We start from the raw sequence: 144179 nt of genomic DNA, 5'->3' as shown, positions 1-144179 counted from the left end.
CCTCTGCTCTCCTCTCAAAATATATGGTCCACTGTCACTCTTAAAATGATGAGACTATGACATCACCTCCCAGTCTGAATACCCGTCAGTAAAATGAAAGAGTGGGGGAAAAAAAGGAAACAGGAACCAATTTTCTTTGACTAAAAATGTATCATGCAGGCGCATAGGAGTGCAGGAGAAATATCAGATATGTGTGAGATGTGTGTGTTGGACATTTCTATTGGAGGGATGTCACAGAATTATAATTTTTCATTTGTACAAATGTTCACAACACACAAGAACACAGCCAGACAGCCACACAGATACACACACAAACACTCTGGCCACATGATCCTGTGATCACCATGGCACACATGCGGCCAGCCCACCCCCTGGAGGTTGTTGGGCCCCAGACAGCATATAATAGCAAAATGTGTAGAATTGCCAGAAATTTGCTCCGGGGCCTCAAATCCGGTAGTCCGGGACTGCACATAGTAGACATACACAGGTACACACATGTGTAAACTCACTCACCCCCCGGAAACACCCCAGACCCACACACGGCTCTGACCACAGCAAACTGATCCCATTCTCCAAAGCCCTCGATTTCCTATTACTAAACAAAGGCCGGGTCAGGAAGAATTCCAGATTGTCTATAAACCCCGTAAGTAGCCAGGAAAAATGTTAAGCCGTTTCAGTGTTCCTTTCTTTCCTTTTTTTCACTTCTCATAATCATGCGCTCTCAGGCAGAGGTGTAACATTTTTCACCAAGAGGAAGTAAACATACGCGCACTCTCTGCTTCGCCTCTTCTCGCCTTTTTCGTAACTGTTGGGCGTGTTGTCATCTAAAAATGTGATATTTCACATTGAACATGACACACGTGTATTCCAACAGTATGAGGCAGACGTGCTCAGCGTCCTTACAGACCCCTGGGACACATACTCTGAAATACCACACGTCTACACGGCGAATGCGTCCCAAATGGCACTACTTTTGACCAAAACCCTTGTCAAAAGTAGTGCACTTTAAAGGGAATAGGGTGCCGTTTGAGAAGCAAGCAGACATTTCCTTAAGTAAAACCTGTCAACCAAGTGTCAATCGTATAACACATGATCAGACTGTACACCTGTATTGCTTGGAGGAATCTAAACAAACAAAAGGGTAGGATTGTTACTTTTCAATGGATCAATGGATTTCTCCTCTTGACTCCAACTGTAAATGAATGTTACATTGATGTAACCAGTATGGAAAAATATCCCTCGAAGCAAACACATGACATGCTGATAACTGGAGTCTGTCTTGGAAGATGCACATTCAAATACAGTCTCTCACATATCTCTCACTGCCTGGCTGACTGCAAGTCTACCCTTGGAGTAGCATGTTTTTTTAAGTCGAAGGCAGCACCATAGTGTCAAGCGGGGTCATCACAATAAACGTTTTTTTCAGCTTTTCAGGAGAGACTGCCTTAGTCATCTCCTTTAAAGAAACCCAAAAGACGTGTGGACAGACACCTCAGTGGACCAGCTAAGCTGTTGCTAGCAGACATGCTCTGTTATGAACCAAGGCCACTTCAGTCAACAGGATATATCTGGCCCGAAAAACAAAAAAAAGAGACGTTTCAAGATGTCCTCTTCTTCTTCTTTTTCCCCCCTTCTTCTAGCTCTCTCTATCCTCTAAGATTGATACACGGCTCTTGCTCCCTGTCATCTAATTCTCTCTCTGGCATGTCTGGGCATAATTAAAGCTAAAAGGTGAAAAGCACTTTATCAAATGAATGGCTAAAATACAGCAGACCGTTATTACTATCAGTCCAAATTGACTCGGTGGGTTCCTGTGAAGAAGACAGGGGTGTAACAGAGCAGCACACGTAATCTCTAACTGGATATAATTGCTAGTTGATGAGGGGAGGAAAGAAGGAGGGAAGGAGGACAGGGGATTGCCATATACAGTGGGGAGAACAAGTATTTGATACACTGCCGATTTTGCAGGTTTTCCTACTTACAAAGCATGTAGAGGTCTGTAATTATTATCATAGGTACACTTCAACTATGAGAGACGGAATCTAAAACAAAAATCCAGAAAATCACATTGTATGATTTTTAAGTAATTAATTTGCATTTTATTGCATGACATAAGTATTTGATACATCAGAAAAGCAGAACTTAATATTTGGTACAGAAACCTTTGTTTGCAATTACAGAGATCATACGTTTCCTGTAGTTCTTGACCAGGTTTGCACACACTGCAGCAGGGATTTTGGCCCACTCCTCCATACAGACCTTCTCCAGATCCTTCAGGTTTCGGGGCTGTCGCTGGGCAATACGGACTTTCAGCTCCCTCCAAAGATATTCTTTTGGGTTCAGGTCTGGAGACTGGCTAGGCCACTCCAGGACCTTGAGATGCTTCTTACGGAGCCACTCCTTAGTTGCCCTGGCAGTGTTTTTGGGTCGTTGTCATGCTGGAAGACCCAGCCACGACCCATCTTCAATGCTCTTACTGAGGGAAGGAGGTTGTTGGCCAAGATCTCGCGATACATGGCCCCATCCATCCTCCCCTCAATACGGTGCAGTCGTCCTGTCCCCTTTGCAGAAAAGCATCCCCAAATAATTATGTTTCCACCTCCATGCTTCATGGTTGGGATGGTGTTCTTGGGGTTGTACTCATCCTTCTTCTTCCTCCAAACACGGCGAGTGGAGTTTAGACCAAAAAGCTCTATTTTTGTCTCATCAGACCACATGACCTTCTCCCATTCCTCCTCTGGATCATCCAGATGGTCATTGGCAAACTTCAGACGGGCCTGGACATGCGCTGGCTTGAGCAGGGGGACCTTGCGTGCGCTGCAGGATTTTAATCCATGACGGCGTAGTGTGTTACTAATGGTTTTCTTTGAAACGGTGGTCCCAGCTCTCTTCAGGTCATTGACCAGGTCCTGCCGTGTAGTTCTGGGCTGATCCCTCAACTTCCTCATGATCATTGATGCCCCACGAGGTGAGATCTTGCATGGAGCCCCAGACCGAGGGTGATTGACCGTCATCTTGAACTTCTTCCATTTTCTAATAATTGCGCCAACAGTTGTTGCCTTCTCACCAAGCTGCTTGCCTATTGTCCTGTAGCCCATCCCAGCCTTGTGCAGGTCTACAATTTTATCCCTGATGTCCTTACACAGCTCTCTTGTCTTGGCCATTGTGGAGAGGTTGGAGTCTGTTTGATTGAGTGTGTGGACAGGTGTCTTTTATACAGGTAACGAGTTCAAACAGGTGCAGTTAATACAGGTAATGAGTGGAGAACAGGAGGGCTTCTTAAAGAAAAACTAACAGGTCTGTGAGAGCCGGAATTCTTACTGGTTGGTAGGTGATCAAATACTTATGTCATGCAATAAAATGCAAATTAATTATTTAAAAATCATACAATGTGATTTTCTGGATTTTTGTTTTAGATTCCGTCTCTCACAGTTGAAGTGTACCTATGATAAAAATTACAGACCTCTACATGCTTTGTAAGTAGGAAAACCTGCAAAATCGGCAGTGTATCAAATACTTGTTCTCCCCACTGTATGTTATGAAGATCAACACGATACTCTGTTTCTATGCTCCTCTCTTCACATGTGGTTTCTTAATATCGGGTCATCTAGCCTGCATCTGTTCTTAAAAAAAGGCAACTGCTTGGAAATAGTTAATTATATATAATTAATTATATATAATTAATTATACGTTGTGCGGTTAAACGTTGTCTGGGTTATTGGTGTGGCAGCATGTTAAAATGTTTGCCATTCATAATTTCTAGGGCTTTTTTTGCTGTTTGAGTTTTACTACAGGACCAGGCTTGTTTACCTGTCTGTCTGCAGTGTTTAGTCGACCCGTGAAGGGAGCATCCCAAATGACACCCTATTTCCTACACTATATAGTGCACTACTTTTGGCTAGAGCCCTGGTCAAAAGTAGTGCATTAACATTACAGCAGACACTCTTGAAGTAGTGAGTGCCTACATTTCCCCCCCAGTACTGATCCCCCCTCCCCGTGAGAATCAAACCCACAACCCTGGCCTTGCAAGCACCATGCGCTACCAACTGAGTCACACAGGAACACATAGTGTATAGGGTGCCATTTGGGACCCAGCTGTTACGTCTTCTATATTTGTGTATTCAGAAATAAAACAACTACCCTTTCGGGGAGTCCAGACAACACCCGCAATCTCATATTGAAGAGGAGACAGTCCTTTTCAGTTATGAACACCAGCCGAACAAACATATTGTGTCGAGATTCTCATCATCCTAAAACCTCTGTCGAAGCCTTATTGGATGTGTAATTTACAATGTGGTTATCATCTGATATCAGTTTACTCTATGACTCAATAATAATCCAGTGTCATTGCCACACAAAATGATTGACTTCTGAGAGTCTGGTAATATGCTAATCAAATTATTGTAATTTTATGGGTGACATTGCAGCGACTTGCAGAGAAGATCCAATTTCTTATGAGTTTCTGGGGAAAATCATCGTCAGTCTAGTCTTAAACATGTGCTTGATATATGAGATAGATTTCTGTCAAAAGGTTGGAAATGAATAATCTCATTCATTCTGATTGAAATCTACCTCCATACTCATATGACTTTTCATGAGTTAGATTTTTTATCTCCATTTGATGTGTTCTCCCTGTGAGTAGCAGCAGCCCTAATGCACAGGTATCAAGAAGAATTGCAGGACTGCTCCTGCCTGCACACCGTCAGACACACTTTCTTGTGGCTTCCTAAATAGAGTTGGCTGGCACAAAAGATGAAGGGACTGCTGTGAAGTTACACATAGAAGATCATGTCTCGTTTTTTTTTATGTTCTCTAGCTCGACCCTTTGAACACAGGATGTGTTGGCTGGGTTGTTTTCAACTCAATTAGCTGAGAGCTTAGCCATATTCATCCTAGAACCTGAGAAAAAATGCTACATGTTTTTGTGTTTGTATGATAATCCAAAATGATGCAAACTAAATACAGTATGATATTTTGTATCATATTTTGTAGTAAAAAGTGCAAAATATGATATTTTGTACTTTTTAGAGTGATTACTTAAACGGTGACATGAGGTCACTGGTGCCAACTTGATTTTATCCAGGCACTCTAAAAAACCCTCTACGACTGAGTTACAATTCAAATGCCTCATCTGAACCCATTGCCATGCATTCTCAGAGGGGGGAAGTGTATTAAGGAATATAAATTACAGGGATATAAAATGACGAAGCATTTTTGGTGTGTCCTAAAATAAGACGATAAACGATCTAGGCGTCTGGAACCTGGAAGGGTTATGTTTTTATGCATTCACATTAATTATTCTCATCATGGTCTGGAAAGTGCAATTAACTAGAAACATTCAAAGAATGGTGAGCACACAGGGCTGATTCTCTAATATTGTTGACATGCGAACTGTCTATTATTCGGTAATGAGGTGGGAGGATGTCTTGAAACCATTTTCGAAGAGAAGTCTTGCACACCACTCGTTTTGTTGTGGTGTAAAGAGACGGACCTGGCGTCTCAATGAGAATTTGAGAATCCAAATCCAAGGCTATAGTGTAAACAGAACATTTGGAAATCTGAAAAGCAAATCTACTTCACATATTTTGTTCGTGTAAAAACGCAAAATGCCTGTGTTCCATTCCCTCTGTGATCTGATCTGGAGTCAATGTAAAGGCAGGTGTGAAGCAGGAGTCGTACTCGGGAGCATTGCTCTGCATTCCTCCTCCCCTCACAACCAGGAGAGTGAGAGCTTCTTGTAGCTCTGCCAGGATGTCACTCGATACAAGGTCTGAAGGAACAGTTTCAAGCTCCTTGACTAACAGCTTCCTCTGTCAAATGTGTCACAAGAGTTATGTCTCTCTCCCTATAACTCTCTCTCTCTCTCTTTCTCTCTCTCTCTCTCTCTCTCTCTCTCTCTCTCTCTCTCAGTCTTTGATGATGGTGGAGAGGATCCAACTCAAGGAGGAGGAGGAGTGGGGTGTTGGTCGGGACACAGGTGAGAGTTTCTCAATCTAGAGGAGCAGGCAGCTGCAGCAGTAGGGATTCTGGCCTGGTGTTGATGCTGCTGACAGATCCTTGTCTTCACTGGGGCTATGGCACCACTTCAGCCCAGCCTAGAAGCACCTGACCCGGGTCATGGCACCACTCGCACTGCCTGCCTACCTGCCCCAGGCTCTCTGCTCCTCCAGCTCCATTACACTAGCACAGCACACCCAGCTAGCACATTTGGTTCCTTGTTAAGTTGTAGGAAAGAAGCCATACGTTTCCTGACCAGTAAAACCATTTTTTAGAAATAGAAATGAACATTTTGGCTGTTCTGGGAACGTTTATTTTTAGGTTGCAGGGAGGTTCTGAGAACGTTTTACTCTGGTTCCTTGAAAAGTATTCCTGATAAGTTTTATTTAAACTGATAAGGGAAATTCTAGGTTATTTGGAGGTTTTCGAATAATTTCCAAAAAGTTCACTGAATGTTTCAATAAGACTTTTAACAACACCGCTAGCTTATTTTGGGTAAACTTTTTTGAACTCCAAGTACAGATAGAAATTAATTTCCCCATCATCTATAAGTCTTTGCTAGGTAAAGCCCCGCCTTATCTCAGCTCACTGGTCACCATAGCAGCACCCACCCGTAGCACGCGCTCCAGCAGGTATATTTCACTGGTCACCCCCAAAGCCAATTCCTACTTTGGCCGCCTCTCCTTCCAGTTCTCTGCTGCCAATGACTGGAATGAACTGCAAAAATCATTGAAGCTGGAGACTCATATCTCCCTCACTAACTTTAAGCACCAGCTGTCAGAGCAGCTCACAGATCACTGCACCTGTACATAGCCCATCTGTAAATAGCCCATCCAAATACCTCATCCCCATACTGTTATTTATTTTGCTCTTTTGCACCCCAGTATCTCTACTTGCACACTCATCTTCTGCACATCTATCACTCCAGTGTTTAATTGCTATATTGTAACTATTTCGCCACTATGGCCTATTTATTGCCTTACCTCCCTTATCCTACCTCGTTTGCACACACGGTATATAGACTTTTCTATTGTATTATTGACTGTATGTTTGTTTATTCAATGTGTAACTCTGTGTTGTTGTTTGTGTCGCACTGATTTGCTTTATCTTGGCCAGGTCGCAGTTGTAAAAATCAACTTGATCACAGTGGGAGTTGTGGAGTCATAGCTATCTGCCATGGTGTCACCTTGAGCCGAAGGTTCCAATTATGTAATCCTCACTTCACTCAGAGATAGTGTTAGGGTAAGACAAGATAGGAATCTGCTACTTCATCTACTATAACGGGGTGGCAGGTAGCTTAGTCGTTAGAGTGTTGGGCCAGTACCCGAAAGGTTGCTAGATCGAATCCCCGAGCTGACAAGGTAAAAAATTGTTGTTCTTCCCCTGAACAAGGCAGTAAACCCACTGTTCCTAGGCCGTCATTGTAAATAAGAATTGGTTCTTAACCGACTTGCCTAGTTAAATAAAAAATGAATATGGAATGGGGAAAAAGACACCAACCTTCTCTCTGGCGTCGTTTTAGAGTTGTAGCCCAACACAGACAACAGGGGAAACGAAAACACGCCGGATGATTGAGCCGTTGACGCTTTTAAAAGGAGTCATTGTAAACGCGCAGCGGCTTTTCACATCTTTTTGAATATGGTGCTAATATGGCAACGATGGCGTCTTTTATCGTATAGCAGACACTTTCAAATTATGGAAAGGAGTGTGGGGAAAGGGAACAACTTGGGCGCCCGTGAAGAGCTGGAAGAGGGGGAGGAAAATGTCAGTGACTATGTCCCAAATGGCACCCTATTCCTTATATAGTGCACTACTTTATACCAGGGTCTATAGGGTAGTTTTTGGCAGAAATGCCTTCTGGAAAATGTGAACTTTCATGTGCCTTAATAACAAAAATTGTTTGCCATCTGTAAATATGAATAAAATGGATCAATTACAAGCCTGGTTTAGCCACGGAAAAAGGCAGGAACCTTCCCGCTAGTCATGATTGGCTGAGATGATAGTTGGTTGGTTTATTGGTGTTAAAATACACCAGTTATGTTATTTTGGACCACCAGGCTGCTGATGTCACGCAGCCTGTCGTTTTTGTGTTTATACTTTTTCATAACGACAACGACCGCGTTGTGTTTATACTTTTTCATAACGATGCGAATCATTAAAGAGATGGATGGGAATAAGGCTTAAGCAGGTGTGAATGATGCTGAATGGTTGTAGACAAATAAGAGCTCTGCAGTAGGTGTACCAAAACATCCAAGGACCATTTTCTCAAAAGTGAAGAGTTTATTAACTTTCAAAGCAGAATATCTTTCCCATTGTACCTCAACTGTAGTGTATGGTATACCATTTTCTAGCTCTGAGTCTTTACTTTTATCCAATGTAAAAAACACAATTTCAAATGTTACTACATAAGACCAAATCGAGCCGGTCTGTCACATTTTCACTCTCTGCGGTTTGCACATCTGACTGGGGAAAAGAGAGATTAGATGCCCTTAAAGTTTGTATCAATAATGAATGTGATGTCTGGGTAAATCACTGAATATTGTCAATGGAAATGATGTAGCTAACTCATTGCTTTGCACTCATTGAGGATTTGGAGTACCTTTATTTTTCTAAATGTTGCACAGCCACCGTGTTGCACAGCCAGTGTTGCACAGCCACCGTGTTGCACAGCCACCGTGTTGCACAGCCACCGTGTTGCACAGCCAGTGTTGCACAGCCAGTGTTGCACAGCCACCGTGTTGCACAGCCACCGTGTTGCACAGCCACCGTGTTGCACAGCCACCGTGTTGCACAGCCACCGTGTTGCACAGCCAGTGTTGCACAGCCACCGTGTTGCACTGCCACCGTGTTGCACAGCCACCGTGTTGCACAGCCACCGTGTTGCACAGCCACCGTGTTGCACAGCCACCGTGTTGCACAGCCACCGTGTTGCACAGCCACCGTGTTGCACAGCCACCGTGTTGCACAGCCAGTGTTGCACAGCCACCGTGTTGCACAGCCACCGTGTTGCACAGCCACCGTGTTGCACAGCCAGTGTTGCACAGCCACCGTGTTGCACTGCCACCGTGTTGCACAGCCACCGTGTTGCACTGCCACCGTGTTGCACAGCCACCGTGTTGCACAGCCACCGTGTTGCACTGCCACCGTGTTGCACAGCCACCGTGTTGCACTGCCACCGTGTTGCACAGCCACAGTGCCCTTACCCTGCTGTAGAAATAATACCCTGAAACACAAACTCACATTATTTCTCTCCTGACTAATTACATTATGGTAATTGAGGACAGTAAAGGAGGAGACAACATTTAATGAATTCGGGTCAAGGAAACTGCATCTCTGTCTATTTGCCGTTAGCTGCAACGCTACAGGGCGTATAACATTTATTATGTTTATGCCTAAACCTCTGGCATTAAATTGGCTATACGTTTTGTATCAGATAAAAATTGGGCCCTATTGATAGGCTGATAGCATTGTCTTCCAAAAAAGCACTGCAACACCAGCCAGAGGCCACACCTTCTCCCGACCTAGGTGGAAATCACTCAGCTAGCTACAATCCATCATGCTAAACCATCTGCAGTCTAAATGTTTTATTGGAACGGAAATATGTACTCAAAAAGTGATATGTACATCTCTATATAAATCAGCCTCTCTTATCTGAGTTGTAATCAATTGGCATCTCCACATTTGGGATCAATCAGACATTCCTGTGCACTTTGTCAGAGCCTGCAGCATATTTGCATCCAGGGTCACAGCCAGCTAACCTGGGAGAAGGAGGATTGTCTTTCTGCTGGCGACCATTCGGCTCTGGATTCAGTTCAAGTGATTCCTGAATTCCACCTCGGGCTGATGGGAGGAGGGATTTTAACTACTGTAAATACTCCCTTAAATACTGTACATACATGTCACGTCTGCTGCAGCTCTCTGATCCAATGAGTTACTCATGTGGATTAATGACTTGGATAATATTCAGTTCAATAACTACTGTATTCACTGGGACAGTAAAATATGGGTGAGAATGTCTGCATCTCTCTCTGTCCCTCTGGGGGCAAGAAGAGGAAATGCAACTCCTCTCACTCAACATCTACATGCACAACGCAATGCTGTGTGCACGGCAAGTGTCCCTGGTTTTGTCATGAGTCACGTAACGGGACATTTATCTATTTGTTTGAATATATGCCATCACGTTCTATTAAATAGAAATAGAAAGTTCTATTAAGTTCTATTAAATAGACAGTTTGATTTTTTTTTATAGAACTTTGTATGTTTTGTTATAGAACATTATATTATATTATATAGAAAGTTCTATTAAGTTATGTTAAATAGAAAGTTCTATTAAAACTGGATTGGTTATTTTGACACCGCAAATTCATTCCTCATTCTGAGGGCGCTGGACTGTAAAATGACTCGTAAAACGGCTCATCGTTTAGTATGTAATTTCCCATGGAAATGATAGATTGAGGATTATCTAGCAGTGACGATACTAGTCATCTCTGGCAATTATCTGTAAGTATCATCATTGTTTAGTTGAATACCCTCTGCTATTATTTTCTTTCACCATGAATTAGGGCCTATGAAAATTACAGGTTGGAGGCCTGTCTCACTGTATTACGACCTGTAAGTGCTGATATTGATAGGAAGGTAATGGTAGTCCTCGGCCCTAAATGTAAACAGTATCTAAGGTGATATTTATTCTGCTCTCACGTGGAGTGCTGTGGAGCAGAGCACTGGGGGTAAAGGCAGGAGTGAGGCCTGTTGTGGATCTGTGTGGGGCAGGCCCTAGCCTACATATTATACATACCTCATGAGTGGCACAGGTCTGGCTAATAAAGATAAAGATGTACAAATGTAAAACGACATGTACGTAAATGCACATTTACAACGTCTGAAAATACGTACGACAAAGTGTTAGGACGTAATGCCTAGAGGCTGACGTTAAAACAGACATGGTCAGTTGAAGTTGCTAGCGCTGCCTGTTGTGCAAAATCTTCAATAGAGTGCAATAGACTGCAACTTCTTAGCCAGGTAAGTATTTTTTTCCCTGTGAACTCTGTTTGTAGTTGTGAACCAGATATGAAAGTGTGATCAAGAGATCTGGCAGTCATCCACAATCTGTTCAGCTCCACTCCCCAGCTGAGATCTTAGTGACACTGAAACACATCTACTACCTTGAGTGTTACTTACTCTCCAATCAATCTGACTGCCAACTCCTCTATTCATGTTTAAGGGGCTGTTAAATTGTTATGGTTAATTTAAAACCGGGAAGCTCTTGTTACGCAACACCTCCTGAAACAGCTCTCTTGACACCCTCGCCGTGGTTAAGATATTCCGTTTTCATCTGTTAGTGGGTCGCCTTCTCTGGGAATGCAAACTGCATTCTCCGGGGTAGAGTGTAGAATAGAATACGGCCGATAGCTTTCAATCAGAGCTTCTCTCAATGCAATCACACTGTCATTGTTCGTCTCATGTTGTGGAAAGCGCCTTTTGACAGAGCCCTGTAATGAATCACCTGGCCAAGTATTTTGGAAAGGAGCGATTCAGATCACATCGGCAGCCTTTCTCATATAGTTAGATGTGTGGGGGGGGGGGGGGGGGCGACATTCAATTAATTTCTCATGCTCTTTTATGTCTGCTGCTTTTCATTGGAACACAGTGTAGTTATTCACTGCAGCATCCCCTCTCTTTTCTTCTCGCAGAGCTTCGCAAAGCAAATATCTAGCAGGGTAGTTCATAAAGAAGGGGTTTTACTTACTCAAGGTGCTGACGGCAGGGCACACTGTTATGTTGGAGGCTTAGAAAAACAAAACTTTAGCCAAACTGGCAGAGGCTTCTAATTGTACCGCGTTCATCTGGTGAACAATTATTTGCTCACTCTTTTGTTTTGTAAAGCCGTAGCGATGAAGAAACGTTTATTTTTTATTTTTTACTTTGACAAAAAAAAATCAATTCTAATATCAACTTCCAAGAGTCAAGTATGGGGACAAATATAAACTTGCAGGAACAGCATGCAAGCACATGATCTCTGGTCCAAGATCAATGTTTTTCAAAAGGCTGAATACATCATAGGAAAACCAACGGACGGAATAGTGTAACTGACACTCCCTAAGACTAAGCAGTGAGGGTGAGTTGAAGCACCTTTGATTTACAGTGCATTCGGAAAGTATTCAGACCCCTTCCCCTTTTCCGCATGTTGTTACATTACCGCCTTATTCTAAAATTAATCAAATAAGAATGTTCCTCATCAATCTACACACAATACCCCATAATGACAAAGCGAAAACAGGTTGAGACATTTTTGCAAAATGTATAAAAAAAAAAATAATAAATGAAATACCTTATTTAGATAACTATGCAGACCCTTTGCTACATCATTTGAAATTGAGCTCAGGTGCATCCTGTTTCCATTGATTATCCTTGAGATGTTTCTACAAGTTGATTGGAGTCCACCTGTGGTAAATTCAATAGATTGTACATGGTGTGGAAAGGCACAAACCTGTCTATATTAGGTCCCACAGTTGACAGTGCATGTCAGAGCAAAAACCAAGCCATGAAGTTGAAGGAATTGTCCGTAGAGCTCCGAGACAGGATTGTGTCGAGGCACAGACATGGGGAAGGGTACAAAAAAATGTCTACAGCATTGAAGGTCCACAAAAACACAGTGGCCTCCGTCATTCTAAACTAGAAGAAGTTTGGAACCACCAAGACTCTTGCTAGAGCTGGCCGCCCGGCCAAACTGAGCAATCGGGGGAGAAGGGCCTTGGTCAGGGAGGTAACCAAGAACCCGATGGTCACTCTGACAGAGCTCCAGAGGTCCTCTGGAATCTTCCAGAAGGACAACCATTTCTGCAGCACTCTACCAATCAGGCCTTTATGGTAGAGTGGCCAGATGGAAACCACTCCTCAGTAAAAGGCACATGACAGCCCACTTGGAGTTTGCCAAAAGGCACCTAAAGAACTCTCAGACCATGAGAAACAAGATTATCTGGTCTGATGAAACCAAGATTGAACTCTTTGTCCTAAGTGCAAAGCGTCACGTCCGGAGGAAACCTGGCACCATCCCTACGGTGAAGCATGGTGGTGGCAGTATCATGCTGTGGCGATGTTTTTCAGGGACTGGGAGACTCGTCAGGATCGAGGGAAAGATGAAGCGAGCAAAGTGCAGAGAGAACCTGTCCAGAGCACTCAGGACCTCAGACTGGGGCGAAGGTTCCCCTTCCAACAGGACAACGACCTTAAGCACACAGCCAAGACAACGCAGGAGTGGATTCGGGACAAGTCTCTGAATGTCCTTGAGTGGCCCAGCCAGAGCCCGGACTTGAACCCAATCTAACATCTCTAGAGAGACCTGAAAATAGCTGTACAGTGATGCTCCCCATCCAACCGAGGATCTGCAGAGGAGAATGGGAGAAACTCCCCAAATAGAGATGTGCCAAGCTTGTAGCGTCATACCCAAGAAGACTCTAGGCTGTAATCGCTGCCAATGGTGCTTCAACAAAGTACTGAGTAAATGGTCTGAATACTTATGTAAATGTGATATTTCAGTTTTTTATAAAAAACTGTTTTTGATTTGTCATAATGGGAGTTGTGTGTAGATTGATGAGGGGGAAAAACGATTTAATCAATTTTAGAATAAGGCTGTAATGTAACAAAATTTGGAAAAAGTAAATGGGTCTGAATACTTTTCGAATGCACTGTACCTGTAATGTAATATGCATTCAATGCCTGTAAAACATCACTGAAAACTGTTGTTTATGAGTGCTATTACACTAATATCATTGTAAAACATGTATATCATGCACATTTAATTTAGACAAGCAATATACTTTCTTTAGCATTTAGCTACAATGGGTAGACCATGCCCTGCTATGCCTAAGTACACTGTTCTTAAAGGGGTACAAACGCTTGTCATAGTACACTGTAAGGTACGTCCTTTGTACCTTTAGTTATAGGTACTGTACATACAGTGACTTCAGAAAATATTCATACCCCTTCCACATTTTGTTGTGTTAAAGCCTGAATTCAAAATGGATTCAATAGATTTTTGTTCTTACCCCTACACACGATACCCCATAATGACAAAGTGAAAACATGTTTTTAGAAATGTTTGCACATTTACTGAAAATAAAATAAGGAAATATCTAATTGACATAAGTATTCACACCGCTGAGTCAATACTTTGTAGAAGCACCTTTAGCGGCGATTACAGCTGTGAGTTTTTTGGGGGTAAGTCTCTAAGAGCTTTGCACACCTGGATTGTACATTTGTCCATCATTATGCTTCATTCTATAGTTAGAGGACTCCTGATATCTCCAGGAGTGATAAGTACAGTGCATTCGGAAAAGTATTCAGACCCCTTCACTTTTTCCACATTTTATTCTAAAATGTATTAAATTGTTTGTTTTCCTCATCAATCTACACACAATGCCCCATAATGACAGTCCCTTGATATTTTGGCTCTGACGGAGACATGGATCACTCCAGAGAACACTGCTACTCCAGCTGCTCTCTCTTCATCTGACTATGTGTTCTCTCATAGTCTGAGAGCATCTGGTCGTCGCGGTGGTGCCACAGGTCTACTCATTTCTCCTAAGTGGAGATTTGATCTTTTCTCCCTTTCTCACCTGTCCATCTCCTCATTTGAATTCCATGCTGTCACTGTCACTTGTCCACTCAAGCTTAACATTATTGTAATCTATCGTCCACCAGGTGCCCTTAGAGAGTTCCTCAATGAGCTTGACACCTTGATAAGCTCATTTACTGACGATGGCTCACCACTTTTCGTACTTGCCGACTTCAACCTCGTGATGTCTGCCTTCGATTAATTTCTTTCCAACTCTCTCTTTCCCCTCCTTGCCTATTTTGACCTCACCCTTTCCCAATCCCCTCCAACTCACAGGGCAGGTAATACACTTGACCTCATCTATACTAGAAGCTGCTCGCCTACTGATTTCACTGCAACCCTCCTCCAGGTCTCTACTTTGTTTTGTTTTCTGTCTCCCTTTCCTCCAACCCTAACCACTCAGCACTTACCCAGATGATCATGCGCTGTCGCAATCTTCACTCTCTCTCTCCCACTTCTCTCTCCTCTTCTATCCTATCATCTCTCTCTTCTGCTAAATCCTTCTCCTGATTCTGCCTCTTCGACCCTACTCTCCTCCCTTTCCACATCCTATGACTCGCACTGTCCCTTTTCCTCCCGGCCGGCTCGGCCCTCCCCTCCTGCTTTGTGGCTGCGTGACTCATTGCGAGCTTACAGAACAGGGCTCGGGCAGCTGAGTGAAAATGGAGGAAAACTAAACTTCCAGAGGACCTATCATCCTTCCACTCCCTCCTCTCTACCTCCTCTTGCTCTGTAGCCACTGCTAAAGCCGCTTTCTACCTCTCTAAAGCCACTTTCTACCTTTCAAGCTTCTGCCTCTAACCCTAAGAAACTCTTTTCCACATTCTCCTCCCTCCTTAATCCTCCACACCCTCCCCCTCTCTGCGGACGACTTTGTCAACCACTTTGAAAAAAAGGTTGACGACATCCACTACTCATTCACTCAGCCTATTGAGTCCACTGGTCTCACTCACACATAACAATCCTACACCTTGACCTCTTTCTCCCCTCTCTCTCCAGATGACATCCTGTGACTAGTGAGGTCTGGCCGCCCGACAACCTGCCGCTCAACCCCATCCCTCCTCCCTTCTCCAGACCATCTCTGGAGATCTTCTCCCATTCCTCACTTCCCTCATCAACTCATTCCTGACCACTGCCTGCGTACCCTCTGACTTCAAAATGGCCCGAGTTGCTCCCCTCCTCAAGAAACCAACACTTGACTCATCTGACATCAAACTATAAACTTGTATCCCTTCTTTCTTTTCTTTCCAAAACACTTGAGCGTGCTGTCTCTGATCAACTTTCTCGTTATCTCTCTCAGAATGATCTTCTTGACCCTAACCAGTCAGGCTTCAAGACGGGTCACTCAACCGAGACTGCTCTTCTCTGTGTCACGGAGGCTCTCCGCACTGCCAAAGTTGACTCTCTCTCCTCTGTTCTCATCCTCCTAGATCTATCCACTTCCTTCAATGCCGTGAACCATCAGATCTTCCTCTCCACCCTCTGAGGGCTGGGCGTCTAAGGCACTGCACACTCTTGGATTGCATCCTATCTGGCAGGCCGCTCCTACCAGGTGATGTTTTCAACCTTCCCAAGTTCTCTCATGTCACCCCGCTCCTCCACACACTCCACTGGCTTCCAGTCGAAGCTCGCACCCACTACAAGACCATAGCGCTTACCTACGGAACAGCAAGAGGAACTGCCCCTCCCTACCTTCAGGCTATAATCAAAACCTACACCACAACCCGAGCACTCCTTTCTTCCACATCAGGTCCCTTGACCCTCCCACCTCTACGGGGTTCCACCACCCCAATGGTGGAACCAGCATCCCCTAGAAGCTAGGACAGCAGTCCCTGCCCATCTTCCCAAAAACATCTGAAACCCTACCTCTTCAAACAGTATCTTAAATAATCCTCCTCCTCACCTCGACCCCACCCCCACATTTAAAATAAATAAATAATAATGAACCAGCACTTGAATTTGACATCCTCTCCCCTTCTAGCTCAGACTCTACTGATAGCTATGTTATTGAGGGAAAATGTACTTTCTATGCCTGTGATATGTGGTTTTCCCGTCTAGCCATCTTAAGATGAAACTGTAAGTCGCTCTGATAAGAGCGTCTGCTAAATGACTAAAATCTAAGACTAAAATTCTTCAAGCTCTGTCAACTTGATTGTTGATCATTGCTAGACTGACATTTTCAAGTCTTGCCATAGATTTAAGTCAAAACTGTAACTAGACCATTTAGGACCATTCAATGTCATCTTGGTAAGCACCTCCAATGTAGATTTGGCCTTGTGTTTTAGGCTATTATCCTGCTGAAAGGTGAATTCATCTCCCAGTGTCTGATGGAAAGCAGACTGAACCAGGTTTTTCTCTGGGATTTTGCCTGTGCTTATAGCTGTATTCTGTTTCTTTTTATCCCCCCCAAAATCCCTAGTCCTTGCCAATGACAAGCACACCCATAACATGATGCATCCACCACCATGCTTGAAAATATGAAGAGTTGTACTCTGTGACGTGTTGTGTTGGATATGCCACAAATATAACGCTTTTATTAGCCATATTTTTTGCAGTATTACTTATGTGCCTTGTTGCAAACAGAATGCATGTTTTGGAATATATATATATTTTTTCATTTAGATTAGTATTGTGGAGTAACTACACTGTTGTTGATCCATCCTCAGTTTTCTCCTATCACAGCCATTAAACTCTGTAACTGCTTAAAAGTCACCATTGGCCTCATGAGGAAATCCTCAAGCATTTTCTTCTTCTCTGGCAACTCAGTTAGGAAGTATGCCTGTATCTTTGTAGTGATTGGGTGTATTGATACACCATCCAAACTGTAATGAATAACTTCACCATGCAAAAAGGGATATTCAGCGTCTGCGCATGTGACAAACACAATATTATTAAATGTAATTTCATTTGGAGTTAATATTTCCAACAGTTGGAATTTGTATTCACCCGCAACCTGCATTCAGAATGACTGTCAAGGTTAGGAACATTGATAAAGGAGACTACCTAAACTACGAGTGTCAAACTCATTCAATAGAGGGCTAGTATATGCAGGTTTTAGTTTTTTCCTTTCAATTGAGCCCTAGACAACCAGGTGAAGGGAGTTCTTTACTAATTGGTGACCTTAATTCATCAATTAAATATAAGGGCCTAAATATGTGACCTAAACCATTTAAACTGGAACAACCATTTCAATAACGGGTGCAATAAATCTAACTAACTGACTGGACTGATAAGTTTAGAAAATGTATGTTGATTATAAAATATAAAATAACAATGGACAGATTATTGATGAAGACTTAACTGATAGAATATACTGAACTATAGATTATCATTGCTGCACAAAACCATCTGGTTTCAGAGACTAAAATAGAAAATGAAGATTCCAAATTTCTTGAAACGCTTTAGAATATTATGGAGACCAAAAGCTAGCCACCTTGCTTTTCTCACACACACAAATCATCATCATCATCATCATCATCATCATCATCACATGTACTGTATACATCAATCACCTGCAACCTGTATTCTGAGTGAAGCCAGGGTTGGGAAGAGTAAAATCTAAACTGGAACCATCATTTCAGTAACGGGAGCAATAAATCCAAGTAACCGATTGGAATAGCTTAGAAAAATGTATGTTATTTATATTTGAGTAACATGAGATTAATTAATCAATGTACATGCAAAAATATAGATATTGAAACCAACATTTTTTTTAAAAATCAACCTGTAATAGAGCATGCTGGGAAATATGATAATGATGGGTGTGGTTTTGGTTCAACTCTGGTTATTAACACCTACACTGTTTTTGTTTTACACCACTGAATGTTCATTCAACTCTTGAATAAACAATAGAAATGTTCCACTGAAGGAACAGGAAAGGAACAACTGCAGGCTTCCATACGTTTGAAGAACCTTTTCGAATTCTGAGAAACCGTAGATGCCACATCAAGAACCCCACATTTAACTCAAAGGTTCTTTATCGGGCAAGAGTTCTCCAAAGAGCCTTAAGAGCTGAGGAAAAAACATTTAAGAACCTTTCTTTTTTTCAGTGTAGATTATCCATACAGGTATCGAACAGTACCATGTCAGATCATATGTGTGCCTCTGAAAGTACATGATGTGTATTTTTAACGTTTTGTGTACCCCCAGGGAACAATACTGTACCCTAACTGTACAGGGATTTTTCTGCCATTGAAATCCTTGGGCGGAGGCCTCCCGAGTGGTGCAGCAGTCTAAGACACTGCATTGCAGTGTTTTGCAGCGTCACTACAGCCTGGGGTTCGATCCCAGGCGGTGTCACAACCGGCCGTGATCTAGAGTCCCGTAGGACGGCGCTCAATTAGCTCAGCGCTGTCCGGGTTAGGGGTGGGTTTGGCCAGGGGGGCTTCTAGTGGTTAGAGCATTGGGCCAGAGCTGACAAGGGGAAAATCTGTCTGTCTGCCCCTGAGCAAGGCAGTTAACCCACTGACCCCAGGTGCCAAAGACGTGGATGTCGATTTAAGGCAGCCCCCCGCACCTCTCTGATTCAGAGGGGTTAAATGCATTCAGTTGAATGCATTCAGTTGTACAACTGACTAGGTATACCACTTTCCCCTCAGTTAGGAAGAAACTGAGGAAGTCACTGGCTCATCGCACACTAGTGAGTCCTTGTGGTGGGCTGGGCGCCTGCAAACTGACTTCAGTCGTCAGTTGAATGGTGTTTCCTCCAACACATTGGTGCAGCTGGCTTCCGGGCTAAGCGGGCGGGTGTTAAGAAGCGCAGCTTGGCGGGTCATGTTTTGGAGGACGCATGACTCGACCTTCGCCTCTCCCGAGCCTGTTGGGGAGTGGCAGCGATGAGATAAGATCGTAATCATGAAATTGGGGAGAAAAAGGCAGTAAAAAAATATATATTAAAAAGAATCCTTTGGTGGGCTGCGTCAGCTTTTTTTAGGGGATGCCCAAGTCCAAACAGTGTAAATGTAAAACTTTTTTTTTTAAACATAAATATAAAGTCGGAATGGGTCTGCACTCAAAAATATGTTGCATAAAGCTTGTGTAGAAATGTGTAGAATTGCAGGAAATTGGCTTGAAAATGAAACATTTTCTCTGCACAGAAAATTCAAGGTCACGACTATGGCCATTATCATGCCCCCTGCCACGCCCAACACCTATGCAGCTTTTTGTTCTGAAAAAACCCTGCTGTTCCCTTATTTCTAAGAGTGTAATGCTATAAGAAGAAAGCTGTGGATGTGAATTAACATTAGAGGTTTGGAGAGGTAAGGAACATTTTGCCCTTGCATACTGAACAGCTAGGGACAGGATAAGGGGTAAATTAAGGTTGGAGTTAAAGGAAAATTCACCCATTTTTTTTTATTTTGTATTTGAGAAACTCAGAGCGATGTTCTATCGATTCCAGGGATAATTTCTTGTTTTCGTGTGCATCTGAGTGATTCACTGTTCAATCAGGCAGAAATACAGCTGGTATGGTGCATTTTGCATCATTGAATAACTCTGATGCCTCATATGATGCAATACTCGTCATACTGGCTGTATTTCTGCTTGCTTGAACGACGAATACGCATGAAAACATGAAATGACCCCGGGAATCAATAGAACATCGCACAAAGATGATATAACATTCAAAATGGATGAATCTTTCCTTTAAGGTTAGGTATGTTTGTTGGTGTCTCTGCTTTATAATTTATACACTGAACAAAAATATAAATGCAACAATTTCAAAGATTTAACTGAGTTACAGTTCATATATGGAAATCAGTCAATTTAAATAAATAAATTAGGCCCTAATCTATGGATTTCACATGACTGGGAATACAGATATGCATCTGGTCACAAGTAGGGGCATGGATCAATAAACCAGCCAGTATCTGGTGTGATCACCATTTGCCTCATGCAGTGCGGCACATCTCCTTCGCATAGAGTTGATCAGGCTGTTGATTGTGGCCTGTGGAATGTTGTCCTACTCTTCAATGGCTGTGCGAAGTTGCTAGATATTGCCGGGAAGTGGAAGACGCTGTTGGAGACGTTGATCCAGAGCATCCCAAACATGCTCAATGGGTGACATGTCTGGTGAGTATGCAGGCCATGGAAGAACTGGGACATTTTCAGCTTCCAGGAATTGTGTACAAATCCTTACGACATGGGGCTGTGCATTATCATGCTGAAACATGATGTGATGGCGGCTGATGAATGGCACGACAATAAGCACTAGGATCTCGTGACGCTATCTATGTGCATTCAAATTGCCATTGATCAAATGCAACTGTGTTCATTGTCCGTAGTTTATGCCTGCCCATACCATAACCCCACCGCCACCATGGGGCACTTTGTTCACAACGTTGACATCAGCAAAACGCTCGTATGCAGATAACATCTATGCTGGCTGGGTAGCATACAGGTTTTTAGCAATTGTTCGAAAAAGGCTGCCATCTGCCCGGTACAGTTGAAACGGGGATTCATTCATGAAGAGCACACTTCTCCAGCGTGCCAGTGGCCCACTGAAGTTGATTACAATGCTGAACTGCAGTCAGGTCCAGACCCTGGTGAGAACGACGAGCACGCAGTTGAGCTTCCCTGAGACGGTTTCTGACAGTTTGTGCAGAAATTCTTGGGTTGTTCAAACCCTCAGTTTCATCAGCTGTCCGGGTGGCTGGTTTCAGATGATCCCGTAGATGAAGAAGCCGGATGTGGAGGTCCTGGGCTGGCGTGGTTACACATGGTCTGCCATTTTGAGGCCTGTTGGACGTACTGCCAAATTCTGGAAAAACGATAGGTAGATAAATCAACATTCAATTCTCTGGCAACAGCTCTGGTGGACATCCCTGCAGTCAGCATGCCAATGACACGCTCCCTCAAAACTTGAGACATCTGTGGCTTTGTGTTGTGTGACAAAACTGCACATTTTAGATTGGCCTTTTATTGTCCCCAGCACAAGGTGCACCTGTGTAATGACCATGCTGTTTAATCAGCTTCTTGATATGCCACACCTGTCAGGTGGATGAATTATCTTGGCAAAGGAAAAATGCTCACTAATAGTGATGTAAACAAAACTAGGCCCTCAAAAGAAGTCCTTATGAAATATGTTAATGCCTTAAATAATTTCATTTTAATGGCAACATATTCACTTAAGAGCTCACTTGGTGAAGGCCAAAGGACAAAAAGAAAATCATGAATTTAACAACTCTGTCACTAGCAAACACAGTCACGGGTGGTACTGGTAATAAATGCTCACTAACAGGGATGTAAACAAATTTGTGCACCAAATTTGAAAGACATTTCTGGGATTATTTATTTCAGCTCATGAAACATGGGACCAACACTTTAAATGTTGTGTTTATATTGTTGGTTCAGTGTAGATCCAGCCAGACTGTATCTGTCAGCTGTGCAGCGATCAGTCCGCACGACTGCAGACAAAGTACCTGAGTGACACGATCCAAACCTTGGCTGGCCCCTTCACCTCGGGATACAGGGACTTGACCTTAGATAGACTGTTAGAGCACATTTCATTAACACGCCGATGTCATATGAAGTGTTCCACAACGGTTTGAGCTGCTTCTCTGCGTCTATATTTATCTGTAAGAAATTCCTCAACGATGTTGCCAAGCGCCTCAGGAGATGCCGTTTTGACACACCTGAGCAAATATACACTTTACTCCAGAGGAGTACAATGCAATCATATTGTGCAAGGTGAATTCTGGGCTTGATGATTAATGTTGTTCGGGAAGAGTAACGCCACTGAGCTAGTAAAAGAATTTGCACAATACATAAACAGCATACAAGTCAAGCATCAGATCTTTCAGAGAATCACGTTTTCATATACTGAAAAAAATTAAAGGTTCTTAAATGGTTCTTCCTCATCTCTTAAGGTTCCTTGGAGAACTCTTGCCTGATAAAGAACCTTTGAGTCAAGTGTGGGGTTCTTGACGTGGCAACTACGGTTCTTCAGAATTCTAAAAGGTTCCTAAAATGTATGGAAGCCTGCAGATAGCACACAGAAAAGATTGAGCTAGTGTTGATTTTTCAGTGGAACATTTCTAGTGTTGATTCAAGAGTGGTGTAAAAGTACACCAGTGTTGGTGTTAATAGCCAGAGTTGAACCAAAACCCTTCATTATCATATTTCCCAGCATGCTCTATTGCAGGTTGATTTTTACAATTGTTGGTTTCAATATCTATATTTTTGCATGTACATTGATTGATGAATTAATCTTATGCCACTCAAATATACTGTAAATAACATACATTTTTATAAACAATTCCAATCTGTTACTTGGACTTACTGACATGGTGGTTTCAGTTAAGATATTTAAGGTAGTCTCATATCTTAGTCTTCCCAACCCTGGCAGTCACTCTGAATGCAGGTTGCAGGTGAATAAAAATTCAAAATGTTGGATATCCAACAATTCCAATAAGAATTATAACTTTGCAGGCCAGCATAATGTGACTTGAGTTTTAGGCCCCTGCGTTAGGTTCAAACTAGGCCCTCAAAAGAAAGCCTTATGAAATATGTATTGCCTTAAAGAATGTAATTTTAATGACAACATATTCACTTAAGACTGTCACTAGCAAACACAGTCATGGGTGGTACTGGTAAAATCCACTCGAAAGGCTCCCTAGGAAATATGCAAATAAGCTCAAAACTCTACAGCAGGGCTATTCAATTCCGGTCCTGGAGGGCCGAAACATTTCTGGTTTGGGATTTTTATATGGTTCTTCACAGAGCCATCCCATTTATGGTTCTTTAGAGACCCTAAAATAGTTACGCTAAGGCAGAGGTGTCAAAATCATTCCACTAATGGCCGAATGTCGGCGGGTTTTAGTTTTTTTCCTTTCAATTAAGACCTATACAACCAAGTGAGGGGAGTTCCTTACTAATTAGTGACCTTAATTCATCAATCAAGTACAAGGGTGGAGCAAAAACCCGCAGACACGGTCCTCCGTGGAATGAGTTTGACACGTGTCCTATGGCATCGCTCTCAAGAACCTTATTCGGTCCTTTAATTTCAAGGGTGTAGGGCAATGCGATTGTGTATACAATTTTAAAGTTAATTATTTGTTCGACTCTAATCTTTCTGGTCTCAAACTGATTTTGTTACAGCAGCTTGTGTCAACATACAGTAGGAATGAAATCATTTCCACGATTTTCACTATTTGTGTCACACTCAGGCTTCAGAACACTTTTGGCCATCTTTATAATATAAAGACGTCAGAGCTACTAAAAAGGTTATCCATACCATCAAGACATTGACATGTGTAGACATGCAGGTTGAAGACCTGGACAAACCCTTTGCTGTCTCAGTTAGGAAGACTAACACCTGGGCAAACACTGGAGCCCAAAGATCTTCCACCAGCTATGGAAACCAGTACAAACCTGGTTGCTTTTGTCGACACACAAAATAAATTACTTCAAATTAATTTAGCACTGCATTAATCTACACTTGACACTTAAGACCTTGTTTATGCTTGTAAAATGATAAGGGGTCTTCATTGGAGAATATTGGTTGGTTGATAGGCGCAGTAAAATGTTGTAAAGACATGACACGCTGACTGTTTTGTCAAGTGTCTGCATCCTGTTAATTTAGACAGTTGGTAATACCTTGGATCTAAAGAGCCCTCAGATAGTAATTCTGTATATACTCCACTTCTCTGATCTCTTGTGTTGAAGCTGTCCTACAAAACGCCAGACCTCTTAAGGACATACAAGATAATTGTCCCTCAACGTTTCTCTCCCACGGCCAACTTCAAACAGAGAAATTCCAAATTCGAGATTACGTTAAGCGTGGTTGGTGATGACTTATAGGGATCTCTCAACGATGACATGTTTTTGTGTTCTTTAGTGTCTTTGTGACGCATTGTATAGACCTGAGGAAAATACTCATGCTGTCTGGAATGCAAATAATGAATACAGGGATTACATCTACAAACCCAAGGACCGAAGGCCTCATGTCTTCAAGAGCCCAAACACAGACTAAAGACTAAATGCTTCCCCTAAACTGATGATGGAACATCCATCATCTCATCTGATATATTGTCTCAAGAATTTCATTCAAATGTATTTCATTTATAAAGCTAGTTGTCTGGATTCTGAGACAATTGGTGCAAATAATGAGGGTATATATAAGAGACAAATGTCATATTTCTGAGTAAATTGGCATTATCTGAATCTGAGCAACTACAAGCTGGAATAACGTTAAACTAGCAAATGTCTTACATATATGACTTAAGTAGTTTGCCCAAGAATCTAACACGTACAAAGACGGTGACCTGAGTGCCATTTCCATGGTAACTCCTATTGGCGTGTCTGTAATCAGGGTGTAAGGCTGTCATAGTCAGCTATTCAGACAGTACCGGAGACCTTGAAAGTATAGGGAGAGAGGGGCTGTGACGAGACCCGTTGCTTTTCAGCAGTTCATTATATGGCACACTGCTCAGACTTGATCACATACAAAAGGAACTCGTTTTAAGCTCTTTAAGCTACCCCATAATCCACCAATGTGTGCAATGTGACATGAATATTTGCAAAGAAAAGAAAACATGCTCATGCATTCATGTCGCCTAATTCATTGTCAATGTTATGTTACCCACATTGAGGTTCCTTTCTTCTCATATAATGCAGACATTCAGAATTAGCGACCTAAAAAGGGTAGACATTGGAGACTATTTGGATCTGAAAGGAGTAAATAACTACAGTATTATAAATTACAACTTCTATTAGAGAGACCGGGGCCTGATGTACATAAACAAAGATGCCACCAGTCCACCAATCCCACGGCTTGCTTCCCTGTAGGTTCATTTTTTGGGGGAAAGGTTAGCCACAAGAGCAGATTAAAACCCCACCAATCATCCTCTAATACCAGCAGTCTCTATAGAGCCCTTGTTGGGTTTTGCCTGTTGAATGTGTGGCTTATGGCGGCTAAAGAACTCTCGAGGGGAATCCTGAGGGGATTACTCTGACGTTTCCCATAAAGTGGGAAATAAAAACAGTCTTGAGGATGATCATAAACACGCATCATCTCCAAGCCGCCCCCCACCCCGAACTAAATAGTGGACGCCCACTTTCTCCATTCAGCTTTTTCTGACACCCAGGGATAGAGACCTGACAAGGGGCAACTCCACTTGGAGAGGGATTAGTGTAAATCCAACTGATAATGAAATCAAGGTGCTGAGTAGCTCTTGTTGGATTTGATACAAAAGATGGGCGAATTACTTTGTATTTTTGGAAAATCCTCTATTTTCCTATGGTGAGAACTCCCTGATAAGTAGCCCAGGGATCCTGCACAGCATACGAGCCTGTGGCCCCATCCCTCTGCCCAACGGACCAATAGACGCCTCCATCCACTCCACATTGCTTGGACATTTCCCCATCCACACAGAAAACTATTTATACTGATCTAGTGACCAGCTAATCGTATTGTTATTGAACTAATCTGCGATCCAAGGACATTTTGATTGGGATGACACAGTTTATCATTGTTGCCCACATGAACTCTCACCCCTAATGAATCATTATGCTAAGTGGAAAGAAAACGGTGACTGTGCTATTGTAACTATCACTCTATGTATGCAACCACTGATACACATTTCTCCACTGTCAAAATGTTGTGGTTTTCCTAGCGGTTTCTTGCTATATCAAGGAATTCCACCAAAACAGACACAGCCTTTTGAGTATGTTGATATGGACAGAGGCAGAAATGACTCCTTGCTTGTGACTGCATGATTGTGGGTCAAGAAGAAGGTATATTTGAATGCAGAATATCAACAACCAGTAGCTGTTTTTTAAGAATCTACAGAGTGGGTCGTGTTGACTGAATGTCTAGTTATTCGATCTCAGACAGCAGTTATTAGTCAAATTTGAGCTTAAGTCATGAGAGAATGGCCAGTCCCCACTGGGCACACACTAGTTGAATCAACATTGTTTCCACGTCACTTCAATTAAATTACGTTGAACCTAAGTGGATTGATGTCTGTGCCAAGTGGGTCAGTCCTTCCAATATATGACCGTATAAAAAATAATACAAATACTGAGCTATATTTGCACTATATATGTATATACAGTACCAGTCAAAAGTTTGGACACACATTTAAGGGTTTTTATTTATTTTTTACTATTTTCTACATTGTTAAATAATAGTGAAGACATCAAAACTATGAAATAACACATGTTTAATCATTTATATTTTAGATTCTTCAAAGTAGCCACACTTTGCCTTGATGACAGCTTTGCACACTCTTGGCATTCTCTCAACCAGCTGCACCTGGAATGCTCCATCACTGTCCTTCTTGGTCAAATAGCCCTTACACAGCCTGGAGGGGTGTTGGGTCACAGTCCTGTTGAAAAACAAATGATAGTCCCACTAAGCGCAAACCAGATGGGATGGCATATCGCTTCAGAATGCTGTGGTAGCCATGCTGGTTAAGTGTGCCTTGAATTCTAAATAAATCACTGACAGTGTCACCAGCAAAGCAATCCCACACCATCACACCTCCTCCTCCATGCTTCACGGTGGGAACCATACATGCGGAGATCATCCGTTCACCTACTCTGCGTCTCACAAAGACATGGACTCATCAGATCAAAGGACAGATTTCCACCGCTCTAACGTCCATTGCTCGTGTTTCTTGGCCCAAGCAAGTCTCTTCTTATTATTGGTGTCCTTTAGTAGTGGTTTCTTTGCTGCAATTAAACCGTGAAGGCCTGATTCACGCAGTCTCCTCTGAACAGTTGATGTGGAGATGTGTTTGTTATTTGAACTTTGAAGCATTTATTTGGGCTACAATCTGAGGCTGGTAACTCTAATGAACTTATCCTCTGCAGCAGAGGTAACTCAGGGTCTTCCTTTCCTGTAGCTGTCCTCATGAGAGCCAGTTTTATCATAGAGCTTGATGGTTTTTGCGACTGCACTTCAAGAAAGAATTTTCCGCATTGACTGACCTTCATGTCTTAAATTAATTATGGACTGTCATTTCTCTTTGCTTATTTGAGCTGTTCTTGCCATAATACGGACTTGGTCTTTTACCAAATAGGGCTATCTTCTGTTTACCACTGCTACCTTGTCACAACAAAACTGATTGGCATAAATGCATTAAGAAGGAAAGAAATTCCACAAATTAACTCTTAACAAGGCACACCTCTTATTTGAAATGTCACGTTCTGACCTTAGATCTTTTGTATTTTCTTTGTTTAAGTGTGGTCAGGGCGTGAGTTGGGTGGGTTATCTATGTTTTGTGTTTCTATGTTGGGTTCTTCGTTTGGCCTGATATGGTTCTCAATCAGAGGCAGGTGTTAGTCATTGTCTCTGATTGGGAACCATATTTAGGTAGCCTGTTTTCTGTTGTGTTTTGTGGGTGGTTGTCTTCCGTGTCTGTTTGTTCACGTTACGGGACTGTTTCGGTTTTCTATTCACTTAGTTATTTTTGTATTGTTGTCGTGTTCAGAATTATTAAATATAATGGACACTTACCACGCTGCGCATTGGTCCGACCTCTCTTACTCCTCGTCAGATGAGGAGGACGAATTCTGTTACAGAACCACCCACCACAACCGGACCAAGCAGCGTGGTAACGGGCAGCAGCAGCAGCAGCAGCGATCGCAGGATTCCTGGACCTGGGATGGATTTCTGGACGGAAAGGGACCCTGGGCACAGGCTGGTGAATATCGCCACCCAAAGGCTGAGCTGGAGGCAGCGGAGAGGCGGTGGTATGAGGGTGCTGCACGAAAGTGCGGCTGGAAGCCAGAGAGGCAGCCCCAAAAAGTTATTGGGAGGAGGCACACAGGGAGTGTGGCTAAGCCAGGTAGGAGACCTGAGCCAACTCCCCGTGCTTACCGTGGAGAGCGAGCGTACGGGCAGACACCATGTTATGCGGAAGAGCGCACGGTGTCTCCAGTACGTGTGCATAGCCCGGTGCGGTACATAGCAGCGCCTCGTATCGGCCGGGCTAGAGTGGGCATCGAGCCAGGTGCCATGAAGCCGGCTCTACGCATCTGGTCTCCAGTGCGTCTCCTCGGGCCGGGGTACATGACACCAGCCCTACGCATGGTGTCTCCTGTACGTGTGCATAGCATGGCTACAGTGAGCATTCAGCCAGGTAGGGTTGGGCAGGCTCGGTGCTCGAGACCTGTAGTGCGCCTCCACGGTCCGGTCTATCCGGTGCCTTCTCCACGCACCAGCCCTCCTATGGCAGCCCCACGTACCAGCTCTCCTGTGGCAGCCCCTCGCACCAGCCCTCCGGTGCCAGCACCACGTACCAGGCCTCCAGTTCCAGCACCCCGCACTCGCCCTGAGGTGCGTGTTCCCAGCCCGGTACCACCAGTTCCGGCCCAACGCACCAGGCCTACTGTGCGCCTCCCGGGTCCAGTATGCCCTGTTCCTGCTCCCCGCACTCGCCCAGAGGTGCGTGTCCCCAGCCCGGTACCACCAGTTCCGGCACCACACACCAGGCCTACTGTGCGCCTCGGCAGGCCTGAGTCTCCCTCCTGTCCAGCGCCGCCTGAGTCTCCCTCCTGTCCAGCGCCGCCTGTGTCTCCCTCCTGTCCAGCGCCGCCTGAGTCTCCCTCCTGTCCAGCGCCGCCTGAGTCTCCCTCCTGTCCAGCGCCGCCTGAGTCTCCCTCCTGTCCAGCGCTGCCAGGGTCTCCCGTCCGTCCAGCGCCGTCTGAGCCGCCCGTCAGTCCTGAGCCGTCAGAGCCGCCCGTCTGTCCTGAGCCGCTAGAGCCGCCCGTCTGTCCTGAGCCGCTAGAGCCGCCCGTCTGTCCTGAGCCGCTAGAGCCGTCCGTCAGTCAGGAGCCGCCAGAGCCGCCCGCCAGTCAGGAGCCGCGAGAGCCGCCCGCCAGTCAGGAGCCGCCAGAGCCGCCCGCCAGTCAGGAGCCGCCAGAGCCGCCCGCCAGTCAGGAGCCGCCAGGGCCGCCCGCCAGTCAGGAGCCGCCAGAGCTGTCCGCCAGTCCGGAGCCGCCAGAGCCGCCCTTCAGTCCGGAGCCGCCCCTCGGTCCGGAGCTACCCCTCGGTCCGGAGCTGCCCCTCGGTCCTGAGCTGCCCCTCGGTCCGGAGCTGTCCCTCAGTCCAGAGGCGCTCCTCAGTCCAGTGGGGCCCTTTAGTAGGGTTGCCAGTCCTAGGTTGGCGGCGAGGGTCGCCGCTCAAAGGACGCTACTAAAGCGGAATAAGACTATGGTGGAGTGGGGTCCACGTCCAGCGCCAGAGCCGCCACCGCGGACAGATGCCCACCCAGACCCTATAGGTTCAGGTTTTGCGGCCGGAGTCCTCACCTTGGGGGGGGGGGGGGGGTACTGTCACGTTCTGACCTTAGTTCTTTTGTATTTTCTTTGTTTTAGTATGGTCAGGGCGTGAGTTGGGTGGGTTATCTATGTTTTGTGTTTCTATGTTGGGTTTTTCGTTTGGCCTGATATGTTTCTCAATCAGAGGCAGGTGTTAGTCATTGTCTCTGATTGGGAACCATAATTAGGTAGCCTGTTTTCTGTGTTTTGTGGGTGGTTGTCTTCCGTGTCTGTTTGTTCACGTTACGGGACTGTTTCGGTTTTCTATTCTATTCACTTTGTTATTTTTGTATTGTTGTCGTGTTCAGGATTATTAAATATAATGGACACTTACCACGCTGCGCATTGGTCCGACCTTTCTTACTCCTCGTCAGATGAGGAGGACGAATTCCGTTACATGAAATGCATTCCAGTTGACTACCTCATGAAGCTGGTTGAGAGAATGCCAAGAGTGTGCAAAGCTGTCATCAAGGCAAATGGTGGCTCCTTTGAAGAATCTCAAATATAAAATATATTTTGATTTGTTTAACACTTTTTTGGGTACTACATGATTCCATATGTGTTATTTCATAGTTTTGATGTCTTCACTATTATTCTACAATGTAGAAAATAGTCAAAATAAAGAAAAACCCTGGAATGAGTAGGTGTTCTAAAACTTTTGACCAGTAGTGTTTGTGTGTGTATATATATATATATATACAGTGGGGAGAACAAGTATTTGATACACTGCCGATTTTGCAGGTTTTCCTACTTACAGGTTTTCCTACCTACTTATGTCGAGGTCTGTAATTTTTCTCATAGGTACACTTCAACTGTGAGAGACGGAATCTAAAACAAAAATCCAGAAAATCACTTTGTATGATTTTTAAGTAATTAATTTGCCACGGCCCCCACTGAAATCTGATTGGCCACCGCATTGCCCCCCCCCCCCCCAGAAATTCTGAGGTTATCTCTGAATATATAGATAATTTTTACCAAGACGCGCAATACTCATCAATTTCACTGGAGAAAGCATCCGAGCAAGTGAAACTGCGCCCCTCTGTCTTTGTATGTGTAGCCCATGTATCCGATACCGTCTGGCCAAAAAGTGTATGACATGACCTTACAGTGAAATGCTTACTTACAAGCCCTTAAACCAACAATGCAGTTTTAAGTAAGTAAAGTTAAGAAAATATTTACTAAATAAACGAAAGTTTGCCGTGCGGTAGCAGAGAGAACAGTCTATGGCTTGGGGGACTGTAGTCTTTGACAATTTTTGGGGCCTTCCTCTGACACTGCCTAGTATAGAGGTCCTGGATGGCAGGAAGTTTGGCCCCAGTGATGTACTGGGCCGTACGCACTACCTTCTGTAGCGCCTTCCGGTCTGATGCTGTGCAGTTGCCTTACCAGGCAGTGATGCAACTGGTCAGGATGCTCTCGATGGTGCAGCTGTAGAACTTTTGAATGAGGATCTGGGGACCCATGCCAAATCTTTTCAGTTTCCTGATGGGCAATAGGCATTGTCGTGCCCTCTTCACGGCTGTCTTAGTGTGTTTGGACCATGATAATTTGTTGGCAATGTGGACACCAAGGAACTTGAAGCTCACGACCCATCTCAACTACAGCTCCATCGGGAGAATGTCCTAAAAAGGTCCTGACATGGTTCTCAGTGACCTCCTGGGAACGTACAGGGAACTAGACAAAGATCCCCCAGAGAAAGTTCCCTTGGGACCATCAGTGGGATAACGTTGAGCTTAAACCTGGAATTCTACACATCTTGTTGTGGGTTTGAGGGAAGAAAATTAAAATGTTAAGCTAATTTCCTGCAGTTTTACACATTTTGCCATGGAATGGGGAGAAAATGTTGCAGTTTTAAAGCAAATTTCCTCCAATTCTCCACATTTTGCCATGACTTATGCTCAACCTGGTATCAACTGATAAGCATCAGTCTGGTAAGCTTTTGCAAAAAGTTTTACATCAAGAAGCGTGACGCATAACTCAATACATTGCATTCAATACAAAAGGATATGCATTAAGATATGCTTCTCTCTCTCTCCCCCTCTCTCCTTTATCCCCTCTCTCTCCCTTTCCTTCACTCTCTCCCTTTTTTCTCTCTCCCTCCCTCCTTCACTTTCCCCCTCTTTGCCTCCCTCTCTCTCTACCTCCTATTTATCCCCCTCCTTCTCTTCTCTCTCCTCCCCCTCCACCCTCTCCCCCTCTCTCTCTACCTCCTTCTCAAGGTCTCTCTCTCTCCCTCCCTCTTCTCTCCCTCCTCTCTCCTCCCCCTACCTCCTTCACCCTCTCCCCCTCACTTCCCCACTCTTAACCTCCCCCTTTTCTCACTCTCCCTTCTCCATTCTCTCTCCCTCCTTCTTTCCCTGCCTCCCCCTTCTTTCACCTCTCCCTCGCCCTCCTCTCTCTCCCACCACCTCTCTCTCCTCTCTCCCACCTCCACAGGAAATCGAAGCATAAGTTGGTGATAAAGCTGCAATGGGTAAATTGGTGAAAGACTAAGACACAGACATATACACTCACAGACAGACAGGCAGACAGGCAGGCAGGGGTAAGGTGGGGGTGAAAACTCCATATTCGCAGCCATGGCTTTACATGAAACTACACATGTGAAAACATGATCGCATGTGAAATAAATTTGACAACATGGGGATGCAAAATTTCAACAGTGTGTCACGTGAAAATGCATTTCCACGTGATAGTTTTCACGTGAACGTTTTTCACATGAGAAACAGCAAATTTCACATCTGAATCTGCAATTCACATGAGGTGAATCAATTTATCAATATCAATTTACAGAAGTGTTAGTAAATGAGCTTTTATTGTTTAAAGAAAATATGAGATCATATTATGACATGAGGTTGTTCAATGACCGACATGTATTTGTTTTCAAATCTATCACTTGATGGTTTCATTTCAAAGACACATAGTCGTGTTTTTTGCAAAATCCTATCAAATCTGAGAAGAGTAATATTTTACCATGAAGGTACCCATAAGCAATAATTTATGATGAAAAAACACAAGTGAAACATATCCTTTTTGAAAAATTGACCTCAAATGTGTCTGTTGTTTTCCATGTGAAAATTTCAGCTCATGAATGAAAATGCAATTTCACATGTGAACTGCAAATGTAAAAATAAATTGGTAAGGAAATGAAATGATCTAGGGGTTTTAAAGTAGGTGGTACGCTAAAATAATGTAAAAAAATATTTTGTCAATGACAACATGATTACATTGGACATGATCACCTAGTACTGACTTTTCAATATGATCTTCCTGCTGCACCACAACGTCTGTAGCATGTCTCTACGCATTCATTACCTATAAAACATAAATAATAATGCCATCTGCACTGCTAGTTAGTTATCAGTTAATCTGACTATTCTCTCATCATTTGAGTACTACATTGTTATTGATTATTGCACTGTTGGGTTCTGAGTTTGCAAGAAAGGCATTTCACTGTACTTGCGCATGTCACATTAAAACTTGAGTTCATTTACTTATATCGGCAATTTGAAGGGTTTTCTGAATAGTTGTCTGCTGTTTGTTGGGGATATTATTCTGTTTTAATGTTACTCCTGAATCACTATGATAAATATAATCGTTTTTGTTCAGTGTATTTTTAACAAAGCTGAGATTTAATTTATTTAAATCCAAAGTATAGGGATACAGGTGAAATCTGTTATTGACACAGACATGGTGGCGTAGCAGGACGATCAAAACGCCGTGAACCAAGAGGTTGTGAGTTCAAATCCCTGCTGAGGAACACGTTGAATTATAATTACCCTATAAATAAACATACACAGTATAATCATGCACGTCGAATATGTAAGTTGAAAATACTGTATGTTGGGCCTCCTGGGTGGCGCAGTGGTCTAGGGCACTGCATCGCTGTGCCACCAGAGACTCTGGGTTCGCGCCCACGCTCTGTCGCAGCCGACCGGGAGGTCCGTCTCCTTTGTCAACGTGATCAAGACAAAGGAGATGATTGTGGACTACAGGAAAAGGAGGACCGAGCACGCTCCCATTCTCATCGACGGGGCTGTAGTGGAGCAGGTTGGTTGAGAACTTCAAGTTCCTTGGCGTCCACATCACTAACAAACTAACATGGTCCAAGCACGACAAAATCTATCCCCCCTCAGGAGACTGAAAAGATTTGGCATGGGTCCTCAGATCCTCAAAAAGTTTTACAGCAGCACCATCGAGAGCATCCTGACGGGTTGCATCACTGCCTGGTAAGTCTTGAAAGTAAGCCTTTCACTGTAAGGTCTACTACACCTGTTGTATTCGGCGCATGTGACAAATAAAATGTTATTTGATTTTGATTTGAAATGTCACATATGGAAATTTACGTGAAATTATTTTCCGTAAGGGTATCCTGTCTGTGGATGTGAGGAGAAAGAGGTGGAGGTGGGACAGAAGAGGGAGGGAGGGAGGGGGATATAGATGAGGATGGTGAGGGAGGGAAAAGAGGGAGGAGAATGGAGAGCAGAGGAGGGCTGAAGGGGGGAGAGATAGGAGGAGGGGAGAGAGAGAGAGTCAATAGACAGACAGACAGACTATCTATGTGTCAATATCCTGTCTGTAGAGGTGGGAGAGAAGAGGGTTGGAGGAAGGAAAAGAAGGAGAGAGATAGAATGGAGGGGGAGGAGGGGGAGAGAGAATGGTGAGAGTGGAGGAAGGAGGGGGAGAGAGGGAGAAGATGGAGGGAGGGGGAGAGTCTCAAATGTCTCAAGGCTTAAAAAACCTTCTTTAACCTGTCTCCTCCCCTTCATCTACACTAATTGAAGTGGATTTAACAAGTGACATCAATAAGGGGTCATAGCTTTCACCTGGATTCACCAGGTCAGTCTATGTCATGGAAAGAGCAGGTGTCCTTAATGTTTTGTATAATTACTGTATATGTGTCAATACCTTGACGCATATATTTTCGCATTGAATATTTATATGTTATCGGAATGAGAGTGACTAACAAAATCAATGTGAGCCCCCTAGAGGTCAGGGCCCCTGAGCATGTGCTTTGCGTGCCCGGTCTGTAAATCATCCATGATTACTACAGGGTTTAGATAGCTGGCTAGACTAACGCACGGTTCAGATGACGAACTCATGATGAGTCAAACTGAATAGAAATGAATAGCGGGTTGGCACGGTTGAGATCTTTGCTTGACATACCGATTGGTTTCATACAACCACTCTCAAACCGATACTGCAGACTTTCTCGTTGGTTTTGAGTCGATTTCAGGCATAACAGCGACCTTTTGTGTTAAACAAACCACAAAGTTTATTGCAGTAAAAAGACAAGTAAGGACAATTCACACACCTGTGCAGCAGTTGATGTTTGAAACAGTGAATATGATCAGTTTAATGTGTCTCTTCAGATTTCATAACTCCCTTTTACTAAGGAATCACAAAAAGTCTCCTCATCCCTAAAATAAACCATGAGATTGGTTAGCGATAGTGATATTAGGCCTACTGTGCAACATAGATGTTCTATTTTCTCTAGAGATAAGAAAACAATTTGCATGTTGATGTAGTGCCCATCGGTTATGAATGTTTCAACCTCTGTGTTGAGAAGTTGTGTTTTAATGTGACCACCTGTGAATCTGTCCCAACTTGTAAGTCGCTCTGGATAAGAGCGTCTGCTAAATGACTTAAATGTAAATGTAAATGTAAATCTGAGTCCATGATTGTGCTTCCTTTTTGGGTTTGGTGGTGAAGCAACCTTTATGTGCATGCAATTAACATATACAGTGCATTCAGAGAGTATTCAGACCCCTTGACTTTTTCCACATTTTGTTACATTACAGCATTATTCTAAAATGGATTAAATCGTTTTTCTTCCTCATAAATCTACACAGAATACTCCATAATTACAAAGCAAAAACAGGTTTTTAGAAATGTTCGCAAATGTATAATAAACAAAAACTGAAATATCACATTTACATTTGTATTCAGACCGTTTACTCAGTACTTTGTTGAAGCACTTTTGGCAGCAATTACAGCCTTGAGTCTTCTTGGGTATGATGCTACAGGCTTGGCAACCTTGATTTGGGGAGTTTCTCCCATTCTTCTCTGCAGATCCTCTCAAGCTCTGTCAGATTGGATGGGGAGCGTTGCTGTCAGCCATTTTCAGGTCTCTCCAGAGTTGTTCGATCGGGTTCAAGTCCGGGCTCTGGCTAGGGCACTCAAGGACATTCAGAGACTTATCTGCGTTGTCTTGGCTCTGTGCTCAGGGTCGTTGTCCTGTTGTAAGGTGAACCTTCACCCCAGTCTGAAGTCCTGAGCACTCTGGAGCAGGCTTTCGTCAAGGATCTCTGTGTACTTTGCTTCGTTCATCTTTCCGTCGATCCTGACTAGTCTCCCAGTCCCTAAATCTGAAAAACATCCCCACAGCACAATGCTGCCACCACCATGCTTCACCGTAGCAATGATGCCAGGTTTTCTCAAGACGTGATGCTTGGTATTCAGGCCAAAGAGTTCAATCTTGGTTTCATCAGACCAGATAATCTTGTTTCTCATGGTCTGAGAGTCCTTTAGGCTGCCTTTTGGCAAACTCCAAGTGGGCTGTCATGTGCCTTTTACTGAGGAGTGGCTTCCGTCTGGCCACTCTACCATAAAGGCCTGATTGGTGGAGTGCTGCAGAGATGGTTGTCCTTCTGGAAGGTTCTCCCATCTCTACAGAGGAACTCTGAAGCTCTGTCAGAGGGACTATTGGGTTCTTGGTCACCTCCCTGACCAAGGCCCTTCTCTCCCGATTGCTCAGTTTGGCCAGCTCTAGCAAGTCTTGGTGGTTCCAAATATCTTCCATTTAAGAATGATGGAGGGCACTGTGTTCTTGGGGACCTTCAATGCTGCAGAAATGTTTTGGTACCCTTCCCCAGATCTGTGCCTTGACACAATCTTGTCTCGGAGCTCTACGGACAATTCCTTCAACCTCATGGCTTGGTTTTTGCTCTGACATGCACTGTCAACTGTGGGACCTTATATAGACAGGTGTGTGCCTTTCCAAATCCTGTCCAATCAATTGAATTTACCACAGATGGACTCCAATCAAGTTGTAGAAACAGCTCAAGAATGATCAATGGAAACAGGATGCACCTGAGCTCAATTTCGAAGTCTCATAGCAAAGGGTCTGAATACTTACGTAAAAAAGGTATTTCTGTTTTTAATTTGTAATACATTTGCAATACAAAATTAAAACCTGTTTTCACTTTGTCATTATGGGGTATTGTGTCTAGATTGATGAGGAATCAAATTAATGTAATACATTTTAGAATAAGGCTTTAATGTAACAAAATATGGAAAAAGTCAAGCGGTCTGAATACTTTCCAAATGGACTGTACATTTGGTCATGTAGTGTAGGTGCAGTGAAATGTGTTGTTTTGCAGGGTCAAACATAGTAGTACGGCGCCCCTGGAGCAAAACAGTGTTAAGTGCCTTGCTCAAGGGCACATTGACAGCTTTTTCACCTTGTTGGCTTGGGTAGAGTTAGGCGGATGAGCTATGCCCAGATTCTTTTTAGATGAGTTCCACGTTTGGTTACACAGATGGCCAGAGATACTGTATATAATGAAGAGATGCTTGTGTCTCCCCCCTAACAATGGGTGGAACAGAGCGGAACAGCGGGCTGTCAAGCTCCCGCCTATTCCTCTTTGGATTGGTGGATACCAGTGGAGGCTGCAGAGGGGAGGATGGCTCATAAAAATGGCTGGAAGAGAGCAAATCGAATGGCATTTGGTACCATGTATTTGATACCATTCCACTTACTCCACTTCAACCATTACCACCAGCCCGTCCTCCCCAATTAAGGTGCCTGTGGTGGATAAATCTTGTAATTTGAATACTTTTTTGAATATTCGATGAGGGGTGTTGACATCAACCTTCTGTACTCAATGGAGAGTGAGATTAAATTCTAGCCTCATGAATATGCATAGCCCGTCTCCAATTTCAACAGGGACAACTCCGATACAAAAAAAAAAAATCTCAACGTTTCCAGGATTCACGTACATCACACTTATATCAGTACACTCGTAAACAACCTAAGCATTACAAAACTTCTATTCGATCAAATAAGCCTCGCATATCAAAATAGCAATTCATTTTTATCTTGACTATATTCAACGCTCTCTTATTGACCCCCATACAAACTCTGCACTTTCTTAATAATTCATGATCTGCTTAACATGGACAGATTTGGGGCGGAGTAAACCCTCTCTGTTTGCCTCTCCCACTCTGAGATGGGACCTGGCAACTGCGTGTCACTTTAGAATGACGCCATCTGATGTCAGACAACACACACAACCGTAAACAGTTAGCTGTGAAAAGGAAGCTTACGTACTTGGTCTTCTTTAAAGTCACAGTTGTGGGGGTGAGAATAAAATAATTGCCTTGAAATGGCAAGACTTAATCCCAGGGAAACTGACCCGCGCCCTACGCACGAAAAGCCTGGGAGAAATGTAGGTCAAAAGCTAATTTATGTGGTCTGGCAGTGAGGCTTATACATCAGGGTATTTCACAAGGACTACTAGAGCTCCACCCGCACACGCTCACTCAAAACATCGGTCATGCGATTGGAGGTGTTCATACCTCTTGTTTGGGTATGAAATGTCACACCTGAACCCTGTGAACTAAGTGCGTTACTAAAGAAAAAGGCCTTCAAGTCTCTTGATTGAAAGACAGCAGCAGCATCATAACAATATATATTGATTGGACAGTGAGATAATTGCGTGGGTCTGAAGAGGCATTATGGGTAGTGGTCTTCCGGTCAACTCTTCCTGAACCCTAAAATAGTGGTCTCATAATGAGGCGGCAGGTAGTGGTTGGCCCGTGTGGCCAGTAACCGAAAGGTTGCCGGATCAAATTCCTGAGCTGACGAGGTAAAAAATCTGTCATTCCATACATTAAGGGAAAGGGGGATACCTAGTCAGTTGTACAACTTAATGCATTCAACTGAAATGTGTCTTCCACATTTAACCCAACCTCTCTGAATCAGAGAGTTGTGGAGGGGCTACCATAATCAACATCCATGTCTTCGGTGCCCAGGGAACAGTGGGTTAACTGCCTTGCTCAGGGTCAAAATTGCAGTTTTTCACCTTGTCAGCTCGGGGATTCAATCCAGCAACCTTTCGGTTACTGGCCTAATGCGCTAACCACTAGGCTACCTGCCGCCCGATCGTGAGACCAGTATTGTAGGGTTCAGGAGGAGTTGACCGGAAGACCCTAACACATAATGCCCCTTCAGACTCACGCTATGTCCCAATTAACTCTCCATCCTCAGAAACTGTACATTGATTTGAAAGGAAATTACTGATGGAAAGTCCCACTAGCCCATGTCTCCACCAATCCAATGCTTTTAGATTTATACTGTAGTAAGGATCGGGCATTTGAAATATTTTCACTATTTGAATAATATCATGATTTTTGGAGGAAATCTGGATAGTCTAAATACTTTTTTTCTAAACAGCACCTGTTTGCTGAGCAGGTCGGGGGAAGGGCAGGGCCCGGTGACGGGAGGTAGAGAGAAAGTAGTCATACTCGCGCTTATTAGACAAACTTGTTGCTGCCATATGTTATCTTTTGTACCGTCTGGTAGTGCCTGTATTGACTGCATCAAATTGAGGTAAAGAAGCTAGCTGCACTAGGTTAGTCAACTAGCTAGCTTTCCAGGCTAATTGTCTACGACAACTCCATTCAGATTAAACAACAACCTACCTGCTGGTTGCTCATAGTCTACTCCTTCTCATTAAGATAACTTAATTGTGTAATTTTTATTCCATTTGGCATTGACTAGATATATCCTACTTCGCATGCTATGCTACATATGGCTGTAGTGCCACTTTGATTGCCCGACAACAACAAGCAACACGTGTGAAACGTGTGCAGCCTACCGGTATGTCTTTTTTATGGGGCGTACTTCATAAAAACTATATTCAAAAGTGTGTTGTTTTATTCAATTAAGAATGTTAAATGTCATGGTATATACTTGTATGTAGCAATGTCACATGGGCCATTTTATTTAATTCAGACAAATGCCTTTTCATTGTTTAAATAGGCCTATAATTGTTTTCTAAAAGAAATAAGAATACTCTTGCAAGTAATCGAATAGTGACATCCATTTGGATATTCGAGTAATCAAATAAACGTGCACATCCCTAGAATGTGGTCAGTGTAAAAGCTGGCCGTCTCAGAATTTTTATGTCACTGTTATAATGTTTTACCAGACAATTGTTTCTGTCAAAGCTATGCATAAGAGTGATGGATCTCCTAATCACGGCATAGTATGGAGATAGAGTTCTGTCTAAATTCACATTGTTACTCATTCATCAAATCAAAATCAAATCAAACGTTAATGGTCACATACACACTGTTAGCAGATGTTATTGCGAGTGTAGCGAAATGATTGTGCTTCTAGTTCCGACAGTGCAGCAATATCTAACATGTAATCGAACAATTCCACAACAACTACCTAATACACACAAATCTAAGTAAAGGAATGGAATAAGAATATCATCCATATATAAATATATGGATGAGCATTGACAGAGCGGCATAGACAAGATGCAATAGACGGTATAAAATACAGTATATACATATGAGATGAGTGATGCAAGATATGTAAACATTATTAAAGTGACTATTGATCCATTTCTTAAAGTGGCCAATGATTTCAAGTCTGTATGTAGGCAGTAGCCTCTCTGTGTTAGTGATGGCTGTTTAACAGTCTGATGGCCTTGAGATAGAAGCTGTTTTTCAGTCTCTCGGTCCCAGCTTTGATGCACCTGTACTGACCTCGCCTTCTGGATGGTAGCGGGATGAACAGGCAGTGGCTCGGGTGGTTGTTGTCCTTGATTATCTTTTTGGCCTTCCTGTGACATCGGGTGGTGTAGGTGTCCTGGAGGGCAGGTAGTTTGCCCCCGGTGATGCGTTGTGTAGACCGCACCACCCTCTGGAGAGCCTTCCGGTTGTGGGTGGTGCAGTTGCCGTACCAGGTGGTGATACAGCCCGACAGGATACTCTCAATTGTGCATCTATAAATCTTTGTGAGGGTTTTACAACATTTTGACAGAAATCTATCTCCATAGCTTTGGAGCAGACTATTGGTTTGTCAGCTGAAAACTAGGACAAACATTGTATGTAGACTATGTAGGCCTACCTTTTTATTTAAATTTTATTTGACCTTTATTTAACTAGGCAAGTCAGTTAAGAACAAATTCTTATTTTCAATGACAGCCTAGGAACAGTGGGTTAACTGCCTTGTTCAGAGGCAGAACAACAGATTTTCACCTTGTCAGCTCAGGCGATTCAATCTAGCAACCTTTCAGTTACTAGTCCAACGCTCTAACCACGAGGCTACCTGCCGCCCCAGTCACGTTCCCAGTCACGTTCCTCAGTTAACGCCATTCTCCTGAGTGCTAAGCAGATCCATCCAGTCTCAATAACACTGTAACACCAATGGGTTATTATGAGCTCAGTGGAATGACATTCCCACAGTGAAAAATGTATATTTAATCAGAATGTTAGCTCGAAAAAAATGCCAGAAACTGCCAGATATCTGTCCTGGCCCAAGACAGTATTGTTCTTGGGCTGTCGCTATCACCAAACCCTTTTAGACTCGCCTACATAACAAAGGATTTTATGGGGTTTTAAAATGATTGATGCATAGGTGTGGGTATGGTTCCTTAGAACAGCATGTCAGTGGAACAGTTTTTCTATGGCACAGTGTTAATGATTAAGCTGTTTTTGTCAAGGCAAATATACAAAGAAATTACTGCCAATAGACTCTTTATCATTTTGATTCCTATACCATTATTGACTTTTTTTTCACAAGTTCCTCCTTCAGATAAGACATAAAAGTCAACGGGTTGCTTATTCAAAACAATGCAGTTAAAAGCTAGTAATTAGAGGTACCAAACGGATGTATTCTCTAACATAGATTTTCCTCCTTTGAAGAACTCCAATGACAGAACACTATCAGTTATAGGAGAGTAAATGAGCTCTAACCATGACAGGGAAGTCCACGTGCTCTTCTTGAACAAAGTCAAGGCTAGATGTGACACTTTTCCCAAGGGATAAGAGGAATTGATTTGTTCACAGTTTGTGTGTGAAGGAACTCCCACATCTAGAGATTAGAAACCATTCATAAAAGGATTGCATGGTTCAGACACTATTCCTAAACAACTATTATGTTTGATGAGTGAGCACACCCCAGCCCTTTCTGAGGCCGGCGAAGAGCACTTAGCACTCTAAGATGTAGGCTCGCTAACCAGATGTCAATAGCACAATCAAACTATTTCAAAGGAAAGCGTGTTCCCCAAGAGAGAACTAACGCATCACCCTCTCACCTCAGAAGTCAAAACAATACAACATATCTGGGGAAATAATGTCAAGATTGGTCATGATGATCCCATTTGGCCTGCTCTCAGGCCACCTCACAATTATGCATAAATCAAACTTGAGCTGTGACATAACTGAGTCGGCAACGGTTTGAAGGGGCTATAACTGAAAGAGAAGTGGATCACAAAAATGTAATCGCCGTATTCGGGAAAAACGTACGGGTTAGTCACAGTAAGAATACCACCCAAGCAAATATTATTTCTAATGTAGTGTATATGTTATCCATCTCCAGCATGGAAATGTGTCAAAACGGACTTCGATTAGATCTGACGGCAAACTGGTGTTTTCAGCAATACAACGTCTTAGCAAAGCGTCCCGAAGAGGAATTGATCTTTTATTTATCAAATCTTATTAACCCATAAAAATACTGACAAATACAGACTGTGTTTCAAAAGTATGTCTCCTTATACAGTGGGCATGCAGACAGTCCAATACATGTGTCTGTGATTCAGAGGTTCTCAAATGGAAAAAGAAACTGAATCAAAGAGGATTTGCCCTTATGTGCATCCCTTATCGGTTTTACGTAATCTACTTGTGCATCTAATTGGTTAATTATTTATTTTTTTGTCACAGTATTTATAGTCAAGCTTTTGAGGTTAATGCCATTAAAAGACCAACTCTACTGAATAATTGAATTCCTTTATTTAACCAAGGTAGCACTTCCAACAGGGAGAGTGTTTCTATAAAAGAACGAGCGAGTCGTGAAGCTGGTCTGAACGGAAGCAGGGAATTCAACACAACTTCTTTTAATAGAACAACTGTAGCCAAAATACTTCAAATCTGTCTCTCCAGAGAGGCAAAATACATTGTTAAAGACAATGGTCCCTCAACAATTTGTCATAGACTTTTCCTTCTCTTTTTTACCAGTTGCTTAAAATACCGACAGACAAGCTTTTTTCCCCATGCTATAATTGCATAATTGCAGGAAGAATAGCAAACTATTGTAGGTGAAAGAAATCCTGAAGGTCAAGCCAATATCATTTCTGCTGACTTTCCATTTCAACTCTCCATTCTACCTAACTGCTCACTTATAGAAATAGGGATGTCAGTTAACAGGGGGGGAAAAAATCTATGAGGATATTTCTGAGCCACTGCAACCTCTTAAAGGCAGAAATTCTCCACAAGGTACCATTTTGTTCAATCAGGAGTTCGCCTGGGCCCTTGTCAAATATGGCTATTGCTATAGCAACCGCTGTCTGAACCTCTGCATTGAGATATGAACAATGCGGCAGGGCAAATGGAAAAGGCTGGCAGAGGAGCAAGGGGAGAGGATAGAAAACTTCAGCTATAATGAAGACGCATTGGGCCTGGCTTAAAGGGCCAATCCGCAGTTGAAACATTAACTAAGCCGACATCCCGCCTCTGTTTTGCAACAAAAACAATAACGCTTTGAGACTACACGGTGTTATTTTACATATACAATGTTTCAAATATGTTTACAAACATTGGAGTAAAAGAAAAATGTATATTTTGGGGTCTGATGGGGTCTCACTGGGCACAGACATAAATTCAAAGTCTATTCCGTGTTGGTTCAACGCAATTTCATTGAAATGACATGGAAACAGCGTTGATTTAACCAGTGTGTGCCCAGCGGGGTGTGACAGTTGAGCTAAGCTAATGAGGCATTGATCAGTTATAAAGTATATGTCATTAATGTATGCGTCCAAAAATGGATGTGGCAACTGCAGATTGGCCATTTAACGACGCTCATCCTTTTTTGTCTTCATGCATGTAGTCTGGAAGCAAAAGGTACTAAGGTGGATGATTTCCATAGGCAAGTGGTGTTCATTTCACTGAATAGTCCATACTTAATATGCATTGGAGTTGACAAAAGGATAAATGAATTGCATAAAATCTGTGCACATGGAGTAATTTGCCCTGTGTTACACGCTTTAGTTCTGAGGGCACTTATTATGCAGTCTGTTTATAAGGAGCACCAAAAGAGATATATAAATGCGTGGACAATGGGTCGATAGAAAGGCTGACACTACAAGGAGAACGTTTGCTATTCTGTACACTGTACCAGTGTGAGGGACACATGAGTGCCAAACCCAGCCAATGCTGAATATGTCATGGGGTTTCCAGATGTGGCGTCATTCTCCGAAGGAAACCCCATTTCCTTCTTGGTGGAATGAGTCAGGAAAATTCCTGAGGATCAGGATGGAACGCCGTGAATATCACAGTGAACACCAAAACAAATACTGTGAATTAGAATACAAAATATGTACCTACCTTCTGATTGGTTCTATGATATACATGCCCTGTAACAGAGAGGGGTTCATCTACCAAGTTGGGCGGAACTAACCGTTCTCGTAATGCAACAAAGAGGATTTTATGCAAATCTTGCTGATGACGATGCCAAGGATTCAGATATGCTATAGGAGTAAGAATTACACCGAAATGTCTGCACACCTAAAGCTGAACAATCAAAAGCTTTCTAATCCTAATGCCTCACCTGCAGACACCTGAGTTATAAAAACCAAAGGGGGTGAAATGAATTCCCAGAGAAAACTTCTGTTTCCCAGAGGTGCAAATGAGAGAGAGAGGATTCACTTGTACTTTTAATCTGACACAGAATACCCTGAGGCAGTGTATGTCTACTCTGCCACAGATAAATAGCACAGTCAGTCTGATACAATATGCACTGTCTGTATGAGAAGCCAAGCGATTTCACGACGCAGAGATCAGCAACACACCCTTAGAAGTAATATGGCAGTAGTAATAACAACTCAGAAAAGTTATAGTAAAACTATATTAGCACAGGATCATGATAACTGTGCATCCTCTCCAAATATTTCATCAGAACATCATTTTTGGGGGGGGAGGAGAACGAAAGGAGAGGAAACACCCTGTAGGTGACAACCAATTCCGTAATTATGGACAGACAACATAGTATAGTGGTCTAAATTCAATAAAAAAAGAAGGCCGGCCAAACAGAGCTCGCTCCAACACCACAGCCCTGATTGGATGACAAAGATAAAAAGGGGGGCTTTGAGAAAAGAAAAAAAAACTTTTCAATAACTCAGACTAATGTTGTCGCCTTAGCCCAGACCGGCTGTTGCCCAGGGTGCGTGTGAAATGCTTGGTGTGGACAAAGTAAACCTCTGCCGGTGCCCGTACACCATTGTCCCCAAAGCCTCCTAAAGAGCACTCTTCACAGGTCCAGCAAACACACTCTCCAGACTCTTGGCATATCTCTGAAGATCCTCCCTTTGTGTGTGGAAACACATTACTCTCTCAAGGAGAGGAACAGGGGAAACAAGGCAACACTAGTGAAAAGGCTTAAGTAGCCCACCCCCCCACCCCAGTCAGACCCCCTTTCCTCGTTGCCAGATGATAATTGGTATTGAAACACTTTTTTGGTTTAGGCCTAATTCAGTGAGTAAATTGCAACATGGGAAAAACATGAATGGGGCCCAATCCTCTGTAGTGACTCAGCCATAGAGATGCAGAGGGCTTCTCTTTGTAGATGGCTACAATAGATGGGGAAATATGTTCTTTTAATCAGCATTTGTTCTATGAGCTGGCCTCTTGCTTTCCCAGATATTAATTAACGGACATATTTACTGATGGAGAACGATACCAAATACGATTGGTGAGTTGGATGGAGTCATGAATGATCACGGTAGAGCATAATCAACGGTCAAGGAAAAAACGGTGTCAAGCCTTGTATGCATCTCTCATTGGAGGTAAACGGACACGCAAGAGTGTGTGTATGTGTGTGTGTGTGTGCGTGTGTGCACGTGTGTGAGCATACACTAACTTATGTGTGTGAGACAGAGAGCACAGAGAAGGTGAGAGAGTTTGAGAAGAGACTCTTTCTGCACAGTGTGTGCAACATGTTGGTCGGTTCTGCTTTAAATCCCAAGAACTGGCCTGGAAAACAAACCACAGAGCTGACCTGAACAGCTTATGCTGCATTGTTTCCCTTACGTCCATGAAAAAAACGCAAAGCAGATTAAAATGTTTTAAGGAATGTAAAATATGCCACACTGCAAGGATAAACAGTGGTCCAAAGTACGCAATTGCTAGACGCTTGTTTATCTCACAACATTGGCCATATTGCAGAGGTGAATGTTATACTGTATGTAAATCTGCAATTCCAGAGAGAGAAAGAGAGAGAGAGAGCTCCAGGACAGCGACACAATTAGACCCAACCAAATCATGAAAAAACTAAAAGAGAATTACTTGACACATTGGAAAGAATTCACAAAAGAAACAGAGCAAACTAGAATGCTATTTGTCCCTAAACAGAGAGTACACAGTGGCAGAATACCTGACCACTGTGACTGACCCAAAATTAAGGAAATCGTTGACTATGTACAGACTCAGTGAGCATAGCCTTGCTATTGAGAAAGGCCACCGAAGGCAGACGTGGCTCTCAAGAGAAGACAGGCTATGTGCACGCTGCCCATAAAATGAGGTGGAAACTGAGCTGCACTTCCTAACCTCCTGCCAAATATTTGACCATAGAGACACACATTTCCCTCAGATTACACAGACCCACAAAGAATTAGAAAACAAATCCATTTTTGATAAACTCCCCTATCTATTGGGTGAATACCCCAGTGTCCAATCACAGCAGCAAGCTGTTGCCACAAGACAAGGGCAACAAGTAAAGAACAAACACCATTGTAAATAAAACCTATATTTATGTTTATTTATTTTCCCTTTTGTACTTTAACTATTTGCACGTCATTACAACACTGTATATAGACATAATATAACATTTGAAATGTCTTTATTCTTTTGGAACTTTTGTGAGTGTAATGTTTACTTTTCATTTTTTATTGTTTATTTCACTTTTGTTTATTATCTATTTCACTTGCTTTGACGATGTAAACATATGCCAATTAAGCCCCTTAAATTGGAGAGAGAAAGAGAGAGAGAGACAGAGAGACAGGGAGACAGGGAGACAGAGAGACAGAGAGACAGAGAGACAGAGAGACAGAGAGAGAGAGGACTCCAAGAATCACTGTTGAGGCATGATGTAAAGTAGATCCTCAGAATGATTGTTTTGAAAAGAATAGTCACATACCAGTGAAACAAACAAGTTCAAATAATTGAATGTACCGGGAAGAAAGATAAGAGACTGATTCACAATGAGAAAAATACTGCAAGGCTAATACTACAATCAGGTAAAACATGATACATTTTTTTGTGCAAAGCTGAGCATGAAAAAGCCATCTAGAAAACGAATTTGCTCAAACAGTGTGCAAAAGCCTATATTTATTTCTCTATAAATGTTTCATATATAATGTAAAATTCAGATAGGTCAGCTACCCTGGCACCGATGGAAACTTTCAAAACACACACAGATGGGCTAAATCAAGCACGACAGACATGAGTGCATTTAACTGTATTTTCGAATGACAATGTATGTCTTCAAAAATAGTTGTGTGGTGGAACCGAGACTGTGAGGTAGAAGTGTCTCAGAGCACTAAAGGTCCTGGATATGCAGCTCTAGTTGTAAATATAGTGTCAGCTCAACACTGGCTGGGGCTGGAGGAAGGTGATGACTAACTCCAAGAAGCATCATTTTGGAGTCAGATGTTACTGTACAGCAAAAGAAAAGGCAGCAAATGGAGCTTGTCTGGGCTGTGAGAAGGCATCAGTATGACCATGGTACATGCAGAAGGGCAACTCTGAATGTAGGTCCCAACGCTATGTGTCATATGGATTTTTAGCATACTGTATATTTTTATTTTTATTGTAAAACGTTTTTTGGGGGTCTTTATTCAAAAAATATTTAGACTTCATAAAAAAAAAGCATTAATTTAACTTAAATCTAAAAATATTTAGTCTTTATTCTCGAAATATTTAGACTTAATTCTGAAATAACTTTATTCCTGAAACATGATTTTGACCTTAATCTCGAAATACTTTTCATGTTTTGAATTATAATGCTTAGGAAAATATATGTGTATTTGTACATAAGCTTCTTCCAGAAAATCTATTTTTACCTCAAAGTTGCTTTTTGTTTGTGTCTTAGAGGAACTATTTTCTGCTCTGAAATGCATTATTTAAAATGTTGCCATTTAAAGGAAAGCTATTTCTGTTAAGAATGAACCCTGGGAAGCTTCTGTTCAGTTAAATGTAGTGTTTGTTCATTGAGCATCAGAGTATATGACTGTGATATTGGTGAAAACCAGAAAAAGAGAGACAAATGTGAATTTCCTTCTAGAGCCATGTAGTCATAAAATGCCCCCTAAAACAGAGAGAAATACTGCAACTGGCAAAACAAACATGATTCTTAAAGCTGCATAACTCACCAAACACGTGGCATTTTTACACAGCAATCTGAAGCATGTCTCACCACCACTCTATGTTGAGTCTCGTCAGACTTGTAATCAGGAGACAGGAAATGTTTGTCAAGATATTCTGACTAAGGAAAGCATCTGAAATAGGAAGTAACTCCTTGGAGAACAAAAAATGGTAAACCATTTATGGACACCTGTGACACACAGAAGCATAACATAAGAATGAATGCATAAGCGTCCATGACAGATTAAAGGAGCTATATGTCATATCTTTTCACTGTAATTTCCTTAATATACCTACAGTAATAGTGGAATGATAGTGTTTCGCAATATGTTTTCCACCAAAATGACAGACTGTCTCTTGTTGTCAAATTGACTTGTGCCCGAAAATCTCTTGTTATCAAATTGATTGGATCCAGCAAAGAGCAAGAATCAAACATGTAGAAACCGCTCAGCCCCAGTCAATTTGACAACAAGAGTCTTTGGTTGACCAATAAGAAGGCTGCACCATTATGATGCAATTTTGTGTAGACCCAATACATAATTTTTGGGGTGGGGGTATTATGAAAAACTATCATTCCACTATTAATGTAGATATATTAAGGACATTTTCTGAAATGACAACGCAAAACTATTACACATAGCTCTATGTACAGTATTACATATTATACTGTACCAAAACATAACTCTAAGATCCACTAATTAATCATCATTCTCGGGTAGAAACATTTGTCTTCTCAAGTTAAAAAAAAAAGTCCAAAATTACATTATTATAGCTACATTCTGCATTACGCATTTATGTGTTTGAGTTTTGAGGTCAGAGTGAATTCCACAGTGACATTATCCTTACCACAGTTCCAGAGGCATGGAAGAAAGGTAACCTAAGATAGAATTAGTCAAAGCCAATCGGCTGGCAGTACTGTAACTCATGGCACCTTGCTAACCCTAACCCTAACCCATTATTCAACAGAGAAGATTCAATAGAGATTCAACAGAGAAGACAGGTCTGTCTATACAAAACCACTCATTACATCAAAATAATAAGGGATCAACATAACTATTTATAACTATTAATCACTGGATAAGTAAATGCAGACTCAGAAATTGTTTCGATGACAGCACAGATCTAACTCTCCAGGGTCGTAAACATGTCATCAATGCAGGACATTATCACCTCATCAACGAGTCGTCTTGCATCCATCCCCAAACCCAGAATATCACTGAATACTCCACATGAATTCAACAAAATAACAGAACTTCAGCAATTTGTACCTGTAATCTACTATTACAAGTCTTTAACTGGAAATTATAATTGTTGCACAATGAGTCTATCGTTGCTATCGTTTCTCATTTCATTTGTTGTGGAAGGCAAAAAAACACACACACAGGAGTGCAGAACTAATCAGAATGCACTCTCACCTCATAGTCATAAAGTTACAGGAAACAGGTTGAAGATATGAACAAGAAAGTACAAAACTATAGCTTTGGGCTGTCTAAAGCAATAATTTTCCAAATTGCTAGTCTTTTCTTTCCCTGTCTCACCGTAGAAGTTCAAATCCCTCACCCAGACAGGTCTCTTATTACAACTTACTGAATCGAACTTGAGTGCTAGAATGCTATTTTCAAGTAGAAGCGACTTAATCAAGCCACACTAGCGGTTCACCGACTGTGGCAACTGTGAGATGCTCAGTGACACTGTCATTCTAGGTGACCGAATTCAATGAAATCTGGAGTGATGGGAATCTTTCACGAGTTATCACACAAATGAATCTAGACATGTCTGTATTTTTGTTATATTATTGTTATAAAGTATATTTTCTAGTTGTCAAAGACCTGTGAAAGATTATTTAACTAGTGAAAGATTCCCATCACTCCAGATTTAATTGAATTTGCTCACCTATTGACGTTGAAGGCTTCAGTGAAAATACATGCACATACGTAATTAAAATGAACAGACCGACCGACTGAGAGGCAAAATAGATCATCTCCCTGGAATTCCAAGGGATCGTCTCTTGTTTTCGAGGCGAGGAGCGTCGGACAGTGGGGTTGAGGTCAACGGGACCAGTTTGCTGAGGACCAGCTGTCGGCCTGCTCTGTATACGCACCATCCCTGAAGTGAAAGCAAGCGCCTCAAGAGCTATCCTGTTCTCATAACACTACACCACTTCATAATGGAGGAGGAGAGAGAGTCCTCATGCTCTGAACCCAGCAGCCTACATTTACATACATTTAAGTCATTTAGCAGACGCTCTTATCCAGAGCGACTTACAAATTGGTGCATTCACCTTATGATATCCAGTGGAACAACCACTTTACAATAGTGCATCTAACTCTTTTAAGGGGGGGGGGGGGTTAGAAGGATTACTTTATCCTATCCTAGGTATTCCTTAAAGAGGTGGGGTTTCAGGTGTCTCCGGAAGGTGGTGATTGACTCCGCTGACCTGGCGTCGTGAGGGAGTTTGTTCCACCATTGGGGTGCCAGAGCAGCGAACAGTTTTGACTGGGCTGAGCGGGAACTGTACTTCCTCAGAGGTAGGGAGGCGAGCAGGCCAGAGGTGGATGAACGCAGTGCCCTTGTTTGGGTGTAGGGCCTGATCAGAGCCTGAAGGTACGGAGGTGCCGTTCCCCTCACAGCTCCGTAGGCAAGCACCATGGTCTTGTAGCGGATGCGAGCTTCAACTTACAACTTAACTTCAGCCTACCAACCAGGGCTGCACTAATTCAACATCTAACAGGGCTTTAACAAGGTATGGATAAAAGATAGAAGTCTCAGATGCCATTTCCTTATTTATGCTATGTATTGCTTTGAATACAGAATGATGCGTATCTTATTGTTAAAACAATATTTTGAAGGCGAGCTGAAGGCGAAACATCATGATTCTACTATACACGTTCTAACCTGGAGGCTACCAGGCCTAAAATAAGTATTTCCTAAATGGTATTTTGACTCAACAGTGTGTAGTTTCATTCACAAAATCTATGATTACACATTTTAATGATATGATGCCAGGCCATGACAGAAACCATAGCGGGTGTACTTATTTTTTTTTAACTGAATATTAAAAGGTAATATTTTAAATGAGATAGTTTTCCTAACGATTTGAAACGCTGATACTGTATTTAAAGCAAATTGTGCCTGCACTTGTGAAAAAATTACAGTGCTCACTATGTATTTAAGTCAAGCTGAATACAGTAAGAGAGCAATATGAGAACACCCCATGACCACATAAAACAGCAGAATATTGACTGACTTCAAAGGGGCAAAGCCAGGGCACCAGAAGCAAGCACCGACAGCAAAAACAATAATTTAATACATCATTATAAATATTAGGTGAAATTCTAATTTATCTCATAATCTTTAAAGTGAGATTTTATTATGTTTACTCTGTGTAATAAAAGGTTATAGGATAATTAAGGTGTCAGTTGAGAGAGACCCATCTTGTGGGCTATATTTGATGAATTTACTCACTTTTCACCTGTACACTTAACAGATTTTGAACTCTATGTGGTTACATAAAGTGGCTAGCTTACACTTTTCCGATTAATGTTTGGGGTTGATCGAACTTTGTAACACTAAGGTGTTTTGATGTGAGTGAATACACCAAATGTTTGTTTAAACAGTTTTGAGTGATTGTTGAGGTTTATATCACACACTGTAAACCACAGGGCATGGTTAACTCAAATACTTCTAGTAAGTTGAACTGAAAGTCAATGAAAAGTAATTATTACTTAAAATGTTTATGTGGTACTAACTCAAAACTAAATGAGGAGTCACATCACCTCTATTTTTGTAAATTATGATAACAAATAAACTTTTTCCCCAGCATGCTCTAATGCAGGTTTATTTGTTTTTGATATCTGTATTTTTGCATGTACAGTTGAAGTTGGAAGTTAACATACACTTAGGTTGGAGTCATTAAAACTAGTTTTTTAACCACTTTACAAATTTCTTGTTAACAATCTATAGCTTTGGAAAGTCGGTTATGACATCTACTTTGTGCATGACACAAGTAATTTTTCCAACAATTGTTTACAGACAGATTATTTCACTGTATCACAATTCCAGTGGCTCAGAAGTGTACATACACTAAGTTGACTGTGCCTTTAAACAGATTGGAAAATTCCAGAAAATTATGTCATGGCTTTAGAAGCTTCTGTTAGGCTAATTGACATAATTTGAGTCAATTGGAGGTGTACCTGTGGATGTATTTCAAGGCCTACCTTCAAACTCAGTGCCTCTTTGCTTGACATCATGGGAAAATCAAAAGAAATCAGCCAAGACCTCAGAAAAAAAATTGTAGACCTCCACAAGTTTGGTTCATCCTTGGGAGCAATTTCCAAATGCCTGAAGGTACCACGTTCATCTGTACAAACAATAGTACGCAAGTATAAACACCATGGGACCACGCAGCCGTCATACCGCTCAGGAAGGAGATGCGTTCTGTCTCCTAGAGATGAACGTACTTTGGTGCGAAAAGTGCAAACCAATCCCAGAACAACAGCAAAGGACCTTCAGAAGATGCTGGAGGAAACAGGTACAAAAATATCTATATCCACAGTAAAACGAGTCCTATATCGACATAACCTGAAAGGCAGCTCAGCAAAGAAGAAGCAACTGCTCCAAAACAGCCATAAAAAAGCCTACGGTTTGCAACAGCACATGGGGACAAAGATCGTACTTTTTGGAGAAATGTTCTCTGGTCTGGTGAAACAAAAATAGAACTGTTTGGCCATAATGACCATTGTTATGTTTGGAGGCATCATAAGGTAGGAAAATTATGTGGAAATATTGAAGCAACTTCTCAAGACATCAGTCAGGAAGTTTGGTCACAAATGGGTCTTCCAAATGGACAATGACCCCAAGGATACTTCCAAAGTTGTAGCAAAATGGCTTAAGGACAACAAAGTTAAGGTATTGGAGTGGCCATCACAAAGCCCTGACCTCAATCCAATAGAAATGTTGTGGGCAGAACTGAAAAGGCATGTGCGAGCAACGAGGCCTACAAACCTGACTCAGTTACACCAGCTCTGTCAGAAGAAATGGGCCAAAATTCACCCAACTTATTGTGGGAAGCTTGTAGAAGGCTACGTAAACTTGTACGTAGGTGTACGTAAACTTCCGACTTCAACTGTACATTAAATGATTGATGAATCTCATGCTACACAAAGATACATAACATACATTTTTCTAAACTAATCCAATCATTTCGTTTTTTGCACCCGTTACTGAAATGGTTCTTCTAGTTTGTTCCTAACCCTGACAGTCATTATGAATGCAGGTGAATAATAATTTCAACTGTTGGATATCCGAACTCTGGCTGGATTCCAATAGGAATTACACATTACTTTGCAAGCTAGCATAGGATGGCAAAATTCTGGTAAATTGCCCAGGTTTTCCAGAAATCCCAGTTGGAAAATTCCTGGATATCCTTAAACAAGGATTTTTGGAAAATATGGGAATTTTGGAAAAGTTACCAGACTTTTGCAGCCCTATTTGCAGGCCCGCTGTCACCTGTAAACCCTGAGTTTCAGGCTGCTGTATTAGGGTAAAGCTAGGCCTCAAAATATGACCTCATAAGATATTTAATTTATTGTCATATAGTGTTTATTTATAATGATAACATTTGCCTAGGAACTCAGTTGGTGAAGGCCACAGGACTTTAAAATTTATGAATTCAACAACCATGTCTCTGTCACTAACAAATACAGTCATGGGTGGTTACTCTACATTTCACTCGAAAATGCAAGGCACACTGGGAAATTATATTGGAGGCTTGGCTTAGTGGGGGTGTTACTCAGAATATGATTATTTGTCAAACGGCAGTCAAGCATCGATCATCATGTCACCAGAATAAGCCCCTCGATATTCATTGAAAAGGAGCATCAAGCTCATCCCCGTGAACTTTCACCATCCTGTGAAGTACATCATCATTTATTTAATCTGTAGCCTAATGTCATGTTCAAAAAAACTAGGAACTCTGGGAAAAAAAACTATCTCCGACTGAGATTTTCTTTTTTAACAGTCATCCAACTCGGAATTCCAAGACGGAAACTTTTTCTAGAACTCTAGAACTTTCTGACCTGAAGATCACTGACGTCATGATTTGACCTTGTTTCTTTCCGAGTTCCCAGTTGTCTTGAAAGCACCATCACCGCATGCTTTTCTAAATCGTAGTGGGAGGTCCACAAACCATATCATCGTGTGACTCTAAGTTTACTTCGATATGTTGGTTATTATATCAATATTTGTGCATAAAAACATTTTTCTACCACCATTTCTTGCATAATTAATTTTACTGACACAAAAAGATCCCACTACGTCGAACAAACAAATTATTCTGCATTTATACAATTCTACAGAAACTTCCTGTTTCCATCACAGCTGTCTTGATTTTGTTTTATACTATGACTTTACACTCATAAAAACTGTGGAAGGAAATGTGGTTAATGAGGCTGAGTCTTCAGAGATAACCTCTCTGGCTGAGTTGTGTAAACCAGGGAAATTCCTATTGTTGGCAGATGTACCAGCAGGCCTCAGACGTCCTTAGGCATTTAATGTGCAAGTCTTGGCTACACAAGATACGGCCTGGGGAGCTCAGACAGAATATACTGACCCCAAATACAAAAAAAGAAGGAAAAAAACTTGAAAATATAAACTGTCATTCCATCTGGCTCCAAAAGGGCATAGTAGTGTAAATGGTTAAATGCTGTCCCCTCTACCCCTATCATCTATCATATACTTTTGAAACAATCACAGACTGTGTGAACGTAAACATTGTAAAAGTAATAAAAGCTTGGACATGAAACATCTTCTTGAACATTTAGACTAGCTTTGTGTACATGGCAGACGAACTGAGCAAGTTCAAGCTTGTGCTCTCATGAACTGTTTAATAAATCTTACACTGAAGGATGAAAACACTTAACAGACTGATTAACCGCTGACAGTTTTATGGCAAAATTACTATTGTTGCACTTTGAGCACTCATCATTAGTTGAATCAATGATAAGGTGCAATCGTTTATACTTTTACCACACGTCTTGTGTCTGTTTCTTCCCTTTGATTTGGTCCCACTCTATCACCATGCCACTGCAGAGCAACAAGCAGACACCCAAATATCCCATGACAAAAACAGTCATATGACTAGCCTAGCCTATATCATATCTCAGCAATGTACAGTATGGGAAATCTGAAGGTCCCAAAAACAAGGGGGGAAATTACACAATCATAAGGAAGCCTAGGAGCATTGAAAATAATATATTTTGCCAAAATGATTTAAAATAATTGACGTTTCGCCAACCAAGTATGATCCAACTCACCTGTGTTGGCCGTGATCTTATCCCAGGCAGCATACAGTACGCCTACTCCCGCTCGGTTGGAACTACAGCATCGTAAACTGGTAAGAAACAGTTTTTTCAGCTATCATTAACATGATAGGCATATTCCAATTGTGTTTTGACCAAGGATATTAGATATTTGGAACACCCTCTCTTTATAAATTGTCGTAATTAACTCAGTGACGCGATTTAATAATTAGCAGGCGACATAAAACAGTCTTTTAGGTCGCAAAAGATGAATATGCCCATAGGCTACCTCTAGCCTACACAGTAGCCTACACACTAAAATAAGTAGCAAAGCAACCTTCAAGATGAGAACAACCTTCATTAATTTGTGGTGTCGAATGACAATGACGCCATGTAGAGATAAACTTATTTTCTTACTTTTTTTTAATCCAGTGAAATTTCTAAGAAATGCAAGGAATGTCTTTTGTTGGGCTTCCTATATTGATCAGCCTACTCAAGAGGCCACTTGGTGTCCTCTCTTTGTGGGTCTTTGGCCGAACACTAAAGCCTGATCCCATAGATGGGTCTCGACCGTCCACCTCTGTTGAGAAAGGGGTGACAGAATACCCCAGCTTGCTCAGATGATCTTCTCTGGACATGCGGCTGCAGAGAGGGGCTTTGACTATTGCAGAGTCTGTATCCAGGCTTGCAAGGTAGACGTTCTATGAGCTGGCAGTTATTACCTCCCTCACTCCCATCTTCCCTTCTTCCCTCCCTCCCTCACTCATTCAAACCGTACACAGCAACTCTCCAAGATTGACAGACATACAGTCATAGAATTAGGAACTTGGAATAATAATAATTTAATAGGATCTACAGTATATGCATACAGTCCACCTATCTCCTTAGAAAATGTTTGTCATCAAAGCATCATGTAATCTATCTTCCCATGAAAGCAAATCAATCGCATTTATTTTAAATTAGGCAATCTGGTGGATAAAAAGTGGGAAAACGATACGAAATTGTTGCCTGCATCACACTCGGTTGGCTAAATCAGCTTTAAGCAAGAAACATTCACCACCAACAGTGTAATAACACGCTGACTGGAGAGGGGCTTAAACCATGCCAAAACACTGCAACAACTCAAGCAATGGTCAAATGTCCTCATTCTTTGTGTGCCATGGCATGACAGCACAAGCTTTTAGTTCTATCAGGTTTAGACATCTATTTAGCATTAAGATGTTGAAATAGTTTACTTGAACATTTGTTTTAAATTAATGCCAGTAATCTTCATGTAAAGAAAGCAATCTTTCACGGGGAACTCGACGTTTTGTGATGTTAAGGTGTCCAGGTTTGTCCAGGTATTTGTAGTACCGTGGTGATAGTTGACTATTTCCTCATTGTTTTTGAGGTTGATCATTTACTTCAGGTCAGGTGAGAGTGTTTTCAGTAATCAATAACAAAGCCCATTCTCAAACGTCAGGTACAAAGTTGGCACCTCTATGGACGTGTAAGACATGAGAAAAGATACCTTCAATGAGGACAAAGAAGTTCTTATCAGGTGACACACTGTCATTATAACCCTGAAGAGAACCTATAGGGAAGTGTGTGTGTGTGTGTGTGTGTGTGTGTGTGTGTGTGTGTGTGTGTGTGTGTGTGTGTGTGTGTGTGTGTGTGTGTGTGTGTGTGTGTGTGTGTGTGTGTGTGTGTGTGTGTGTGTGTGTGTGTGTGTGTGTGTGTGTGTGTGTGTGTGTGTGTGTGTGTGTGTGTGTGTGTGTATTTGAGTATCTTTAAAATACTTTTTCTGTGTATTTGAGCATTTTCAAATACACAGCCCAAAACAAATACTTGTATTTGAGCATTTGAATGGTTATTTGTAAAAACCATATAGTCTGCCAATTTGTATTTGACAGTATGTTCAAATACTTATTTCAAATACTATTTTCGAAAACCTGGGTTAAATGCTTCGGAGTGTATTTGAGTCAGTGTATTTTAATTTTTCAAATACTTTCCAAGTGTATTTCCAAAAACATTAACATATTCAACTACTTGTCTTTTCAAATAAAATATATCTGAATACTTACTTTGAATGTATGTGAATGTACATAAGATATTTGAAATAGTATTTGAACCCAGGTCTGGTGTGGTGCATCTTTACTTGTATGTACATGTGCACATGTGCGTGTAGAACTATGCCAGCTGAACCTTCTGTATTCACTCCACTTGTTAGCCTTTCAAAGGGCAATCTAATACGACCTCAGCCTCGGGTCACCCACTTCTTCCTCATGTTATTTCAGCAACACAGACCGATCTAAAGCAGTTAGTAACTTCATCTCTGGACATATTCTTTCACAAAAGGTGTGTTTGTTTACAAAAACCCATGCAAACGTGACACTTACCCAGTCGGCGGGTACAAAGCCCCAGTCGTGTGAGTCGAGTGATCGCGGCACAGGGAGTGAAAGATGAAAGCTGGACTGAGGCTAGGGCTCTGCGCACATGTCGGGATGATGCTCTCACCGGCCTCATCGGCCTTCAATTAGACAGGTGGAAGAGTCAGCTGTAGAGAGGTCTGGGGGGGGGGGGGGGGGGGGGGGGGGGGAGTTAAACCCAGACCGGTGTTGGTCTAAACTTATTTTTGGGGGTTTGATGCACTTTGATATGTACACTCCACATGAGCAGCCCAGACTGTGAGTGGCGCAGGGCGATGAGCAGGGACTTGTCGGAAGCTTTATGGGATGCAGCGTTTGTTTATTAATCACTGGGTTCTGTGATGTGTCTCTCATCACTCCTACAGGTATAATTAAGCTTTAAAGGGCATGGGAGGCTTGATGTGTCTGAGATACATTTTGTTTTATCTCCATGTCTCTTTTGAAGTCAGTGGTGCAGCTTGAGTGCGTTGTGTGTAGTGTGTAGTGTGTGTGTGTGGAGGGGAGACTACTCAGCTGGGGTTGCCATGTTACATGTTCTTCAAAATGTATGCAGCAAGCTTTTTACACGACAGCTTACATAACTTACTTAGCCTCAATTCATTCATTGAATTGAAAAGATTGACAGTTCAAAAACCGTCAGTTCATCAATGGCCAGAATGGGGAATAATTGTTCCCATGACATCCTTGATTTCCATCAGACAGCTGTGACAGACTGTTTCCCAGTCAAAGCTTCTGACAAACGTTGGGGGGAAAAAACCAACGCCTCGTCATCAGAACCTGTGCAGCTTGACTGTCGTTGCCCAATTGACCCAATCGAAAGGTCAAGCGAATTGGAAGATACATCACAGGACATGTTTGAATTTCACAAGTTCCTCGTCACTTCATCTCGTCTAATATTGATTTACGGCGTCAAGCGGGAGATGTTGAGTGGGACATCAGAGAAGAATGTAAACACACTGCACGTCACGGGCCTTGATCTTCCATTTCACCTTTCCACCTTAATTAAGGACCGGTCCTCTGCCGAACTGAAGGGTGACATATCTTTTTCTCTAGTATATAGTTTTCAAGATTTTTTTCAGATTTAGGATAGCTTTGTAGATAGAGGAGAGAGAGAACTTGTGTGTCGAAGCAGGGGATCAAACCAATGTCTACAGGGGCTCGAAGGTGGCAGCACTACCACTAGACCAGCCCCCAGCACGATTCTCTTTCTTTTTTGGAATACACTTCAAACAGAAGTTATCATCTTTGTCAGAGGACACCAGAAAAAAGTCCAATCTGGTCAAGTGCTAGAGCTACATATAGCCTTGCTAGCTAGCGTTTCAGGACGCAGAACCAATGGGAGAACGAATGGTGGCTGGCTACGCAAGCTAAAATGAATTCTACAAGTTACTGGGGTACGTTGTATGAAATAAGTGATGTCTCATGAGTGAAACCAGGTAACTTTAAATAGTAAAAAAGGTACATTTGCTTAATTTTGGTTGTGTTCCATGTGCTTGATCAAGCTGTCATAGAGCTGGAGCTGGGGGAGGTGTGAAGAGATGAGAAGCTCACCTGTTTACTTTGGCAAGGAAGATAGAGCAGGCAAACAGCCAATGAGCTGTCATCTCTCCAATTCGATCACACGGTAATGTCCCTTCACATGTGAGTGAGTGAGCGAACACAAAACCTTACAGAAAATGTTATCTGACACTGCACATAATAACAGTATAGTGGGCATTCATATTCTGAACGTAGTCTGAACGTTTCAGGAACAGTCGAGTTCAAGGATGTCAATGTATCTATGTCAATGAGGCGAAAGGCTAATCCAATTGAACATTTCGTAAGCCTAGAATGGACCCCAGCCATGTTCTCAAACATAGAGTTGCTTTATTAATTCCTACATTTAGCCTTTAGCGCCATAGTGGCATATTAGCGTGACATCTTCTTGAATTTTTAGTGAGGAAGCTTTGTTGATGCTAGGGGCATATCCTAACACCTGACCAGTAATCAGAATGACATTAAGAAGTCTATTGTAGCTGGACAGTTACATGACTGAAATACTCACTAAATTGGAACACAAGTACAGATTGCAGTAAGTCCTGCTGAGATTGAAAGATGTCTGCCCTATTTTGGACACCGTTAAGGAGGAACAAATTGCAGACAGTATACATTGTAGATCAAAGACATTTAATGACATAATGTATGTGCAACTGACTGGAGATCGAACTCGAGTTTTGGATTTGACTAATGATCATGTTAGCCTACTGAGCTAAAGCCTAGGCATTAGCTTGGGGAGCTAGCACAAGTTATCAGGTGTCGTTAACTGACCAATGAACTTCAACCTTCTTTGATGTGACCAAAGCGGTATAAACCAGGTTTGCGAGAATAAAACAAGACTATATTATCATTATATTGCCAACTCATGTCCTGTTCACAAACTGAATTCAAAGTGGTGCACTACATATTAGACTGAGTGTACAACACATTAAGGACACCTTCCTAATATTGACTTCCCCTTTTTTGTTCCTTCAGAACAGCCGCAATTAATCGGGGCATGGACTCTACAAGGTGTCCAAAGCATTCCACAGGGATGCTGACCCATGTTGACTCCAATGCTTCCCACAGGTGTGTCAAGTTGGCTGGTGGACCATTCTTGACACACACGGGAAACGGTTGAGCGGGAAAAACCCAGCAGCGTTGCAGTTCTTGACACACTCAAACCGGTGCGCCTGGCACCTACTACCATACTCTGTTCAAAGGCACTTAAATCTTTTGTTTTGCCCATTCATCCTCTGAATGGCACACACACAATCCATGTCTCAATTGTCTCAAGGCTTTAATAATCTCTTCTCGCCTTCCTCTACACTGATTGAAGTGGATTTAACAAGTGACATCAATAAGGGATCATAGCGTTCACCTCGATTCACCTGGTCAGTCTATGTCATGGAAAGAGCAGGTGTCCTTAATATTTTGTACACTCAGTGTAGATTTAACAGTATGACTTCCATTTGTCTCTGACACAGGCCGATACATCCTATGTCTGTATGCGTGTATTACTCATTCAAACCAAGAGCTTTGTTTTTGCAATGTTAACAGCCTGCAACAGAGAAAATCAAACTATCCTGCCTCCTAGTCGCCAAGCCGACGTTTCAAAGTCTTCGTCACGGACCTGATGAATGCACCATGAGAAATACAATTATGAGGTGACCGTCAAACGTTCCAACCCTCACTGATCCACCCTTTGTTACAGAAGAATCCCTTAACCAGAGAGTGATTTGTACTGACCTCATATTCATAGATACACATTTGTGACACATTCACAACATGTCCAAAAACAGAGAAGAATGAAGAAACCACTCAGGTTCCATGAAAATAAACCGCGACAGGGCGGTGTAGTGCGGTCCCTGAGACTGAACTGTTCTTCACAAACAGTTTTTTGGGGGTTTCTTCAGTGTTCTATGCAGCCTGGAGTGGTGTGTTCCTTGCCACAGATAAAGCAATAACAAGACTTGTATCAGCTTTTTGGGAAAAGTCTTGTTTTGTGGCTCACATTCGTATCAGATTTCTAAGTGCAAAGTGCCATAAACTTTGAATTGTGTAATGAGGGGAATGATCTAGAATAGGGTTCTCTAACCCAGTTCCTGGAGCGCTACCCTCCTGTAGGTTTCCGCTCCAACCCCAGCTGTAACTAGCCTGATTCAGCTTATCAACCAGCTAATTATTAGAATCAAGTGCGCTAGATCAAGGTTGGAGCGAAAAGGATGGTAGCTCTGCAAGAACAGGTTTCGAGGTTTCTAGAAGTTTCTAGACATCCTTTTTTGAGAACATAACAGATCTCTAGACAAGTCATCATATCTAGGCCTCATTTCACCACAAACCGAGGCTGAGGTTCGTAGGTAATCATTAATCACATGATAGAAGGGGGAAAAAAGGTGTGATCAGACAGATAACGGAAACGCAAACACAACGCGCTGTACCTTTGGCGCATTGAAAAATAAGTAAATATGTGTTGCTACTTTACCTTTCATCACTGTTTGAAATTACAACAAGAGGCCAAAAGACTGCTTGCATTTGGCACAACCTCAACATGCTTTGAAGTATTAAAGCTGTGGTGAATGACTTGCCTCCTGAATGTTTAAGCAGCATGTGTCATTTAGACTGTGGGGGTTTTATGTTTTTTTTTTATGATGGGCTTGGCTTTTGACAATCCAACCATTTTGATTTTTTTGAGTGAGGGAAATGTTTGGGAGAGGTTAATCCTGTGTACTGTATTGGCACGAAAGTGTAACCAATGCCAAAATATATTGTCATGTATAATGGGAAATGTGGTAGCATTGAGTTCACTTGTGGTGGCACTGGCAACAAAGGTACACCTGCCACAAAAACACCTTTTACCTAAAGACATTTGCGTTTTCGTGTAAGCACAGAAGACCAGAAAACACAAAACATTAAAGTAATGTGCCGTGATCTGTCAGTCTATTTGAAAATGTACATCTAACCACAAACCTCAAGTGCCTTCTTAAAAGTGCACCGTCGTTGTTGTTTTGAGCAGTTCAGAAATCCTGTGTTTTGTTGTTGAATTATTTTTTGACTGGCACAAGAACATCTCTACCATGTTGTAAGCTCTCATCACCTGAACATGTATTCATACAAGCAAGGTAGAGGAGACAGCGGGGTCCTGTACTGCAGACGCGGAAAGTCCCCAATTATGTGGTAATTCTAGAGAGTGGTTGGGATATTTATTCTTATTGCCCAAAGAACTTGGCATTTACGAGACTCACCACAAAACACATTCCACCAAGCACAGCACAGGCAAACTTGAGGCTCCCTCACTCCCTCACTCACTCAGATGAAATAGCTACTGATTTATGGTGTATTTTGAAGGAAGTCTCCGGGCTTAGTTTTTAATTCTGCCGCTTTTTAAAATTAAATCAGTTAATTACCTTTTCTTTGAGGAGTGGTTGGCAATATTAACGAGTATGCTAATAAACTACAACAAACAACCTGCAGTATTTTCACCTCACACCTCCACCCTTCAATATGCCCCCCTTAGGTAGGGTGTGAAAACCAAAGATGTACATATAGATAATTGGATCTCGGTGGTGAAAACATTGCTGTAAATTACATGATCTCTAAATGGTCATTTACTTTTGCGTAAGACAATTTACATTTTTATTGATGACATATTTCATGTATTTTCCAATTGCTTTAACGCTTATTTCCAAAGTCACTCCATAACTAAGAACAGGGAAAGTCCTGTTCACTGTGCTCACAATGTTTTTTTAGGATTGGACCAATGGACCTCAGTGCTAAAGGTGTAATTTGAATCATTTCTATGTGCCATGTATGTAATCAGCATGCAGTCAGGGATAAGTACAAAACCCCTGTATGGAAGTTTCAATGCCTTTCAGACACAGCAGGGTTGGTCAGATTTTCTCGAATAATTCCTTCCTAAAGCACCATTTAAGGCCATTATGTGAGTCTATTTTTGGCCACAGTGATGGATTCTGCTCAATTATTGTCCATTATGGAGAGAGATGGCCTAACATGCGTGACAGGAATTACTGGTAACGGCTGTGACATCCACTGTGAAATCCACTTTGCACATTTAGCTCAGCTCATCAACAAGTTTGTATTTCTAATTCACTTATGTGTGCAATGGCTGGTGGTTGCTTTCATGTTGTCTTCTTCCATTGTCATATTAGGTATCTGTACAGATGTGGGATCTTAATTTGACCAGTTTCGTCTCAGGAGTAAAATAATCCTGCAGCAGGAGGATTGGACTATAAAAAAAAAGGTGTTCATTTCTAACATTTCTTCATTTGTTTTGATAGGCTAAAGTAGACTATAGTTTTTGGTGTGAGATGTAGTGAGAGAAAGAGAGCTGCAGGTTTTCAATGAATTTATGTAAATCACAAGGCTCGTTTTTTTCTGCGACAACAGATACTACACCTGTAGTTTATCAATTCATTGGTAAATGATCCACATACTCAACATAATTGTACCTATAATGAATAGGTACACATCACGTATAGCCTATCAACTCTCCTTATAGTACAGGGTTATGTGAAAATATCATAAAAGCATGAAACTTGGTACAGTTTGGGGCATATATAATGCTATTTGCATAACCTGCAGTGGTACTTGTCTTATCAAGACTAATAGAACAGAAACAGGCAACAGAGGTTGAATTAGTTCCTATAACTCTTCTCCTGGCACTAGGGGACTGCAGTGGATGTCGTCTTGCCAGGGTTCAGTCACAGCAGTCAGCACAAACTGAAGCTAATTGAGAAGGAAAAGTGGAAACAAGTTCTACCAGAGGGCCTGAGAACAACCCCGAGAGCCACCAAGGCCCCCGCCAGAGATGAATCAAAATGGTCGATCAATAACTTCTCAAGTGCTAATAAGCGCTGGCACATTTGGTGATATGTAAGCCTGTTCGTCATTTCAACTGCGCAAAGAGTTATGGGAAATCCATTGTTAGGTCCAAAGTATGACGTAATGTAGCACTTAGTAAATGAAGGAAAACCAAAAGCCCTCTGTGATTTGTATTTCATTTACAAAGGACAAGTCTAATCATTAGGAGCTCCATCTCTTCGAAACACATAGGAAATGCTATAATGATGGCCATGTTTTTTTATAGCCGACTTAGTCAGCAATGAGCCAACGACACAGGAGATTACAGCAAATAGTATAGCCTTTCTGTCTTCCATCTTTGATTGGTTCCTTCTCAGATAACCAGGGGATGGATTCCTATTCACCATAAGGTGATTAAAGTCATATTAGGAAACCGTTATGGGGGAGTCGTAAAATTATTTGATTTCTGTCCTCTCCACTGTCTCCTATCAAAGTGATTGGTCTACTAGGTCATCTGCAGTGTTTGACATAATTGTTAATTAGCCATTATGGCCTGGCCTCTCTCCCCCAGAAATGTAATCTCTGACCAATTATTAATTTAAAAACAATGCCTTATATCACAGTGTGATGTATGGATACAGAATTTTTTTATTACCACAGACTGACACAGTGGCCTGAAATGGTGATATATTTACACTCCAGTCTAGACATTACATTACATATTGATTGCAATATGAAAATTAAATCATAATATGGCAAAAACTGCAAGTCATTCCCTGTATTCCTTCACTCATGCTGCCAAACATACCATCGTAAAACTGACCATCCTACCGATCCTTGACTTTGGCGATGTCATTTACAAAATAGCCCCCAACACTCTACTCAGCAAACTGGATGTAGTCTATCACAGTGCCATCCGTTTTGTCACCAAAGCCCCATATACTACCCACCACTGTGACCTGTATGCTCTCGTTGGCTGGCCCTCACTACATATCCGTCGCCAAACCCACTGGCTCCGGGTCATCTATAAGTCTTTGCTAGGTAAAGCCCAGCCTCATCTCAGCTCACTGGTCATCATAGCAACAGCCACCGTAGCACACGCTCCAGCAGGTATATTGCACTGGTCATCCCCAAAGCCAACACTTACTTTGGCCGCCTTTCCTTCCAGTCCTCTGCTGCCAATGACCGGAACGAATTGCAAAAATCTCTGAAGCTGGAGTCTTGTATCTCCCTCTCTAACTTTAAGCATCAGCTGTCAGAGCAGCTTAACGATCACTGTACCTGTACACAGCCAATCTGTAAATAGCACACCCAACTACCTCATCCACATGTTATTACTTACCGTCTTGCTCTTTTTCACCCCAGTATCTCTACTTGCACATCATCTGCACATCTATCACTCCAGTATTAATGCAATTATTAATGCAATTGTAATTATTTCGCCTCTATGGCCTATTTATTGCCTGCCTCCCTACTCTTCTACATTTGCACACACTGTACATAGATTCTTCTATTGTGTTATTGTCTGTACGTTTGTTTATGTGTAACTGTAACTGTGTTGTTTGTGTCGCACTGCTTTGCTTTATCTTGGCCAGGTCGCAGTTGTAAATGAGAACTAGCCCACCTAGTTAAATAAAGGTGAAATAAAACACACAAAAAATAAAAGTATATATAAATATACAAGTATTTTATAAAGAAATATATTTAAAGTGTCAACTTTCAATTTCCCTGCATATTAAATAGTTCGGTCCAGCTATACTCATCAGATATAACACTGTTCAATGCCTTGTCCATCCAAGTAAGCACAAGGCTTATGTTTTATTAAAGAGAGACCCAGTTTATAGAGAGGAAAATGGAGGTTGCAAAAAGGCTGTGGGACCATGTGGGATACACACTAGTGATATGGGACAAGTCCAAGGTCAAAATATGTGAAAAGGGGGCCTCCCGGGTGGCGCAGTGGTCTAGGGCACTGCATCGCAGTGCTAGCCGCGCCACCAGAGTCTCTGGGTTTGCGCCCAGGCTCTGTCGCAGCCGGCCACGACCGGGAGGTCCGTGGGGCGACGCACAATTGGGCTAACGTCGTCCGGGTTTGGCCGGTAGGGATATCCTTGTCTCATCGCGCTCCAGCGACTCCTGTGGCGGGCCAGGCGCAGTACGCGCTAACCAAGGGGGCCAGGTGCACGGTGTTTCCTTCAACACATTGGTGCGGCTGGCTTCCGGGTTGGAGGCGCGCTGTGTTAAGAAGCAGTGCGGCTTGGTTGGGTTGTGCTTCGGAGGACGTGTGGCTTTCGACCTTTGTCTCTCCCGAGCCCGTACGGGAGTTGTAGCGATGAGACAAGATAGTAATTACTAGCGATTGGATACCACGAAAATTGGGGAGAAAAGGGGATACAATTTTAAAAATAAAAAATAAAATAAAATAAAAATGTGAAAAGGAGAAGACTGCTCCCTTTAGAGAGGCAATTCGCATTGACAACACTAAAATTAAAAGTTGATATCAAAATCATGGGTCACGTGACTTTAATCAGCAACAATGTAAAACAAATTGTATCAAACTGATTATTTAACAGTGGTATATGAGAGATATGAGGCATCTGGGCATGTTACTAATCAAATCATGTTGATACCCTGCATGTCTTTTTCAGCATAGATCAATTGTGGGCTTATTCTTTTCACATTCAAGTTGTCGTTGGCTCACACAGTTTGCAAAGGGATACAGCAAAGGGCTCTCTTTCAACTCTTTACCACTATAGACCACCTTTTTTTAACGTTTTTTTCAGTCGTCAGCTTTTTGCACGACAAGGTGAGTTTTTCTTTTCAAAATACCACAGATCAGGTAAAGAGATTGTTGGGGGAAGAAAGTGAAATAAAAGGCTCTTTAACGTGGTATTTATAAAGAAAAAGACAAACAGTGTCCCTGTTGAAAATAAAAGTTTGGAAATGTTCCGAAATCCATTCTGATGACAGTTGGAAGAATGCAGAGCTTTATGAAGGACTTGAGCCCCATCTTTGCCATATCTTTTAACCATGATTATTTACTTAAAAACACAAGCGAGGGCCCTAGTCTGGCATTGTGGACGGCAGTCCTTTGATAGGGGCTCTAGGCTTGAATTCTTAACTAATAATTTGTTCCACGCCTTTGTCTGAGGCATTAACGGCAGTGGTCTGCGTTTTTCTTGCTCTAATCTCAAGAATGTGCCAGCCTCTTGAGAAGCGTAGGGCTTCCCTCCTCTCCCTGAGCGGGCTCCTGGTTTTGTTTTCTTAGAGGGCTCCCCAGATTGACAAGCCTCATCTTTGGGCCCTCTCCTCAGCCATCTGTTTTCACTGATTCTGTCCCAGCACATCAAAGTCAATCAGAGCCTGCAAAGCATTTTAAAAGACACACACCAACCCCACAGTGTGTGAGAAATAAGGCTAACTTTCATCAACCCCACAGTGTGTGAGAAATAAGGCTAACTTTCATCAACCCCACAGAAAAAGATTGGTAGGAACTCATTTATGTTTGTGTGTACGATTTTCCATGTTGGGGGACCTGAGAGAGATTCCTTAGCTCACAGTATAGGTATGAGCAGCTAAACTTTGTTCATCTCCAGCTCTGACGACAGCTCGGTGAGTAAATCCGTCCCAACATATACCATAGACTTAGATAGACATCGCATCAATATATTTGTCCCATTATGCTGTCTTTGAGGCCATTTCCATTTTGAAGTAGTCCATTTTCTTATTCTACTAACTGAAAGGCTGCATACAAACAAACTGAAAAGGTGCATACTGCCACCTAGAGTGTGTTGTTTGAACAGGTATACACCCTCCTGGTGACCTGGATGGAATGATGTGATCCTTCCTTAACCCATAGGAAATCCCACCCAGCTGACTACTTCAAAATTGTGAAAATCATCAATGGCGCTGCACATGCTAAAATAGGCTTTTCGGCATTAGAGTCCTCTATTTATCTCTATGACATAGACTGAACTGTTTTGGTAATGTATTCAGTGACATCTCTTGACAATGAAGGAATCACCTGTAGTGAAGACAGAAGTCAGTTCAATGACGTTTTTGTAGGAAAATCATATTTTTATTTAGGGCAAAAGAAAAACATGGCTATATATAGTGACATGAAAGATGAATCCTAGTTGACTAATGGGAGTGGCTGGGGGTATTGTACCACAAGACTTTATTAGCCCGCTGTGCGAAAGCAGAGGAATTAGCACGGGGAGCTAACTCAAGTCTTCAAGGTTACTTAGGCGAGCGTAGTTCACCGAACCACGTCTGTGTGAACCAGTGTTTTTTACGGTCTCTGGTGTGAACCCATTAAGTATCATAGCAGAAATATTAGATTCTGTTGATACAATACATCGATTGATCTTTCGTCATGGAATAAACAGCATTTTATGATGTGTGAACGTGATGATTGGAAAACAGATGTTCTATTCAAGTTCAAACCCTAAAGGTAGCTCGACAGTTAGGGCTCAACAACAACAAAACCCAAACATTACTATTATTATCATCATGCTATTACAGCCCTAATAAAAACAATGTATTAAAAGCATGACCATTTTAGGTAGTCAAATCTGGGTAGCCTGGTTCAGACACGTAAAACATTCTCAATTTCCATCCAGTAACCTATAGGCTACGTATATGTAGAAGACAACGGAAATGTCATTAAACCATTACAAAATATATTCCAGTGTTTTCTAGCAGGTTAACAGCACAAGGCAAATAGACTTATTCTCAGCCCAATCGGTGATTCACTTGACCAAGGAACTTGTTGAGGGTGGATGGGGAGGAGAACTATTATTCAATTATTAAAGTATTCTAATTCCTAATTCTATGGGGCAGATCATGATGAAGGATTTGGATTTTACTCGTTGTATGGGTCTTGTTTTCGATTCCTGTCGATCATGAAATCATTTTTGCAACAATCGTAGCAACTGTTCTTTCCTGACAACCTTTCAGACGCATGCATATTTAGCTAGTCCTTTAGCTAGCTATTTTGATCTGTAAATGTAACAATGTTACAATGCAGCGAAGCAGCTAGCTTGCCGACTAACAAGTCTCAGTTGGGCATCTTTCAGCTAGCTGAGTGGCATAGTAACATGTGATCTGACTGAGAAACATATTTTTTTACATTACATTTACATTTAAGTCATTTAGCAGACGCTCTTATCCAGAGCGACTTACAAATTGGTGCATTCACCTTATGATATCCAGTGGAACAACCACTTTACAATAGTGCATCTAACTCTTTTAAGGGGGGGGGGGGTTAGAAGGATTACTTTATCCTATCCTAGGTATTCCTTAAAGAGGTGGGGTTTCAGGTGTCTCCGGAAGGTGGTGATTGACTCCGCTGACCTGGCGTCGTGAGGGAGTTTGTTCCACCATTGGGGTGCCAGAGCAGCGAACAGTTTTGACTGGGCTGAGCGGGAACTGTACTTCCTCAGAGGTAGGGAGGCGAGCAGGCCAGAGGTGGATGAACGCAGTGCCCTTGTTTGGGTGTAGGGCCTGATCAGAGCCTGAAGGTACGGAGGTGCCGTTCCCCTCACAGCTCCGTAGGCAAGCACCATGGTCTTGTAGCGGATGCGAGCTTCAACTGGAAGCCAGTGGAGAGAGCGGAGGAGCGGGGTGACGTGAGAGAACTTGGGAAAGTTGAACACCAGACGGGCTGCGGCGTTCTGGATGAGTTGTAGGGGTTTAATGGCACAGGCAGGGAGCCCAGCCAACAGCGAGTTGCAGTAATCCAGACGGGAGATGACAAGTGCCTGGATTAGGACCTGCGCCGCTTCCTGCGTGAGGCAGGGTCGTACTCTGCGAATGTTGTAGAGCATGAACCTACAGGAACGGGTCACCGCCTTGATGTGAGTTGAGAACGACAGGGTGTTGTCCAGGATCACGCCAAGGTTCTTAGCACTCTGGGAGGAGGACACAATGGAGTTGTCAACCGTGATGGCGAGATCATGGAACGGGCAGTCCTTCCCCGGGAGGAAGAGCAGCTCCGTCTTGCCGAGGTTCAGCTTGAGGTGGTGATCCGTCATCCACACTGATATGTCTGCCAGACATGCAGAGATGCGATTCACCACCTGGTTATCAGAGGGGGGAAAGGAGAAGATTAATTGTGTGTCGTCTGCATAGCAATGATAGGAGAGACCATGTGAGGATATGACAGAGCCAAGTGACTTGGTGTATAGCGAGAATAGGAGAGGGCCTAGAACAGAGCCCTGGGGGACACCAGTGGTGAGAGCACGTGGTGCGGAGACAGATTCTCGCCACGCCACCTGGTAGGAGCGACCTGTCAGGTAGGACGCAATCCAAGCGTGGGCCGCGCCGGAGATGCCCAGCTCGGAGAGGGTGGAGAGGAGGATCTGATGGTTCACAGTATCAAAGGCAGCCGATAGGTCTAGAAGGATGAGAGCAGAGGAGAGAGAGTTAGCTTTAGCAGTGCGGAGCGCCTCCGTGACACAGAGAAGAGCAGTCTCAGTTGAATGACTAGTCTTGAAACCTGACTGATTTGGATCAAGAAGGTCATTCTGAGAGAGATAGCAGGAGAGCTGGCCAAGGACGGCACGTTCAAGAGTTTTGGAGAGAAAAGAAAGAAGGGATACTGGTCTGTAGTTGTTGACATCGGAGGGATCGAGTGTAGGTTTTTTCAGAAGGGGTGCAACTCTCGCTCTCTTGAAGACGGAAGGGACGTAGCCAGCGGTCAAGGATGAGTTGATGAGCGAGGTGAGGTAAGGGAGAAGGTCTCCGGAAATGGTGTGGAGAAGAGAGGAGGGGATAGGGTCAAGCGGGCAGGTTGTTGGGCGGCCGGCCATTTGTATTTTTGAACATAATAAAGTGCATTTGGGGTCCAACTATGAGAGACATTTATTTGTCTATCATAAAGCAACAAACCAGATGCATGTCCCATTTTGCTAAATACTTTTTGTCCGTGTGCACATTTCCACATCAAATGTCCGATTTTAAAAGTCTTTATATTAATGCAAAGATACTACATTAGGCTATGTGAATACAAGTTCTTAAAAAAAAAAAACTTTGTCTTATTTATTCATTCTAAAATAGATGCAAACTTCACTATCACAGTTCAAGAGGGGTTTCTCTCATTAAACAGGGCTTGAACTCAAAAGCAACCAGTGGCAAGTTAGCGATCACCACAATTGCTCTTCAAGACCATATCATATAAAACGTACTGTTTCGGAATTTGTCACTGTGTGACCCTGTGAAGACAAGATGGTGCAGAATAGCCTCCACAGACACCCACTGCAAAATAAACCACGTGAAAGGAACTGTGAAACAGAAAGGTTCTCATTGTCCCCAGTCACACAATGGACCAGAGGAGAAACAGTATGTGCTAGGTAGCCAAAAAAATCAATCAATCAATTACATTTATTTTACAGTAGTCAGTTGGGAACTGGGGAACTAGTTCAACAACACTTCTGAACTAGGAAGTCTCATTGTGAAATCAAATCTGCATTTTGGTGCTTAGCCTATTTAATTTTTCACTTGTTGTTTGATATTTTGCCGTTGTCTGCCGTTGTCTGCCTCTCCAGCCCAGAAATTGGGTTTGGTGGAATCCCCGGCCAGGAGACTGATGGTGGATGAATGGAGTTGGGTCAAGTCGAGGTCTACTCACAAGGGAGACTCCAAGCAGCCCTGTGTGATCTGCAGGGAGGAGTTTCGCCTACAGACTCAGGTATTCCTCCATACACAATACCTGGTGTTTATCCTCAGTCAGAGTCAGTCAGAGGACCCTTTTTGAACGTTTTCAACGTTCCTCACCTTCCCCTAGGGCAGCCCCCCCCCCCCTCCGACTCCCCAACACCGTCTCTACCCCTCCCTCTGGTTCTTGTATTTTCTAATCTGTGTAGACAACTGTACAAATTTCCCATACTGCCTTGGAACTCAACTGTGATGCGATGATGTAGCAATCAGTGTGTTACTGTGAGGGGCATTCAGTCGTACATCTTTCTGATCCCCTTTTAAGATGCCAATCTCAAGAATGCGGGCTAGAATAGACTGCCTCACAAAGCACAGTTGCCATACATGCCTGTGTAAATATTAGTTTGACTGGAGGGAAAATTTAAAATTAGAGCCTGGAAAGTGACAAAAGTGAATCTTTGTTGACTTGTTGATGTGTTTGACAAAAACATGTTAAATGGGTTTGTTATTAGTGAAACAGTGCAATTATTTGAAATGGTCTAATTTCCTGTATTCTAAAATGATTCCTTATTTCAAACAATGTACATTTTTGCAGATGATGCTTTCAGCTATTTAACATTGTACTAACACCAAATACAGACCATACCATGTATATATAGATATAGACTGAGCACTGCAGTGAGCCCTTTCACTGTGATATAGTATGTTGTTCAGGCCAAAAACAATGGGAAATCAATATGGCTCCCCTGCCCTCTAGAGCTCGTACACTGGTTTGTGTGTCCCAAGCCCCCTTAGCTGGAGCTACTGACTCCTACACTCTCCTTGTGAGAGCAGACGACAAAAGAGTCTGTGGCAGGTGGAGCAGAGGAGAGGAGACTGCAGTCCCAGGTCCCAGCCCTCCCAGCAGGGACTCGCTGACTCCCACTGCCCCCTGAGAAACAGCACACACTCACACACGTGCACATACACACACACACACACTCACACACACACGTGCACATACACACATACACACATACATCTCTCACAGTGCTCACCAGAAACACTTAGAGAGATGTGAAAGACTATACATATGCTCCAGCAACCCCAGGAGGCTCTGCATGCCACAATCATCTCAAAAGTCATTCAATCGGTAAAATGCAGAGGGTATTTCAGATGGATAAAACCAAACAAAGAAACCAAAAATCTAATCTAATTATAAGGCTGAAGCTGATAAATACTATAATAAGTGCCTATTAAGTGCCAAATAAAGTAATTGTTGGGTTGACCTTAACAGGGTTGAAGGTTTTTGTCAAATATTACCTGGGGATTTTAACAAAGCAAATTTGAGAACAAGGCTACCTAAATTCTATCAGCATATTGACTGTAGCACTGGCACTGGTAAAACACTGGATCACTGCTACTCTAACTTCCACAATGCATACAAGGCCCTCCCACGCCCGCCTTTTGGCAAATCTGACCACGACTCCATTTTGCTCCTCCTTCCTATAGGTAGAAACTCAAACAGGATGTACCCGTGCTAAGGACTATTCAACGCTGGTCTGACCAATTGCAATCCACGCTTCAAGATTGTTTTGATCACGCGGACTTGGACATGTTCCGGCTAGCCTCAGAGAATAATATTGACGTATACGCTGATTCGGTGAGTGAGTTTATAAGGAAGTGTATAGGAGATGTTGTACCTACTGTGACTATTAGAACCTACCCTAACCAGAAACCGTGGATAGATGGCGGAATTCGCGCAAAACTGAAAGCACGAACCAACGCATTTAACCATGGAAAGGTGACTGGGAATATGGCCAAATACAAGAGTGTGCAAAGCTGTCATCAAGGCAAAGGGTGGCTACTTTGAAGAATCTAAAATATGATATGTATTTTGATTTGTTTAACACTTTTTTGGTTACTACATGATTCTATATGTGTTATTTCATAGTTTTGATGTCTTCACTATTATTCTACAATGTAGAAAATAGTAAAAATAAAGAAAAACCTTGAATGAGTAGGTGTGTCTAAACTTTTGACTGGTACTGTGTATTAAAAAGCAGATTTATTGAATTCTCCATGTGGTCTATATTAAAGGGCACTTCATTTAATATAACAGGCTTTTAAAATGCAATACTGGTGCACAATTTCAACTTAAAATATCAAAGTTACACAAAAGGCACTCATTTCGTTGAACGACCCTACTATATACTGAACAATGCTCAAAACACTTATCTGGTGAGTCTGTCAACTGGTGACCACCAGGTCACATTGCTGAGGCTTTTCCCTACTCCTATAAGTATGTGTCGCAAATGGCACCCTATTCCCTATAAAGTGCACTTCTTTTGATCAGAGCACTATGTGTCCTGGTCAAAAGTAGTGCCCTATAAAGGTAATAGGGTGCTATTTGGGATGCATACTAAGTCAGCATTCTTCCTGAAACTCACCCGCCAGACATTCCTCACCTATTTAGCAGTGGTGGACTTTAGGTCGCCGTGATTGATGGACAGACAGCCGATCTGATCACAGGTCAGTGTGGAGTGGACATGGGCCTCAGTGGAGGTGGAGGGCCGAGTAAGGGGGAACTGAACTCTCTAAGCAGCCCCAGAGGGCCTTTGATGCCGTGTGAATCATACACTGTTTGTATACTAATTATGGAGAGTGTGTGTTGTGGTCAAACAGTCTGGACATTCCAGGGTCAACACAAAAGCAAGTGTTTGTCTGTGATTTTTGCCCCCAATGCATATTGGGGGCAGGTTCCCCGGTTGTCATTTGCATTGGCTTTTTTCACTTTGATCTGAGAATACACATTCTAAAGGGTTGGTCCTTTCAGCTTTGGCTGGCTGGTTGCGGGATCTAGCAACTGGAAGGGGCCCTACCGACATTAAGGCCACTCTGCCTTCTCTAGTCTGTGGCTCCCTGGAAAAGGGAAGATTGCCACCTAGTGAGACTGAAATCTCCCCCTCCATTTGACTGACTTATCTCTGACTGGAGTGCAGGTTTGCAGAGGTTTGCAGAGACAGGGCTGAATAGAAAACACTGACCATGGCTACTATTGAGCTTTTCACTACATTTGGTTCTATCTTTTGTTCACTAGCTATGACATTTTTCCATCAAACAGACAAGTTAAAACTTGAGTAGCACATATACTGATTTTACTGGTATATTTGTCGTGTGAGCTTTGGGTTCTGTCCCAAATGCACCCCTTTGTAAGTAGCCAATTGGTTAGAGCGTTGTGCCAGTAACCAAAAGGTTGCTGGATCGAATCCCCGAGCTGACAAGGTAAAACTCTGTCATTCTGCCCCTGAACAAGGCAGTTAACCCACTGTTCCCGGTAGGCCGTCATTGTAAAAAATTATTTGTTCTTAACTGACTTGCCGAGTTAAATAAAGGTCTTAAAAAGATATATAATAAAAAATAAAATAAAATAGGGCTCTGGTCCAAAGTAGTACACTAAATAGGGAATAGAGTGCCTCTGTGGGATGTAGGATGTCCTACTCTATCCTAGAATCCTCTAGGTGCCGCCAATCACTTCTCTCTCTAGGGCTCTATGTAATCAATCAGAGTGCCTCTATGGATTCAGAGAGACCCGTTGATTACGCCCAACTTGTAATGCGCTCGGAGAGGTCCATCACCTATAAACTTTGCCTTAGAATGTCACGTAAACACCGAGCAGACATTATATTGGTCTCATTAACTCTGTTGGAACTCATTAGCCCCGTCCAGGGTCCCATCCTGGTGCCAGTGACGGCCACGTCAAGGATGGGGATTGGCGGCTCCTAGGATATTCTGAGATAGAGTAGGACATCCTCCATCACCCTGAGACAGGTTGAGTCCCAAATGGCACCCTATTCCCTATTTAGTGCACCACTTTTGAACAGAGCCCTATAGGCCCAGTTGCTCCAAGGCAGCAAAGCCTTTAAGACGTTCTACCAGTTTTCACATTCTTATCAGCCGACTGCGATGACCAGCTTTCCATTTATACCTTTTTGACGTCCGACCCTAAGTCAACACATTAAGGAGGATAACTGGTGACATCAAAATGGATTGCAGTGAGATAACGCGGCACCCTCTTAGTCCCGTTCTTTGCCCCCCTCGCTCCATCCCTTTTTTCTGTCCTCTGCGTCTGCGGTGAGACAAGGCAAAGTTCACCAGGGTCCATGTTTTTTGGATTCGCTGTAGAAAAGTCAGCTCATAAAACCTCATCGGAATGGTTAACAGTTGTTTAACTCGTGATAAAAGCCCAGCAATAAAGCACTTGTGATGTCACTGTGACATGAGCGAGCTCGGTGGGGCAGCCTGAGGGATGGCTTGTGTGTGTGCGCACGCGCGTGTGTGTCTGTTTCCCAGCACCAGCTATCCTATTACTGGTTTCCATAAATGTTCCATGTAAGTCTGAGACGTGCCGGTATCAATCTGGCCTGTTTAGCAACTTGACTTTGTCAGCAGGCTTCAAGCATTACAATACAGCCGCAATTAAATCTGAGATAAAAACAGAACTCTGTTTGGTGTCCAATTGAAGGATGCCTCTTTGTACAACTAAATGGTTTCCAATTAGTTGCAGGAGTGGAATGACAGTTTTGTCCAATACCGCCACACAGACGTGGAGGCTTTCCTGAATGATATCGACGAGTTGTGTCATCGAGCTGAAGAGTGTTCAATCAGTTTGAGAGAGAGCACATCTCAGAGCCGCAGATGGATGATTGGAGGAAAATACAGGATAAGATTTGGGCCCTGACTGTGGAAAAGTGTTGCAAAATTCCTGGAACATTCCCAAAATTCCCAGATTTTCCGGGAAAATCTCCAAGCAGCATTTCTGGAAAACCTGGGAATCTTGGGAAAGTTACAGGAATTGTGCAAACCCTACTGTGGAAAAACTCACCATACAAATACCATAGTGCACTATCAAAGAGAATCTCATAAAGTTCTAACCCTGGTCTAATTCTCCCGGTAGCCATGCCATTCATTCAACATGCCGACGCTTGTCCAGGAGAGGCAGCTGCTACACAAAGTCAAATCTCCCAGAGATGATCATTCACTTTTCCAAGTGAATGATGGAAATAATTCTCTGTGTTTACAAAAAACTGAGCGAGTCTTATAATGCACGCCAGGGCTTTCATCGCCCCGTCTGAACCATCTGTACTGTGGTTCGAAATGAAAAGAGATCTAGATTTGCTGTTCCATAGGCTCTGTTGTATATAGGTATTTTTAAAGCCAGCCAATGTAGTTTCCCACAATCCCACAGGAGGTGAAAAAGGGTACGTTTCTTTATCTTGTGTTAAAAGGTTGTGCGCAGGGCAACAGGTGTTGCTCAACCTTGACTCGTACAGAGAGAATCAAACGGTGAACTCGGGGTGTTAATCGCACACAGTGCACCTTCCTCATGAAGGTAAACACTATAAAAGTCGCAAAGCTCATTATCAAGCGTTTAAGCCTCGAGGGTGCTGACTGTTTCTGAATAAAGGAAGCTGTCTCAGAGTTAATCATTGGGGGAGTTGCAGCAGACACCTGCCCCCCCCAACGGTATCTCAGAGACACACGGCCAAACAATCAAGCTTGTGTGACACGCTAAAGCAGATAATGTCAACTGAACAGGGGTGTGTAAGGAGGCTTTTGTGAGAGAAGATAACCATTATAAATGTGTGGTAGCAAGGTTGGGGTCAATTCCATTTCAATAGCGGAGGTGCATTAATATGGCGGCCCCCTTGCACTTACCACAAATTCCTCGTTTTGTTAAGTTTGCCGTATTGTGCATTGCTCTCCGTTACTCTTAATTGAAAAATGGAAAAAAGTAGCTTGTGCTGATTTATAGGCACATTGAACCATGTAACACACCGTAGTTTAAACAGTCAGTGCAATGACGTGATATCTGAATTCAGCCATTTTTATACACGTTCGCCATTGTCAATTCAGGAAGTAGACTGAAATTCTAATTCCCCAAAATGTTCATAGGCTTTGAGGAAAATGTGAGTTCCCTTCCTTAATCGACATGGAATTGACCCCAACAGTATGTGGTGGTGTGGTAACGTGTTGTGGGATTTTATTGAAGACTTGAAGTCTTATTTTGGAATGCTGGTTCGTCCCTTCAGGTAACAGCCCTGTCTGTCACAGGTCATCCAGAGAGTGACACGGGAGTGTCCCACTTGCCTCACCGCATCCCCAGACTAGGGACGGACTTAGGGAGGATAGAACAAAATACTGGTTGGATGTAACTTCAACACACATACACACGCACGCACGCACATGCACACACAAACACACACACACAGTACCAACCAAAAGTTAGGACACACCTATTCATTCAAGGGTTTTTCTTTATTTTGACTATTTTCTACATTGTAGAATAATAGTGAAGACATCAAAACTATGAAATAACACATATGGAATCATGTAGTAACCAAATCGGGCTAGTGGAATCAATATTATATAATAGAACAGCAGCTTTGTCTGCATGTATGAGTTCTGGGTGTGTTTGTGTGTAAGCGTTGGCTGTGGGGGTAGTCAGTGAAAATCATCTCTAACGTGCATATAGTTTCTCCGGTGCAAATAGTCTGTAAGGTGCAGGGAGACAACTAGGTTTAGCTTTTCAGCAGTCTGATGGCCTGGTGATAGAAGCTGTCTCGGAGCCTGTTGGTCCGAGACCCGATACTCCAGATGGTAACTCTGGCAGATGTGAACAGTCCATGGCCCGGGTGACTGGAGTCCTTGACTATCTTTTGGGCCTTCCTCAGACACCGCCTGGTGTAGAAGACCTAGAGGGCAGGGAGCTCACCCACAGTCATGTATTGGGCCGTCCGCATCACCCTATGTAGAGCCTTGCGGTTGAGAGGGGGTGCAGTTGCCCGACCAGCCGGTGATGCAGCCGGTCAAGATGCTCTCGATGTTGCAGCTGTAGAACTTCTTCAGGATCCAAGGGCCCATGCTGAATTTCTTCAGGTGCATGAGGTTGAAGAGGCTGTGCTGCGCCGCCTTCACCACTGTGGTGGTGTGATTGGACCATGTCAGGTTCTCTGTGATGTGCAGGCCGAGGAAGCTTTTGACCCTCTCCACTGCAGCCCTGTCGATGACAATAGGGGAGTGCTCCACCCGTTGTTCCCTGTAGACCACGATCAGCTCCATGGTGATCAGCTCCATGGTGATCAGCTCCATGGTGATCAGCTCCATGGTGATCAGCTCCATGGTGATCAGCTCCATGGTGATCAGCTGTGTGTGTGTGTTCCCTGTAGACCACGATCAGCTCCATGGTGATCAGCTCCATGGTGATCAGCTCCATGGTGATCAGCTCCATGGTGATCAGCTCCATGGTGATCAGCTCCATGGTGATCAGCTGTGTGTGTGTGTGTTCCCTGTAGACCACGATCAGCTCCATGGTGATCAGCTCCATGGTGATCAGCTGTGTGTGTGTGTTCCCTGCTACTGTGTCCTTCACTTACAGAACTTACCTCACCCTTTATTAATGGTTGAGACAAACCGCTACATATTAACGAGTTGAGTCAAGAGGCCTTTAAAGGGAAAAGCTAAAATAGGGCAATAGTTCATGAACTGGTTTTTAAATGTGTCCACCTAGCGGTATGTACTTAAGACTTTTCAAGAACTGTACCCAGAGCAGTTTTGGCTTGGCTGGGGCTCAGGGGAGAGTGTTTTATTTCACTTTTATAGCTGTGACTCAGAATACGTCTTTAGAATAACAAGACCTGGGTCAAGACTAGGTTACTGTAGTCAGACTAGGTTACTGTAGTCAGACTAGGTTACTGTAGTCAGACTAGGTTACTGTAGTCAGACTAGGTTACTGTAGTCAGACTAGGTTACTGTAGTCAGACTAGGTTACTGTAATCAGACTAGGTTACTGTAATCAGACTAGGTTACTGTAGTCAGACTAGGTTACTGTAGTCAGACTAGGTTACTGTAGTCAGACTAGGTTACTGTAGTCAGACTAGGTTACTGTAGTCAGACTAGGTTACTGTAGTCAGACTAGGTTACTGTAGTCAGACTAGGTTACTGTAGTCAGACTAGGTTATGTGGGGCAGATGGTTAGAAGTTCACTATTTGTGGTTGTGGGCTGTAATCGACCAACCCTGCCTCAGTCAGTGTGGTATATGTGTATATATATATATATAGTACACTGAATAAGTCAAATACATTAGCTGTATGTGTATTTATGCATTGGTTGCTTGTCCCGCTGGCGAGTTGAGAAAGGAAAATAAACACTCCATTTTGGGGCCGTATGCTGATTACAGGGTTGAGTGGGCGGAGAGAGGGAGGGAGACGGAGAGAGAGACGGACCACAGCCCACAGAGAGGGAGAGCGAAAATGAGAGAGACGGACAGTTACCGACCACAGTCTGCCTCAGAGAGACGGAGAAGCCAGAAGAGAAAATGACAGAGGGAGAGCTGCCTCCAAGCCTTTGTTCAGAATTCCCAGCATATGGCATGTGCATGCATGCGTGCACGTTCCTCCCTAAATGTGTTCCCAAAATAGTGAGGCTCCTCAAGGGTGTATTTTGCAGCACAGAGACCTACCTCTCTAGTGACTTCCATGCCACCTCACACACTCACACACACCAGCTGGCTGAGGTTTGGTAATGTGCGAATATCGCAGGCTATACGGGGGGTCGCATGTAGCTTTGGTCACAGTGGCTAAACTCCCCACTCTATCAGAGCCTGGGACTGTGACATCATCAGTATGCGACGAGGCAGTGGAAGTACTGTGGCCCTCTGGGTAATGTAGTCATATAACCTCACTAATCTTACTTGTTTTTAAACTCTGTGTTAGTGTTATAATATTACTTCACTCACAACGGTTCAGATGACCAGTGTTCAGTAGTGTTTAACTCTGTTGATGTTTGGTCGTCCAGTATTCAGTAGTGTTTAACTCTGTGTTGGTGTTTGGTTGTCCAGTGTTCAGTGTAGGTAAACTTTGTGTTCAGTTGTCCGGTCCTTGACCTCCTGCTCCAGTCATCTCAGAGGAGCTGATGGTGAATCACTTCCTGCCTGGCCTGAGGTGTCTGAGGACCGACATGGAACAGCTATCTCCTGAACACGAGGTACACACACACACACACACACACGGTAGCTCTCCCAAACCACATCAAATGACCTGTTTCCCATGCCAGTTAAAGACCAGCTGATTCCCAGACCACTTTCCACACAGCGTGATGTTGTCTCCAGGAGGGAGACTCACCAGGCGTACTTTCCACAGCACAGCAGTCTAACTGGTATCTTTTCCACTGTGTGTGTCTCCTGTCCTGTTGCAGGTGATCCTGAGCTCCATGATCAAGGAGGGGGAGATAAAGGTAGAAAACAGAGGGATCGGACAGGCAGAGGGGTGAGTACTAACGCACACCAGTAAATCAGTACACAATCACAGTCCTGTGTGCTGTGTCTGTGTGATGTATCTGTGTGCTATGTCTGTTTGCTATGTCGGAGCATTCAAAATACACACACACACACAAAACACAAAACACAAAACTCTACAAACTCTCCTAGTCTTTATCCGCTGGTTTTCATCCCACACCATGAGTGCTGTTGACTTGTTGGGTCACAGTCATATGACCCTCTGGAAGCCTAGCTGCATAAACAGTAGAGAAACTGCAGCCTTTAGATTCAGGACAGTGGTGAGGAAGGGAGGCTAGGGGGAGGAGAGCATTGGGACTCAGCCATAGTGTGGGTGGGAGGGGGAGGTTAGGGAGTCGAGGAAATCACTTATTAAAGACTGTTGGACCACAGCCCATAGTGTGGCTGTCTTGTGAACATGTGTTTCTGCCTCATTAAAAACAGAACCGTGTATGTGCTCACACGTGTACCCTCTGAACTCTTAAACTCTGAGGCTGTAGCTTAGCAACACAGTCACACACCCCAATGTCATATTGAGTCTTGTTTTGAGGTTGTTGGTTTAATCATCATGTTTAATTCTAACTTTAGAATCTCTCAGCATCATCATGCACAGTGTTAGAGACGAGATGGTTCTGTTTTAGACTCAAAGCATCTATCAACAACCATGTTACTACACTACGGCACTCAACTCCAGCATTTTACATAACTTTCATTTGACTATTGGCCATATTTAGTTGAACAGTTGTTCCCCTACAGTTCTTTATCTGCTGTTGTTCAACCAGATTTAGGCAGAGAGGGAAAAAGAGGAACTCTCCTAACTGTCAGTCAGTAGAGACTGTTACTGTTAACGCTTAGGAAAAAGCTTTTCCATTTACCTGTCCAAATATATGGACGGAGAGACTGAAACAAGAGCAGAACAAAGCAAACAAATGAGCATTTGACAGTTAACAACACACTGTCAATCACTCTGAACTGTATGTTTAAGGAGAGAAAGATTGTAGAGTTTATAGGGAAAACATTCTGGATGAGTGATAGTATACTGATTCTTTGTGTCCAGGCTATATAAGATACAGTATGTGCCATTCTATAGGCTATATAATATATCCCATTGTTATATATATATTATTTTTATTTATTTTTATCCACAATTTTTTGGTATCCAATTGACGCTGGGACAATTGTGCGCCGCCCCATGGGTCTCCCGTTCGTGGCTGGCTGTGACAGAGCCTGAACTCGAACCCAGAATCTCTAATGGCACAGCTAACACTGCGATGCAGTGCCTTAGACCACTGCGCCATTCAGGAGGCCCAATATAACCCATATATACACTCTGGACAGTTTATTAGGTACTTATTAGTTCACCCGGTTCACAAAAATGGTCACGTGGCTTGTTCTATAAAGCAAGCAGACAGGCATCGAGACATTCAGTTACTGTTCGATTGAACGTTAGAATGGGCAAAACAAGTGACCTAAGCGACTGAGTGGCTTCCTGGGCTTTTCACGCACAACAGTGTCTAGGGTTTTCCTTGGAATGGTACAACAAACAAGAAACATCCAGTCAGCGGCTGTCCTGTGGGTGAAAACAGCTCGTTGAAGGAGAGTGGCAAGAATAGTGCAAGCTAACAGGTGGGCCACAAACAGACAGTGGTGTGCAGAACGGCATCTCGGGAAAGCACAACTTGTGGGCCCTTGTGACGGATGGGCTATTGAAGCAGACGACCACACCAGGTTTCACTATCAGCTACAAACCAGAAGAAGCCATTCCAGTGGGCACACGATCACCAACACTGGACAATTGAGGAGTGGAAAAACAATACCCGGTACGACAAATCCCGGTTGTGTCATGCTGATGGCAGAGTAAGGATTTGGCGTAAGCAGCATGAGTCCATGGCCCCATCCTGCCTGGTGTCAACGGTACAGGCTGCTGGCGGTGGTGTACTGGTGTATGGAATGTTTTCCTGACACACGTCAGGTCCCTTCATACCAATTGAGCAACGTTTGAAAGCCACAGCATGTCTGAACATAGAATCCATGCTCTGAAGAATTCAGGCTGTTCTGGAGGCAAAAGGGGTTCCGACCCAGTACTAGATGGGTGTACCTAATAAACTGTAGCTCTCTGTGTGAGGATGATGCTATGTCCAAGCTCTATAATAAATGTACACGTTGACATTTTAGTGATTTAGCAGACGCTCTTATCCAGAATGACTTAGGTAGTGCATTCATCTTAGGATAGCTAGGTGGGACAACCACATATCAGTCGTAGTAAGTACATTTTCCCTCAAAGTAGTAATCAGCAAACTCTGTGCTAGTAGGAGAAGACATGCTGGCCAACGTGTTCATTGTGTTTCTGTTCCTGTAGCTCTGTGTCCATTGCTGCTAGTCTGGTTGGTGAAGACGCTAAAACCAAGTTCCTGAGTAAGATGGGTCAGCTGACCACGTCCGGTGCCATGCTGGCCAACGTCTTCCAGAGGAAGAAATGATCTATCCTTCCGCCGGCTGCCTGGGGCCCCAGCGCACTACATATCCCATGAGCCTCCAGTGTCCGGGAGCGCTGGCCCAGCCACCAGTGATAGGCCAGGTCAGGGTCTCTGTTCGAATACCTTCTAGATGCATCCTTCACTCCTCTGTGACTCGAAAGGGGAGAGCTATCTGGCTTAGCCCTAGGAAGGGAGGAAGGAGGGGTGCGCTTTGAAGTATTCGATCAGGGTCCAGGGTGTATATCAATACTCTGAAGTGACTTCCTCGTCTCAAGGAGAGGAGATGAGTAGAGGAAGTCATTATAGACTATTGAGATGCACCTAATTGGGTTTGATTTAGAATTTTATCTTGCGCCATGTCGGCACCAAAAGCTTTATGAATGTTGCAGTCCAGTCTATCTAGAATGTTAGTGGGGTTCTATGTCAGAATGTGATTGTTCCGGAACCTTTTGGTGTCAACATGGAGAGGACTAGCTTACTAACTGACGTCTGTATGTTCATGGCTCTGGGGAATCGCCTACTTGAAGTCAAAATCGCCTGCCTTTATTTCGTCACGTCTCTCTCTTTGTTGTTTTGATAGTCTCTATTTTATAACTTATTTATCTCTTAAGACTTTATTCCTCCAAAGAAATGTGCACATCACTTTATCATTCTTTTCTCTTTATTGTGTGTATTTTGATTCAGAGTCGTCTTATTATATATGATGTACATGATCATCATCACTACCATTCATTGGCTTTGTTTGTTTATGTTGGAAATGTGAAGATGAAGAACGCTGATTCCCTCGCTCCATGCCTCCTTCCTTCCTTCTTTCCCTGTCTCGCTCCATGCCTCCTTCCTTCCTTCTTTCCCTGTCTCGTTCTGCCTCTGCGTGTTGCAGTGTCTCGGATGGTTCTTATCTAAAGTGGCTGTTCTGATTTGGGTTTTGTTATTTTCTCTTTGGGATATGCTCTACAAGTAAATAACTGTATGATACACTGAAATGAAAAGGACTGTACCCATATTATTATGTACATTTGAAATTGGTGTCATGAAATAATAAAAGACGAAATAAACAATTGTGTACTTATACAGTTCATTTGGAAAGAATTCGGACCCCTTGACTTCTTCCACATTTTGTTACGTTACAACCTTATTCTAAAATGGATTCAATTAGGGTTTTTTTCCCTCCACAATCTACACACAATACCCAATAATGACAAAGCAAAAACAGGTTTTTCAAAATTTTTACAAATGTATAAACAATTAAAAACAGAAATATCACATTTACATAAGTATTCAGACCCTTTACTCAGTACTTTGTTGAAGCACCTTTGGCAGCAATTACAGCCTTGAGTCTTCTTGGGTATGACGCTACATGCTTGGCACACCTGTATTTGGGGTGTTTCTCCCATTCTTCTCTGCAGATGCTCTCAAGCTCTGTCAGGTTGGATGGGGAGCGTCGCTGCACAGCTATTTTCAGGTCTCTCTAGAGATGTTCGATAGGGTTCAAGTCCTGGCTCAAGTCTTCAAGTCCGGGCTCTGGCTGGGCCACTCAAGGACATTCAGAAACTTCCTTCTGGAAGGTTCTCCCATCTCCACAGAGGAACTCTGGAGCTGTGTCAGAGTGACCATTGGTTTCTTGGTCACCTCCCTGACCAAGGCCCTTCTTCCCTGATTGCTCAGTTTAGCCGGGTGGCAAGCTCTAAGAAGAGTATTGGTGGTTCCAAACTTCTTCCATTTATAAATGATGGAGGCCACTGTGTTCCTGGGGACCTTCAATGCTGCAGAAATGTCTTTTGTACCCTTCCCCCCCCCAGATCTGTGCCTCGACACAGTCTTGTCTCTGAGCTCTACGGACAATTCCTTCGACCTCGTGGCTTGGATTTTGCTCTGACATGCACTGTCAACTGTGGAGCCTTTCCAAGTCATGTCCAACTGAATTTACAACAGGTGGACTCCAAGTTGTAGAAACATCTCAAGGATGATCAATGGAAACAGGATGCATCTGAGCTCAATTTTTAGTCTCATAGCAAAGGGTCTGAATACTTAAGCAATTTTTAAAATATTTTTTTTATACATTTTGCAAACTTTCAAAAAGTATTTTTTCGCTTTGTCATTATAGTATATTGTGTGTAGATTGTTGAGAAAATAGAAATAATTTAATCAATTTTAGAATAAGGCTGTAATGTAACAAAATGTGGAAAGAGTCAAGTGGCCTGACTACTTTAAGTATGCACTGTACACCTGTCTCTGATGGTTATTGTGCATGTGTGTAAAAATATCCACCATTGCCATATAATACACAGCTCAAAGTTTCAGCAGGTGTTCAGAGTAGTAAAACTAAGCCCTTGGTAAATATACAGAATCCCCCTCATCTGTCACCCCCCCACACACACAGCCGCTACTACTCTAACTTCAAAGAGCGTTATGTCCCTTTGTCTGTCCAGGATTCCAAAGTTCAGTAGATGGGACAGACAGAGTTGCTGGCCCGTAGACTGGTTCAGAGCCATTACAAGTCCTAGCTTCGGTATACAGTGTACTGTAGGGAGTGATGTGTGACGCTACACCCTGTTCTGTCAATATATCACCCTGTCCCCACCCCTCCACAAAGAACAGAATTTGCATATTCACTTTAATATTTAACATTGTTACTGATTACTCACCAGGTGGACAAATAATGTATATATTTTAGGACACTACTGCATGGGTAGGAATGGAACATGGAGCATAATAATAGTACACTGAACAAAAATATAAATGCAACATGTAAAGTGTTGGTCCCATGTTTCATGAGCTGAAATTAAAGATCCCAGAAATGTTCCATACGCACAAAAAGCTAATTTCTCTCAAATTTTGTGCACACATTTGTTTACATCCCTGTTAGTGAGAATTTGATCCTTTTGTCAAGATAATCCATCCTCCTGACAGGTGTGGCATATCAAGAAGCTGATTAAACAGCATGAACGTTACACAGGTACACCTTGTGCTGGGGATAATACAAGGCAGCTCTAAAATGTGCAGTCATGCAACACAATACCACAGATGTGTCAAGTTTTGTGGGAGTGTGCAATTGCCAGAGCTGTTGCCAGAGAATTTGTTAATTACCATAAGCCGCCTCCAACGTTGTTTTAGAGAATTTGGTAGTACGTCCAACCGGCCTCACAACCGCAGACCGCGTGTAACCAGCCCAGGACCGCCACATCCGGCTTCTTCACCTGCGGGATTGTCAGAGAAGGGAGGGTGCCGAGGAGTATTTCTGTCTGCAGTAAAGCCCTTTTTTGGGGAAAAACTCATTCTGATTGGCTGTGCCTGGCTCCCCAGTTGGTGGACCTGGCCCCTGAAATGGGTGGGCCCACCGATGGCTGCGCCCCTGTCCAGTCATGTAAAATCCATAGATTAGAGCCCAATTCATTTATTTCTATTGACTGATTACCTGATATGAACTGTAACTCAGCAAAATCTTTGAAATTGTTGCATGTTGTGTTTATCTTTTTGTTCAGTATACATGGGACTTAAATTGTGCTTTTCAAAGACCCTAAGTTGCTTTACCATTGTAGAAATTAAAAGAAAAAAACTGGACTCAAAACAAAACATCAGACTGAACATGAATAAAGTGAGGGGTGGGCTCAAAGAAGGGAGAGAGTTGGGATTTGGATACGAACCCAGTTTAGGGTAAAGGGCGGGATCTGGGTTAGGATACGCACCCGGTGTAGAGGGGTGTGCTTAAGGGTAGGTGTGTTTGAGAAAGAGAGAGAGAATGTGGGTGATTTGCATGAGAGTTCATCTATGTTTGCAGTGTGTCAGAAGAGGTTTTTAAGCCCAACTTTGGTGAATGTTGACTTTCTTGGGGTCCTGTGTTTTTACTTAACTTACTACTGTGTGTGTGTGTGTGTTTGGAAAGGGCCTCAATTGGGACTTCTTAGTCATACGACTGACTTTGGGCGAGTGTGTGTGTGCTGTGGTGACTCAGAAAATCATGTCTGTTTCCAAAGCAAGCAGCAGAAATGGTCTTCAAGTTTCAACCACGGGAACATGGTGCCTCTACGCTGCTGTTTTTACTGCTCTCGTGTGTGTGTGTGTGTGTGTGTGTGTGTGTGTGTGTGTGTGTGTGTGTGTGTGTGTGTGTGTGTGTGTGTGTGTGTGTGTGTGTGTGTGTGTGTGTGTGTGTGTGTGTGTGTGTGTGTGTGTGTGTGTGTGTGTGTGTGTGCCAGTGACACGACTGCAAACAGGATACGGAAGGAACCCTTTGAACTGAGTCCAGCGCTATGGTCACTTTCATGGCAGAAAACACACACATTCAGTGTGTGGCAGACCACTAGAGCACTTATTAATGGAATCCTCCCCTGGCCCTTTCTCCTTTTCTGGTTGTCCATGTTTTACTCTCCCTTTATAAGTAGGTTGCCTGTAGCAACATGCATAACCAATGAATTATTTGCTTTTGCCTTTTGGGAAATGTTTATCCTTACACACACACAGCCAGATGTTTCTGTGGCTTCAGCCATGTTTGGTGTCAGAGGCTAAATTGAAGCGTTGAACTGTTAGCGATATGTTTGGAGTTTAAATTGAGGCATTTTATTGCTACACTAGTCATTTCCAGATCCTAATTTCCCCTCTGCTAACTGTAGGGAGGATCGCCACAAATATGCCTTGCTCAGCGGGAGCTTACGGGAATGGCCTTGGAGAGAGAGAGAGGGGAGGAGCAGGAGAGTGGGGGGAGCAGAATGAAATACTTCCATTGGCTCTGAGAAAAAAAACATGTTTTAATACATACATTTTATACATAAATATTTTTTTTCTGTCATTATAAAGCTCTCATCAATGAAAGAGAGAAGCTTTGGTGGCATATTAGAAAGACTAAGAACGTACGTTCAAGTGTAGGCTAATAACTCTAACAGAAACAAGAGCAACAAATCATCATCTGTATACAAAAATACACTGAACCAAAATAAATGCAACAGGCAACAATTTCAAAGATTTTACTGAGTTACAGTTCAAATAAGGAAATCAGTCAATTGAAATAAATTCATTAATATATGGATTTCACAACTGGGAATATAGATATGCATGTGTTGGTCACAAATACCTTAAAACCAGTCAGTATCTGGTATGACCACCATTTGCATAGAGTTTATTTATTTATATTTAACTAGGCAAATCAGTTAAGAACAAATTCTTATTTACAATGACGGCTACCAAAAGACAAAAGGCCTCCTGCTGGGACGGGGGCTGGGATTAAAAATACAAATAAATAAAATAAAAATATAGGACAAAACACATCACGACAAGAGAGACACCACAACACTACATAAAGAGAGACCTAAGACAACAACACAGCATCGCAGCAACACATGACAATACAGCATGGTAGCAACACAACATGACAACAACATGGTAGCAGCACAAAACATGGTACAAACATTATTGGGCACAGACAACAGCACAAACGGGAAGAAGGTAGAGACAACAATACATCACGCAAAGCAGCCACAACTGTCAGTAAGAGTGTCCATGAATGAGTCTTTGAATAAAGAGATTGGGATAAAACTGTCCAGTTTGATTGTTTGTTGCAGCTCGTTCAAGTCGCTAGCTGCAGTGAACTGAAAAGACGAGCACCGCAGGGATATGTGTGCTTTGGAAACCTTTTACAGAATGTGACTGGCAGAACTATCAAGGCACAAGGCGAGACCCAAATGCAGACACAGGAGGCAGATGCTTGGAGTCTTACAATGTTTATTAATCCAAAGGGGTAGGCAAGAGAATGGTCGTGGACAGGCAAAAAGGTCAAAACCAGATCAGAGTCCAGGAGGTACAGAGTGGCAGACAGGCTCGTGGTCAAGGCAGGCAGAATGGTCAGGCAGGCGGGTACAAAGTCCAGAAACAGGCAAGGGTCAAAACCGGGAGGACTAGAAAAAGGAGAATGCAAAAATCAGGAGAACGGGAAACCACTGATTGACTTGGAAACATACAAGACGAACTGGCACAGAGAGACAGGACACACAGGGATAAATACACTGGGGAAAACAAGCGACACCTGGAAGGGGTGGAGACAATAACGAGGAAAAGTGAAACTGATCAGGGTGTGACAAGAACGGGTGGATGATGAGGGCTGCAGTAGGTATCTCAGATAGGGGGGAGTGAGGCCTAAGAGGGTTTTATAAATAAGCATCAAAAAGTGGGTTTTGCGACGGGTATACAGAGATGACCAGTTTACAGAGTATAGAGTGCAGTAATGTGTCTAATAAGGAGCATTGGTGGCAAATCATATGGCTGAATGGTAAAGAACATCTAGCCACTCGAGAGCACCCTTACCTGAGTTGATCAGGCTGTTGGTTGGAATGTTGTCCCACTCCTCTTCAATGGCTGTGCGAAGTTGATGGATATTGGCGGGAACTGGAACACGCTGTCGTACATGTCGATCCAGAGCATCGCAAACATGCTAAATGGGTGATATGTCTGGTGAGTATACAGGCCATGAAAGAACTGGGACATTTTCAGCTTCCAGCAATTGTTTACAGATCCTTGCGACATGGGGCTGTGAATTATCATGCTGAAAAATGAGGTGATGGAAGTGGATGAATGGCACGACAATGGGCCTCAGGATCTCCTCACGGTATCTCTGTGCATTCAAATTGCCATCGATAGAATGCAATTGTGATCGTTGTCCGTAGCTTATGTCTGCCCATACCATAACCCCACCACCACCATGGGGCACTCTGTTCACAACGTTGACATCAGCAAACCGCTCGCCCACAAGACGCCTGCCATATGCCGGTACAGTTGAAACCGGGATTTATCCGTGAAAAGCACACCTCTCCATCCTGCCAGTGGCCATCGAAGGTGATCATTTTCCCACTGAAGTCGGTTATGATGCCGAACTGCAGTCAGGTCAAGACCCTGGTGAAGACAACGAGCACGCAGATGAGATTCCCTGAGACGGTTTCTCACAGTATGCAGAAATGATTTGGGTGCGCAAACCCACCGTTTCATCAGCTGTCCAGGGGACTGGTCTCAGACAATCCTGCTGGTGAAGAAGCCGGATGTGGAGGTCCTCAAATCAAATTTTAAAAAATGATCACATTTTTTTTAGCAGATGTTAATGTGAGTGTAGCGAAATGCTTGTGCTTCTAGTTCCGGCAGTGCAGTAATATCTAACAAGTAATCTAACAATTCCCCAACAACTACCTAATACACACAAATCTAAAAGGGTGAATGAGAATATGTACATATAAGTATATGGAAGAGCGATGGCCGAGGGGCATAGGCAAGGTGCAATAGATGGTATAAAATACAGTATATACATGTGATATGAGTAATGTAAGATATGTAAACATTATTAAAGTGGCATTATTTAAAGTGGCATTGTTTAAAGTGACTAGTGATCCATTTATTAAAGTGTCCAGTGATTGGGTCTCAATGTAGGCAGCAGCCTTTCTGAGTTAGTGATTGCTGTTTAGCAGTCTGATGGCCTTGAGATAGAAGCTGTTTTTCAATCTCTCGGTCCCAGCTTTGATGCACCTGTACTGACCTCACCTTCTGGATGATAGCGGTGTGAACAGGCAGTGGCTCGGGTGGTTGTTGTCCTTGATGATCTTTTTGGCCTTCCTGTGACATCGGGTGCTGTAGGTGTCATTGAGAGCAGGTAGTTTGCCCCCGGTGATGCGTTGTGCCACCCTCTGGAGAGCCTTGCAGTTGAGGGCAGTGCAGTTGCCGTACCAGGCTGTGATACAGCCCGAAAGGATGCTCTTGATTGTGCATCTGTAAAAGTTTGTCAGGGTTTTGGGTGACAAGCCAAATTTCTTCAGCCTCCTGAGGTTAAAGAGGCGCTGTTGCGCCTTCTTAACCACACTGTCTGTGTGGGTGGACCATTTCAGTTTGTCAGTGGTGTGTACGCCCAGGAACTTAACACTTTCCACCTTCTCCACTGCTGTTCCTTCGATGTGGATAAGGAGGATGCTCCCTCTGCTGTTTCCTGAAGTCCACAATAATTTCCTTTGTTTTGTTGACGTTGAGTGAGAGGTTGTTTTCCTGACACCACACTCCGAGTGCCCTCACCTCCTCTCTGTAGGCTGTCTCGTCGTTGTTGGTGATCAAGCCCACTACTGATGATTGAGTTGGAGGCGTGCTTGGCCACGCAGTCATGGGTGAACAGGGAGTACAGGAGAGGGCTGAGCCTACACCCTTGTGGGGCCGCGAAGTGTGGATGGCCCATCAGGAAGTCAATTTGTAAGTCGCTCTGGATAAGAGCGTCTGCTAAATGACTTAAATGTAAATGTAAATGTAAGTCCAAGACCCAGTTGCACAGGGCGAGGTTGAGACCCAGGACCTTTAGCTTGATGGTGAGCTTGGAGGGTACTATGGTGTTGAATGCTGAGCTGTAATCCATGAACAACATTCTTACATAGGTATTATTTTATGTCCAGGTGGGATAGGGCAGTGTGCAGTGTGATGGCGATTGCGTCATCTGTGGACCTGTTGGGGGGCGGTACGCAAACTAAAGTGGGTCTAGGGTGGCCGGTAAGGTGGCGGTGATATAATCCTTGACTAGCCTCTCAAAGCACTTCATGATGACAGAAGTGAGTGCTACTGGGAAGTTGTTATCTTTGCCTTCTTGGGTACAGAAACAATGGTAGCCATCTTGAAGCATGTGGGGATAGGGAGTGATTGAACAGACTGGGATAGGGAGTGATTGAATATGTCTGTAAACACACCAGCCAACTTGTCTGCGCATGCTCTGAGGACGCAGCTAGGGATGCCGTCTGGGCCAGCAGCCTTCCGAGGGTTAACACGTTTAAATCTTTTACTCACGTCAGCCACAGAGAAGGAGAGGGGGGGCGCAGTCTTTGTTAGCGAGCCGCGAAGGTGGGACTGTATTATCCTCAAAGTGGGCAAAGAAGGTGTTTAGTTTGTCTGGAAGCGTGACGTCGTGGGCTAGCGTTTGTGAGAACGCTTGGACGTAATGCCAAATTCTCTAAAACGACGTTGGAGGCGGTTTATTCTCTGGCAACAGCTCTGGTGGACATTCCTGCAGTCAGCATGCCAATTGCATGCTCCCTTAAAACTTGAGATATCTGAGGCATTGTGTTGTGACAAAACTGCACATTTTACAGTGGCCTTTTATTGTCCTGTCAGGTGGATGGATTATCTTGGCAAAGGAGAAATGCTCACTAACAGGGATGTAAACAAATTTGTCAAAATAATTTGAGCGAAATAAGCTTTTTGTGCGTATGTAACATTTTTGGGGTTCTTTTATTTCAGCTCATGAAATATGGGACCAACACTTTACATGTTGCGTTTACATTTCTGTTCAATGTAGTTGTATATCTGTTTATTCAATGTGTGTTTGGATGTACCGTACAATTTCAAATATGACGTCACCGATGCAACACATCCCTGCATCTTTGCATCATCATTATCAGAAGCAAAGTTTGTGGTCTCTGTCAGAGCTGACGTGGTGAGCAGAGGTCTAGACTTAGCTCCAGTAGGTTCCATTGTGTCACAGAAACCTGCAATGACAGAGTTACAACTCCAAACATCACTGTCTGTTCTGTGTTCCTGGAACATGGAATTAGAACATTAAGTTCTACCAAGTTCCAGAGAACGCCTCCAGGAAGTATTCCCCCACTCTCTCTCACCTAGTAAAAGAAAAAAACTCAACAAAAACAAAAGCGGAAAGCCTCTGAATTTGCATGTGAGGTTCTGCTTGTCCCTGGCGAAGGAGAGGAGAGAGTGACACAGCTGAGTAAAGGTGAAGAAAGCCTTCCTTCTAAAATAAAGTGACGGTTATGCAAATATTAAATTACACCTGACGGCTTAGAATGGATGCAGGAGGGAGAGAGGGAAAAGAGGTAGGCAGGGGGGGGGATAGATGAGGCTGTTACAGAGGACCCCCAAATACCACTCACTGCATGCTCCTCGCGTCCTCTCTCCTCGTCTCCTCAAAAGCCATTGGAGGAGAAGGTCAGAGGGGCGGGATCTTCCCCAGCTCTCTCTCCCGTAGTGCTAGTAAATTTACTGTGTTTTGACCGGAGGCTGCTCACTCTAGAGCGCGTGGGTGATATTAGAGGAGAGCAGAGCGTGCATTACCGGGCATGCGAAGCGAGAATGCCAGACAGGTCTGGAGGCTCCACACTGTATCCCCCAAAATCCCTATAATTACCGACAAAAACCGTACCGGTTCCTTTGATATCGATCATCCTAAATCTGTACAAGACAATTGGATTTCTTGTCTTCTCTGATTTGTGTCTCTAAGGAGGAGAGATGAGAGTTCACTTCCCTACCAGTTGGATATTTCAAGGCTGGGTCACCCATCTGGTTCTCAATCTGTGCGCACAGGTAAGTCATAGGCTACTCAAAAAACTCATTACATACATAAAAAAGTGCTTTATATAGATAATAGTTTTATTTAGTGGATGTATAGAGTTTTCTCTAGATGTAGAATAGGTCTTCATCTAGCCATTGTTATTGCTCTGGAAGAGTTGGTAGAAAACAGACATGCTTGAGCATCAAGTGGAATCATTTATGTTTGGGTCGTGACCAAGCACCCCCGGCCCTCTACCGGTCCCTGTAAAGGACAGCTGAATGCACTCTTGCTGGCCTTAAGGTTGTTTTTACCGGACGTTCACGTTTCGGCTCCAATGTGTTGTGGGGGCGTTGTCTTGTTACTGTAAATCAGGATCATGTGGGTTTGTCTAGGGGATTTAGGACGTGTTCTCTTCCCTCCTTCTCCCCATCCTACGGGTTGGTGTTGCAACTGTCTGAGCAATATGCTGCATGTCAGATATTCCATTGAGAAATGCAGGACCTACAGTTGCTTTCATGTACATTGGTACCTTTGCACTTACCCCATTCATATACGCTAACTACCTTTAGCACCTAATTGATTAAGGTATCTTCTGGCCAGTGAAGTTTTGTTAAGAGCCCCGACACTTGATCTAAACGTTAACACGCATTGCTTGCGGTACGGTATTGGAAACGTAAGGAACATATCTTTCATATCAGCCAGAAATAATAATAAATAAAAAAAGCTTAAATTACTACACACCTGTATCGGGTTAAGGTTCCCACATGGCCATATTCCCATGTTACAGCGCTTGTTTACAGAAAAAAGAGGGAAGACAGAGTGGACTACCTGTACTAATTAGCTAGGACTATCTGCGTTTCCAAACACCTGTGAGGAAGTCGGACATGCCACAAAAGTGTTGTCACTGAAAATAACTGTTGGCTGAAACTGTGTTAAAACAATGTACAGTAAGTGTGTATTTTGCATTTGTGAAATTATTTTGATCTGATATGAAAGTAAAGGGCTTTATGTTTCTAGAACCTTACTGAGAATCGATTCAAGTTTAGATGGAGAGTTTGGCTGTTTTAGCTGCCAGAGCCAATTCGCCTCTAAACAAAACATGTAAGGTTCTTGGAAAATAAGGAGTAACTTTAGGCGCCTTTAGTCCAGTATTGGACTACCTTGCACTTTACAATGGAGCGCATGAATAATTTAGTCCATGACATTTTTTGACTTTGAAGTGAGGGGTGTCCTGTGCAGTTGGAATTTAAACACAAGTGAACACCAAACGTTTTTTTTCTTCATTTCAGTCTATTTGTCCTCAACTGTATACGACTTTCACTGAGTTGCACATGTCCATCTTTTTAATGGCAATGCTCGTTGTTATCAAAACATACATTTCTAGTCATATTTTCTATTGTAATGACTCTCTTCTTGTGCTAGACAATTGTCAGGCTTTTATGCAATACCAAACACTAGTATTCATTCAGTAATTTATGTTTTGTCTCATGTGCAGGCAAACGCTAAGTGTCTACAGTATCTAAACGCTAAGTGTCTACAGTATCTAAACGCTAAGTGTCTACAGTATCTAAACGCTAAGTGTCTACAGTATCTAAACGCTAAGTGTCTACAGTATCTAAACGCTAAGTGTCTACAGTATCTAAACGCTAAGTGTCTACAGTATCTAAACGCTAAGTGTCTACAGTATCTAAACGCTAAGTGTCTACTACTATACTAACTGGATTAGCCCAGGTGTTGCCTCATTCTCACTCCTGTAGGACAAGTCTTAACCTGACAGAGTGACAGAGGAAGAAACCAACCAAGTTGTGGACCGTGATAAATATACCTTCTATTTGGGGAGAAAATATATATTTTTTAATGAAAATATATTGTAGAATCTAGATATAGTACAGGCTGTTTTTTTAGCCGTCAGCCTTATGACAAGTTTAAATGAGTTCCCCAGCAAGCCGTTCCTCACTCTAAAATCACAATGTTTCCATTCCTTTAATCATTTATATACAATAATTATAGCCGTACATGATTTAATGAAAAGCATTAAACATACACATTGTTTCACATTCTTTAATAACAGACTCATAAACACAATCACGCAATAGGGTACAGCATGCTTCACAGTTTCCCTGGTGCTTCACAACTACCCCCGCAAACGTGATTTATTGGAACCTCGTGCGTGCTAAAGAGCAGCGGACGAAGGAGTTCACTTCTGCTGCGGAGTTCGTGGTAAAATATAAGGCATTGTGGTGGTGCTTCGATGACAGACAGAGAGACATACAGTCTACTACTGCCCACGTCCAGCGGCAGACAGTACTTTAGATGGAGATCTGTTTATAAAGGGCAATAAACCATTGTTACATATGTTAACCATAAGTCAACTGTTTATAAGTCATTGCATATAATTTATATCCCGTGTTAGTAACATGAATGGACATGAGATTGTCATGCAATAATTCACAGAGTACTTAGATTTTAATCTGTAGTCTACAAATACCCAGGTGTTAAATCATTAATGTGGGGGAGGTTGTTCTTGGCCCGATGTCAGAGTTCGGGGTGGCGGTTATGCAAATCTGAGAAAGACTGGAATGTATCTCGTCAGAGAAGATGATGGGAACAGGGATTGCAGCCCCCCCCCCCCTCTCATACACAAACAAATAAAGATAGTATTTTACAGGTGCTACTGGTTGTGAGAACTGTCACACACTCTTTCTCTAGTCCTCTATCTCATTCACTCATTCACACATGCACACTCAGTCCGTCACTCATCTCTCTCTTTCTATCCCTCTCTCCCCCTCTCTCTTCCTCTCACTCTGAATTAATTTCAATTCAAATAGCTTTATTGGCATGGGAAACATATGTTTACATTGCCAAATCAAGTGAAATAGATGATAAACAAAAGTGAAATAAACAATAAAAATTAACAGTAAACATTAAACTCACAAACGTTTCAAAGGAATAGAGACATTTCAAAAGTCATATTATGGCTATGTACAGTGTTGTAACGATGTGTAAATAGTTAAACTACAAAAGGGGAAAAAATGTATTGTGGCAACAGGTCACACATCTTGCTGCTGTGATGGCACCCTGTGTGATATTTCATCTAATGGATATGCAAATTTATCAAAGTTGGATTTGTGTTCAAATTCTTTGTGGGTCTGTGTAATCTGAGGGAAATATGTGTCTCTAATATGGTCATACATTTGGCAGGAGGGTAAGAAGTGCAGCTCAGTTTCTACCTCGTTTTGTGGGCAGTGTGCACATAGCCTGTCTTCTTTGAGATCCAGGTCTCTCTCTATCGCACACTCTCTTCCTTTCTCTCTATCTCTCTCTCTATTTCAATTCAAGGGGCTTTGGCATGGGACACATATGTTAACATTGCCAAAGCAAGTGAAGTAGATAATATACAAAAGTGAAATTAACAATAAAAATGAACAGGAAACATTACACTCACAGAAGTTCCAAAACAATAAAAACATTATAAATGTCATATTATGTATATATACAGTGTTGTAACGATGTACAAATTATTAAAGTACAAAGGGGAAAATAAGCATAAATATGGGTTGTATTTACAATGGTGTTTGTTCTTCACTGGTTGACCTTTTCTTGTGGCAACATGTCACAAATATTGCTGCTGTGATGGAACACTGTGGTATTTCACCCAGTAGATATGGGAGTTTATCGGGTTTGTTTTGGAATTCTTTGGATCTGTGTAATCTGATGGAAATATGTGTCTCTAATATGGTCATACATTGGGCAGGAGGTTAGGAAGTGCATCTCAGTTTCCATCTCATTTTGTGGTCAGTGTGCACATAGTCTGTCTTCTCTTGAGAGCCAGGTCTGCCTACGGCGGCCTTTCTCAATAGCAAGGCTCACTGAGTCTGTACATAGTCAAATATTTCCTTAAACTTGGGTCAGTCACAGTGGTCAGGTTTTCTGCCAGGGTGTACTCTCTGTTTAGGGCCAAATAGCATTCTAGTTTTCTCCGTTTTTTTGTTAATTCTTTCCAATGTGTCAAGTAATTATCTTTTTGTTTTCTCATGATTTGGTTGGGTCTAATTGTGTTGCTGTCCTGGGGCTCTGTGGGGTGTGTTTGTGAACAGAGCCCCAGGACCAGCTTGCTTAGGGGACTCTTCTCCAGGTTCATCTCTCTGTAGGTGATGGCTTTATGGAATATTTGGGAATCGCTACCTTTTAGGCGGTTGTAGAATTTTACGGCTGTTTTCTGGATTTTGATCATTAGCGGGTATCGGCCTAATTCTGCTCTGCGTGCATTATTTGGTGTTCTACGTTGTATATCTCTTCTTTTTAAGCTTGTGATGGTTCACAGCACACACAAACACAGTTTGGGAACCAATGTTTGTATGTAACAGAACTGACTGTAGTTGCACTCTCAGATAAAGTTAGAACGGATGGAGGTTAGAGGAGCCTATGTAACATCCTGGCCTTTCTCTAGCCTGTAATCATTTAGGGTGGATCCAGCCATGCTCTTCTATATTTAGAGAATTAAAACATATTGCAGCAACGTCTCAATTATGGCCTGATGTTCGGAGGCAGAGGAAACTGAAATACGATTCCCAGCATTCTTTTGGTTTCCTGTCCCCTTTCGCCCAAATCTGTCATTGAGCAATACTGTCTGTCACGGTTGGGTGTCAATAATCTCAACATGCCTTCTTCCCTCACATCCTTCCTGCATATCCTTCCCTCATCTCTGAAACATTGATCCATGACAGTTATACAGTAAGGCAGCGTTTCCTAAACTTGGTCCTCGGGACCCCAAGGCATGCACGTTTTGGTTTTTGCTAACACTACACAGCTTTTTCAAATTATCAAAGGTTGATGATTAGTTGATTTGAATCAGCTGTGTAGTGCTAGGACAAAAACCAAAACATGCACCCCTTGGGGTCCAGAGGACCGAGTTTGGGAAACCCTGTAGTATTAAAGGCCTATCTATGTATGGCCCATCCAGGAATCAAACCCACAACTATAGTGTTTCCAGCACCATGCTGAGCCATCAGAACTACTGGTCCATTAATCACCCACCTTCTTCTTCCATGTATGGGAAATGTGTCCTTCTCCAACAGCTGTAAGTTGATGCATGGCAGCATTGCTCTGATCTCAGTCAGCTTGTCTCCTTTAACACATGTTGATCATTATGACTGTGGTCACAACTATGAATGGCATTCATCATTAAAAGCAAAACAATGACTAGTGTGAGACACTGTGGAAGTAATTAAACTGGTTGGGATCTCTGGCACTACAGACACATGGACTAAAACCGTATCAGTGGGGGTTTTCAAAGGGTTGGTCGCAGAAAGCTGGTTTGTTCTGGGTTGCAGCTTAAGACGTGGCTACAGACTTTGTTTTTGTTTAATTGGTGGGTAACAAGAAAAACCTGAATGAGAAAAGCTTTAGATGAATTTCTGTAGTCTGTGATTGGGGGACAGACCTGGCATGGGAGCACAGACAGCAGAGGGAGGGATGGAGAGGGGCAAGAGTTGTACCATGTGACAGTAAAGTATAGCTACTGTAAGATTATTTAGGATGGGGGTTAGTAATACTAGGCAGAAGCATTCTGTGCCTGTGGTGTTTGAAGGTTTATATAAATGGAGAATTAGGTGTTTTTGTTAGTTCTATTCCTTCACAAAGAAACTTTTGGTTCAGCATATTTTCTCTCATAACAGTATTATTCTGTAATTCAGAACACTGGCTGGGGGGGTACATGCATATGTGTGTTTGTGGTGAGGGGTATTGTATTAGCTTACCATTGCACCCCTGCCAACAGCAGTGGGTGGGTAGACCACAGCACGATCAGTGTTCACAGTAGAGAGAGACTCATGTTTTAAGTGTCTATTACACAGATGTAGGATCTTAATTTTAGCTAGGTTGCGATTACATTCTTGATTCTTCTTGGGTATGATGCTACAAGCTTGACACACCTGTATTTTGGGAGTTTCTCCCATTCTTCTCTGCAGATCCTCTCAAGCTCTGTCAGGTTGGATGGGGAGCATCGCTGCACAGCTATTTTCAGGTCTCTTCACTCTTCAAAGATGTTCGATTGGGTTCAAGTCCGAGCTCTGGCTGGGCCACTCTAGGACATTCAGAAGCCACTCTTGCGTTGTCTTGGCTGTGTGATTAGGGGCGTTGTCTTGTTGGAAGGTGAACCTTCACCACAGTCTGAGGTCCTGAGCGCTCTGGAGCTGGTTTTCATCAAGGATCTCTCTGTACTTTGCTATGTTCATCTTTCCCTCGATCCTCACTAGTCTCCCAGTCCCTGCCACTGAAAAACATCCCCACAGCATGATGCTGCCACCACCATGCTTCACCATAGGGATGGTGCCAGGTTTCCTCCGGACTTGACGCAAAGAGTTCAATCTTGGTTTCATCAGAGCAGAGAATCTTGTTTCTCATGGTCTGAGAGTTCTTTAGGTGCCTTTTGGCTAACTCCAAGCGTGCTGTCATGTGCCTTTTACTAAGGAGTGCCTTCTGTCTAGCTAATCTACCATAAAGCCCTGATTGGTGGAGTGCTGCAGAGATGGTTGTCCTTCTGGAAGGTTCTCCCATCTCCACAGAGGAACTCTGGAGCTCTGTCAGAGTGACCATCGAGTTATTGGTCACCTTCTTCCATTTAAGAATGATGGAGGCCACTGTGTTTTTGGGGAACTTCAATGCTGCAGAAATGTTTTGGTACCCTTCCCCAGATCTGTGCCTCAGCACAATCCTGTCTTGAAGCTCTACAGACAATTCCTTCGATCTCATGGCTTGGTTTTTGCTCTGACATGCACTGTCAACTGTGGGATCTTATACAGACAGGTGTGTGCCTTTCCAAATCATGTCCAATCAATTGAATTTACCACAGTTAGACTCCAATCAAGTTGTAGAAACACATCAGTGAAAACAAGATGCACCTGAGCTCAATTTTGAGTCTCGTAGCAAAGGGTTTGAATACTTGTAAATGTAAATAAAGTGTTTCTGCTTATTTTTTTTTTAATTGCCAAAAAAGATATATTTGTCATTATTGGGTATTGTGTGTAGATTGAGGACGTTTATTTATTTAATCCATTTTAGAATAAGGTTGTAATGTAACAAAATAGAAGGGGTCTGAATACATTCCGAATGCACTGTACACTACAAGTTTCAAATTTAACTGGAAAGTTGTAAAAGGAAAGTTATCCTGCAACAGGGTGATCAAATTAAGATCCTACATCTGTACACCAAGCTTCAACGAGCCACTGAGGCGACCACCCTCCCTCCACAGCCTAGTATCCACTCTGGTGACTACTACAATGCCAGTATGCTCTGCTGAGGTGGGCACTATTTGTATTTTATGGTTTTGTTTAAAAGGGCTTGGTCGTTAGAACAGTTTGGAATCAAATCATTAGAACAAAGTTTTATTCAAGTAATGTTTTATTCCAAAATGCGTTCTGTTGACAGTGAGAATGTGAGAATGTTTGCAGTGGAGGCATTCCACTGCAAACATTCTCACATTCTCACTGTCAACAGAACGTTTTCTGTTTCTTTCTGTCTTTGTTTCAAACGACAGGAAAGAGTTGGGCAATCCTCTTCTCTTTTCCTCCTACATCCACTGTTTAGTCGTATTAATAGACTTATATCTCATGTCTACAAATTAATGAATGACCCTTACAAAAATCACACATGATAAATTAGCATTTTCACATGTGAAATAGCTGTTTTGACATGTTGAGCAGAAATGTTCACATATGAAAAGAGACACGTGAAGTCAGTTGTTCACATGTATTGAAGTCCACTTTTTATATGTGAGGAGAATAACCCGTTTTCACCTCACATGTCAATTGCATATTCACGTGTGAAATATGCAGTTTCACATGTGAAAATAGATTCAGAACCTTCACATGTGACAAACGTTCACACGTGTCATTTTTCACATGTCCGAAAACCACCCTTTTTAACCAGATGTTTTTCTCCATGCGTTTTCTTTTTGTATGGTGAATAAATAAATGAATGAATGACATTTTGTTTAAATTTACTGTCACCTGCCAATAATTGTTTTAGGCCTTGACACAACCAGATTAGCCATAGTGGTCTGTGTTTTGTCTTCCAGAGAGCCCTCTCCAGACCCACCTGTACCCAGCAGCAGTACCTCAAAGACAAGAGATGCTGCAGGAGGTGTGAACCAGGTAAACTAAACCAGAGAAATACATGAATGGCCATTAACACCCAATATTACCACTCTACAGAACCAGTTGTCTGGGCTTTAGCAGAGAGCCGTCATATGCATGGAAGAAAGAAACTGCCATGTTTCATTTTTCCTGAAAATAAATGAGGAAGGATGTCAAAGAGGAACTGACTTGCTGCACTACATACACATGTGTACACACCCTACACATGCCCTAATCCCCAAATAACTGTCCATCTCTAAGCGTGACGGAAATGTATCTATTTTAGCCTCTTCCGCTTTCTCTTACCTCAGTAGATCAATTCAACGTCGGTGTATTAACCTGTGGCCAGTCTAACCCTCTCGCTCTTCCCCATTCCCCAGGGTCCTATGTGTTTGCAGAGTGTTCTGGGTACTCTGACACCAAGTGTCGTCAGTGTGGTCGTGATGAGTACCAGCCTGACTGGACCAACGAGACCAAGTGTCTGCCACAGAAGTTCTGTGACACAGGTCAGTAGGTGACTGGAGTCTAGTCTAGTTGGATGGATGACTTTAAGTCTATTGCTGAAGCGTTGTTTTCTATATATTTTAGCAAAGGCTTTTAGAGATGCTGATGTCTGTGGTGTTTGCTTTGGTTAACCACTAACCCCTGACCTGTTTGTGAACCCCAGGTAAAGGTTTTAACCGTGAGAGGCCCAGTAACCCCCAGGCTGCGGTACCCTGTCAATGTCAACCTGGTCTAGAGTGTTCTCCTATCAACTGTGAGTTCTGTGAGAAGATTCCTACCTGTGGTCCAGGATATGGACTGGAGACTGACACTGGTGAGAGAGACATACACACACACACACACACACACTGGCATACATATACACACAGATGCAGGCACACACACACACTTCTGTGTTGCCACTGTTGTCAGCAGTCCAGTTTTTCACTCTTCTCTGTCATGTGTGTTTTAAACTCAGAGGCGGGCAGGAGATCTTGTGTTGCGTGCAAGAGAGGATATTTCTCTCCCAACACCTCTATAGAACCATGCAGACAGTGGACCAAGTGAGTTAACACACACCTATACCGTGTCCCTTCATACACTGTCTTTTCCCCTGGGCGCTCCTCTTCAGTCCAGCGTGTCCCATTCAGTGAGGCAGGAACAGGGTTCTACAGGCGCTCAAAGCTCCACCACACCGCTGTTCTGACTAATGCTGCACCACTTCCACTGGAACACAGAGCAGCTTCTACCACTGCCTGACTCTGTGGTCAACCAAGAGAACAGAGAGAGAGGGAAGGAGAGAAAGAGAGCAGAGCGAGAGAGGGAAAGAAAGAAGAGAGAGAATGTCTGAGTTACTATAGAACAGAAGTAATGACCATGTGTCCTTGGGTGTTTTCTCCTTCCAGTTGTAAAGGCCTGGGGAAGAGTGACAAAAAGACTGGGAGCGACCAGACTGATGCTGTCTGTGGACCCCATCTCTCTGGTTCCTCTACCTCCTCCTGGGTCCTAGTGTGTATTCTGTCAGTCGTCACTGTCCTCTGTCTCCTCATCCTCCTGCTCTTCTGCTACAAGGACAAACTCAAACTACTCTCAGGTACCCGAGTGAGAGATTACATTTGTCTGCCTTGTCTCATAGACTAGACGTAACATAGTAAACGTAAATCCTGGACACCCACGGTTGGGGTGGATAGGTGGGCATATAATGTGAACATCTAGCAACCCAAAGGTTTTGTGTTTGAATCTCATCACGGACAACTTTAGCATTTGAGCTAATTAGCAACTACTTAGCATGTTAGCTAACCTTAAGCCTTTAACCTAACTCCTAATCCTAACCTTAACCCTAATCTTAACCCCTAGCTAACGTTAGCCACAACAAATTGGAATTCGTAACATATCATACGAAATGGATGATGGACATCCATAAATTAGTACATACCATACTAAACGTAATATATGATACTATTTGAAGGGAGACAGATTTACATTTACTATGTTATGTCTACCCAGGTTGAATTTGTTGCAGAGGACAATATTCTTGAGAGAATCATTTTTTTAATAGAAATATTTCTTGGCATAAAATGTATCTGAAATGAATGACTGTCATCCTCTTATGTCTTACAGTGAATTTGCGATTATGTGTCCAGAATCTGAAAAGGACCAGGATACAGCAGGTAGGGTAGACTCTTTTTTTTTAGTGGCAGAGATGACATGCATAAACAGTAGACTAAATAAAACATTCAACGGCTCTCAGACTAACTATCTGTCTGTGTTTCTCTCCAGGAGACTCTGGCCCCTCTCTACCACAGTGGGGGTGAAGGAGGTGGGGTAGGGGGGCAGAACTGCACCCTGTGTGAGAAAACCTGTTTGATTGTCCTTGCTGACACCCCCTCAGAAACTCTACACACCTGTCCTACAGCCATACCTGGTGACCGGGTCAAACTACCACCCATTAAAGAGATGAAGGAGGAGAGGAGGAGGGAGGAGGAGGATGAGGGGATGGGAAGTGAGGGGTCAGGGGAGGCGGAGGAGGTTTCTGAGGAGGCTGTGTGCGAGGAGGGTGTGTGTGTGTCTCCACTGTGGGCTGGCTCCTGTGTGTGTGTGTTGTCTGTGAGGGAACCTTTAGAGGTAGGAGAGAATGAAGACTGTAGTCAGGCCGTCAACCCTGGAACCCTCGGGACCTGCTCCTGTGGAGGAGAGGGGGAGAGCAGGGATGGAAAGAAGGATGAAAGGAAAGATGGAGGGAGGGAGAGGGCCAAGATGGTTGAGGGCTTGCAAGGGAAGAGCTCTGAGAGGAGCTGTAATACCTCCCCCTACTCCCTCTCTCCCACCTCCTCCCCCCTTTCCCCCGTCATGCCGTCATGTGACCTCTACCTGCCACTGACCCCAGCCAGGTCAGAGGTCATAGCTCAGCTGATTGACAGCTCACAGAGGAAAGTGGATGGGCTATACAGCATAAGCTCCACCCCCACCACAGACACCACACCCACTTCAACCTCCACAACCTCTCCTGACCCCTCTGTAACCGTGGGAGACCAGCAGTCCAAGCTGAGCTCTGAGGCCTCCAGCAGTGAGCCAGACCAGGGACTTTCCTGGAGGGACAGTGGAGGAAACAAGCTCTTATCTGGTGGCTCCGAGCTGGAGTGTGCCCCTGATTGTATCCAGAGCCAACTTGCGGAACCAGCACTCACCTCAGGTAGATACTGCACAGCAGTGCCACACTTTTTTACAAGAAAAAGGCTAAATACAGTATTCATATCCCTTAACTTGGTCCACATTTTATTGTGTTACAGCCTGAATTCAAAATGGATTAAATATATTTTTTCTCTCTCACCCATCTACACACAATACCCCATAATGACAAAGTAAAACATGTTTTTAGAAATGTTTGCAAATGTATTGAAAATCCAATAAAGAAATAACACATTTACATAATTATTCACACTCATGAGTCAATACTTTGTAAGTACAGCTGTGAGGCTTTTTGGGTAAGTCTCTAAGAGCTGTGCACACCTGGATTGTACAATATTTGCCCAGTTATTCTTTTTTAAATTCTTCAAGCTCTGTCAAGTTGATTGTTGATCATTGCTAGACAGACATTTTCAAGTCTTACCATAGATTTTAAAGCTGACTTAAGTAAAATTTGTAACTAGGCCACTCAGGAACATTCAATGCGTCTTGGTAAGCAACTCCAGTATAGATTTGGCCTTGTTTTAGGTTATTGTCCTGCTGAAAGGTGAATTTGTCTCCCAGTGTATGTTGGCCAGCAGACTGAACCAGGTTATCCTCTAGGATTTTGCTTGTGCTTATAGCTGTATTCCGTTTATTTTCTATCCTAAGAATCTCCCTAGTCCCTGCCATTGACAAGCATACCCATAACATGATGCAGCCACCACCATGCTTAAAAATATGAAGAGTGGTACTCAGTGATGTGTTGTGTTGGATTTACCCCAAACATAACGCTTTGTATTCGGAACCAAAAGTACATTTCTTCGCCACATTTTTTGCAGTATTTCTTAAGTGCCTTGTTGCAGACAGGATGCATGTTTTGGAATATTTGTATTTTGTACAGGCTTCCTTCTTTTCACTCTGCTATTTAGGTTAGTATTGTGGAGTTACCACAATGTTGTTGATCCAACCTCAGTTTTAAAATCACCATTGGCATCATGGTGAAAATCCCTGAGCAGTTTCCTTCCTCCCCGGCAACTGATTTTTGAAGGATGCCTGTATCTTTGTAGTGACTGGGTGTAATGATACACCATCCAAAGCCTAATTAATCACTTCGCCATGCTTCACCAAGGGATATCAGCGTCAGATTTTTAAATTTTTACACATCTACCAATCGGTGCACTTCTTTGCATGGCATTGAACAACCTCCCTGGTCTTTGTGGTTGAATCTGTGCTTGAAATTCACTACTTGATTAAGGGGCTTTACAGATCATTGTATGTGTGGGTACAAAGAGAGGGTAGTCATTCTAAAATAATGTTAACCATATTATTGAACGCGGAATGAGTCCATGCGATTTGTTATGCACATTTGTACTCCTGAGCTTATTTAGTCTTGCCATAACAAAGGGGTTGAATACTTATTGACTCAAGACATTTCAACTTTTCATTTTTTTTAAATTAATTTCTAAAATGTTCTGCAAACAAAATTCCACTTTTACATTTTGGGGTACTGTGTGTAGATTATTGACACAAAATCCCAATTTAGTCCATTTTAAATTCAGGCTGTAACGCAACAAAATGTGAAAGAACTAAAGGGGTGTGAATACTTTCTGAAGGCACTGTACACATGTCATTATACATTCCAACCATTGTTAAAGAGGAAAGATAAATAAATCCACTGGGTTATTGGATCTGGGTTATTGTACATTGTTTTGGCTAGGACTGTAACTGAGATTTCAGAAATGTCTTTTCACATTGTTGCTCCTCCAAAATAAGTATATTGGTTTCCTAATAATATTGTACACTGCTGGCTTGTTTTGAAGACCACACACAGTAGGAAGGGGAATGGGAATCTGTGTGTGTGATGAGCCAGTGATTACACCGTGCTGTAACGTGTGAGTGTGTGTGTTTAACTCTCTGAGTGTGAGCTCTGCCCACCACAACACTCCTGTTTACCCAGTTCCAGAGTTCTACAGGGTTTTGCAAAGTGACCACAGGTCTAATTGAAACAAGATGTGCTCTGAATACACATCCCTTGAGTAATACCCAGACTCACACACTTTCAGACTCTCGTTGATCACTGTATACTTGAATTATGGCCCAAAGCAGCAGTAAGTAAATAAACCACATTTCTCATAATGCAGTAATAACATGTCATTAACTGGACCTCCCGCTCAGAGAGGTTAATTATGGTGGGGGCTCCCAAACCTTTTCACTCAGAGCCACGTCTATTTCTATGGGCACAAGCACTGTTCATGACACAAACTGTTCACACCCCTCTTGTTGGTGGAGAGAATTTTGTAGGTTTAAAGCTTATTTTCTGCAATTCTACACATTTTGTCATGGGATGCAAAGAACATTTTACAGTTTTAAAGCAAATCTTCTTGCAATTCTATATGTTTTGCCATGTCTAGGGTGTATTCATGTGCTATTTGAGTGACAAAAAAATGTGAACAATATCTATGGGTTAAAAAAACTAAATAAAAAAAACTTTAGCTGACATAGGCTAGTTGATCTGGACATGTCTGACAAGTTATAAATACTGTAGCTCTCTAAGGTATGTAATGACTGATATGACAAGAGGAACTAATGATGCACTACTATTACACACCCCACAGTTTGGGAATACAGTAATCCCTCGTTTATCGCGGGGGTTACGTTCCGAAAATGACCCGCGATAAGTGAAATCCGCGAAATAGAAAACTTTTTTTTTTTTTACAATTAGCAACTATTACATGTATACAAATACAGTGACTCACGTGTAGGCCGTTTCACTGCTCTTCAGACTGGGCCGCTGCATCCTGACTGCGCTCTGCAGTGTTCTCTTCTTCTGAAGCCCGCGGTGCAGGTGTGTTTGTTCGGGAGAAGAACATAGTGATAGGCAGCTGTTGTCGCTCTTTTTTCTTCTTTGCAAAAAGATCCTTGTACACCGACATGCCACCATCGATTACGTTGGAGAACTGTAATGAACGGCTCATCAAAGGGTCCCATTCCTCAGCTACTCGCTTAAGTTCAGTGGCCATTCGCACCATGGTTGCTAAGCGACCAAGCGTTAGTCCTTCCTTCCTTCCTGGCCAACTTAATGTAAATTTGCCAAGCTGTTTTATGTACGTACACATAACTGCACGAGACGACAAAATGATAGCACAATTCGTAGCATGTTTTGATACAAGAAGCGGGAGTGAGTTTTTAGCGAATCAGAATGCAGAGCACAATGCACAAAAAAAAAAAAAAAAATGCATTATGAAAATCCGCGAAATAGCGAATCCGCGATAAGTGAACCGCGAAGTGGCGAGGGATCACTGTAACTGAATTATGGGATCACACCTCGGAGAGACGGGCTGCATCTCAATAGTCCTTGTGTCTCCTGGACGTAGACCTGCATGATAGGTGAAAATAGTATAGCGAGCGAAGACAGGTGTTCCCCATGACTACATCAGCTCCAGAAGGAAAGGAGATGAGGAGAGGAAGCCACTTTAGACTAGAATGAGATGCAGAGCAAGTTTCACAATCAGTTTACGTCTGTTCCATTATTTCCCTCTCATAGTTGATGTTATCTGCCCTCCTAGGGTAGTTCAACTGTAGACAGTCTGCTGTTAACAGAGACACCAGGGGGTTTGTTTGTTTTAGTGATGGTGGTGAAATTACATTTTTACACCAGGCTGGCCAGACTGGTATTCCAGTGCCAGTAAATGATTTCAGATGGGATTCTAGACACTGACACATACTATGTTATGATGTGTGTTTGTGTGCATGTGCGCGTGCATTCGTGTAAATGAGGTGTGAGGAGTGACTGTCTCATTGCACCTCTACAGAGTTAACATGGGAATATGAGAGAGGGAGAGAGGGGGGGGGGGGGTGTTGAAATGGGCAGCAGACAGAAACAGACATGGACGTCTGTAGTTTTCCAGGTGTGTTTATAAATACCATCAGCGGTGTGAACTATGAACATGGAAATAAGGGACAAGATTGCAGTTTGTTCCTCTTGATTTGAATGCAAACGCCAGAGTTGTTCCGATGGCTCAATTGGTTGGAGCATCGTGCTTCTCACAAGTTGTGGGCTTGATACTACATTAGCTGTAAGTTGTGGGCTTGATACTACATTAGCTGTAAGTTGTGGGCTTGATACTACATTAGCTGTAAGTTGTGGATTTGATACTACATTAGCTGTAAGTTGTGGGTTTGATACTACATTAGCTGTAAGTTGTGGGCTTGATACTACATTAGCTGTAAGTTGTGGGTTTGATACTACATTAGCTGTAAGTTGTGGGCTTGATACTACATTAGCTGTAAGTTGTGGGCTTGATACTACATTAGCTGTAAGTTGTGGGCTTGATACTACATTAGCTGTAAGTTGTGGGCTTGATACTACATTAGCTGTAAGTTGTGGGCTTGATACTACATTAGCTGTAAGTTGTGGGTTTGATACTACATTAGCTGTAAGTTGTGGGTTTGATACTACATTAGCTGTAAGTTGTGGGCTTGATACTACATTAGCTGTAAGTTGTGGGTTTGATACTACATTAGCTGTAAGTTGTGGGCTTGATACTACATTAGCTGTAAGTTGTGGGTTTGATACTACATTAGCTGTAAGTTGTGGATTTGATACTACATTAGCTGTAAGTTGTGGGTTTGATACTACATTAGCTGTAAGTTGTGGGCTTGATACTACATTAGCTGTAAGTTGTGGGTTTGATACTACATTAGCTGTAAGTTGTGGGCTTGATACTACATTAGCTGTAAGTTGTGGGCTTGATACTACATTAGCTGTAAGTTGTGGGTTTGATACTACATTAGCTGTACGTTGTGGGTTTGATACTACATTAGCTGTAAATTGCTTACGATACAAGTGTCTAAATGCCAGCTTGAATAACAGTAATTCTATTTCAGCAGTGAGACGGACATGGCGTCTGTAATAATGTTATGACAAACTATACTTCTCTACGTCTAAATGGCAGCTTGAATAAAGTTTGACATTTTCACATAGAATGAAAACTGCTGGTCACACTGAAACCCTGATGTTAAATGATATGTTTATGATGTCCTTGACCAGGACTATGGTCAAAGGCACCGCAGCCGACCACGACCTTTCTATGGTTACTGTGCACGGTCATCATCACTCCTACTCGCTATTAGTCATCTGAGTTCGCCCCTAACACACATTTTTTTCCTTCTTCACAGCTGTAGAGGATGCTGTGTTTGTGTGTGTTACTGCATAATTACACAACCATAACATACATTGGCCCCTGTACACATTACAAAAGAGGTTTGGATCTCTGCGTTGGTTAGTTATGTCCCTTAACCTCTGGTAGTGAAATTAAACCCGATACCATTTTGGGAAAGAGACCACAATGCCAAGACTCTTAACTAGGCTAACTGCCTAAACTGACCCCTTAATTCTCTCTCTCTCTCTCTACTCTCTCGCTACTCTCTCCGCCAGGTCAGGTGACGGGGAACAATAACACCACCTTCATCTCCAGCGGTCAGGTTATGAACTTCAGCGCTGATGTCATCGTCGTCTACGTCAGCCAGACGTCGCTAGGCAACGAGGAGGAAGGGCCAGATGATGCATTCGGAATCCCCGTCCAGGAACAGGCCAATGAGAGAGCTCCGTTGTTCCAGAGTTCTGCCTCCTCCAAATGTGTCGGTCATTCACCGCCACCGTCTCCAGGGAACTCCATTACCCATAACCCCCCACAGCAGGATGACAACCTGCCAGTTCAGGAAGTGACTGATGAGTTGCCCAGTGACTGATGAAGTGAGACAAGAAAATGGTGGATAGTGTACCATAAAGAGAGGAGTGAAGCCACAGACTTGTTGACACTCCAAAACCTATTGCTACGACCTACTCGAAACAATAGTCCATCGTCTTCTTGGGTAGGTGCTAGGAATTGGAACTGGACCATAGACTTAGAACTGGAACCTGGAGGACTGTGTTCCTCATCTGGACCTCATGGCTGTCTCAATAGTCTCATGAAGCCTCCTTTACTTCATTGTCTCATTTCTTTCATTCTTACTGATCTAAAAGAGCTGGACAACTGAAATCAAGTCCATGAGTTTGACTCCCTTCTTGTTGTTATCCTTGGTGTTGATTTGTTCTCAGAGCACCACGAGTGCGGTTTGTTGTTAAGAAAAATGCTATGCATTTGTTGAGCTATATACTATACATGTAAATGTGTTGTTTATTTTCTAAAATATTTTTGATGTTGAACTAATGAAGAAATCTTTGGAACGAAAGCCTTATTGTCGTACTACAAAAACCATGGAAGTGGATCAGTGATCCACACTCGTGTGATGAGTAACCTTGTCTGAAAATACTTGTGTTAGCTTTAGCTCAGAGGGCTAGCACACTCTTGTGGACAGCAGGAGACCCGGGATTCATCCACCTTAATCAATTGTGTTGACCCAAAGAGAATAAAGACTGCACTATGCAGAAATCACTCCGCCATTTCCTGGTTACTAAAATCGAATAGTTCGCCTAATTTCAGTTTGTGACAAAACAAGCATGTCTAGTGTAGAGAATCATTGTAGCATCTAAATCGCTGGGAAATATATTTACCATAATCAAAAATGTTGTATTTTCAGCTGTTTGAAGCTGGTGTAAAAAGATTTAAGTAAAAGACTCAAAAAACTCAATTTAAGAACAGAAAGCATAGAAATAGTGCACATAGAACATATCTACTGCTTCTTTGCTTTGAATGATAATGACCGATCGATAACTCCCGTTTCTATGTGAATTTGGTCGGGTCGCCCAAAAAGTTACATATTGCAGCTTTAAGACTTTACCTGGTTGAACAACATAGTGTCTCAGAGCATTTCGTATTATTCAATATTTAAATCAGAGACACTCACATTTAGTGTCATATGTTATGTTTCATATGGTATGTATTCATTTGTGGATGCCCATCATCCATTTCGTATGATATGTTACGAATTACAATTTGTATGATATGTTACGAATTACAATTTGTATGATATGTTACGAATTTGAAAAATGTATGATACAGTATGTTACGAATTACAATTTGTTGAGGCTAATGTTAGCTAGGTGGGTAGGAGGCTAACATTAGCTAGCTGGCAAACCTTAGTTATGCTAGGGGTTAAGGTTAGGAGTTAGGTTAAAGGGTTAGGGTTAGCTAAAAAAAGTTCGAGTTCGGGTTAGCTAAAAAGTGTAAGGTTAGGGGAAGGGTTAGCTAACATGCTAAGTAGTTGCAAAGTAGCTAAAAAGTAGTAAGTAGTTAAAGTTGCTAATTAGCTAAAATTGTCTGTGATGCGATTCGATAATGTTTGCATTATACGCCCACCCATCCCCCCTGTCCTTTACTTTTTGCCTTAAGTAAGCTTCTGTCTTTTGTAACCATACCAAACGTAACATATACTAATGCTAGTGTCTCGGATTTACATTTACTATGTTACGTCTAGTCTATTAGACCAGGCTGTGTTGAAATGAAAACCAGCTCACACAGTTAGTCTACAAGACCAAGTGTAAGACCAGCTATTGAATAGCTAACCAATCAAATAAAGCTTTCGAGAGTTGAAAGTGAAAACTTTTACCTTGTCTGTAAATAAACTATAAATATTGATTCAAATTTCAATAAATGACAGAACTGTTTTGATTAAAATCTAGTGTTTTTTTGTGACAGCAGTCGTACCGTTATTCCATGGTTTACTGTCTGCTATCTGGTAATTACAATGAAGTTATTTATCTTCTCTCTGAGCCTTAATGACTGTGAAAACAGAGCTAATTACACATGTGGCCGGGCTTCAGTTTCTGTCACTGTCCCAATGCAGACAGACAGACTGACAGTCTTTCATTATCCACAAGATGGCTGGCAGTATAGGGCAAACGTAGCATTGGCCACGTTTAGCTTGTGTAGCATCTAGGATAGGGTTATTTTCTCTAAAACCACATGAGAAGGGCTGGAGACGCTGATTTAGGGCCTGGTTTGGGTCGTTTGTGTTTGCGTGCAAGTGTACGTGCGTGTGTGCCCTTGAGAACCAGAGGCCCACCAGGAGAGGAGGGTATTTTCTGTTGTCTGTGAAAACAGGAAGTTATGACTAGCCTGCACATGGTTTACATCAGATGCCATCAGCTCAGCTGCTTCTAGAGAACATAAGAATAGAGAATGTGTAGATTTAGAGGGTAATGTATTGGAGAACTAAACTATGATGCCACCTAGTGAAGGATGTATTACTTGTATTACTTGTATTGCACACAAACAAATACACACACTGCATTTCCTGTAGTGTTCTGGTTCGCTGCTGGTGACACAGGGCAACAAGTTCTCACCTGGAAACTACCAGAAACCTCTCAGTCAGACATGCTGAAACGGGAATATCTTCACCTGCTGTTTAGACAGGCTTGAATTACACCTGAGGTGAAACAGAACCTGTATGGAAGTGTGAGACTCCATTCTTATGTAGGGACCTGGGATTTTACTAACCATACATGTGACATTAGGTTTTCACAGTCCAGTCACATGGTCAGGATAAAACATGGTGGCCCACTAATAGGAGGAGCCTCCGGCTGGAGATCTCTCTTGACTAACTCCTTCCACGTCTCTACTTATCACAGAATACTGTTACTATTCAGATACACATTTTGTAAGAAAGAGTTTCTCTAAGACACATTAATGAATTAGATACGACTCTCCCCTGATGAAAGAATGGTTTATGTGGGGCCTATCAATAGACCATTAACAATTTGGAGACATGACACACACACACACACACACACACACACACACACACACACACACACACACACACACACACATATATACACTTCATGCGCACACACACAAGAGTCTCGACACACAGCGTCCTCTAACACATCCGTTTCTGTGAGTGGACAGAAAGACAGACTGGTTGAAGAGGGGATTTCTGAAGTCTCCCAAGAGGATATCATTTTTCTATCAGAAACACAGAGATGGAAAAGATCCGGTAAGACCAATCCCTATGATTCTACTGTAAATAGATGTAAGCCCAATGCCTATGATTCTACTGTAAATAGATGTAAGACCAATCCCTATGATTCTACTGTAAATAGATGTAAGCCCAATGCCTATGATTCTACTGTAAATAGATGTAAGACTAATCCCTATGATTCTACTGTAAATAGATGTAAGACCAATCCCTATGGTTCTACTGTAAATAGATGTAAGACCAATCCCTATGATTCTACTGTAAATAGATGTAAGCCCAATGCCTATGATTCTACTGTAAATAGATGTAAGACTAATCCCTATGATTCTACTGAAAATAGATGTAAGACCAATCCCTATGGTTCTACTGTAAATAGATGTAAGACCAATCCCTATGGTTCTACTGTAAATAGATGTAAGACCAATCCCTATGATTCTACTGTAAATAGATGTAAGCCCAATGCCTATGATTCTACTGTAAATAGATGTAAGACTAATCCCTATGATTCTACTGAAAATAGATGTAAGACCAATCCCTATGGTTCTACTGTAAATAGATGTAAGACCAATCCCTATGGTTCTACTGTAAATAGATGTAAGACCAATCCCTATGATTCTACTGTAAATAGATGTAAGACTAATCCCTATGATTCTACTGTAAATAGATGTAAGACCAATCCCTATGATTCTACTGTAAATAGATGTAAGACCAATGCCTATGATTCTACTGTAAATAGATGTAAGACCATCAACGAGAAAATAACTGCGATTCAACATTTATGCTGTTAATATTAATGTAACGAATTGTGTTGTCCCAGTCAATATCAACAACAAATGTCAAACAGCTTATTTGTTTATCATATTGGCTCTCTCTTTTTCAAGGTCCCTGATCACTAAGCGCTGGTCGTCTGATGTTCGTCTGGATGGGAAGACTGCGATCGTGACAGGAGCTAACACTGGCATTGGCAAGGAGACCGCCTTGGACCTGGTCAAGAGAGGTAGACCACACAATCTTAAATTCTCTTCCTCTATATTATATTGCTTCCCTTGTCTCCCTTATAGTCGATATAGCCCCCTGCATATATTGTTATTTTTTTTACTGCTCCTCTTTAATTACTTGTTACTTGTATCTCTTATTCTTATCCGTATTTTTTAAACTGCACTGTTGGTTAGGGGCTCATAAGTAAGCATTTCACTGTAAGGTCTACGCCTGTTGTATTCGGCGCATGTGACTAATAACATTTGATTTGATTTGATATATGCGCCCCCGTGGAAATCGAATTAGCACAATGAAAACATCCCCATAAAAATCGGTCTGTTTAAGCTAGACGCATGGGCTGCATCTCAATCCACCACATCCTCCGATGTCGGCCTTCCGTATCTGTGGTGAAAGGTGGCAGAGCTACAGTGGTGTTTGTCAGACCAGGAGACATAACGAAAATTGGTCTTCTCACAAAAACGTATGTAGGGTCCAAACTCTTATGACCCCTCAATGGAAAGATGAGACTCTGTTTTGCTCTACGACCCCCACAATCGTCACGGGACTGAAGTCGGTACTGCCGAATTGCCAACCTCTGTCTGTACACACTAATATGATCTCTCTATGGAAAGGTGACTTTCGGGGTATATTATTAATGAGAGAGGTAGGAACCAGTGGGGGTGCATTGCAGTGTATGCGGGGAGTTTTACAGGCTACTGAAGTGTCAGAAATGTGCTAGACATCATGGACAGTATGGTAGTTTGATACTTTTTGAAAGTGTGAAGATAATTGAATAAAAAAGGGGTTCTCTTTCTCTAGGTGCACGCGTCATCCTGGCCTGCAGGGACATGGAGAAGGCGGAGCTTGCGGTCAGTGACATCGTCAGGGAAATGGGAGGGGCCAAGGTGGAAGCCAGGAAGCTTGACCTCGCTGACACCAAGTCCATCTGTGAATTTGCTGAAAACATCTACAACAGTGGGTTAAAACACACACACACACCATATACTGTAAAACACCATACTGTCAGGGCTCCGATACAGAGGTGTTCTGACTCTGTTTGTCCCCCAGCGGAGAAGGTGCTTCACTTCCTGATCAACAATGCAGGTGTGGCCAGCTGTTCTTACAGCACCACTGTAGATGGATACGAGATGCAGCTTGGAGTCAACCACCTGGGTACGAGACAGAATGGCTGGTTTATTAACAAGACTGCAAGCAACACTTTTTTCCATTGCCACATAAAGAGAATATATTATCATTGATTGATTGCCATTGATTGAAACCTATCCTTATTAACTATTTCCTGTTTCCTTTTTCCAGGTCACTTCTTTCTGACTTTCCTCCTATTAGATCTGCTGAAGCACTCCGCCCCCTCCCGTGTCATCACTGTGTCGTCATCGGCCCACGCCATGGGCAGGATCCACTTTGAGGACCTGAACAGTGAGAAGGAATACCACCCTGTCAAGGCCTACGTCCAGAGCAAACTGGCTAATATACTGTTCACTAGAGAGCTGGCCAAGAGGACCGCGGGTGAGTATGGGTGTGTGTGTTTCCATGCATGTAGCATCTGTAGAGAATGGATCTAAGCGTACACCAGTGTGAGTGTCTCGTGTCTTAACCACCATCACTCTGTGGTTGAAATAGAGCAAAGAGGCCCTGAGTACTTGAACAATGTGTGTGTGTGTGTGTGTGTGTGTGTGTGTGTGTGTGTGTGTGTGTGTGTGTGTGTGTGTGTGTGTGTGTGTGTGTGTGTGTGTGTGTGTGTGTGTGTGTGTGTGTGTGTGTGTGTGTGTGTGTGTGTGTGTATTAACAGTTCTAGGTGTGACAGCCTATGCAGTGCACCCGGGGGTAGTGAACACTGATCTGATGCGTCACATAAAGCGCCCCCTACAGCTCATGTTTAAGAAGTTCAGCTACTTCCTCAAGACGCCAGCAGAAGGAGCCTACACCACTCTGTACTGCATCCTGACCCCTGATTCTGAACTCACCTCTGGGGGTTACTATAGGTCAGTGACCTTTCACCTCTCATCCCTGACCCTGAACACTAATATGTACTGTACTTGATTACCCATGAAATAAGGGTGTAAAATAAAATAATTCTCTCTCTCTCAGTGGGTGTGCACAGGCAGTGTGTGCCAGGGCTGCTAGTGATGAAGGCACCGCTCTCAAACTCTGGGCTGTTAGCTGTCATCTACTGGGCATCTGCTGGAGATGAACAGACACCCAATATTAATGCTATCTTTGCACCAAATTGCTTCTTTCTGTCACGTCAAATACTGAGAAAATATTGCTATCATAAGTCCTACTATGTCAAATGATAAATGTGAAGAGGGAGACAGGTGATGTATGATGTGGCTGATGGTGAGCGTAGGTGGAAGTGGTACAGATAGGTTATAGAATGTTTAGAGTTAGTGTTGCAGTCAGTAAACTATCTGAGACTGACTGGACAAGGAAAGCTATATGTCAAATATTCAGTTTAACTAAGTCATGTAATTCTCTTCTGTTTTTACACCTTTGATTCCTGTGCTTTCTGGAGAAAGTAAAATACTATCAAATGCTGTACCAACATTCTCCCTTTTCTTGTTGGGAGTAATTTAGGCTTTCTGACTATTATTTAGACCAGCAATAGCTTTCTCTACAGAAATTATCTATTAGAACACGACTAAAAAAGTCTGACAAGTACCACTAAAATTGGCCTATGGGGACATCTAGTGGTCAAAGCTTCAAACCACAAGACGACGTCTTAAAATGAGCGCTCGATCTGCACAATGACATAGCGTAACAGAAGTAGAAGATCATGATGATGTAACCAACTGAACCTCGGATTATAAAAAGGAAAGGTTGTGAGTTTTCTACAGGATACTCTGTTGACCTCGTCCCACTCAGGATGTGTGGGACAGTTTTTTTTCCCCCAGAAAATGTAAGTTATATTATTCTAACTAGGAAATATTTGTAAATGTTTGTTCTCTGACTGGCAAGGTGTGCCAGACCTTGTTCAGGGCGAAACGTGTAGTAATGTCAACTGCCATAATCAGCCAATTCGTTTGTTGTCCTTTTATATTCTAGGGGAAATGAACAAACATTGTGGGCTAGGCCTTTACAAAACCTGAATTGGCTACCGGTAGGCTATCAGAATTGTTCAACTGAAGGTATCCGATCAATTAACTGATCAAATAAAAGGCAATAAATGCATTGAATCGATGTCGAGCGCCGCATTTTCCACATCGTCTGGTGCGCACTGACCTACATCTCACTCCACTCCTGGGGAAATTGGTCAAAAGAGGACCCCTGAGCAGTCATTAGTTCGAGACAGTAATTCAACAAAGTCGTGCTGAGCATATTGTAAGATCTCACAACATCTGGAGAATAAATTAAAATGTAAAAAAATATTTTCTTAATTAATTAATTAAACCACTGCTCAAACAGACAACCATAACCAGTTCTCGATTAACCACTACTATATTATTATGGTAATAAAATAAATATTTTCGCAGCACAACGACGGGCTGGAACGCACCCATAGTGTGACAGATGTCGGGTGGGCGGGCTGCAACGCTGAGGAATGTATCCATTGATACAACCTAGAGTTGAGAGGAAACTTGTTTAGATGAACTTGGGGTGTTGAGGAGAAAGATTGGTCACTGGGAAAGGAATGCATTCAATCAGGTAGGTCAATGACTATTTATATTGGGGAAAACAAAGATGCTATGGTGGCAGTCATTTTCTCTTTCAGTTTACAGAACTATTTTTCTTCTTCAAATTCGAACTGTTATTACTGTTGTAATTATGAAACATTGAACAAATTGTTACCACTATAGGGTATTGACATTAAATTGCAATTCGACTAGTCCAGGGCTCTCCAACCCTGTTAATGGAGCACTACCGTCCTGTAGGTTCTCACTCCAACCCTATTCTAGCACACCTAATTCTAATAATTACCCTATTCTAGCACACCTAATTCTAATAATTAGCCTATTCTAGCACACCTAATTCTAAATAATTAGCTGGTTGATACATTGAACCAGGTCAGTTACAACAGGGTTGGAGTGAACATTTACAGGAGGGTATCTCTCCAGGAACAAGGTTGGAGTGAACATTTACAGGAGGGTATCTCTCCAGGAACAGGTTTGGAGTGAACATTTACAGGAGGGTATCTCTCCAGGAACAGGTTTGGAGTGAACATTTACAGGAGGGTATCTCTCCAGGAACAGGGTTGGAGTGAACATTTACAGGAGGGTATCTCTCCAGGAACAGGGTTGGAGTGAACATTTACAGGAGGGTATCTCTCCAGGAACAGGGTTGGAGTGAACATTTACAGGAGGGTATCTCTTCAGGAACAGGGTTGGAGTGAACATTTACAGGAGGGTATCTCTTCAGGAACAGAGTTGGAGACCTCTGGGCTAGTTTATCATGTTACACTTTCTCAATCGCTTTGGCTAATTTCTTTGAAACAGTCTTAACGTTCTCTAAACTAAGTGCAATTGTCACAACTGTTTTATGGGACATCACAACTATTGCATGTCTGCAAAATGTAGTAACTCACCCAAAACATTTAACTCATGCTTCAAAACCTAATTGTGTCAGTAAATTGGCCAATGCCACCAAAATGAAAAGTTTAGTCATCGTGTGAGCCTTACTGGTCAAAATGTTGAGATGTTTTCTCACCATGGCAGTCAACCCTGGAAATGTTTGTTATGTACACATTTCAGTTTTGTCCTTCTTTGTTGACACTGACTGCACTATACAAGAATGTCAATTTTGTCTAGCTGAATGCAATTGTGTATCACACTGAGCTTTTTAAATACCAATTTCAACAGTAGGTAAATGTCAATACTGTAGTACACAGAAAGGATATGCACATTTGTATGTATACAGTATATTTATTTTTGTAGCAATGTGTTACATGTAAACAGAAAATGCACATTTGCATGTCCATTTTTTTCATATTTCTTACATGTAAAGTCATATATAGTGAACAGAATTTGCCACAAAATGACATCCATGCCAAAATCCATGCCCCCCTACTTGCGGTAGTGCTGTAAAAAAAAAAAAAAAAAAAAATGGTACATCCTCACAGTACGTAACACTACAAAGGCCCGGTTTCCCTTGCGATGCACGGGGGACCTCTTTGGTGTTCTGGTATTATGTCTCTGTAAAGTGTATTTAGGAAGGCCAGGAGAAGTTGGGTGTTTTAGGGCCCAATGTGTGGAATATGTGTTCTCACACCATTCTCAGAAATGGCAGCACACATTGTAATACTGCCCTCACATTGGCCTGGTGTGCCAAATGTGGCTCTGCATCCAATGAGATTGTGGCCACATCTCCTGCCTTTGGCCAGATTGAACCCAGCCTCTCCACAAAAACAAGAATGTGGGTAATTTCGTGTCCTTCCAGCTCCATTATTCTCTGTATAGTAACACAGAAACAAAATATAAAGTTAGCCTATTCTAGAATCAGACAGTTTAGTAAAGTAGAAATGTTTTCTTATGGGCATCTACAACTTCAAGAAGTATATACAGGCATCATTGTGATTTTCAGACTTGCATTTACTTTTACAATAGTTGCTGTGTTGTGAATTAAATGCTGTAGCAAAAGTAAAGAACGAGTACATATTTACCTGTTTTCCCTACGGAATGTTTGCACAATTGATGACACTGTTGACCTGTTTACATTAGGCTGTACTCTCCGACCAGTCTCTTCCATTGTCAGACCATGGTTTATAACACTGTGGATCTGGTTACATTAGGCTGTACTCTCCGACCAGTCTCTTCCATTGTAAGACCATGGTTTATAACACTGTGGACCTGGTTACATTAGGCTGTACTCTCCGACCAGCCTCTTCCATTGTCAGACCATGGTTTATGACACTGTGGATCTGTTTACATTAGGCTGTACTCTCCGACCAGTCTCTTCCATTGTAAGACCATGGTTTATAACACTGTGGACCTGGTTACATTAGGCTGTACTCTCCGACCAGTCTCTTCCATTGTAAGACCATGGTTTATAACACTGTGGACCTGGTTACATTAGGCTGTACTCTCCGACCAGCCTCTTCCATTGTCAGACCATGGTTTATAACACTGTGGACCTGGTTACATTAGGCTGTACTCTCCGACCAGCCTCTTCCATTGTCAGACCATGGTTTATAACACTGTGGACCTGGTTACATTAGGCTGTACTCTCCGACCAGTCTCTTCCATTGTGAGACCATGGTTTATAACACTGTGGACCTGGTTACATTAGGCTGTACTCTCCGACCAGCCTCTTCCATTGTCAGACCATGGTTTATAACACTGTGGACCTGGTTACATTAGGCTGTACTCTCCGACCAGCCTCTTCCATTGTCAGACCATGGTTTATGACACTGTGGATCTGTTTACATTAGGCTGTACTCTCCGACCAGTCTCTTCCATTCTGAGACCATGGTTTATAACACTGTGGACCTGGTTACATTAGGCTGTACTCTCCGACCAGTCTCTTCCATTGTCAGACCATGGTTTATAACACTGTGGACCTGGTTACATTAGGCTGTACTCTCCGACCAGTCTCTTCCATTGTAAGACCATGGTTTATGACACTGTGGATCTGTTTTCATTAGGCTGTACTCTCCGACCAGCCTCTTCCATTGTCAGACCATGGTTTATAACACTGTGGACCTGGTTACATTAGGCTGTACTCTCCGACCAGCCTCTTCCATTGTCAGACCATGGTTTATAACACTGTGGATCTGTTTACATTAGGCTGTACTCTCCGACCAGCCTCTTCCATTGTCAGACCATGGTTTATAACACTGTAGATCTGTTTTCATTAGGCTGTACTCTCCGACCAGCCTCTTCCATTGTAAGACCATGGTTTATGACACTGTGGATCTGTTTTCATTAGGCTGTACTCTCCGACCAGCCTCTTCCATTGTCAGACCATGGTTTATAACACTGTGGACCTGGTTACATTAGGCTGTACTCTCCGACCAGCCTCTTCCATTGTCAGACCATGGTTTATAACACTGTGGACCTGGTTACATTAGGCTGTACTCTCCGACCAGCCTCTTCCATTGTCAGACCATGGTTTATGACACTGTGGATCTGGTTACATTAGGCTGTACTCTCCGACCAGTCTCTTCCATTGTCAGACCATGGTTTATAACACTGTGGATCTGTTTACATTAGGCTGTACTCTCCGACCAGTCTCTTCCATTGTATGACCATGGTTTATAACACTGTGGATCTGTTTTCATTAGGCTGTACTCTCCGACCAGCCTCTTCCATTGTAAGACCATGGTTTATGACACTGTGGATCTGTTTTCATTAGGCTGTACTCTCCGACCAGCCTCTTCCATTGTCAGACCATGGTTTATAACACTGTGGACCTGGTTACATTAGGCTGTACTCTCCGACCAGCCTCTTCCATTGTCAGACCATGGTTTATGACACTGTGGATCTGTTTACATTAGGCTGTACTCTCCGACCAGCCTCTTCCATTGTCAGACCATGGTTTATGACACTGTGGATCTGTTAACATTAGGCTGTACTCTCCGACCAGCCTCTTCCATTGTAAGACCATGGTTTATGACACTGTGGATCTGTTTTCATTAGGCTGTACTCTCCGACCAGCCTCTTCCATTGTCAGACCATGGTTTATAACACTGTGGACCTGGTTACATTAGGCTGTACTCTCCGACCAGCCTCTTCCATTGTCAGACCATGGTTTATGACACTGTGGATCTGTTTACATTAGGCTGTACTCTCCGACCAGCCTCTTCCATTGTCAGACCATGGTTTATAACACTGTGGATCTGTTTTCATTAGGCTGTACTCTCCGACCAGCCTCTTCCATTGTGAGACCATGGTTTATAACACTGTGGATCTGTTTACATTAGGCTGTACTCTCCGACCAGCCTCTTCCATTGTAAGACCATGGTTTATGACACTGTGGATCTGTTTTCATTAGGCTGTACTCTCCGACCAGCCTCTTCCATTGTGAGACCATGGTTTATAACACTGTGGATCGGTTTACATTAGGCTGTACTCTCCGACCAGCCTCTTCCATTGTAAGACCATGGTTTATGACACTGTGGATCTGTTTTCATTAGGCTGTACTCTCCGACCAGCCTCTTCCATTGTCAGACCATGGTTTATAACACTGTGGACCTGGTTACATTAGGCTGTACTCTCCGACCAGCCTCTTCCATTGTCAGACCATGGTTTATAACACTGTGGACCTGGTTACATTAGGCTGTACTCTCCGACCAGTCTCTTCCATTGTGAGACCATGGTTTATAACACTGTGGACCTGGTTACATTAGGCTGTACTCTCCGACCAGCCTCTTCCATTGTCAGACCATGGTTTATAACACTGTGGATCTGTTTACATTAGGCTGTACTCTCCGACCAGCCTCTTCCATTGTCAGACCATGGTTTATAACACTGTGGACCTGGTTACATTAGGCTGTACTCTCCGACCAGCCTCTTCCATTGTCAGACCATGGTTTATGACACTGTGGATCTGTTTACATTAGGCTGTACTCTCCGACCAGTCTCTTCCATTGTCAGACCATGGTTTATAACACTGTGGACCTGGTTACATTAGGCTGTACTCTCCGACCAGTCTCTTCCATTGTCAGACCATGGTTTATAACACTGTGGACCTGGTTACATTAGGCTGTACTCTCCGACCAGTCTCTTCCATTGTAAGACCATGGTTTATAACACTGTGGATCTGTTTTCATTAGGCTGTACTCTCTGACCAGCCTCTTCCATTGTCAGACCATGGTTTATGACATGGTCCACAAATGTGGCTCTGATTTCATCAGGGACTCTTATTCTTTGCCTTCTACTTCTTCCTCTATTATGTCTTCCCCTAACACCACCACCACCATCACCACCACCACCACCATCACCACCACCAACACCAACACCACCACCACTACCACCACCATCACCACCACCACCACCACTACCACCATGCATTCTTACACATCTTCTTATTTCTCTTCCACGAGCATGTAGCTGCTGTTCAGGGTTGTGATGTTCCTCCATGTTCATAAATGGTAGTGATTGTGCTGTGGGCAAGCTCCATATATATGCTTCCAAACTTGATTGGTTGATTGGTAAGATTGTGATTCCTATTTCATTACTATGCCACCTGGCAGGTAATTTGCCAATTTAGCAGACATTACAAACATTCCATGTCATAGATATTTATGGAATATACATGTATGTCTGACAGATTTTGATCTTCGAATGGATCATTTTGCATGTGATGGCTCACATAATGAAAGAATGTTGTGAAGTTGTGAAGAGTATGATAATTTCACTGAGAATCAGCTCATCGGTTTTGATCAGCCATGTGCATGTAGTTATTGTGCAAATTGTAGACAATTGTGTTTACTCTTTTGCACAAGTGCCAAAACACGTGCAATTTGCTTAAATTAATAAGAGAGTCAAATCTGGTGTGAACAAGAAACTAATTGTTCAGAGATTTGAACATATTGTTTGGAAGAAAAAAATATCTAATTTGAGAATTGAGCCAAAGCGATTGAGAAAAACTGTAAAGTAAATTAAAACAAAAACATATTTCTACTTCATAACACATTTTATTATTGGTTTTTACTAAAACAATCTATTATTTATCCAGGTTTGGTAGCCGATTTACTGAATTAATATTTCATCTAGTCGTATGCTCCATAGAAGATCATAACCTTTTTCACTTATTTACAGTTAATCATAAGACGAATGATTTACATTTCATAATTTGGTTCAGCGCTTAAAACTTCTTCTTAATAGGGGGCGCTGTTTTCACTTTGGGAAAAAATCGTGCCCAAATTAAACGGCCTCGTACTCTGTTCTAGATCATACGATATGCATATTATTATTACTATTGGATAGAAAACACTCTGAAGTTTCTAAAACATTTTCGAACAAAACATAAATGTATTGTACAACATGATGTCATAAGACTGTCATCTGATGAAGTTGTTCAAAGGTTAGTGATTAATTCTATCTCTATTTGTGGGTTTTGTGAAAGCTATCTTTGCGGTGACGAAATGGCGTTGTGTGTTGCGCTATTGTGGTGAGCTAACATAAATATATGTTGTGTTTTCGCTGTAAAACACTTAAAAAATCGGAAATATTGGCTGGATTCACAAGATGTTTATCTTTCATTTGCTGTACAACATGTATTTTTCATAAATGTTTTATGATGAGTATTTCTGTATTTCACGTTGCTCTCTGTAATTATTCTGGCTGTTTTAGTGCCATTTATGATCATGGCACCAATGTAAAACCAGGATTTGTAGCTCTAAATATGCACATTTTCGAACAAAACATAAATGTATTGTATAACATGATGTTATAAGACTGTCGTCTGATGAAGTTGTTCAAAGGTTAGTGATTAATTTTATCTCAATTTGTGGGTTTAGTGAAAGCTATGTTTGCGGTGAAAAAATGGCGTTGTGTGTTTGGCTATTGTGGTGAGCTAACATAAATATATATTGTGTTTTCGCTGTAAAACATTTTAAAAATCGGACATGTTGGCTGGATTCACAAGATGTTTATCTTTCATTTGCTGTATTGGACTTGTGATTTCATGAAATGATATTATATGATATCCCTGTGGCGCTAGGCTAGTCTATGCTAGTCAGCGTTTCTGATGAGAATGATCCCGGATCCGGGATGGGTAGTCCAGAAAGGTTTTAAGCTAGTATTCTGACTAGTAGCTAATAATTAACTGTCTTGCTGACATCTAAGTTAAGTTGACATTCTGATTATCTGCTCTGTGTGTCAGTGATGTTGTGTGTGTGTGTTTGTGTGTCACAGGAGGTTGGTGGCACCTTAATTGGGGAGGACGGGCTCGTGATAAGGACTGGAGCGTAATCTGTGGAATGGTATCAAATACATCAAACACATGGTTTCCAGGTGTTTGATGCCGTTCCATTTGCGCCGTTCCCGCCATTATTATGAGCCGCCCTCCCCTTAGCAGCCTCCACTGGTGTGTGTGTAATATGTGTATTGTATGTTGTTGTGTTATGTTGTAATATTACCACATTTCCTGTCTCTGTAATAAGCTGTCTTACCACATCCTCCAAACGATTTCAACTGTGTTTGTTCAACTGTGTTCAACTGTGTTGATTGACTATGTTGATTGACTGTGTTGATTGTGTATTTGACTCTCTCTTGCTGTGTGTATCCGACTCTGTCAGGAACTTCTTCTGTGGCCGCTGGTCATGTGACGTGCGTCTGGACGGTCAGACTGTCATCATCACAGGAGCTAACACTGGAATCGGCAAAGAGACAGCCAGGGACCTGGCCAAGAGAGGTAGAGAACACACACACACACACACAGTTTTGTGTTGCTATCCTTGTGGGAACCAAAGAATTGATTCCCATCCAAAATCCTATTTTTTCTAACCCCTAACCCTAACCTTGGGCCAAAACTTAACCCCAAACCCTATATGTAACCCTAACCCTAAACCTAACCCCTAAGCCTAAAATAGCATATTTTTTTCATGAGGACCGGCAAAATGTCCCGCCTTGCACGAATTATCCTTGTTTTACTATCCTTGTGAGGACTTCTGGTACCCAAGGATAGTTAAACAAAAAAAACACACACAAGTCGAAGTCTACACCCTTCGCCAGTGATTGGTAGTACTCCTAGTAGGAGTTGGAACTATGGACAGGATTCTTCAATTAAGTATTTGTTGTCCTTCAACGAGAGACGACTAGTATTCATTCAAATGCTTTCATTTGAGAAATTCTGCACCAAACATCTTAGTTAGATGTAAAATTGTCTGACTAAGACCTCCTTGGCAAAAACTTCCAAATTAATTACAGATTTCTTGATTTATCTTATCTGACTATTTTGAGGAAGGCTATGTTGTTACTATGCTGTCTCAAGAGGGACAAAACTATTTTTTTCCTAAACCGAGTGTGTGGGTGCCTTTTAGCCTAATGATATTCTCAGTAGCAGTCATTAAGGATCCAGGAGAGGTGGAGACAGAGAGGGCATTGTCAGAGTAGACCACTAAACATCCGTCCTATGCATGCGATGGAACGCACACACACGCACACACGCACGCACGCACACACACGCATGCACACACACAGAGGGAGATGAAAGCTGGGTCTACGTACGTGGTCTGATTTGTTCCGTTGGCTGCACTTGAAAAGCTCTGTGTGGCACCAACTTCCTCTTACAAAACACAACTGTGTGTTTGTGTGTGAGTGGGAATGTGTGTGTGTATTGCAAGCATCGGGGGTCTGTTAAAAGACTTGACGTTTCACTCATTCACAACTGAGGTTAGAGCTGGGAACGAAAGATTCATAACCGTCTGTCATTTTCTTTCCTAAAGTAGTTTGTTATATGAGGAAATATTGATCATACTTTACAATGTCAAGTAGGCTAGAGGAAATAAATGAAAGAGAGTGGTTATATTCAAATATCAATATAATTGTATTACCAATACAATTTGTTTTTATTTTTCTAGACAGGCTGGGCCAAGACAAAGCCTTGCGTGCATCACATTCTATTTCTTGGCTTACTGGAAAACAGTCTTTAACTTAAAGATCTGAAACTAGAATCCTCAAGTTACCTTCCTCTGTCCGTCAACTCACTTTCATGTAGTTAAAAATATATATTTAAATTTAACTCAATGAAAATTGATGTGATGGTAAAATAGAATAACTAAATGTGTTAATTATGTACTATAAACAACAGCTAGATAATTTTAAAAATTGTTTGCAATGTCCAATGCAGAACACACTCTCACACACACACACACACACACACACTACTTACCCATGTGGAACAAATAAACGGCGTCAAATAAACGCCTTCAGCATGAAATCACCCTGGATCATCACTATGTGTGCGATTGGCTCAACTCAAACTCTAACTTCCCTCTTAATTGTTTGTTTATCGTTTGTGTTTTAATTATGATTGGTTGCTCTGCCAGGGAATTTGGGAAACAATTTTGATTCCCACATCGGAGTGGAGAGAGGGGAACAAAGGCACTTTGATAGCTTCCAGACGGAACGCTCCCATGGAATAATGACGGTCTTCTATTCCATAATTACTGGGCCACCACAGCTATTGTGTGTGTGTGTGTGTGTGTGTGTGTGTGTGTGTGTGTGTGTGTGTGTGTGTGTGTGTGTGTGTGTGTGTGTGTGTGTGTGTGTGTGTGTGTGTGTGTGTGTGTGTGTGTGTGTGTGTGTGTGTGTGTGTGTGTGTGTGTGTGTGTGTGTGTGTGTGTGTGTGTGTGCCCTCAAAGGCCCTCTCAGCAGGGCTGGGCTCATTAAAATAGGATGAACAGTCCATTGTTTGCCAAGTGAAGATGAGAAACACAGTTTATACTGTTGCCTGTTTCTTTACTGACAAACACTGTGAAATGAACAGTTGAATATTCTGTAAACTGAGATATTAAGCTTGTGTTTTAGAGATTTGTATGATATTTTGTTAAACTGTTGAGAACGATCAATCCTATGATGTTCAGGGATTTTAAACACAAATGAACATCTTTCACATTTGTCCTCCCGTGTGCTAGTAACCTTATGACCTACCTCTGTGTAACCTCTGACCTCTTTGAACACCCTCTCAGGTGCTCGCATCATCATGGCGTGTAGAGACATGGAGAAGGCGGAGGGCGCCAGGAAAGAGATCACAGAAGATTGTGGAAATGAAAACATTGTCGTTCACAAACTGGATCTGTCTGACACCAAGTCTATCAGAGAGTTCGCTGAGCTGGTTAACAAGGGTAGATAACCTTCAGGGTATAGGAATGGATGGATGGATAGATAGATGGAGGGAGGGAAAGCTTTTGCAGTGACAGTTTTTCTGGTGTTTGCAGAGGAGAAGCAAGTCAATATCCTGATCAACAACGCTGGCATCATGATGTGTCCCTACTCTAAGACCAAGGACGGCTTCGAGATGCAGTTTGGAGTCAACCACCTGGGTAAGATAAATCAATCAATCAACTTGTATTCATGTAGCCCCTTTCATAATGCATTTGCTATAAAATGCTGAGGTGTAACCAAAGCTTAAACCCTTCCCCAAAGTAAGTCAAGCCGATAGTGGAACGGGAAAATCTCCTGGGCCATAGACGATTTAAGGTTCCACTAGTTATTAAGATATATACAGTTGAAGTCAGAAGTTTACATACACAAAGGTTGAAGTCATTAAAACTCATTTTTAAACCACTCCACACATTTCTTGTTAACGAACTATAGTTTTGGCAAGTGTTGGCAAAAGTGTTGGCAGTCTACTGTGTGCATGACACAAGTAATTTTTCCAACAATTGTTTACAGACAGATTAATTCACTTATAATTCACTATATCAATTCCAGTGTGTCAGAAGTTTACATACACTAAGTTGACTGTGCCTTTAAACAGCTTAGAAAATTCCAGAAAATGGTGTCATGGTTTTATAAGCTTCTGATAGGCTAATTTACATAAATTGAGTCAATTGGAGGTGTACCTGTGGATATATTTCAAGGCCTACCTTCAAACTCAGTGCCTCTGCTTGACATCATGCAAAAATCAAAAGAAATCAGCCAAGACATCAGAAAAAGAATTGTAGACCTCCACAAGTCTGGTTCATCCTTAGGAGCAATTTCCAAACTCCTGAAGGTTCCACGTTCATCTGTACAAACAATAGTACGCAAGTATAAACACCATGGGACCACGCAGCCGTCATACCGCTCAGGAAGGAGACACGTTCTGTCTCCTAGAGATTAACGTACTTTGGTGCGAAAAGTGCAAATCAATCCCAGAACAGCAGCAAAGGACCTTGTGAAGATGCTGGAGGAAACAGTTACAAAAGTATCTATATCCACAGTAAAACGAGTCCTACATCAACATAACCTGAAAGGCCGCTCAGCAAGGAAGAAGCCACTGCTCCAAAACCGACATAAAGAAGCCAGACTACGGTTTGCAACTGCACATGGGGGCAAAGATCGTACTTTTTGGAGAAATGTCCTCTGGTCTGATGAAACAAAAATAGAACTGTTTGGCCATAATGACCATCGTTATGTTTGGAGGAAAAAGGGGGACGCTTGCTAGCCGAAGAACACCATCCCAACCGTGAAGCACAGGGGTGGCAGCATCATGTTGTGGGGGTGCTTTGCTGCAGGAGGGACTGGTGCACTTCACACAATATATGGCATCATGAGGAATGAAAATGATGTGGATATAATTGAAGCAACCTTTCAAGACATCAGTCAGGAAGTTAAAGCTTGGTTGCAAATGGGTCTTCCAAATGGACAATGACCCCAAGCATACTTCCAAAGTTGTGGCACAATGCCGTAAGGACAACAAAGTCAAGGTATTGGAGTAGCCATCACAAAGCCCTGACCTCAATCCCATAGAAAATCTGTGGGCAGAACTGAAAAAGTGTGTGCGAGCAAGGAGGCCTACAAACCTGATTCAGTTACACTAGCTCTGTCAGGAGCTATGGGCCAAAATTCACCCAACTTATTGTGGGAAGCTTGTGGAAGGCTACCCAAAACATTTGACCCAAGTTAAACAATTTAAAGGCAATTCTACCAAATACTAATTGAGTGTATGTAAACTTCTGACCCACTGGGAATGTGATGAATGAAATAAAAGCAGAAATAAATCCTTCTCTACTATTATTCTGACATTTCACACTCTTAAAATAAAGTGGTGATCCTAACTGACCTAGGACAGGGAATGTTTACTCGGATTAAATGTCTGGAATTGTGAAAAACTGAGTTGAGATGTATTTGGCTAAGGTGTATTTAAACGTCTGACTTCAACTGTATATACTAGGCCAACTCGGTGCGTCTGCGTTATCAGATTAGCTAGATTAAATCAGTGCAGGCATGTTAATTATAAAAACACGTATTTGGCGTTAAAATCGGTAGCATGGATAGACTACATTTACAGCTGATTGAAAAGCAGGCTAAGATGGTAAATCAGTATATTAGCCCCTATTTCCTTCCTAAATGTAGAACTAATTAGCGGCTGGCTTACGTGGATGTAGTAATTGCTCTCTGTCTTAACCTGAGCTCCGGCAGTAAGGCTATTAGCCAGTCACGGATTAGGGCGGAAATTCAATCTGATTTGGATAGAAGTGAGTCTGACTTTTGCTGAAGTACAGTTTCTCTTAAAAACGGTTAGAATTCTCGCCATACTTCCTGGGTCCGTAAAGATACACACACTGTTGAACTATTCATATTGAAGAGAACATAATTTAAGGACAGTTCATTACCAGTTTTACAGATAACATAAACATTCTTATGCACACACACACACACACACACACACACACACACACACACACACACACACACACACACACACACACACACACACACACACACACACACACACACACACACACACACACACACACACACACACACACACACACACACACACACACACACACAAATAACGCACACACACAGCTCATTGACCATTCCCTGACCTGTCCCTAACCCCTGACTTCCTGTAGGTCACTTCCTGTTGACCTACCTGTTGGTGGACCTGATCAAGCGCTCGGCGCCAGCCCGCATTGTTAACGTGTCGTCAGTGGCTCACACCTGGACCAGCATGAGACTGGATGACATCAACAGTGAGAAGAGCTACGACCAGGTCAAGGCCTATGGACAGAGCAAACTGGCCAATGTCCTCTGCACACGTTCACTGGCCAAACGACTGCAGGGTACGAGCTGCCCTCGACAGCCATAGCCGAACTGGTCTAGAACTGAATGTTTCTTGGAGAGAATGGGAGTTGACTCAAAAGATTTCCTATTTTTTACAATCTCCACAAGATGTTTTATGTAGTCACCTGTGTGTGTGTGTGTGTGTGTGTGTGTGTGTGTGTGTGTGTGTGTGTGTGTGTGTGTGTGTGTGTGTGTGTGTGTGTGTGTGTGTGTGTGTGTGTGTGTGTGTGTGTGTGTGTGTGTGTGTGTGTGTGTGTGTGTGTGTGTGTGTGTGTGTGTGTGTGTGTGTGTTTTAATAACAGGATACTGTACTGTCTCACACATATACATCGTCCTGTTAAGATCCTCAAATAGACCATGTCATGTTTTCGCTCCAAAGCATCCTCCGGGAACTCTGAAAAGGACTTTGTTAATTTAGGCCACTGCATGTTAGTTTCTCCAACTTTAAGACTCTCTCAAACCTTCTGTTAGCTATTCAGAATTAGAGGATCTATGGATAATCCTGTGTACCTACAAACCTAAGATTGATCAAATATCTCACCCTGTAACTGTGGCTAGAAGCAACTTGTTCCTACTAGTCATCATGACATGACTGAGCGTCCAGCTTGTGTGTGTTGTGTGCAGGCACCGGTGTGAGTGTGTTCTCCCTCCACCCGGGCGTGGTCCAGTCAGAACTATGGAGACACCTGAACAGTCGTGTCCAGGTAGCGGTCAAGGTGTTCCGGCCGTTCACTAAGTCCTCTGTCGAGGGAGCTCAGACCTCCATATACTGTGCTGTGGAGCCAGGACTGGAGAAGGAGAGTGGAGGATACTACAGGTATACGCATACGGTTTGATTTTGTGAAAGGGTAACTTAGTGGTACACAGCGTTAACCAGGTAAGTTATTGTATATCTGCTCATTGACACTCATTGTGTTTGTGTGTGAACAGCGACTGTGCGCCTGCAAGGTGCTCCAGGACAGCTTCTGATGACGACTTGGCCCATAAACTATGGGAGCTGAGCTGCAAGATGCTGGCCATCACCTGGGAGTGAACACACGACACTAGGCTGCATCTCAAATGGCCCCCTAGTCCTCATGTAGTGCACTAAATACATTGTGGATATAGTGCACGACTTGGCTTTGGCCAACAGCATTTTTGTCTATACAGTGCATACTATTTGATATTTGGCAAGATTTTTTTACAGTTATTCTATTCTCACTATTTAGATTGCAATATGTAAAGAGCATTACTACTACAGTTGAAGTCAGAATTTACATACACTTAGGTTGGAGTCATTAAAACTTGTTTTTCAACCACTCCACAAATTTCTTGTTAACAAACTAGAGTTTTGGCAAGTCGGTTAGGACATCTACTTTGTGCATGACACAATTATTTTTTACAGCAGTTGTTTACAGACAGATAATTTCACTTGTAATTCACTGTATCACAATTCCAGTGGGTCAGAGGTTTACATACACTAAGTTGACTCTGCCTTTAAACAGCTTGGGAAATTCCAGAAAATGCCATGGCTTTAGAAGCTTCTGATAGGCTAATTGACATAATTTGAGTCAATTGGAGGTTTACCTGTGGATATATTTCAAGGCCTACTTTCAAACTGAGTGCCCCCTTGCTTGACATCATGCAAAAATCAAAATAAATCAGCCAAAACCTCATAAAAGAAATTGTAGACCTCCTCAAGTCTGGTTCATCCTTGGGAGCAATTTCCAAATGCCTGAAGGTACCACATTCATCTGTACAAACAATAGTACGCAAGTATAAACACCATGGGACCATGCAACCATCATACCGCTCAGGAAGGAGACGTGTTCTGTCTCCTAGAGATGAACGTACTTTGGTGCGAAAGGTGCAAATCAATCCCAGAACAACAGCAAAGGACCTTGTGAAGATGCTGAAGGAAACGGGTACAAAAGTATCTATATCCACAGTAAAACAAGTCCTATATGGACTATTACCTGAAAGGTAACTGTTTGGCCATAATGACCATCGTTATGCTTGGAGGAAAAAGGGGGATGCTTGCAAGTTGAAGAACACCATCCCAACCGTGAAGCACGGTGGTGGCAGCATCATGTTGTAGGAGTGCTTTGCTGCAGGAGGGACTGGTGCACTTCACAAAATAGATGGCATCATGAGGAATGAAAATTATGTGGATATATTGAAGCAACATCTCAAGACATCAGTCAGGAAGTTAAAGCTAAATGGGTCTTCCAAATGGACAATGACCCCAAGCATACTTCCAAAGTTGTGGCAAAATTCCTTAAGGACAACAAAGTCAAGGTATTGGAGTGGCAATCACAAAGCCCTGACCTCAATCCTATAGAAAATTTGTGGGCAGAACTGAAAAAGTGTGTGCGAGCAAGGAGGCCTACAAACCTGACTGAGTTACACCAGCTCTGTCAGGAGGAATGGGCCAAAATTCACCCAACTTACTGTGGGAAGCTTGTGGAAGGCTACCTGAAATGTTTGACCCAAGTTAAACAAAAAATCTAAAGGCAATGCTACCAAATACTAATTGAGTGTATGTACATTTCTGACCCACTGGGAATGTGATGAAAGCAATAAAAGCTGAAAGAAATAATTCTCTACTATTATTCTGACATGTCACATTCTTAAAATAAAGTGGTGATCCTAACTGACCTAAGACAGGGAATTTTTTACTAGGATTAAATGTCAGGAATTGTGAAAACGGAGTTTAAATGTATTTGGCTAAGGTGTATGTAAACTTCCGACTTCAGCTGTGTATGTATGTGTGTGTGTATATGTGTGTGTGTTACTGTAGTTGTATATGAGAAAACAGACCGAAAAATCGATTTGTTGAGGACTGAATAAAGACAATGGTTGTGACTCATGTCTCAAATCCTGTTCCCCACATAGTGGCCACGTTTTGGGCCGAGCCCGGTGTAGACGGAATTGTCCTGTTTCAAAACTCAGAAAATACATCCTTTCTGTTTCTGTCACGGCTGTTGAAAAAAGAGGACTAAGGTGCAGCGTGGTGAGCGTACATGTTCCTTTATTAACCAAGACGCCGAACAAAACCATAAACACAACAAACAAACCGTGAAGCTCAAAGGCTATGTGCCTTAAACAAGTCAACTTGCCACAAACACAGGTGGAAAAAAGAGCTACCTAAGTATGGTTCTCAATCAGAGACAACGATAGACAGCTGTCCCTGATTGAGAACCATACCCGGCCAAAACATAGAAATAGGAAATCATAGAAACACAAAACATAGAATGCCCACCCCAACTCACGCCCTGACCAAACCAAAATAGAGACATAAAAAGGATCTCTAAGGTCAGGGCGTGACAGTTTCTCCCTTTTCAGACATTAAGTCTGCATTTACAGTTACTAGCAAAAGAGATGATCTGATTTGCCAAAATACCATTTAGTGGGAAAAAATTATCAGAACTGAGCTGTCTGTGTAAACGCAGCCTAAGGGCTCAAGATCAAGCGTTACAGCGCGATTCACCTTTAAAGGCAAATTTTCTGCATTCGCAGAGACTGCCTTCACAGTAAACGCTTGAGCATGTCGGCTCAATCAGAAATTACCTTTAAATTTCAACTGCGCTACAATGCAGATCTTCTGCGCTACGAATTGAATTGAGCCCTTAGGCTGTGTTTACACAGGCAGCCCAATTTGGTTATTTTGCCAGTTAGTGGCAAAAAACTGATCTGATTTGTCAAAAGACCAATTATTGAGTAAAAGATCAGAATTGGCTTGCCTGTGTATATGCAGCCTATGTTATATGGCATTGGATTTAATTTTGTAGTACATATTATTAAAGGTATTGTATAAATATGTAGTAGCCTATGGCATTTTATTAGAGGGCATTGTATTATTACAGTATAATCTGTTAGAATTATTTGTAACAATGTGATGTACATTTTTGTAATAGCTGAATGCACTCTTGCATTTTGGAAAGGGTTATTTTCCTATCTTCTATGGCTGATTTTAGACAGGCAGCTCAATTCTGATTTTTTTTTAAACTAATTGGTCTTTTTCCCAATCAAATCAGCTCGGAAAAAGATCTGATGTGACTGGTCAAAAGACCAATTAGTGGAAAAAATATCCAAATTGGGCTGCCTGTGTGAACGCAGCCTATTTCAGAGGGGTGGTGTTCTTGCTTGAGATCTACATGCTGAACACTGTCCAAGTTGTACACACTTTTCTACAGTCTTTCTGAATGGCGTGTAACAGAATAATATTATTTCTACTAAGTAACTGGAATGACAAACCATATTCAACCACTTAGAGAAAAAGTTGTTTAAAGAGAGTGACAGTTGAATTGTAGACCTACCACTTATCAGGCAGGAATAAACCTGGCTATACGTATGGTGGAATTTGCCTTTGTACATCCGGGCTTGACTGTTTAACCTTAGCCCGGGATATTAATGAGTGAGTTTGTGGACTGCTCACACACATACTCACACAGAGGCGCGCACACACACACACACACATATATTTATTTGATCTTATCTCTCAATGTTCATCTCAAAGTGTACTAGATCGATGCATTTAGCTGTTCAAATTAAAATGTTCTTCTTCCGGCGAGAATCCCTACAGACCCCCCCCCCCACTAGGATCTAAGGCCCCAATGTCCTCAAATCTTAGAAACACCCCTGAAGGTACTAGACTAGACTACTCATTTATCTCACTTACAGAAATCTACAACAGAGTACACCCACCACCCTCTCACCTGGCTTGGCAAAAGCCTGTGCTGCCTTTACTATAGTAGTAGGCTGATGGGCGTAATACAAGAACAGCTCAACGTCAGGACAACATTAAGATGAAGATAGAGCAGTCTGAGAGGGAATCGAACAGCTATGGACGATTCTGATGGTTCATGCTGTAGTGAGAATGTATACACACAGACATACTGTACAGACACTGATATTGAAATGTACGTACACTACCGGTCCAAAATTTTAGAACACCTACTCATTCAAGGTTATTTTTTATTTTATTTTTTACAATTTTCTACATTATAGAATAATAGCGAAGCCATCAAAACTATGAAATAACACATACATTTTGGCAAATTTATAAAATAAAAAAATGAACTGAAATATCACATTTACATAAGCATTCAGACCCTTTACTCAGTACTTTGTTGAAGCCCCTTTGGCAGCGATTACAGCCTCGAGTCTTCTTGGGTATGATGCTACAAGCTTGGCAAACCTGTATTTGGGGAGTTCCTCCCATTCTTCTCTGCAGATACTCTTAAAACCTCTTAGGGATCCCTTAACGCTCGAATCCCGTTAGCGGGATAGATTTGACAACATCCGGTGAAATTGCAGAGCGCCAAATTCAAACTACAGAAATATAAATATTTAACATTCATATAAATACAAGTGTAATACATCAAAATAAAGCTTAACTTCTTGTTAATCCAGGCACTGTGTCAGATTTTCAAAAGGCAAAAGCACACCATGCGATTATCTGAGGACTGAATTGAACATCTCTCCAGAGATGTTCAATCGGGTTCAGGTCCGGGCTCTGGCTGGGCCACTCTGGCTGGGCCACTCAAGGACATTCAGAGACTTGTCCCGAAGCCACTCCTGCGTTGTCTTGACTGTGTGCTTAGAGTTGTTGTCCTGTTGGAAGGTCAACCTTCGTCCCAGTCTATAGTCCTGATCGCTCGGGGGCGGGATCTCTTGGTACTTTGCTCTGTTCATCTTTCTCTCGATCCTGACTAGTCTCTCAGTCCCTGCCACTGAAAAACATCCCTACAGCATGATACTGCCACCACCATGCTTCACCGTAGGGATGGTGCCAAGTTTCCTCCAGACATGACGTTTGGCATTCAGGCCAAAGAGTTCAATCTTGATTTCATGAGACCAGAGAATCTTGTTTCTCATGGTCTGAGAGTCTTTAGGTGCCTTTTGGCAAACTGAAAACGGGCTGTCATGTGCCTTTTACTGAGGAGTGGCTTCCGTCTGGCCACTCTACTATAAAGGCCTGATTGGTAGCGTGCTGCATAGATGGTTGTCCTTCTGGAAGGTATTCCCATCTCCACAGAGGAACTCTGGAGCTCTGTCAGAGTGACCATCGTGTACTTGGTCAACTCCCTGATCAAGGCCCTTCTCCCCTGATTGCTCAGTTTGGATGGGCGGCCAGCTCTAGGGAGAGTCTTGGTGGTTCCAAACTTCTTCCATTTCAGAATGATGGAGGCCACTGTGTTCTTGGGGACCTTCAATGCTGCAGACATGTTTTGGTACCCTTCCCCAGTTCTGTGCCTCGACACAATCCTGTCTCGGAGCTCTACGGACAATTCCTTTGACCTGATGGCTTGGTTTTTGCTCTGACATGCACTGTCAACTGTGGGACCTTACATAGACAGGTGTGTGCCTTTCCAAATCATGTCCAATCAATTGAATTAACCACAGGTGGACTCTAATCAAGTTTTAGAAACATCTCAAAGGTGATCAATGGAAACAGGTTGCACCTGGGCTCAATTTTGAGTCTCATTGCAAATGTTCTGAATAATTATGTAAATAAGGTACAGTGATCCCTCGCCACTTCGCGGTTCACTTATCGCGGATTCGCTATTTCGCGGATTTTCATAATGCATTTTTTTTTTTTTTTTGGTGCATTGTGCTCTGCATTCTGATTCGCTAAAAACTCACTCCCGCTTCTTGTATCAAAACATGCTACGAATTGTGCTATCATTTTGTCGTCTCGTGCAGTTATGTGTACGTACATAAAACAGCTTGGCAAATTTACATTAAGTTGGCCAGGAAGGAAGGAAGGACTAACGCTTGGTCGCTTAGCAACCATGGTGCGAATGGCCACTGAACTTAAGCGAGTAGCTGAGGAATGGGACCCTTTGATGAGCCGTTCATTACAGTTCTCCAACGTAATCGATGGTGGCATGTCGGTGTACAAGGATCTTTTTGCAAAGAAGAAAAAAGAGCGACAACAGCTGCCTATCACTATGTTCTTCTCCCGAACAAACACACCTGCACCGCGGGCTTCAGAAGAAGAGAACACTGCAGAGCGCAGTCAGGATGCAGCGGCCCAGTCTGAAGAGCAGTGAAACGGCCTACACGTGAGTCACTGTATTTGTATACATGTAATAGTTGCTAATTGTAAAAAAAAAAAAAGTTTTCTATTTCGCGGATTTCACTTATCGCGGGTCATTTTCGGAACGTAACCCCCGCGATAAACGAGGGATTACTGTATTTCTGTTTTTTGTTTTTTTATAAATTTGCAGAAATGTCTAAAAAACCTTTTTCACTTCGTTGTTATGGGGTATTGTGTGTTGATTGCTGAGGATTTCTGGTAGTCCAGCACATTTCCATGATAACATATTATGAAAATTCGTAACGGCTATTGAAAATATTAGAATATTTGTATTACAATCAATCTTACAATCAAGGTTTCACGTTCAACCTTTTAGTGTGAAGAACAAAATAAAACCACCTTAAGCATGTTTTATAATATTTCTAAATATTTATTTAAAAATACAAAGTTCGTCATCAATATAAACGACAACACTAACAATTGTGAATTTAGAAAACATGAACACTAAAAGGAACAAAGTGTATGTGTGTGATGCTGACTTATGTTAGTCCATGGATTTGTTATAAACCACAAGCATGTGACTGTGCTCTTTGCTGACGGGTGTGTTGCACTGAGAACACCAGCAGCTGACTTTTCTATCCTTTGAGCTTGGGCAGAGCTGGCACCTCTTCCTCTTCTGGCCCTGGCTGATCTGAGTGGTGGTGGCTCTCTTTCATCACCCCATATTTTCCATTGCCTCAGTTCTTCTGTGGAGATGGGAGAACCTTCCAGAAGGACAACCATCTCTGCAGCACTCCAACAACCAGGCCTTTATGGTAGAGTGGCCAGAAGGAAGCCACTCCTCAGCAAAAGGCACATGACAGCCCGCTTGGAGTTTGCCAAAAGGCACCTAAAGGACTCTCAGTCCATGAGAAACAAGAGTCTCTGGTTTGATGAACCCAAGATTAAACTCTTTGGATGGAATGCCAGGCGTCTCGTCTGCAGGAAAACTGTTCATCCACTGTGACGCAGTTGCCGGGGATGAACCTTCCTCTACAGTTTGCTAGGAAAAGGTCCCACACATACCGGAAGGCTGCCAGGTGGTCCGTTGCCTCTCTGAATACTCTGGTTCTCTTGTCATCAAGCCTCAGGTAGCGACGGATATCCTCACATCTTCCGACCGACATGGTGGCCTTATACATTGGATTCTGCAGTGGATCCAAAAATCGCTCCCGTGTGGAGACAGCCCACCTTTTCACCATGCCAATAAAGGCCTTTAGTCCCTCTTTGTCTCCACGCTGTCGCAAAAGGGGCACTCCAATAAGACCCCTTTTTAATGGTTTTCACTCTCCTCAGAGGAGTCGTCCTCCCCATCTGTAGAATCATCTTGGACAGCTGGACTACCAGGTGCATCCACAACTCCAACTTGACCTACAGGCACATAGTCTGTGTCATCTGAATTGGATACCTCAGATTCTGAGTCAGCGGCACCAATGGCTTCCTCATTCAGCATCTGTAAAATCATTTTGGTTGTATATCTGGCAGCATTCTTATGCGCCTCCTTATGAAACTCCTTTTACTCAATGAGTTAAAAAGGAGAAATGAAAAAGGTGATTAATGAACATTAAAAACAAGATATTTAATACATATTTTATTATTTACTTAGATTTTATTGTTGTAGCAAAAAGAAAGGTCAATTTGACGAGTGCAATTCGGTGAATTCCATAGGAAATATATAAGGGTCATATTTGACCCACATATGAAAACTTGGGGTAGTGATGCAAAAATAATTTTTACTTAAAAAAATAAGAAATTAAAAAACAAAAATAGGATGTTAGAACATTAAAGACACATTGTGTAATGAATTCCTGGAATATTAGATGATGACATTGGGGGGGGGGGGTTGGGGTCAATACAGCAAAAAAAACATTAGGCCAGGTCGTTCTGACCAGCATATGGATCCTAGGGTTAATAATGTTAGAATAGGGCTGTAACGTAACAAAATGTGGAAAAAGTCAAGGGATCTGAATACTTTCTGAAGGTACTGTATGTACAGTTGAAGTCGGAAGTTTACATACACCTTAGCCAAATACATTTAAACTCAGTTTTTCACAATTCCTGACATTTAATCCTAGTAAAATTTCCCTGTCTTAGGTCAGTTAGGATCACCACTTTATTTTAAGAGTGTGAAATGTCAGAATAATAGTAGAGAATAATTTATTTCTGCTTTTCTTTCTTTCATCACATTCCCAGTGGGTCAGAAGTTTACATACACTCAATTAGTATTTGGTAGCATTGCCTTTAAATTGTTTAACTTGGGTCAAATGTTTCGGGTAGCCTTCCACAAGCTTCCCACAAGAAGTGGGGTGAATTTTGGCCCATTCCTCCTGACAGAGCTGGTGTAACTGAGTCAGATTTGTAGGCCTCCTTGCTCGTACACGCTTTTTCAGTTCTGCCCACACATTTTATATAGGGTTGAGGTCAGGGCTTTGTGATGGCCACTCCAATACCTTGACTTTGTTGTCCTTAAGCCATTTTGCCACAACTTTGGAAGTATGCTTGGGGTCATTGTCCATTTGGAAGACCCATTTGCGACCAAGCTTTAACTTCCTGACTGATGTAATCTATTTTGTGAAGTGCACCAGTCCCTCCTGCAGCAAAGCACCGCCACAACATGATGCTGCCACCCCCGTGCTTCACAGTTGGGATGTTCTTCGGCTTGCAAGCCTCCCCCTTTTTCCTCCAAACATAACGATGGTCATTATGGCCAAACAGTTCTATTTTTGTTTCATCAGACCAGAGGACATTTCTCCAAAAAGTACGATCTTTGTCCCCATGTGCAGTTGCAAACCGTAGTCTGGCTTTTTTATGGCGGTTTTGGAGCAGTGGTTTCTTCCCTGCTGAGCGGCCTTTCAGGTTATGTCGATATAGGACTTGTTTTACTGTGGATATAGATACTTTTGTACCTGTTTCCTCCAGCATCTTCACAAGGTCCTTTGCTGTTGTTCTGGGATTGATTTGCACTTTTCGCACCAAAGTACATTCATCTCTAGGAGACAGAACGTGTCTCCTTCCTGAGAGGTATGATGGCTGCGTGGTCCCATGGTGTTTGTACTTGCGTACTATTGTTTGTACAGATGAACATGGTACCTTCAGGCGTTTGGAAATTGCTCCCAAGGATGAACCAGACTTGTGGAAGTCTACACGTTTTTTTCTGAGGTCTTGGCTGATTTCTTTTGATTTTCCCATGATGCCAAGCAAAGAGGCACTGAGTTTGAAGGTAGGGTTAGGGTTATGAGCGAACACGGCTGGCAAGGAAGCCAGAGAGGCAGCCCCCCCCCCAAAAATGGGTCAGGTTGGAGACCTGAGCCAACTCCCCGTGCTAACCGTGGCGAGCGTCGTACTGGTCAGGCACCATGTTATGCGGTGGAGCGCACGGTGTCTCCAGTTCGAGTTCTTAGCCCGGTGCGCTACATTCCAGCTCCCCGCATCTGCCGGGCTAGGGTGAGCATCCAGCCAGAACGGGTTGTGCCAGCCCTGCTCTCCAGACCTACAGTGTGCCTCCACGGCCCAGTGTATCCGGTGCCTCGGCCAAGGACAGGGCCTCCTGTATGTCTCTCCAGCCTGGTGAGTCCTGTGCCTGCGCCCAGAACTAATCCTCCCGTATGTCTCCCCAGCCTGGTGAGCCCTGTGGCAGCTCAACGTACCAGAATGGCCATACGTCTCCTCCCTCCAGTGATGATCCATGGCACGAAGCCTCCAGTGATGATCCATGGCAAGAAGCCTCCAGTGATGATCCATGGCACGACGCCTCCAGTGATGATCCATGGCACGAAGCCTCCAGTGATGATCCATGGCACGAAGTCTCCAGTGATGATCCATGGCACGAAGCCTCCAGTGATGATCCATGGCAAGAAGCCTCCAGTGATGATCCATGGCACGAAGCCTCCAGTGAGGAGTCATGGCACGAAGCCTCCAGTGATGAGCCATGGCACGAAGCCTCCAATGATGATCCATGGCAAGAAGCCTCCAGTGATGATCCATGGCAAGAAGCCTCCAGTGATGATCCATGGCACGAAGCCTCCAGTGATGAGCCATGGCAAGAAGCCTCCAGTGATGATCCATGGCACGAAGCCTCCAGTGATGAGCCATGGCACGAAGCCTCCAATGATGATCCATGGCAAGAAGGCTCCAGTGATGATCTATGGCAAGAAGCCTCCAGTGATGATCCATGGCAAGAAGCCTCCAGTGATGATCCATGGCAAGAAGCCTCCAGTGATGATCCATGGCACGAAGCCTCCAGTGATGAGCCATGGCACGAAGCCTCCAATGATGATCCATGGCAAGAAGGCTCCAGTGATGATCTATGGCAAGAAGCCTCCAGTGATGATCCATGGCGTCATTTTTATTCAATAAAGGAAAATGTACGCTCACCACGCTGCACCTTGGTCTTCCTCCTTCAACAGCCGTGACACAACCTAAGTGTATGTAAACTTCCGACTTCAACTGTAATTGAATCATCCATACAATCTAACCACTTCTGGGAAAATTGGAACACACTAAACAAACAACAACATGAAGAGTTATCTATCTAAAACAGAGATGTTTGCTGAATGAACTACAGGACAAAATACAAACCCTTGAACCCAAAAAGGCCTGTGGTGTCATGATGGTATCATACATAAAATATACAGACCACAAATTCCAATTGGCTATACCTCTGCATTTTCATTAACAGCAGATTATTACATTTCCTCAGTGAAAACAATTTACTGAGCAAATGCCAAATTGGCTTTTTCCAAATTACCGTATGACAGACCACGTATTCACCCTGCACACCCTATTTGACAAACAAACAAAACAAAACAAAAGCAAAGTCTTCTCATGTTTGTTGACTTAAAAAAAGCTATTGACTCAATTTGGCATAAAGGTCTGCTATACAAATTATTGGAAAGTGGTGCTGGGGGAAAAACATATGACATTATAAAATCCATGTACACAAACAACAAGTCCGTGGTTAAAAT

General features: G+C 42.7%; 3 protein-coding genes and 1 long non-coding RNA gene across 5 annotated transcripts; all 4 read left to right on the top strand.

Moving 5' to 3' along the window:
• The first annotated feature begins 80465 nt into the window (after positions 1–80465).
• Positions 80466–85067, top strand: LOC139583532 (uncharacterized). The gene is made up of 3 exons (XR_011676567.1): positions 80466–81243; positions 81454–81524; positions 83892–85067. It is a non-coding gene; the product is annotated as an uncharacterized lncRNA (long non-coding RNA).
• Positions 85068–93985: 8918 nt separating this feature from the next.
• Positions 93986–113195, top strand: tnfrsf11a (tumor necrosis factor receptor superfamily, member 11a, NFKB activator). Its single transcript, XM_071414709.1, has 9 exons — positions 93986–94323; positions 102369–102444; positions 102807–102932; positions 103094–103243; positions 103388–103472; positions 103815–104002; positions 104530–104579; positions 104689–105601; positions 111014–113195. The coding sequence occupies exons 1-9, from the start codon at positions 94249–94251 to the stop codon at positions 111325–111327; spliced, it is 1977 nt and encodes a 658-aa protein (XP_071270810.1). The 5' UTR covers positions 93986–94248; the 3' UTR covers positions 111328–113195.
• A 1183-nt stretch (positions 113196–114378) lies between these two features.
• On the top strand, positions 114379–118030 carry LOC139583531 (retinol dehydrogenase 11). The gene is made up of 7 exons (XM_071414712.1): positions 114379–114516; positions 115380–115495; positions 116296–116451; positions 116545–116649; positions 116794–117003; positions 117287–117479; positions 117586–118030. Exons 1-7 carry the CDS (start codon positions 114503–114505, stop codon positions 117686–117688), a joined length of 897 nt encoding a protein of 298 aa, XP_071270813.1. The 5' UTR covers positions 114379–114502; the 3' UTR covers positions 117689–118030.
• Positions 118031–118167: 137 nt separating this feature from the next.
• On the top strand, positions 118168–134996 carry LOC139583530 (retinol dehydrogenase 12). 2 transcript variants are annotated; one of them, XM_071414711.1, is made up of 7 exons: positions 118168–118393; positions 126671–126786; positions 129065–129220; positions 129314–129418; positions 131942–132151; positions 132777–132969; positions 133083–134996. In XM_071414711.1, coding segments are annotated over exons 1-7 (885 nt in total). In that variant the 5' UTR covers positions 118168–118391; the 3' UTR covers positions 133186–134996. The 2 variants fall into 2 exon arrangements, with proteins under 2 accessions (XP_071270812.1, XP_071270811.1); XM_071414710.1 differs by lacking the exon at positions 118168–118393 and adding an exon at positions 119023–119139.
• The last annotated feature ends 9183 nt before the right edge of the window (positions 134997–144179 follow it).

The sequence above is a fragment of the Salvelinus alpinus genome, chromosome 8 (genome assembly GCF_045679555.1).
Source record: "Salvelinus alpinus chromosome 8, SLU_Salpinus.1, whole genome shotgun sequence".
Classification (NCBI taxonomy): Eukaryota; Metazoa; Chordata; class Actinopteri; order Salmoniformes; family Salmonidae; genus Salvelinus; species Salvelinus alpinus.
The sequence above is the reverse complement of the archived record's forward strand: the minus strand, read 5'-3'. Positions and strand labels throughout refer to the sequence as shown.

Bases quoted from the DNA above. Each gene is read 5' to 3' on its own strand.
- LOC139583530 (XM_071414710.1), top strand. The intron at 126,787-129,064 runs GTAGAGAACACA...ACACCCTCTCAG, and splicing joins CAGGGACCTGGCCAAGAGAG to GTGCTCGCATCATCATGGCG. The intron at 132,970-133,082 runs GTATACGCATAC...GTGTGTGAACAG, and splicing joins GAGAGTGGAGGATACTACAG to CGACTGTGCGCCTGCAAGGT.
- LOC139583531 (XM_071414712.1), top strand. The intron at 115,496-116,295 runs GTAGACCACACA...CTCTTTCTCTAG, and splicing joins CTTGGACCTGGTCAAGAGAG to GTGCACGCGTCATCCTGGCC. The intron at 116,650-116,793 runs GTACGAGACAGA...TCCTTTTTCCAG, and splicing joins GCTTGGAGTCAACCACCTGG to GTCACTTCTTTCTGACTTTC.
- tnfrsf11a (XM_071414709.1), top strand. From the start codon at position 94,249: ATGAGAGTTCACTTCCCTACCAGTTGGATATTTCAAGGCTGGGTCACC. The intron at 102,445-102,806 runs GTAAACTAAACC...CCCATTCCCCAG, and splicing joins CTGCAGGAGGTGTGAACCAG to GGTCCTATGTGTTTGCAGAG. The intron at 103,473-103,814 runs GTGAGTTAACAC...TTCTCCTTCCAG, and splicing joins CCATGCAGACAGTGGACCAA to TTGTAAAGGCCTGGGGAAGA.